Here is a 132,002-nt window from a genome sequence, read left to right on the forward strand (position 1 = left end):
CCACCAACCCTCAGGAGGAAGTTTGCTGAAAGTGAATGTTTTTAAAACATTGTCTGGAGCCTCTAACAAAAACAGCCCGGCAGGATGAGGGCGGTGAAAAGGGCTCCTCACTCCAGAGATAAAAATAGCCTTTTCCAAGCCTGCCTCTCACTCCCAGGGTGGGAAGGGAAGGTGACTCCAGAGCCAACACACCTTCACACCCCCCTCCAGGTGACAGGCTGAGATCTGCCAAGGTGAAATAGTGGAAAATAAACAGATTTATGCCATGGAATGACTCAACAGCATCACTCCCTGCAGCCGGTGATGTGCTGCAGCTGCTCCCATGGCACCAGGGGGTGCATCCCCCTACCCCTGTGGGGATGGGGACAGGGGCAGGGCTGTCCCCCCACAGGAGAGGTGGATCCAGGTTTGCAGGACACCACAGCAAAGCCTTGTGCACTGCGGTAATGACAGCAAATCTCCCTCTCCCCCCAGATTTTGCCCCCTCAGCAGCACCCACAAGTTGTTTGTCTTCCACAGGCTGCCTGGGCAGAGTTCAGAAAAACACAGACACAAAACTTGGCAGCCAAGGCTTGGAAGGGCTTTGCTTTGTTCCCCTGCGCTGGATTCCCTGGGTAATACCACTCAGCTCTCCGGGATTGGCACAGCTTTATTCGGCTGCCAAAAACGAAACTAATGCAAAGCACAAGGTCTCCAGGACACGACCCTGCTCAGCTCTGAGGGGGGAAGAGGCAACAGAAAACAAGGTCCCCCCTCTCCCCTCTGAGCACCCTCCACACCACAGCCAGGGTGCCCCAAACCTGGAAGAGTCAGCCCATAAAGAAAAGTTTAGAATCATGGAACAGAATAAAGTAAAGTGAGTTGGAAGGAACCCACAAGAATCAAAGTCCAGCTCCTAAATCCTAAGTTTAAGTCCTCCCCAGGCTGGACGTGGAGCCAGCTCAGGTCTCTCCTGCACAATACCTGAATGACTTTTACTAAAATTTAGGGGTTACACAGCTCTCCCAGGTCCATCCCTGCAGCCTCTCAGGCAGCTCCTAAAACCAAAGAGAAAAATGAAAAGCCAGAGCTGCTTGGCTCAGCCAGGGCAGGAGGGGGTCAGTGCAAAGGCACAGACCGGGATCAGGGTGAGGAGGCTCCTGGGCTGGACCAAGGGACAAGCATCACCCTGTGTGCCATGCCCTGCTCCCAGTCACCCTCCACAGGGACACAGGGCATGTCCCAACACCCCAGTGACCACAACAGATGGACTTTGAGCTAAAACCACCTTCACTGGTTTCCTAATGCCATTTTTGAGGCCCCTGCAGAGCAGGAGGGTGCAATGTTCTGAAAACATCCCTGGAAGGGCTCAAAAAACATGTGGATGTGGCACGTGGGGACATGGGTGAGTGGTGGAGGAATGGCTGGACCTGATGGTCTCCAAGGGATTTTCCAACCTTTTTAATGACTTTATGGCTCCTGTCAAGGCAGACACTGCACAGTGGCCCGAGCTCAGCCTGGCACCCAGGACTGTCCTGGGTGATTCATGGTGACAGCAGGACATTGGGTGAGCAGGTCAGAGGGGCAGTGCTGTGGGACTCTCTGCTACACCATAGTCACACTGCAGAAGCAGCTCAGCTCTAAGGAAGTTTCAACTTTAAATGGGTCAGCCCTGCTCCAGGAACACCATCATTTCAGTATCAATATTTAATGACCAGCAAAGCCCAGCGCTGCCTCCTCCATCACAGCTTGTCCTGCCTGGTGCCATCAGGAGCAGCCCCAGGGATTTTAGGAGCCAAGTCTCTGTCAAGAAGGAGCCCAGGTAGACAGGGAAAATCAGGGAAAAAAAACAGTGTTCCTCATCTGAAGGCATTTAGTTTCTCTCAGCTGTCATGTCAGAGGATGAGGGGACCCAAGTTCCAGGGCAAGAGCTCTGAATGTCTCTCTAATCAGGGTCTGGGCTTGAAGGGAACTCGGATGGGGATCTGCACAGTACTCAGAGCACCCTGTCAGTGCTCACCAGCAGTCACCCCTGCAAGGCAGAGCCATCCACAAGCCCTCAGGGTTGGGATCTCCGCTGCAGAGCCAGGAGGGTCCCACAGGCAGAGCTGGCACCAAGGGGCTCAGCTCGGCCCAAGGCTCCAGCCAGAGCCGCTCAGTGCAGGAGCTGTTTGTGCTGTGCCCTGCCCTGCAACACGAGCAGCACCACTGAAACCTTAGCCACGAGCAGACTCTGCACAACAAAGCACTGAGGGCAAAGCCAGGGGCTGCCTCCATCCCAGGGAGCAGCACTCATCTCCTGCAGGAGCTGCAGGCAGCACGGGAGGGTTTGGGGCACCTCCAGCAAGACAGGAGCTCCCTGCTTTATAATTCCTTGTAATCCATGAGCTTCCCAGTGTCCCATGTCAGCAGAGGTCAGGAATGCTCTCCCAGTCCGCAGGCAGAGGGGATGGAGCAGCATTCCCGCCTCGAGAGCCACATGGCAGCGCCGGAGCCGAGCCCCCCACGGCCCCTCGCTCCAAACAGGCCTGGCTGCAGAGCCAAGACCCCTGTGAAGGTCCAACTCTGGCAAAAAGGTTACCCTGTAAAAACACCCAGCCCCTGCTCACCACAGAGTGACAGCCCAGCCCTCACCTGCCACCCTCCAGCTCCTGCTGGGGAAGGAATTTCCCAGAGCTCGACCCACTCCCTGTGGCACCAGCACCCGGCACCCACTGCCCAGGGGGTGCCACTGCCCATCGCAGCGGTGACACCGACCACGGGACGCACCAGGCAGCTCAGAGCCCTGAGGTCCAGCCGACACATTTCCCACAACTGGGGTGTGGGAAGCCCCAAGGCAGGGAGCAGAGACAGCAGGGAGCACAGGGCATGGAATTCAGGGTGGCACAGGCTGGCTCCTTCCCCCTCTGCCACACCACATCATCCCTGCACTGCCAAACACACCAAACCACCCACAATTTCCCTCCTGAATCACTTGAGGAAGAATCGCTCCTGTCCCTCTGGGCCTGGAGATAAGGAGGCAGAGGCTGTGATACCACAGTAATATCAATTACAGCTGATGGGGAGCAATGGAGCATCAGGAATTCTGTCTGCGTCTGGGCAAGACAATCCAGCTTCGACTTTGGGGTGTTGTTAAGCAAACACCTCTTCAAACACAGAGCCACTCGTACACCACTGCAGAACGATCTTCCCCACGAAAAAATGGCTTTAAAATGAAATGGAGGTTGGGCTGTAAACGGCAATAATCTCATCTGGCAGGAGGAGACAGATCTGTCTTTGGGGGGGAAGGAAGAATTGCCAGTCCCTGCTTTCTGCAAACAGACAATCTGGAGCAAGGGACGAGCAGGGATGGGGAGCAGGGAACGGGGAGCTGCCCTTCCCCTCCACCCAAGCCTGCACCCCCAGCCCTGGGGTTCACCCCCCGGGGCTCACAGCAGAGCCCAGCCCGGCAGCTGTGCCGCTACGCCGGGGTCCTGGGAGTGAATCAGCGCCAGGGAAGGTGGGATTACGTTGGCGGAAGGTGCCAGCAGCCTCCGTCTCCCTCTGTAATTACTCCCCGTGTGTAGGCAGCTGCCTGTAGTGGCAGCATCGGCTCGGGGGCGGCTGACAGCTCCTCCACCATCTCATTAGCACAGTCACTCCGAGGGTGAGAGCTGGTTCTGGAGAACGATGACAATGGGCTCCCCGAGCAGAACGCCTCGGGAAAGCCTGCGCGGGAGAGGCTGCCTGGCATGGGGAGCGTGGCAGGGAGCTGCCTGCTCCTGCTCCAGACCTCGTGGGGAACATGCTCAACCCCTGGTCCTGCTGCTGCCAAAATCCCGGCGAGACGGCGGCTACAGATGGGGGGCCCCCACAGAGCCGGGTTTGGTGGCATCATCCCCCTTCTCAGGGTCCTCTCCGCCTGCCCACTGGGGGGTCCAGGCTACTGCACAGCCAGGAAAGCACAGGGCAAAGAAACCACGGGGGTAGGGGTGATGTGAAGCACCAGGGCTGGTTTTGGACTCAAAGACTCCAAAGCTTAGGGAGATACAGAGAGACCCACACAGTCCCTGAGCCACCAGCCCTCATGCTGGGCTCCAGGGTGGCCAAAGTCCTCAATCAAACAGGAAAACGCCAGGGTCCTGCATGCACCTCATGCCCCATGTCTCCAGATGCCAAGAAAATCATTGCTGGCTTCAGAGGTGACTCCTCATTCACTGCAGGGAACACAAATGGAGTCAGGACCACCCTCCTACAGCTGCCAGCACCGAGACATCGACATGGGGTAAACGCATGAGATCTCCACCAGCTCCATGTTCTCCTGCCCTACATCTCGCTGCTTCCAGTGAAATCCTGAGAAACTGTTCATGAACTGTTGGAGTCCTTTGGACTCCTCCTGAGTCCCTCAGGGCCAAGGCCCCCCGTGCACCCTCTGCCCTTGGCTCAGCCGGGTGTCGCTCGCTCTGGGCCGAGGGTTCCGCTCCGGCTCCGACCCGCAGCTCGCACAGCACAGGAGAGACGAGGCAAGACAAGAGCCCCAGCAGCACCTGCCCTTCACCCCTCATGGGGGGACAAGCTTCTCTCAAGCACAGCTGTTGGGATGGCACAAACAGCCCCCATGCTGTGCCCGGGGAAACGGTGACCTGCTCCCCAAACCTGCCATTAGCCCCGTTCTTCGAGGACAACACACCTCAAACAACAACTGAGTCACGCGCTGAAGCTGTTCCCGGCCACCGTCCCCAGCCTGAGCCCCAGCAGCTCTCGCCCTGTTTGCCCAGGCGGCCCTGGGGCCCAGAACAAACACCCAGGAGGGGACGGATCCTGCCAGCGCCTGACCCGGGAACACCCCGCAGTGCCAGCTCTGCCCAAAACCAAGGACAGCCTGCACGGGGGCAAACTGGACACCAGCTACAAACAGAGGGTGGCAGGGAGCCCCAGAGCATGTGAGATGAGGCACCGAGACTTGGAACAGCCAAGATTTTGGGTGCCACAGCCCTGTCTGAACAGCTGTTCCACACCAGGATCCCCAAAACCAAGACTTCAGAACTTCGCCGCCTCTCTGTTTTTTGTACTACATTCTTCTATCTTTTTTTCTTTTTTTTTTTTTTTTCCCTGCTTTGGGCTCCCAGGTAACTCAATCCAACCCCTTAAATCGCAGGAAGTCGTGCAAGCTTCCCAGTTTAACAAACGACATCCTGCGTTACACGTTAGGCTACAGCAGTTTTATTAGTCTCAGCCTCAAGACCCAGCGGAGCAGAAACCGCTTCCTTCGGGGGGAAATTAAACCACATAAATTATTGGATTTTTCTCAGAACACCGGGAGCGAAGCAAAATGGAAAAATAGAGATATTCCCAAACTCCAAGAGACGGGGAGAGCTCTTACGGCTCGTGGCTGTGGCAAAGCAGCGAGCGACGGGCCCTGCCCGGGGTGATGCGGGGACAGCGCTGCCCACCGTGGGATCGGACATTCCCACGCGGGCCCCGCGGATCCTCCCGGGGAAGGGTCGGCGGTGCCCGGGTGGGGTTCGGGGGGTGCCCCTCGCCCCCTGCCCCGGCCCGGCCCTGGCAGCCCCGCCCGCGCCCCGCGCCCGGAGAGGGAGCGATGGAGGAGGGAGATTAAACAATTAAAATAACTAAGATTACAGGAGAGCGCCGGGCAGGAGCTCCGGGCACCTGTTGCGGACTCACCTTGTAGACATTCTCGGTGAGGCGATGCACCTCCTCGGAGCGGGCCATGCCGGGCGGGCCGGGCAGCACCATGGGCGGCGGCGCGGGGTGCGGGGCGCTGCGGGACGGGCGGCGCTCGGAGCCGGCCACGGCCGAGAGAAGAGCGGGGAACGGCGGCCGCGGCGCTTTTTATGAGCTACCGGCGGCCGCGCCCTCCCCAGCCCGCCCTGCACCGCCCCGCACCGCCCCGCACCGCCCCGCACCGCCCCGCACCGCCCCGCAGGGAGGAGCCGCGCCGGGCCGGGCCGGCAGGGTTGGGGGACAGGAGGGGTGCATCGTGCTGTGCCATCGCCCCCTGTGTCCCCCGTGCCCCATCCCGTACTCCATTCTCCATCCCATTCCCCATCCCGTGCCCTCTCCCCTGCTCAGTTCCCCATTCCCTATGCCCTACCCCATTGCCCAGCCCAAACCCCCCAACAAACCCCACAACCTACCCTACACTCCTGCCATACCCCACCCCGTAGCCCTCGATACCCCACACTATCCCCCTAATTTTCCCTATCCCATAACTCTTGCTGTGCCCCCCATCCCTAAATTGTCCCACACTCCAGCCCCTGCTGTAATCCCCCCTCGCTGTACCCCACATGCCTGAGGCTGTACTCCACCCTGAACTGCTCAGTGGGGTGTGGATGGGTGAAGAGCAACTGGGAAGGGAAGAGGAGCTGGTGGTTTTTAGGGTGTTGGGAAGAGGGACCAGGCGGGCCAGGAGAGCAGAGATGGGACGAGCAATCACCACTGTGTGCCTCAGGATGCCCAAGGCTGACCAGCCCAGGCAGGAGAAGAGGCAGCCCCTGCCTGCCACCTTGCTGTCCCCAGGCTGTCCCACCACTCCTGGCCACCCAGGAGAACTGGGATTCCCTTGGGGGGCTCCTGCCAGCACTCCTGGCCCTCAGGTCCCTGTGGGACAGTGAAGCCATGCATCCTTGTCCTTCCCATCCCTCGGACCGGCAGCAGTGACTTTTGCCCAGATCCTGAGGGACACAAGGAGTTGGACCATGGTCTGGAGCCAGCACCCCAATCTCTGTTCCCCTGCCTGAGAGCCCTTCCCCCCGCTGTCCAGGGTGATCCATGGGGAAATGGAGCTCATGGTCGGGCTGTCCCCATGGGCCTGTGGCTGTTCAGAGGGGGCACATCTAGGGGCACTGGGCACAGACTGCCCCCGGCTGCCTTGCCCTGGCCCTTGGGCCAAGCCTCGTTCTCCCTCCTCCCCCTCCTGTCTGCCGTGAGCAGTGGTGAAACAGTTAAGCAGCTGAGCGTGTTCTTTTCCATCGTCTCCATCAATTCCGAGAACAAGGAGCCCAGGTCGATACCTTGGCCCCAAACCTCCCTCTGCAATTCCCCTTCCCACTCACCCTCCTGGCCCTGCTGAGGAGCAGGGGAGGCACCGACAGCGGCTGCTCACTCCAGTCACATTTGAGTCCCATTTTGGCTTCTTCCCTCTCAGAGGTTCCACACTCCAAAGCACAGAAAGGATTTACAATCCCTGAGAAGGGTTTTTCTTACGTTTCTGGAGTGCCTGATTAACCCTTTCCCACTGGGGCTGAGGAGTGGGAGCAGGCATGGGACTGGGGGAGTGGGAACAAGGCTGCCCAGGGACACATTCCCAGGGGAATGCCTGGCTGCCTACATCACTGCCAGGACCTCACAGTGCCCCTTTCCCTCTCCACCTGCTCCACCCCGAGCAGCTGGGCTGCGGTTGGCTCCGTTGGGATGCCACTGCCTCAGCTGGACACCAGCACCAAGCTGGATTTCCAGTGCTGGCGAAGGATTCCGGATCAAGAGTCCGGGAGGAGAGAGCCTCTCCCTGCTTCTCCATCACCTTATTTTTAGTTACGTTATGTAAGTCCTTCGCTACGTCATGGATGTGGGGGGTTCTTGCATCTAATTCCAGTGTGACAGCCCAGCAATTCAAACAAGCTGTTCCTCTGGTGAGGAAGATAAAAGGATTTGTAATTTCTGATAATAAAAGAGGCCTTTTGGGACGACCCTCAGAGAATCTCTCATATCTAGGCCTGCTCACAGACAGCCGCTCCACTTTCTTCCCATCCTCTGCTTCTTCTTGTGCCCAGGAAATCTGACTGCTGAAAACCTTTCTCCCTCGTACTCCTCGTGCTCCCAGAGTGGCTCCGCAGCTGGAAGCAGCCGGGCAGTTCGTATCCCCACGCTCGGAGCCACACTGAGCAAATGATCCTTGTCCCTGGCTTTCCCCATGGCACCAGCTCTTGACTGGCACTGTCCCCCCGGGGCTGCCGGTGCTGCCCGTGACCCGGGAGCTGTGCCGGGCTCCAAGGCAGCGCTGCCGCCCCGCAGCCGCCCGGAGCAGCCTGGGAATTCTCAGCAGGAAAAACCTGCCGTTGCCTCGTGCCGTAACATTTGCTTTGATTGCCTCTTTTTTTTTTTTTTTTTTTTTTTTTTTTTTTTTTTTTTTTTTTCCTGGTTGTTGCTCGCTGCCTTTTTGCCAGCGTGATTCACTCCCCGGGGCTCGGCGGCAGCTGGAGCGTGCCCAGGGTAACCATGGTGCCAGAGTCCCTAGCGGGTTACCTAAATCCCTGCTGCTCCTCCCGGCCTTCTCCACGTGCCCTTTCGGAAGGTGGGCCCGTCCACCACGGGGGCAAAACCCCGTGGGTGCAACGTGGGAAACCGCCACGCCAGACTGCGAACAGCAGTGGGACGAGCAGGCGGCAGCCCCGGGGCTGGCACCGTCCCCGTGCCGGGAGCAATCCCTCCCCGGGGTGACGACACATCGGCACACGCGGCACCGGCCACCTCCAGCCCCGGGTGGAGCGAAGTTGCTGTGGCAACAATAACTTATGTAATCCACCCCGCTCGGCTGCAGGTGTGGGGAGGAAATTGTGCTATTTTCGAAGTTTCATTAGGTTCCTTCTTAATTACCAGCGTGGCGTCACGCCAGCAATCCCGGCCGGGCCGCGCGCCCCAGAATGGGGACAGAGTGTGGGGATGGGGCAGCGACTGCGGGGCCGGGGAGGATTTGGGGTGGTGATGGCTGGGACAGTGGTGGCCAAGGGCGGTGATGGCCAAGGAGTGGTGATGGCCAAGACAATGATGGCCAAGGAGTGGTGGTCAGGGCAGTGATGGCCAGGGCAGCAGCTGCACCATGGAACAGTTGCAGTCACCAGCCCCTCTGTGTCCCCAGCACAGTGGACGCTCTCCCTGCTCCCCGAAATGCCTGTGCCATGGGTGTGGTGGCTGCGGGGAGGCACCAGGAGGGAGGTGCTGCAGGGCAGCATAGCTGCCCAGGGAGGGGAACACGGCACTGCACGGGGTCACCGGGAGCTGCCACATCCCCAGCACCTCAGAAAGCCTCCAGTGACATGGAGAGAGTCAAAATAAATGTGGGTTATAATCCCTTGTGCATTTGGGTGTGATGTGTCACCAGCTGGCGCAGAGAGGAGGAAGCAGAGACCATTGTGGTACCAGTGTTGGGTTTTTGCCACAGTCCCTGAGAACATGCTCGGAGTTTCTGAAGAAAGGCCCAACACCAGCTGCTCGGGGTGCTCGCTGTGTGCTCCTGGTGCTGCCAAAGAATATGGACTCTGTCGGAGCAGGAGAGACCGGGCAGGGAACCGGAACAGGCTGCAGAAGCCTCCTCCACCTTCATTTCACCTGTTTGTCCCACAGGGAGGGACAGGGGCTCCCTTCCACCCCCAGTGCCCTCCTCTCTCTTTTCCTCCTCTCTGGTACGTGCTGAAGGGGAAGGCTGAGCCCACCCTGCCGTTGGTGCCCGGCACAGCCTGGCACGGGGCAGGGGTGCACCTGAGAGTCACCGTGTTAATGAGATTCCCAGGAACTGTCTGTCCTGTGGGGCTGGGGCAGATGGCTTCTCCATCGGAGCCCTGACATCACTGTGAACCCTCCCCGTGCTGGCTCACGAGGTTTTTATTTCTAAAATAATCTAAACGTGATTTTCCTGAAATCTGGGGGTCACTGGGGAATCAGCCTGGTGGGTTTGAGCCAAACCATCCCACCTGGCTCAGCTTAGGGGGGCCTTGCCTGGCTCAGAGGGGCCCCTCCTCAATGCTGGGCTGTCCCTCCACATCTTTTTGAGCACCTCATTAAAGAGTTGGGGCAGCAAACCCCACACTAGCACCCAGGTCTTGGAGCACCCACCCCAGCTCAGCTCCAGTCTCCCCTTTGCAGTCGCTCACCAGGATTCCAGCAGGAGCGTCTGTGGTGCCTCGAGGGTCCCCTTCAATGGCTCCAAACTGATAGTGAGTAGGTTTAGACTGAATACTGGGAAGAAATTCCTCCCTGTGAGGGCAGGGAGGCCCTGGCACAGGTTGACCAGAGCAGCTGTGGCTGCCCCAGCCCTGGCAGTGTTCAAGGACACACACTGGACAAGGCTTGGTCTCTCCCTTCCAACCCAAACCATTCCCTGATTCTATCACTGTTGGTGCTGGTGGGAGCTGATCCCTCCATCACCATGGGCACCACATCCCTGAGTGTGACACCAAGCGTGCAGCATCGAGTGTGCTGCTCCCTGTGCTGCCTCAGGGCACAGCTGAGTTTACACCTTCACAGGATCAGGACAGAAGGTGTCTCCCTGTTGGAGAAGCCCCACATGTGCCAGCAGCTCTCAGGGGTTAAATCCCCCCCGAGCACCTCCAGCAAACGGAGCAAAGCCATTTATTGGGGATTAGCTGAGGATGAACAATTCAGGCCCTTATTCTGCAGGATGGGAGCTGCAGTGCTGGATCCAGGGACTCCCAGCTCCCACCTCGTGCTCGGTCACACAGGACTCAAGTGGGATGGGATGATTTCACCGAGGGGGAAACTGAGGCACGGCAGAGCTCCTGGCTCTCCATCTTCCCCAGCAGGGCTCTCAACAAGATTCCCACAGAGCAAGCTGCTGTTTCCAGGTATCTGTGGACTGGGAACTGTTCTGCTCCCCGAGGTGGCACCTGTGTCACGCTCTGCCTCGGAGCACGTGGCCCTGCCTGTAGTGAGGGACAATGCCAGGATGAGCCAAACTGGGCATTGGAATGTGGCTGTGCCAGCACCGACCCCCTGCCTGGTCCCTTCCTCTCTCCCTGGGATCACCAGTGGCAATCAAATAAGTCCTGACCCCAGGGAGGGACCCCAGGATCGCATCCACTCCAGCTCCCATTCCTATGGAATGGGGTACAGAAGGCAGAGGTTTGTTGGAAGGTGTTTGGGACACTCTTGCTGCCCGGGTGGGTCCAAGCAGTGTTCCTGGAGCTCCCACCTCCTGCTGGGGGGGGAACAGGGACCTTCCACGTGTCCCCTGCAGCCCCCCGTGCCCTGCCCAGCTCCACAGGCCGGGCTCCCCAAGCACATCTGCGGTGGCCTGGAGGAGCCCCAGCTCTCCTGGGAGCCTCCTGGGGAAAGCAGGCACAGGGAGGAGCCGGAATGACGGAGGAAACAGGGAGTGAGTGGGAGAACAAAGCGCTGCGGATGCGAGAGCTGTGGTGGGGACTGGGAAGATGGAGGCACCGAGGGGGATGGAGGGAGGCCACGGCAGCTGCAGGAGGGGAAGGGCAGCGGGGCTGGCACCGGCTGTGGGACAGCTCACACATCCATGCTGCCATCCTTGGGGACTGGGGAGGCTTGGAAGGGAGAAATCTCAGCTCCACAGCAAAGCCAGCCATGCCAGGCTGGGAGCTGGGGCAGCAGGGCTGTGTGTTCTGGGAGAGCCCCAAAATGCGCTGGGGTGGGCGATTCCCTCTCGCTCCCGGGCTGGGACAGAGCCTGGAGCCCCTCTCCCTCCTCACCTGCCCCAGCGCCTGTTTCACGAGTGAGTAACGCTGAATTACAGCGCTAAGGAGCTCTCTGGGGATCCTTCTGAACAACAGGAATAGTTTATGCGATTTGCATAATTGGCATGATGGGATTTTGCATCACGTTGCTGAGCTCAGGGAACCATCCCGGGCAGAGCTGCCGGGGTGCTGCCCAGGGGCTGTGGGCACCTTTGGGGGCTGCATCCCCCTGACCAGCTCCTGCCTGGGAAGGACCAGCTGGACTCACAGAGGGGGCAACAGGAGGGACAGGATCAGGTCCTGCTGCCACCACCTGCCCATGTCACCTCTCCCTGTCCCTCATGCTGACACTGGGCTGGTTGCAGCCCTGAAGCCCCCTCAGACACGTTTTCTTGCCCCGTGGTCACATCTGATGGCTATGGCAGCCCAGTCCACGTCCCAGGCTGGAGCAGAACAAGCTGGTCTTGGAGCTGAAAGGCATGTTGCTGAATTCCCACTGCTCCTCTTCCAGCCCCAAGGCCTCCCAGCTCCCTGCATGGCATCTGCAGCCTTTCTGCAGGGATGGGCTCACCAGGAGTGTGGCTCCTCCTGATTCAGGGGCACAGGCACAGCCCTGGGACTGGTCTCCACTTGTTTCCTCCTCTCACTAATTAATCACGGAGTGTTGGGCTGTAGCTCCTTCCAAGCCTGGAGCAGCCTGGCATCGCTGTGCCACACTGGTTGGGTGACAGCCACGGGCTGGGGACACCCGTCACGCCGCAGTGCTGGCCCTCAGGGACACCCCGCGTGGCCACGGCTTCACCCACGACTTGAGGAGCCACATTCCACTGCGGGGCAGGGCAGCCAGTGCCGGCTGGGACAGCAAAAGTGGGGGACACGGGGACGACTGCCATCTCCCAGTGCTCCTTCCACCCATCTGCCGTGGGTCTGGCTTCCCCCAGGAGGTGGAATTCTGGCTCCTACGTCAGAGCAGGCACTGCCGAGGCATTTCAGCCACTGCCAAGCACCACCGTACACCGACAGCTCCCGTCTGGCACCACGAGCCAGCAAAGGTCACATTCCCGGCCGCGGCCGCGCCGCGCTCCGACAAACCCGCTTTGTTCCCGTCGCTGCTCTAATTAGGAAATTGCACTGATTTTTTTCTTTCCCACAGTTGAACTATCAAAACTTGGGTTTGTTCCCTGCCAAAGCCTCTTCCATCGCTCTGCTGGTGACTCAGCGTGACACCAGGGCACTGAAACTATGGAAGGGGGAAAGGGAAGGAGCCAGAGGCTGGTTCCCCGTGGGGCTGAGGGGGCAGGCGGGGGGGATGGGTACTGGGAGGTTTGGGTGAAGAACAGGGTGAGCTTGGAGTGTGGATGATGAAGAGGAGAAGGAGGAGAATGAAAGATCCTCTCCAAACCGTGCCTGGTCCTGAGTCAGGGATTGCCACGGAGGGTGGGGACAAGGAACATGGCTGGGTGGGAGCTGAGGGCTGCTGGGAGGGGGCACTGACAGCCCCTGGGGGAGCGTGACCCCGTGTGTGGTGCCCAACCACGGCTCTGAGCCAAAAAAGCAATGGGACCCAGAGGAAAGGCCCACGATCTGTCACCTCCAGGGTTCTCAGTTTGTTACTTCATTTTTCCAGGCATGTTTCAGGAAATATCTGAGGCAGCAGGGAACCACACGGTGTCAGGGGGTGCAGCCTCGACAGGGTGTTCAGCTGGGTAAGAGTGTGCAGCGTTTTGGGGCTCTGCAGCCGGTTTGGGGCTGTGCTGGCAGCCCCCCCTCCCCGGGCAGCGCTGCCATCCAGCTGTGTTGGCATAGAAACTGCCAGGGCTCTGCCACCACCTCCCGTTACACAATTCCCTTAAACCCCAGGGAAGGAGCTGCTGAGGAGGGGGAGCAGCTCCCGGGACAGCCTTTGCCCCAAACCAACTTCCCGCCAGCTCCCGGCACTGGGAGGGGTCACAGAGCCCCAGGGAGTGGTGCTGGTGCCCAGTGGCTCCGCTGCCTCCTGACAACAGGGAATCAGAGTCTATTTAAAGGTGCTGCCGCTTGCATAACGCCGGCTGTAATTCCTTCAGCCTCTTCCCTCGCTCCAGGGGCACTGGACAGTGGATGAAGGGTCTGGGTGGGCAGCGGTCCCAGCCAGGCAGATCCCATGGGATGGGGCAGGCGCTGGCAACGTCCCCCTAGGACAGGGCCTGTCCCTGTGGAGGGGAGCAGGGAATGGGCAGCGACAATCCCAGCACAGCATCCCCCTTCCCCCGGCTCCTGCACGGGGCCGTGATCCCACATTGCCACACAAGTCACGTTAAAGGCCACGGAGCTGGATCCGGCACCGAGCGGCGCGTCGGGAATACCACAGAGATCCTGCATCTGCTCCGGCAGGGCTGACACATCACCCACTCCTGGGAACGCTATGGGACCCGAATTCCCTGTCACTGTCACAGGGGCTGTGCCTGCAGGGGCAGGTGGGCTGTGGGGTTTGTCCAGTGGGGCCTCTGGAGGAGGAGCAGGGCCGTGCCAGGGCTGGGGGCTCTGGGGAGGCTCCAGGCACTGCGGGGGATGGCTGAGGAAGCAGCCTGAGGTTTGTTCATATTCTCCAGGGTTTAATTAACAACGAGCAGTGCTGCCTCCACACTCCTCTAACTCAACATCTGGCCAACTCAAACACAGCTGGACGAGCTCCGTGCTCCCACCCCCTGCCAGAGCCGAGCGGGTACAGGGAGTGGTAATTAAAGCCGGCAGACACGGCCCAGCTGCTTTCCCAGGGACAGGGAACCCCCGGCAGCTCCCCCAGCAGGACAGGCCGGGGGGGCTGAGCTGCTGCCCAGGGTCCAGCTGGCGTGGGCAGGAGGGGGCCAGAGGCATCCTGGTGATCCCATCAGCAGGGGAGACGCAATTCCAGAGCAAGGAGGGACCAGCTGGTGTCCGAGCACCAGCTGGCAGCTCAGGCACAGCCTGGGTGGGGTCTCATCCTGCACCCCCAGGGCTGAGCGGTGCTGGCCCGTGGCCCTGCTCTGCCAGGTGTCCCCCACATCCCTGGAGGCTGCCCAGGGGACGGGCTGGTCATGGCTCAGTTTGTCACCAGTTCCAGAGTAATTCCTGCAAAAACCCCCAGCTTGGTCTCACCACAAACCTAAGGTGTGAGGACAGCCCTTCCAAACCTCCTCCCCATCCTGGGATCCAGCCCCTTGCTCCTGCCTCCCAGGAGAGCCCTCCTCCCCTGAAGCTGCTTCTCCAGAGATCCCTGAGGGGATCTGCTCAACCCCTGCCCACAGGTGATAAGGGACAGGCAGGCACAGTGCTGTGACACAGGCAGGGGCTGCCCCACCTTTGCAGCAACAACAGAATCATGGAATATTCACAATTGAAAGGGACCCACGAGGATCATGAAGTCTGACTCCTGGCTCTGCACAGGACAACCCCAAAATCACACCTAGATACAGCAGAGGCTCTCAAAAATCCCTCCAGCTCACCTGTACCTGGCTCGGGGCTGTGCCAGGACTGTCACAGTGCTGCCAGTGCCATCCGAGCCTCCCTGGGCCATCCAGGCAAACAGGATTGTTTCTGTTACACACGGAGCCTGCTCTGAAATTCCTGCCCACATCTCTCCCAGGAGCAGGGAGTGGAGAGGTGAGGGTGGAGGAAAGCAATTCCTGCTCGTCCAAAACATTCACTGCAAAAACACGAGGCTGGAACAAGAGCTGGGGAAACCATTGGAACCAGTTTATTGTCACAGCACAGCACAGAGGTCACAGCCCACTCCCAGCTCTTCCTCCCAAGGAGACCCAGCACAAGCTGTTTGGGGCAGGGATTAGCAGAGGAAGCTGCAGCCAATCTGCTCCAAACTTTCCTGTTAGACCACCCAATGGCAGGAGCTGCATTAACCCCTTCAGCACCAGCCCTCCCTCTCTGCAGCTGCCCTGGGGATGGTTGGCTCACGTCTCTCCTGCTGCCAGGGCGTTCATGAGAAAGCAAACTGGAGCAGAGGCTCTGCAGTTCTCCTCCCCCCTCGTCCCTCTCCCCCCTCACCTGGGGTGATGCCAATCCCAACGGAACAGGGTTCTCCCGGAGCGCCGGCAGCGAGAGCCGCGCTCCCAGGCCAGATCCCCTGGAGACCATCCTGGGAGAGCCCAGCTCTCATTCCCAGGAATCCAAATTCATTAGGGTCATGTTAAACAACTCCACATCAGGCTGGCAACGGGGCTGCAACAGCCCCGAAGGGAAAACGCTGCCCAGAAATGAATCCAAGGCTCTCTCTGGTGGGAACAGGCTGCGTTGCAGCACAGCCAGGACTGAGCAGAGAACACAAACCACCGGAGCAGAGCAGGACACAGCCTCTCCTCGGGAGGGCTGGGAGCAGGGTCTGGCTGTTCCAGCCCTGGCTGGGGTGACAGCACAGGCTCTGGGGTCCCCCAAACCCCCGCCCAGCCCCACAGACAGCAGGTGGTTTGCCAGCGCTGCACTGTTGGTAAGCACGAGGGCTCTGGGCCCGGGGTTATTGGGGAACATTAATCAGGAGAGAGGGATTGGAAACAGGGTGGCTCCAAGGTACTCACTGCCTTGAGGACACAAGGAGGACGAGGATGCCCCAGCCAGTCTTTGGAACATAATGGACAGGACACGGAGAACACAACTCAGCCCAGAGCTGCTGCTGGCCCAGCACCACAGGGGAGCAGCAGAGTCTCTGGGATCACTTGTTGTCTAGCACCAGATCCCACAACCCAACGACAGCCTCCAAAAGTCTCCAAGGACCCTCCGGTCCTTCTTCTGCTGTCACAAAAATGCAGATTAAGGGTCGTGGCTTCAAGAATGTAATAAAGATCTGCAGTGTCCTGAAGAGCATCTGCAAGCTGGCAGGTGAGTTTGCTTCCAAGAGCAGCTAAATCTGCCTGCCACCTGGCCAGGCAGTGTTCCAGACCCTTCATCATCCGTGTGACCTGGTGTCACACCCCTCCACACCAGGCTCTGACTGTCCTCCGCAGGGTGGGCCCCAGGGGATGGGGCTCCCTCGAGCTACGCCTGCAGCAGAGTCTTTGTTGTGCTGATCTGTGATCTGCTGATCTGTGAAGCTTCACCCCTCGTGTCTGGTACAGCACGAGCCTCACGTTCATCCCAGCCTGACCTTCCCGTCTCTGACCCGCGAGGAATCGTCGACAGCGGGAGCAGAGTCCATCTCAGTCCATCTGAATGTCACAGAGGTGAACTCCTGACGATGGAGCAGAGCCAACGAGGCAGGAATCCTGGCTCTCAACACTGGCAGAAGGCTCCTTGCTGGCATTTGAAGAGATTCCTGCCAGCCCAGGTCTCACTCAGCACCGCGGGGCTCCCAGAGCAGGATCTGAACCGTGACCAAGGCCAGCTCCTCACTCACACGAGATCAGGCTCTTCACCGACCAGAACCGCTGCCAGCAAGTGCAGAGCCAAGCAAACAGGCTGAACTTGGCCCAAATCAAACACCCTCAAGCTGGTTTTACACAAGACAGAACCGTTTCCAGCCCGTAGCACGACATGTCGCTGCTGCAGGAGCTCAGCCCAACCTACAGCAGGCCAAGGGACACAGCAGCCCATCCACAGACAGAATCAGGAGAGGAAAAGTGAAGGGACAGAGAGGGACAGAGACAACAGCGTGGTCTGGAGGGCTTGTGCTCGCCCAGCCCAAGCCCAGCACAAACACCATCACTCCGAGGGTGGGATTTCCTGGGATTTCTGTCAGAGCAAAGGCAGATTGGCCACCAAAATCAAACCTACAGATTAAAATTTGGCTTTGGAAGTTTTAGAGTTGCTGTTTAATCCCGAGACAGCGCAGCTGAGTGAGTTTAGAATTTAAGTTACAAAAAAAAGAAAGCACTAGAAAATAATCTTGATACAAGAGCGATAATCGGCCGGGGCTCCCCACCCTGAGCAGGGAATCCCGCTCCACAATCCACCCAGCACAGCTGGGATGCTGCCAAGGCATTGCCTGTTCCCAGCACACTCTGGGAGGGCAAACTGTCCTCGGTAAAGTTTCGTGGGGGAATCCCCAGCTCTGGGAGTTAAGATGCTGCCACCAGCTCTGGCTTTGGCCTGTTCTTGACGGGTGACGCTTCTGTGGAAGGAAAAGAAACTTGTTACAGAAACAGAGAATGTAAATACCCTGCAGCCATCTCCTGAGGAGGATCCAGGGCTCAGAGTCCATTCTGCAGAGCAGCAAACGCTTGCACAGCACCTGAACTAAGAGAAGTTGGTTATAAACAATCCCACATTCCCACTGTGGCCCTTTCCCACAGCACAGTTTCAGAGCACACCCAATCCAGGGAGCCACCAGCCCAATGACACAGATCCAGGGCAGGAGCCTTTTTTGGAGCGCAGGGCTACGTCCAGCTCTTCTCCTGACCCCCTGGATCTGGTACGACGAGACTCAGACAGCTGCAGCCACAGGGCCAGGCTGTGTTTTGCTTGGCTCCTGCCAGCACACAGCGATGACACCTGAGCCCTGTTTACGAGTAAACAAGCACCAAAGAAGCCAGCCCCATTCCCCACATCCCAGACTGCTCCTGGGCACATTTCACACGGAGGAAATGGCTTCTTCCAGCTCCTGTTTGCACAAGCAGAGAGGCCCAGCTTCTGCGAGTGATGGCTCGGGGTTCTGCTGCCCCAGGAGAAGAGTCATCAGTCTGAGTGTTCAGCATCTCAGCATGGACTGACACCTGTGTGAGCTCCTTCCTCGCCAGGCAGAGCCACCAGAGCCCGTCTGGTCACCTCCTTCGTGGGCTCTCTCCCACTTCCATCTGAATTCCCACAAAACTCATCCACTGAGGTTTTGCACCATTCAGGGGCAGACTCTCCTGTAGCATCAGGTGTGTGCAGCTCGTGCTCCAACAGTCCTGGAGCTGTGGGACCGCAGTGATCCTCACCCAGCTGCTTCCAAATCCCCGGGACACGAGCTGAGAAGAGCTATGAGTCCTCAGAAGCCTCAGTGAGATCCAGTGTCGTGCAGGGTGAATCCACCATCCACAAAACAACTGTCCCTGCCTTGCCATGACCTGCAGGGGACCAGTCTGAGTCCTGTGGGAGAGTCTTGCCTGGGACAAGCAGGGCAGGAATTCCTCATGGAGCTCCACAATGCAACAAGGTGTCTCGAGGCAGGTGGTGCCTCAGAGCAGGTACAGAGCGTGACAAGCACAGTAGATGTCACAGAGGGAAACTCCTGGAGGGAAGGACCCGATGCCAACGGAACAGGGACCGGAGCCTCGGGTCCTGTTGGGGTGAGGGCTCAGCTGGACCTGCCAGCACAACGAGGGGGCAGCTGGCCCAGCCACCTGAACAGGGCTCACACCAGGGAGCTGGGACTCCTTCCCCTTTCCTGGGACAACACTTACACTGGGAGAGGGTCCCAGACTACTGTGTGGAAGCCAAAGCTGCAGAGAGAGCATACCTGGGATCTTCTCTGGGAGCGGCTCCAAAGGAACTTCTGGAAGCTCCAACTGTTCCTGCAAGGATGTGAAAGACATGTGACACATCTGGCAGTGGTCACAGCACCTCCTTTACCCCACTTTATCTCCCATTACAACCAACTTCCTGAAAGTGTGGATTAGAATCACAAGAACACCAATCCTACCTGAGTAATAGTATTTAACTCTTCTAGAATGGCATCTTCATCCTCCTCAGTCAGGCTGCCAGCCAGGAGCTCGTCTATTTGCTGTGGGAGAGAAGGAAAGAGAGTTAATTCTCACTCTGATGGCCCTTAAATAATAGGGCTGGGAACACAGTGCACATCCAAGGAGCTCTGCAGAGCAGGCAGAGTCTGCTCCCAGCTCCTCACACAGCCATACATACCCTCTGGTACTCCACAGCATCCTGGGTTTCTCCTATTATTCTTTCTACTTCTTCTATGGACATCACCTGAAGGGAAGAGCCAAAGCCCAGGTGTGGGTGAGGCCTGCAGGGAGGCAGCTCCAGCCAGGCCCTGCTGGGCAAAGGTGCTGAGCTGCCCCAGCCCCACGTACCTGGTGCATCTTGTTCAGACACTCGTTGCCCACTTTCAGGCCCTCAATGACCTTCATTTCAATCTGGGTGAATTCAATGTCCTGGACCTGGAATGGAAAGCAGAAAGGGAAGACCCTGTCACACCTGGGCCAGGCACTGGCACAGGCTGCTCAGGGCAGGGGGCAGTTCCCACTCCTGGGGGAATTTAACAGCCCTGTGGATGTGGCACTTGGGGACACTGGTGGCCTTGGCAGTGCTGGGGAACAGTTGGGCTCGATGGTCTCAGGAGGCTTTTCCAGCCAAGGTCATTCCACGGTTCTGTGGTTCCCACCTGCTGGGACCCCAGAGAAGCCGCAAGGAGGAATCAGTTGAGCCCTTTCTGTACTGGACAGAGGATTAGCTACACCAGCAGTAAAAATTATCCACACAAAGAGCTCGGCACAGGCAGCTCCACGAGCACGTCCAGCAGCCCTTGAACTGATTTCACCTCATTTTCCAGCTGCCAGTCTCAGCTGAGGCCTCCCCAAACCCCAACACGTCCAGTTCTGAAATGACAGTTCCGAGACAAGCCCAAGGAAGTCTCCAGTGCAGCCACTCACACTGTGAGCAATGTTTCAGTAATTCACAAGACACGTGTTTAACGTGTACCCTGCCCTGCAGATTCCAAACACACACACAGCCCTCTGTCTCTGTGAGGAACAGTCACGCCACACGTACAGTTTAGGAGACATCTGCCCTTGGACAGAGGGCTAAACCCCTGCCAGGACTGGCAGCTGAGATGGAATTCCAGAGGATCCAGGGGAATGCCCACCCAGGAGCACAGACCAAGGCCCTGGCTCACCATCCGCTCCAGGTTGCTGATCTGGTTCTCTGTTTTATCCAGGAGTTGCTCCTGGTATCGTTTCTTCTTCAGCAGCAGCATGGCCTTTCTGAGGGACACAGAGGGAGGAAAACTCAGCACAGGGGAAACCAAATAAAGGCTGAAAGAACCCCAACAAAAAACCCACGCTTGTTCTGTGCAACTTAAGCCACGTGCAGTGTAACTGGGCTGCTCCTGGGAAGAGCAAGGATGAGCAAACTGGGTACTGGGGAGAAATTCCGGACTGGGAGGGTGGGCAAGCCCTGGCACAGGTTGCCCAGAGAAGCTGCCCCACCCCTGGGAGTGTCCAAGGCCAGGTTGGACGGGGCTTGGAGCAACCTGGGCTGGTGGAAGGTGTCCCTGCCCAGGGCAGGGGTGGAAATAGATGAGCTTTAAGGCCTCTCCCAACCCAACCCAACCCATTCCATGATTTTATGATAAAACATCACTCCAGGGAGGTTTCCTTCCCAGGGACACCCTGGACTCGGCACTGACGCTTCCTCGGCCCTCGCCCCCCCCCCCCCAGGTGACCCTTCCCCCCTCACTCTTTCTTGCCATCCTTGAGCAGCTGCCGGGCCAGCGCCCGCTCCCGCTCCAGGCCCAGGCTCAGCCTCTTCTGGTACTGCCGCAGCTTGTCCCGCTGCTGCTTCAGTTGCTGCAGAGGAGAGGGGCGGACAGAGGGACGGACACGGTCACAGCTCGAGCCCTGGCGCCTCCAGCTGCCCCCGAACCAGCGCCGGCCCCGCCGCCCTCACACCCGGGCTCTCCCCGGCGGCACCAGCACGGCCCGGTCCCGCCCGTCCCCGTCCCCCCTCACCAGCACGGCCCGGTCCCGCCCGTCCCCGTCCCCCCTCACCAGCACGGCCCGGTCCCGCCCGTCCCCGTCCCCCCTCACCAGCACGGCCCGGTCCTGCTCCGTGACGCGGCTCCGCCGTTTCCGCCCGAACAGGTTCCCCATGGCCGCTCCAGCCCCGGCCCGGCCCGGCCCGCCCCCGACGGCGGCCGCGCAGGGCCCGGCCCCGCACAACGCGCAGCGCCGGCGGAGCGGAGGCGCTGGGGGGCGCTGTGGGAACGGCGGGAATGGGGTACGGGGATATGGGATAGGGGGATATGGGATAGAGGGAACGGGGATATGGGATAGGGGGATATGGGATAGAGGGAACGGGGATATGGGATACGGGGATATGGGATAGAGGATACGGGGATATGGGAGACGGGGATATGGGAGACGGGGATATGGGATAGAGGGAACGGGGATACAGGGAATGGAGGGGATATAGGCGATAGAGGATCTATAGGAGATGTGGAACATACAGAATAGCAGGTATAGGGAATGGGGTGCTGGAGGGGCAACACTGAATCCTTTCATAGAATCATGGAATTGCTCAGGTTGGAAAAGCCCTCTGAGACCATCACGTCCAAATGATCCCCCAGCACAGGCAAGGCCACCACTGCCCCATGTCCCAAGTGCCACATCCACACTGCTGTTAAACCCCTCCAGGAACGGTCACTCCACCCCTGCCCTGGGCAGCTGTGCCAGGGCCTTCAGGGGAGGAATTTTTCCCTCATATCCAATCCAGCTCATTTCTGAGCTGCAGCCAGCACTCCAGAGCTGGATTTGGGCTCTGCAGAGCTGCACGGCAGGATCACCCTGTTCCTGCTGCTCCTGGGCTGGGACAAGTGTCTGTCTCCCAATCCCTCCCCCTGTAACCAGCCTCTTCCATGGGGAAAACACCTGGAGCCCAGCACCCCAAATCCAAGTCAGCTCCTTCCTGGGTCACAGCTGCCCTTGCCCCCCTCCTGCCCCAGGAAAGGCTCCTCACACCAGGAAGTATTTCTGCATTTATTTTTTATTAACCATTTATTTGTCTGTAATTGTTTTACTCTCACATTACAATCGTGTGGGGTTTTTTATATAATTTTTTTTTTTAAATTTTATTTTTGTAAAATAAATAGAGATAAGTGAACTTTTAAGGTAGGACACTCTCCAGATCCTTGGTTAAACTCCATGATTGAATCTCTGCATCAGACCTGTGGAAGCACAGCCCACACGCTCAGGAGAAAGCTCGAGTTCCTTAAAATCCCACATCCTGGATGTGGGGCTGCACCGGAGCCCAGCAGGAGCAGCGGCTCCCACCACGCACCTTCCCCTTTCGCCAGGTATTCCCTGTTCCTTTGACAAATACACTGATAGAAGTTAAAAATCTACTGTTTTTTAAGCTGTGAATGTTAATGGGTTACGTGTGATCCCAAACTCTGGCTCCCCCCTGGAGGGGACTCGTCCCGCCGGGGCCGCGCCGGAGCGGGGCGGGAAGAGACACAGCTCTGTTAGACCATAATTAACTTTGGGTAATTTAAAAGTGGATTTTTAGGTAGTTTTTAAGTTTAAAGCCTTTGATTCATCGTCCTGTGACGTGGCCTTTGGCCTCCCTGACACGGGGGACGGTGCTCGGTGAGGACCCGGCGCCCGGCCCTGGTTCGAGGAGCCTCTCCCGAGCCCGAGTCCTGCCGTGTGTGTGGCACCTCGGGATGGCCACCAGGCCACCTCCCTGTCCCTGGCCCAGGTGCCTCAGCACACACAGGAACACGAGACAGGCAGAAGCAGCAGTGACAGGTCAGACACACCACAAGGGGTGTGGCAGAGGTGAAGTCACCCTCAGCACAGGGACAAAAGGTTTCTCACCCCTTCCCTCACCAGTATTTCCTTCACCATGGCTGGCTGTTTGCTGGGAGCCTGCAGATCCCATGAGACTGGAAGAAAACCTTGGGAATTTCCGGACCTCACAGGTTGCCACAGTCAGTTTTGCACAGAGCAAGTTCTGCTCTCAGCCAGGGACATCCCACCTCTGGAAGCAATCCCGTCCTTTGGCTTTGCCTCCCCCTTCCCACACCCATTTCCAGACCCTGCACGGATCCCAAGGGACGAAAACATTCATTATTGAGACATGGAAGGTGTGGAAGACGGAGCAGGCTTTCCCTGGGGAGCTGGGGCAAAGGTGCTGTGCTCAAAGCAGGTGACCTGCTGTCTTCCCCTCCTCAGTGATTCTCTCGTGCTCAGCCCAGGTGGTTCCACGCCCAGCTCCACAGGGACAGAGGAGCCCCAGCCGTGGCCACACCGTGTGTGCAGCTGCAAGTGTCCAGACCCTCAGTCCCACCCAGTGACCATCAGCTCACAGACAGGCCCTGGAGCCTCCCTCGCTGCCTGGGCACAGCTCCCAGGGGACCAGGCGTGTCTGTGGAGCTCCCTGTGGGCAGAAGGACAGTGGCAGCAGGAGGGACAGTGCCAAGGTGTCCCAGACTCCCCACCATCAGCGTGGGCTTGGCGGAATGTGGTGACACGAGTGACTCGCTCCAGGCTTGGTGGGACGTTGGAGATCTTCGTTCTCTTCCTTCCCTCTTCTTCCTCATGTGCAGCCTTACGGTGTGGGGCATCCTGCCCTGCTCTTGTCATCTCCTTGAGCCTCTTCCCCCAGGATTCCAGCCTCCTCAGGCCAGCAGGTCACCTTCTGTCCTTGCTTCCAGTGGAGAGGACGCTGCAGGGAGGGAGGAGAAGGTTCATGCAGAGGAGACACTTCTCTGCCTCCCTTGCCCTGTTCAGCAGTGCAGGAGCAGGTACATCCCATGCAGGCAGACAGCTCGGGTCTCGCTGCCCTGTCCCAGGAATTCTGTTTGGCACAGGGTTGGCAGCAGTGGGAGGGTCCCGTGGAGCTGTAGGTAAGTCCTGACTTAGTCCTTGGAGCAACCTACGCTCCAGCAAAACAAGGAACAAAGACTAAAACAAGACCCTTCTCAAGGGTGTTGCCTCATCCAAGTCCTTCCAAGCTCAGGAGCCGTGTTTCTGACAGAGAAGCCAACCACTGGAAACAAAAATAAATGTTCCTTTTCTGTAGCTTTTAGAGGATATAGCTGGAAAACGAAACAAAACAAAAAACAAAAAAAGGAGATTGTCTCTTCCCCTTGTCAAACCCATCAGTAGCTAAGTCAGAAAAACAAATGTTCAAGTTATGGGGTGCAGCAGCAGCCAACACGAAACATTCAAGTCGATGATTTCACTATGTACAGGGAGGCCCCGCCCCGGACCCAGCTCCGCCGTTATCTGATCCGCTTCTCCACCGAGTACACCGAGATGTAGTAGTCATTGCTCCCGACGGCCAGGTGGGGCTGTGGGCAGAGCACGACACGGTCACCACATCAGCCAGGCTGGAAAAGCCCTCCCAGCCCATGGATCCCCTCTGTGCCCCATCCCCACCTTGTCCCCCAGCCCAGAGCACTGAGACCTTCCTGGGACACCTCCAGGGCTGGGCACTCCAACCCTCCCTGGGCAGCCCCTGCCAGGGCCTGACCACCCTTTCCAGGGAGAAATTCCTCCTGATGTCCAACCTGTGCTCCCCTGGCACAGCTGGAGGCTGTTCCCTCTCCTCCTGGCCCTGTTCCCTGGGAGCTCCCTCCTCCTGTCAGGGATTGCAGAGCCAGAAGGTCCCCCCTGAGCCTCCTTTCCTCCAGGCTGAGACCCCCCAGCTCCCTCAGCCCCCCCTCCTGTGAGTGCCTCTCCAAAGTCCCAGGTGTGGAGCAGTGACAGGCGCAGGTAAGGGTGACATTCCGGCTGCTCCAGCACTGAGTGCGTCTGCTCTGACGCATTCCTGCAGCACCCACACTCCCAGCTACTTATAGGCCCATTTCAGCCACAGGGAAAAATTATGGGGACTATTAGCTGCCAACTGCCACCATCATTTCTCTAAATGGCTGCAAATCTGCTCGTTAAGAGCCGATTCCTGGGCTGAAAGGAAGCATTTCCTGCAGTGAGGGGCGTGGGACAGGCCGGGCCAGGGAGCCCCGGGCTGGACAGGGCTTTGCTTTGCTTATTTTAAGAGCAAACCCATTTCAGGTGATTTCCCCCACTTCTTCCCCCATTCCCGAAATCGCTCTGGGCTTCCCGCAAAGAGGCTTTTCAGAACTGAGATGATCTTTCCTTCACCCCTCTACCTTCAGGATGTCAAACACACATCCCTCAGGCAGGAAAACCACCTTCCCCCTCCTTCTCACACCAAACCCTCACAGGGTCACACAGCTCCTCCCTCCCCTCCTCCAGGCCCTTGATCTTTCCCACTGCTCTTCTATTACATATTAAATATTTGTGTGCTGATCTGCAGGTTTCTAAAACAACTGTTTTAACTCCTTCCTGCTTTCCCATCCATTCATGTTGTTCTCTCGGGTTTTCCATCTCGTTCATTTCCTCTCATCCCTGGGGGAGCAAAGTCCACCACGCAGATGGGACCGCCCTCCTACTTGAGCAGCAACCAGATTCTCCCTCTAACTACTGTGACATATTCCTAATTTCCTTTTGTTCTGATTCATTCCAGGCTTTATCAGCTCGTGCCTCTAATTTTTGCAGCTCTCCCATTTTCCTGACGTGCAGTTTTTTTCCTGCACAGCATCAGCTTTATGTAAAACGGTGCGAGAGCAGCCCCAGAGACCCAGGGTGAGACTCGTCTGCAGAGCCCAGGCAGGGAGTAGAGAGGCACACAAAATTTGGGAGTGTGAGCCCTCCCCCAGGGACACTGAGAGGTGCCAACCCCCAAACCCGGGCAGAGGACACAGACCCAGTGAGGGTGGAACGCCAGGCAGCTGATGGCTCCCACCCTTTGTCCCATAAAACCATCGTAGTATTTGATGTTGTTGATCAGCTCCCCGTTCCCGTTGTAGATCGCAGTGAACTGATTCATGGAGCCACTGGAAGGGAATGGAGAGGAAACACAGAGTCACTGGGAATGCTGGGTAGGGACAATACTGCTGCCTGGCAGAGCTGTGTGTCACACCAGCGTGCAGAGAGTTCTGGAACACACAGGGCCCCAGGAATGATGTGTGTGGGGGCAGATCGTCCTCTCCAGGGTCCCAGGACTTACCAGGCGAAGAGGTTGGCCTGGGGGTGGATGTCGAGGGCCGTGAGCCCCTTGACGATCTGCAGGACCTTCATGGACTCGGACATGCGGGGGTCGAAGAACCGCACGTCCCCGTTGACACTGCCAACACAGGGGTTCCTCAGGGTCAGCCTGGGCCCAGGCAGACCCCACAGCCCAGGACACGGAGCTGCAGGGCTGTCTGTAAGCTGGTTGCCTCAGGGGGAGAGCAGGACAGAGCAGAACTGTGCCCTTGCCTTCCCCGTCAGCACGGCCGGGTTCCCACCGGTGTCACTCACATCTGGTCCCACGCACAGCACGTTCAGTGCTGAGCAAACAGCCCTGCTCTGCCCTCAGGAGGGATCCCTCACTGCCCCCACAGCTCATCACTGAGTGTGTCTGTCACACCCAATAGACCCAGCTCCACGTCAGCCCCGAATTCCCCCTGCTTTGCACAGCAGGGAATTGCATTAGAGAGCTCTGAGCAGACAATGTGCTGGTGCCATCCATTACTCCAAGTGCCTGGACCAGGGAAAAAGTTCTGCTGAGGCTCAGAGAACTGCTCCACCAGCAGTGACACCTTCGTGTTTCTCAGGGAGTAGTTGCACCAGGATCTCACTATGTCCTAACGTTTGTTTTTCTTGGATCTTGCTGTCAGCTGAAGCAGCGGGAACGGGGAGGAACTGGGAGTGGGGTGGCTCATGTCCACAACCTGAGCTCCTCTGGGAGGAGACCAGACCTGAGGTCTGCAGCACAACCTCTCTTCCCACCCCTGCAGCCCTGAGAGCAGCCCAGGCCCTGAGGAGAGGGGACACCCAGCCTTCAGCCCCCGAGGCACACGGACGTGACCCCCGGAGCCGCCGGAGGAGCTTACGGAAAGGAAGATTAAAAACTCTAATATGGGAGCTCGACAAATCTGGCAGCTGCATCACATAATCCCCTTTCTGAAAATCTTAATACATTTTTGCTGGCCCATCCCCCACCCCAGGAATGTTCTGAATCCCAGAAAACTATGTTTTGTTTCCATTTTGTAATCAAGAAAAAGAGGCTCTTTGTGTGCAAACGGTGGCTTTGTGACAATAAATTATATTCCGCTGTTCTTTAATGGCCAAATCAGTATATGCTGCTCTCGCTGCAGTATTTACCAGGCAGCAGAAATGGATTTATGTGTAGAAAATTGCCAGGCAGCACAGTAATCCTGCCCAGCAATATGCCTGACAGATGCAACATCAACCTTCCTCCTCGTGTTCTCTCCCAAATGACCCCAGTGAGACGTTGGCAATAAAGACCCACCACCACAACATATCCTGCATCCAGCCTCGGCTCCTGCCTCGCTCCCTTCCTCCCTCACACGCCTCGTGACGGCGATTCCAGCATCTTGTTTACTCCCAAGCCACACCAACAGCCTTCCAAGGAAAGCTCCACATCCCTTTCTGCCTCCTCTCCACCGAGTTTGGAGCAGGAGTTCATTATTGACGCAAATATGAAACCAAACAGCTTTGCCCTCTCAGCTCTTGGGATACCAGGGGCACAATTTAAAGGGAAAAACAAGCTGTGTGTAAGGGAAAACAGCCCAAAGAGTAAAATGTTGTGTACCTGACGCTCATGATGTTGCCCTCGGGGTGTTTCTGCAGGTAGGCCTTCACCACCCAGGCCGTGTGCTCCCGGTAGGTCATGACCCGGCTGGGGAACAAGGAGAGACACGTTTGGAGGGCAAAGAGGAGGAGGAAGCACGAGGATCCCAGGGGGCCTGGGCAGGAGAGGCAATTACCATTCACTGAGGGCCATCCTCCTGTCGAACACGCGGATGGAGCCGTCCCCCAGCCCCGCCACGATGAGGGAGCGATGGGAGTCGCAGGACAGGCTGGTGACACAGCTGTCAGCGCCAGTGGGGATGTCCTGGGGACAGAGCACACGACAGCCACGCTGAGACCACGGCCTGTCCTCCACTCACTGCACTCAAGGTCCTACACCAAGGTCCTGCCCCAGCCCTGGAAGTGTCCAAGGCCAGGTTGGACGGGGCTTGGAGCAACCTGGGCTGGTGGAAGGTGTCCCCTGCCCATGGCAGGGATGGGATGAGGTGACCTTTAAAAGTCCCTTCCAACCCAAACCATTCCATGATTCCATGATTGCCAGCCTGCTTTTGCAGTGCTGCTCAGCTGTTTTTTACTAGTTTGAACTGAAACTGTTTTTCCTCCCAACAGGGATTATTCTGAGCAATCCTTTTGCCTGTAGCAAGTAAAAGAGAGCAAGTGGGTGGAAGGTTGGAAGGGACCTTAAAGCTCATCCAGTCCCACCCCTGCCATGGGCAGGGACACCTTCCACCAGCCCAGGTTGCTTCAAGGCCCGTCCAACCTGGCCTTGGGCACTCCCAGGGATGGGGCAGCCACAGCTGCTCTGGTCAGCCTGTGCAGGACCCGCTGGAGCTGCAGGAGCTCAATTCACACTTCAATCCTATTTTTGCCTCGTGCAGATTCACCTTTGGAGCTGCTGTTCCAGCCTGGGCTGAGCTGGGAGAGGCACCAGCCCCGGGGCTGCTGCAGCCCCTGCCCACCCCCAGCTCCTCCTTTGAAGCAGCAACACTCAGCAGAAGTGCAAATGAAGCACTTGTTCCTGCAGCTCCAGCCCAAGCGCTTCCAGAGGTGTGGGGTTTTGTACTTCAAAGAGGGAAGGCACCTTTATCCGCCTGGATTATTCCTGCTCTTTGTGCTGATTCTCACTTTCCCAGCTACTGAGTCAGGAAGTTCCAATCACTTGAATTTCAACACACCCAATCTTTCCAATTAAAAAAAGAAACAACATGTTTTTAGACACTTTCGGTGCAATCATTAATCATCATAATTTAAAAGATTTTCGCCTCCTGAATTTTGCCGCTCCCTAATTTACATAGAAAAAAAATAATATGTGAAAGTAATTAAGATTAACAGAGGCTTAATTATCCTGCATGGTGGGGTCAAAGTGTCGCAATTAATGTTCATCCAAGGGTAATTAATTTCGAGAAGCTTTGAAAACTCGACTTCCTTTTTATTCCAGCATGGTGCCTCCGTTCTCACCGACCAGCTGCTTCTCCTTGGAATTTCTGAGAAACTCCCATGTGATTATGAATGACATGGACTCTTGCAGTGCCTTTTATCCGTTATATGGCACAGAAAGTTACGTGTGACTGAAACCGCCCTCCTGGTGCCTCTGAGGTGTGAACACTCCAGGTCCTGGCTCAGGTGTGGATGAGCAGGTAGGGAAGTGCTCTCCAGATGGACTCAGCTTTCCTGGACACATGGGAGGCACTGGAGCAGAGCTGCTCCATCACCAGCTCTGTGTGTGTGTCCCAGAGGAGCAGAGATGGCAGCAGAACGTCCAGATGCTCCACCACCAACCCAGCTCACCCCTGAATTTCCTCACAAATCATACAATTATGGAATGATTTGAGTTTAAAGGGACCTTAAACCTCATCCCATTCCACTGCCTAGCCCAGGTTGCTCCAAGCCCCGTCCAACCTGGCCTTGGACACCTCCAGGGCTGGGGCAGCCACAGCTGCTCTGGGCAACCTGTGCCAGGGCCTTTAAAGATTTACACTATTTCAATTACATGCCAATTAGGAAACCCAATCTGCATCCTGGTGCCTGCCTGTGGCTTCCAGAGCCTCAGCCTCCCCAAACCCTGCTGCCCATCCAGAATAACAGCAGCAACTTCCTAAAAGCCCTGACACGCTCCCTGAGGACGTGTGTGGTTTTACTGATCTTGGAACGTGACCCTGGGGCAGGGAAGCAGAGCAGCAGGAGCTGCAGGACCTGTCAGCTCCTCACAGGATAACTCACCCATGGGATGTGCTCCAGGAGGGAAAAGGGACAAACACACAGGTGTTACCTGTACTTTCATTTCCCGATCCGTGTCCCAGATCCGGATAATCCTCACGTCTCCCGAGGTCATCAGGAGCCCAGTTTCTTGTTCCCAGTCGACCACCATCCCTGCCCCTAAGGCAGAACACAGGCAGGGGTGCAAATCAGCATCAGCAGGGGCACAGCTGCACCCATTAGGAGCCCCAGCTCTCCTGATCCCGTGTTTCAGAAGCTGGCACTGCCAGAGGAAACGTGAAATTACACACACGCACATCCACACACCCTCCAAATGGGATGGAATCAGCTGGCCCTGGATTTGAGTCCAAAATGCCTTTGTCCCCTGGTCTAACTGAGTGCTCAGTGGGGAGCACAGCTTCCAGGACACTGCTGGGGACTCCCAGGGGGTCAATAAATTATCCAGCACTCCATGAGAACTCCGGATTAAACAAGGATTGAAGCAGACTCAACTGGTGACACCTCACAGAGCAAGACCTGAGAGCCCCTGGATCACCACGATTCCTCATTCCAGCACAAAGATGTGGGAAATGTTTCTCAACAAAGAACAGCTAAGTCAGTCAGCTGCAATATATTGAATTTAACAGCTGGTGGGAGCACAAACCAGTTTGCTGCACAGACTGGCAAGGGCGGGAACACCCTGCGATGACAACACCTAAAATCCTTCACAAAGGCTTTTGCTCCTCATCTCTGAGGGCACAGACCAATCTCCAGGTGAAGTTCAGAACAACATCCCATCCATTCTGTAAGAGCACGACAAGGGATTTTCTATCCTCAAAGCACCTGCTTACAGACAGACTGTGTGTGCTCATGAACCTTGCTGGGACAGGATTCCCAGAGCAGGGTGAGTGCAGGTCACCTCCTTCCTGGGAAATCCCTGGCAATGAACCCCCCGGTTCTGGAGGGGAGAAACCTCCAAGGAACAACTCTTGTGCGTTTTACTGGAAGGGACTTTGTGCCTGTGTGCTGCCCCCACAGCTCGGGAATGTCCTGCTCAAAGCACAGCCACACACCCGTTATGGTTTGCTTTTAATGCTGCAAAGGCTGAGCAACCCCAAATCTACGGCATTTCCAGGGACACTCCCACTCATCCATTAAAAACAGAAACAAAAAATCCTGGGAGCACCACAGGAGGGAAGCAGAGAAGAACTCCAGGTCTGGTGTCTGTTCTCAGCCCCTGGGGCAGGGCAGAGGCAGCAGCAGCCCTGGCTCCCACAGCAGCATCCCTGCCCTGCAGAGCAGCATTCCTGCCTCTCAGAGCAGTTGTCCACCCTCTCATCCGTGCCAAACCCAGCCTCTGGTGCCGAGCAGCGTTTCATAACCACACACAACCCAGAGTCAGAACCCTCTGCAATGCATCAGGACTGCAGCTCCTGCCCTGAGCCACTCGCCTTCAGCACCATTCCTGTGTCTCCACTCCACAGCTTGCTTGTCCAGAAGGTACAAATGTGAATCTTTCTGCATTTACTGCCAGGAATTAGCCCCAGCAGGAGATTTAAGCCTGCCCTAACATGCTCTTTGTCACCAAAGGACCACAAGTACCTTGTACCAGAACAACCACCTTTACAGGGCACAAAGGAAATGACAGAAACATCCTATAAATACTGAGTTTTCCTCAAAGATGACGGAATGACCTTGTTTTGCACAGATCCAGATAAAACATTTTCCCATCTCCCCTTCCTGAGCATCACAGCCGGCCGATTCCTGCTCTTGCTGCATCCGCGGAGGAGACTGCTGACACTTATTGACAGCCCGTCACCTCACCGCAGGAAATTCGGGACTCTGGGCTAAGATGGGAGCTTGGATCTTTATCTTTAGTCAAATGGGTTGTTCCTTCAGATTGCCTTGCAGCTGGGAGGGCTGGAGAGCTGAGGCAAACAAGCAGGCAGTGATTGAGATGATAAACATCACTGAAGTGTTTGCATTTGTCATCTCGTTTATGGCCCATGTGACAAGATAAACCTGGCAGCTGAGATGGATCTGGCCATTACCACCCCTGATGGAGTTCAGCAGGCAAAGTGCTCCGAGGCAGCTTTAAACTCCCAATTTCCCAGTCAGATTCCCGTTTGAAGCCAAGGTGGTTCTGTGTGATCAGCACCAGGTCCCTTCTGGCTGTGGCTCCGGGGGCTGTGCCGTGGAGGGGGACGCTCCCACTGCACCCCAGACATGGCCTGACCAAGAAGGGGAGCCCAGGGTGTGACTGGCAATGCTGAACCAGAATTCCAAGCTGTCTAAAGAGAAGAAAAGCCTTTGTACAGACATCTAAGTCACTTGGAAGTGTATAAGGGGGGAGGAAATGTTCCATCCAGAGCTCACACTCACAGTGTGGCACGAGACAGAAATAGCTGAACTATTTCTATGTACGAGCAAACGCTCTCCTGGTACAAGTGATACAGGATTGGCTCATGTTTCCATGCTAAATTCATAGTATTTTGGGACGAGAAGCAAACGTGGGACTTAATACTAACGATCATTTCCTTTTTAATTAACAGAGGCCCTTCTCCAGGATGTTACAACCGAGCCTGCAGCTCACCCGCTGCGTTCTGGCTCACGGGTTTGGCACCTGAGCTGCTCCTCAGCCTCCTCCTGGCAGGAAGGTGATGCTCTGTGCACCTGTGCGACCCCACAGCCGAGCTCTGCCTCACTCCCACCCTAATTCCACGCTCCCACCTCCTCCCAGAATCGGAGTAACAGGGACCAGGCTGTGCCACGGCCCGACACAGGCCAGGGTGGAACCCTGATGCTCCCAAAACCCAAAAACTGCACCAGGTGGTGTCCCAGCCCTGCACTGCTGCAATGAATCCAGAGTGAGGAGCGTGGTTTTCCCCCAGGGAATAGCATGTTCTTAGATAATGAGCAACAGATCTTCCACAGCTCACGAAAAGGAATTTTTAAAGGTCTGTGGTGAGTTGTTGTTGTTGTTTTTAGGTTTGCTTTTTTGTTCGTTTTGGAGTCTTTCAACACCAGCACTTGCAGCTCCGTATGACATGAGTTTATACACCCAACAGCCCCTCCTGAAAGTGAAACTTCCCATGGCTGTTCCCTCAGGATTCCCTCTGAGCAACTGGTCTGGATGGGACAGTTCCCTGCATAAATTTCCATAACTAACCCTGGTGAAAGCAGCTGCATTCCCAGTGTTTATTTGCAACGTCCCTGGCACGTGGCCAGCCTGTCCTTGGCATTTCAATGGGATTGGGAATATCTACATGGAACACAATATAAAAAATCTTGGATTCTGACTGATCATTTTTTAATCATGGGCCCTCCTGGTTGAGCAGTGAAGCACATCCCTGCTTTAATTTCCAGGAAGCAGTGGGAGGGTTGGATGACCTCACTCATCATTAATTTCTACAACATCCTCTCAAAAAGTGTCACTCTCCTCCTGCCAAGGACTGCACAGCGAGGGACAGCGGGAGCTGGGATGCTGGGAATCCAATTAAAAGAACACAAACCCCTGGAGCTGCAATTTCTCCAGTGATTTTACTGCCATAAAATAATCTGACCAGAAACACGGTGTTTTTCCCAAACTTCCTACTCCTGAAGGGTAAGACACGAGCACTCCCTGACTCCTGCCAGCTCAGCTGCCTTCCCAGCACTGCATGTCCTGGCTCAGACTTTGCTCCCTGCTCACACCAACTCCAGGGATTCCCTGCCCAGGGAATGACCTGCCCAGTGGCCTGACAGGACCTGGCCCAGTAAGCCACTGGGGTTTCTCCAATTTATCCCAGATCTGTTAGAAAACCCCCAGTGATGCCAGAATGAAGAGACTGTTCCTAATCTTCCTTTTGGTAAAAACTCCTCATGGAAGCCTCAGTGATGAGAACAGATTTTCTGTATTTTAGTGACACACCCAGGATATTTTATCCTAAAATCATGGAATGATTTAGGTTGGAAAGGACCTTAAAGCTCATCTTGTTCCACCCCCTGTCATGGGCAGGGACACCTTCCACTAGCCCGGGTTGCTCCAAGCCCCGTCCAACCTGGCCTGGGACACTCCCAGGGATGCAGGGGCAGTATCTAACCATTGCTGATGTATTTAGCTGTCAGGCAAAGAGCCAATTCCACACATATTTAAGAGTTCTTCAGTGGGATGGGAGGAATCCTCGTGCTGCATCTGTCCCCAGGAGAACTGAAGATGCTGGAGAAGGCCTGGATCGATCTGCTGTTCCCGGTGTGCTGTCAGTGCTATCGATCCAACCGGAGTGGCTGGAATCCCCCCTGACTGCTGCCCGCCCGGTTCACCGAGCGGGGAATTCCCTGCAGCCAAGTCCTGCTAATTTTAGCCTTTGCTGGTGGATTTGGGAGTGAAGTGCAGAGCAGGCACTCGCAGCACAGCAGCTCTGCTAACTCCTGCCCCAGCGCTCGCCTGAACCACCAGAGAGATGTGCTAAACTCGAGCTAACGAGCCCTGAATCACCCCCTGCCATCAGAGCCTCGGTGATTAATCAGTACAGACACAGCCAGCTCTTATCAGTCAGCAAATATTAATAATTGATGAACATCCTGAAGTGACGATGTCATGGTGAACAGTCACGGACACTCGGCCGTGCACACCCCCAGGATACTCTGACACATCACCATCTGTTCCACCAAGCCCTTGGCAGCTGTGGGAGAAGGGGGGGTCGGGATCCAGAGCCTCAGAGACCACGCACAGCCCTGGCCTCTATGGATGGAGGCTGGGAAGTTCCTTCAACTTCAGCTTCCTTCCATGTAAATGAGCAGAATTTGTGAAATTTATCAGAATCATCAAATCCCAGAATGGTTTGGGTTGGGAAGGACTTTAAACCCCATCCCATTACACCTCCTGCCATGGCCAGGGACACCTTCCACCAGCCCAGGTTGCTCCAAGCCCCGTCCAACCTGGCCTTGGACACTTCCAGGGATCCAGGGGCAGCCACAGCTTCTCTGGGCAACCTGTGCCAGGGCCTGCCCACCCTCACAGCCAGGAATTCCTTCCACAGATCTAACCTAAATTTCCCCTCTTTCCTTTTTGGCATATTCTTGCCAAAAGTTCCCTACTCTGAGGCTCCTGGGAAAGACTCATCAGCATCTCCTTTTCCCATGATCTTTACAGCTAAGGTGTGTTATAAATAAACCCCAGCAAAACCCACAGAAGCTTTATGGGGGTTCCCATTTGGAACCTGTCACTCAAACCCTTTTGTCCAGGGATGCTTTGAAACCTTCCTGGAAAAGAGAGACTTGAACATCCCACCCACACCTCCTCTGGCTGCAGAGAGCTCAGAGCATCTGACATGAACATTCCCTTCTCCCAGCAGTGGCTGTGCCTGCTCAGGGAGTTCCCTGCATTCCTCACGGCTGTCATGGACACAGACACAAGTCAAGGGAAGGCAGAGGTGGAAGCAAAGCTTTCCAGGAACCACAGGGACCCAGCAGTCATTCAAACCACACCAAAAACCCCACCAACCACCCCGAAGGTGGCCAAGGAGCTCCTGCCCACCCACCTGAGCACAGGAACAGGAAAGCAGCACTCACCTCCCTGCTTACTTCTGTCAAGATAGATTGAAACCCTTCGGGCCAGACCTGTGAGGAGACAGGGATGAGGGGTTGGTGCTCAGGGTGACTCAGTCAGCCAGAGCAAAAATAATCTTACAGAAGGATTAGAAAAAGCAACTCAAAGATCACAAAAGAAGCAGCAGCACCCAGAGCAGCACATGCCTCCATCCAAGTGCAGGCACTCGTTCCAGCACAGCATTCCTGAGAAGCCATCAGCCTGCCGTGTGGAGCGAGGGCTCTGGCTGCCTGACAGCAGCACAGAGCTGGCATTCCTGCTGGAACAGGGAGACCATCCCCTGCCTCAGCTGGGCCCTGTTCTCGAGCTCGTCAGGGAGTGACAGATGGATCCGTGCAGATCCATCGGAGCAGAGCACGTGGCTGCTGCTGGGGGAGGTCGGGGCTCCCGTGCCCCACACCTGGGTGGGCAGGTAACCAGCACCCCGAGAGAGCAGACAACCCATGGGTGCTCTGTTTGAAGAGCTCCTGAACGGGAAGTTACCCCAGACACAGACTGCTTTCAGCCATGAACCCCCAGGCAACGAGAGCAGAGCAGCAAGCAGGGGATGAGGCACTGTGGGGCCACCCTGGACAGTCACAGAATCATGAAATAGAATCCCAGAAGGCTTTGGGTTAGGACGCCTTAAAGGCCATCCAGTTCCACCCCTGCCATGGCCAGGGACACCTTCCACCAGCCCAGGTTGCTCCAAGCCCGATCCAACCTGGCCTTGGACACTTCCAGGGGTCCAGGGGCAGCCACAGCTTCTCTGGGCAACCTGTGCCAGGGCCTGCCCACCCTCTCCTCCAAGTGCTCAGGAAGGGATCAGGCCAAGGCCTTCAGAAGTAAAATCCTGGTTCCCTTTGCTGGCTGGAGAGGGAAAACACCACAGGGATCTGCAGGGAGCACATCAGGGGGGTTGATGACTGTGAACCAGCTGGTCCCACTTCGGCATTTTTGCAAATTCCAGAACTGTGCTGTTTTCAAGGACAAGGCCTTTCTGACTGTGGAGCTGTGGCTTGTTCCCTTTGTCACAGGGATGTGGCAGATCTGTTCAGGCTGCTGTATGACAACACCCTCACACCGGGCCACAGGTCCCTGTGCTGCTCCCCAGCCTGCACACACTGTTCTCTAGAGAAACTGCCAAAATTCCCAAAGCCTCCTGCTGAGAAAGCACAGCTTCAGAGCACATCTATATTCTTCCTATGATGCTCAACAAAGGCATGTTCCTCTTCCCTTCTGTACATGGGAAAATGGCCCAGGAAAGTCACGTTCTGTTGTTCTCAAGAGCAACTCAGAGATGAGTGTGGCATTATGACACAGGGGAAATGCTGGGAGAGGAGAAAAGGAAATCAGCAGTGGAAGCAAACAAACTCCTGTAAAACTCCTGAGCTCTGCAGCTTCAAAGATGCATCTTCAGTTTTATGAGCCTGTGCTGGACCACAGCTTGGTCTTGGCACCACATGACTGTGAAGAGTCTCATTTCCACTGGGACTTGCTCCACATAGTTCTTTTGAAGTGGTACATTTGTTTCTCTCTCCACAAAGAGATCTGTCCTTCTCTTCTGCCCAACCCGCTGCCAAGGTGAAAGGCAAAGAAAACAGGCCCCAGACTGCTTTAATCCACAGGGGAAAGAAACAGGCAAACCCCCTCCTGTTCTGGCAAATGCAACCCCCCAACTGCCCCAGCTCGCTCAGCTCTGAGCCTGCTCTGCAGCATCACACGCTGACAATCCCTTCTGGGGGGTAAACCCTGTGCAGGGCAAGGCACAGTCAGCACAAAGTGCATGTGGAAAAGCAGGCAGGAAAATGGGATGGGGCTGAGGGAGCTCAGTGGGCAGCTGCCAGCATCCTCCCTAAACACCAGGAGAGCTGACAGTCAGGGCAGCCCGGGGGAATTCCCAGCACCAAGACACAAGATCCTGAATCCAGGGATGGGAAACATTAACCAACGTCCAGGAAAACTGGTGTTGGCAAAGAAATACAGGATGGCACTACGAAGGGCATCTTGTGATGCCGACTGGACCCGTTCTGCCCCAGCAGAGCCAGGCCTTTCCCTCCCAGTGCAGCCCCACTGTGTCCCTCCTGCTCCTGCTGACACCTCTGAAAGGGCAGGTTCAGACCACGGCATTTGCACAGCGGGCTCTGAACTTCCAGCAGCTCATAATCAGTTCTGAGCACATCCCTCAGCGAGGCAGAGCCTGGAGTCACCTCAAACACAGCTCCTCTTCCCCGAGACAAACTGTGAGGTGTTAAGGGAAACATAACAGACAGGAGCTCACCGAGGCAGCACCAGGAAAATCCAATGAATAGCTAAAAGAGCTGTGTCAGGCTCCTGGGATGAACCACATCAGCTCAGAAATGAGAACTGTCAGCTTTTAAGGTCAGGATGAATGATGATGGTCATCTCATCTGACCTCCTGCATAGCACAGGCCAGGGAGCCTCATCCAGCAGTTCCTCCATCAATCCCACAAAGTGCTGATTGAACTACAGCACACACAGGAAAACCTGAAGCCTTGATTAAAAATATTCAAGTGACAGAGAATTGCCATTAGAGCATCAGTACAGGGCGAGGTCTCGGAAGGACGGGACGTCCACTTCCTGCAATGCCCTAAAACCTCCTGCAATCCCTAAAACAGACTTCAGGGTTACTCAAACTGATTTTCTGGCTTCATCCTACATGTGGCTGGATGCCAGTATTCATTTTTACACCCTTTTCTACCCAACTTTTCTACCATTCCAAGCAGGCCAATGTCTCACTGTGCTGCACTTCTGCATGTCCCAGATTTAGACCGCATGTTCCTTTGCCCCCTCCTGACCCACAATAAACAGCAAAGAACAAGTACCAAAGGTGGAGTTCAGGCTGAAGGAGATCACAGGTGCAGCATGCAAAGCTGTACAAAGGCTGGTTTTCACCTTCCCCCCCGAGAGAACTCCGTGGGGACCCACCTCGTGTGGTTGGCAGCATGTCCGACAGCCCCTGCCAGGCTGTCACCATCTCTGGGTTCTTCTCCAGGTCTGCAAAGTTCTTCCACACTCTGATGGCACCATCGTCTTGGGGAGCACAGGGGGAGAGAACACAAAGCAATGTCACTGCTGATGCAGCTCTCACAGTTCCTTGTGCATGAGGAAGAAGAGAAGCAAAACTGCGGTTGCACAGACTCCAAAACTCAAAAGTGTCACTTGAACTTAATTATTTTTGTTAGAGTTGTTTTTCCTCTCTAATAATACATCTGTGAAACCTAAAGCTTTGTTCTACTGGAACTGTTCTGGAAGAGCTTTTCTCCTTCCCCTGAATAACACCTGACATTACATTTCTCTCCATTTCCTTGACTCATTCATTTTCTCCAGGATTCATCTCTGTCCTCCTCACTATTGGTGCCGAGAGCTACATAAGTACCCACTCAACACAAAACAGCCCCACAGAAGCAGCTGAATCAAAGCCCAGCCCATCAGCAGCAAATCTTTCAAGAACATTGTGTATTTTTTCAATTTTCTCTCCATCTGTGAAACTTTTGTGCTAAGAATCAATAAATTGAAAGGAAAATGTCCTAAAGGCCCTCTCAGCTCCTCTTCCACCTCCCTTAATTACACCCAACCTGTACAGTTCAGTGGGAAGTTGGAGAAGCTGTTGAAAACACTCCTACTGACAGGTTTGGAATGGTTCCTTGGGAGAGGAGCTGATCTGACTCACAGCTTTACAGACCAAGGAATGGGGCAGAGCTCTTCAAGCAATCCCACGTGATGCAACAGGGTCTTCTGGAGAACTGCTGAGGTGAAAGATGGACTAGAGAGAAACTCAGAACTACCTGAACAGTTCAGTGCTTATGCTGAGCCTCCCCTGCTCTACGCTGAAAACAGCACAAGGAACAGAATTTGAGGTCTTAAATTTTGGTTGCTGCATGATTTCAGCTCAGGACAAGAGCTTTAATGAACTAAAATGCCCTTTCCCCAGGTGTTGTACATGGGGAGGTGACTGTGACCTTGCAATGACAGGTAAAGATTCAGAATGAGGTAACGAATAAAGCTGGCACTGGGAAAGGAACACTTCAAGTGTCTGACTTGTCAGTCCTTTGAAAATCTTTCCAGCACCTAGTTAAGAGATTTCAGGACTGCCAGAAACAGCTTTCAGGTTTGACCCTGGAAGTTTGACCCTCCTCAGCTGAGAGCAGGCAGGTGAGTGCAGGGGAGGGGAGGGTCAGGCTGGGACAAATCCATGAAGGGGAGACCACGGTGTCCAGAACGACTGGACTGGAATTCTGCAAAAGGCCCCCAGTCCTGCCCTGATCCATGGGATAACGTGCTGTTTACCTGTGGCAGTCAGCAGCAAGGAGCAGTCCTGTCCATTCAGGTACTCCATCGCCGTGATCCGGGTGTACCGAGGGTTCCCGTTGTGGAAATAGTCCAGCTTCTCCCCTTTCTCCCAGTCCCAAAAACTGTGGGAGGAAAAAATAGCAAGACAGCAAGTCAGTTCTCAGTTCTCTGTGCAAGCTATAAAGAGATGTACACATTATCCAATTATATCTCATGGATACCAGCTCAGTTTGGATTTCTCCCTGGAGTTTGCCATCATTTTACTAATAACATATCAGAGAACTATGAAAGGGTTTGGGTTGGAAGGGACCTTAAAGCTCATCCCTTCCACCCCCTGCCCTGGGCAGGGGCACCTTCCACCAGCCCAGGTTGCTCCAAGCCCCGTCCAACCCAGCCTTGGACACTTCCAGGGATCCAGGGGCAGCCACAGCTTCTCTGGGCAACCTGTGCCAGGGCCTGCCCACCCTCCCAGGGAGAATTTTGAATACCTCAACCCTCCGTGAAGGGCACAGGGCAGAAGCCCAGCTGTAAGTGCTGTCACCCTGCCGGGATCCCCCTCAGCACCTCGGGGTCAGAAGGACCTGGGGCTGCGCTCACAGCTGTGCCTGAACCCCGGCAGGTTCTGCCCCACATCCCTGCCCTGAGGGGAGGGACGGCCATGGGGGAAAGGGGCAGGGAAAAGAAGGAATGCTTGAGGCACCTGTGATGGTCCCACGTGCCCCGCGCCGCTCTGACCCCCCAGAGCCCCCTCACCCCCTCACCAGATGCTGTCCTTGTCGGCCACGGCGATGCAGGGCGTGAAGGGGTGGAACTTCACCACCGAGGGCACGCCCGGGTTCCTGTTGAGGAAGATCTGATCGTCCAGCCGGGAGATCCCTGCGGGGCACAGGAGGCAGCACAGCTCAGCCCCTGGCAATGTCCCACCCCCAGAGCCACGTGCCCCACTGCCCCCTGTTCTCACCAACAGACCCCCAGCACTTCCCTCCTTCCAGGAGCTTCTCAGACCCCCAGCACCGACAGCCCCGACTGCCCCACACCGACTGCCCCACGACTCAGGGCACAAACTAAAACCTGTGGTGATGAATCAGGGGGTCCTTTATGTTGGCAACCAAAGAGAACAAGCGCAACCAAACACCAGTTTATACTGAGAGAAAAACCAACACTATTTCTTCAAAATATAAAACAGGAAAACGCTTTTTTGTCAACTTGAAGTGCAGCATTTCACTGTAGCTTGTGGATTATTTATTTAAGCTTCCACTTAATTTCTTTTAAAATTTAGGTTAATTTGCAAATGAAAAATGCATTTTCCACGGAGACCTTAAAACGGTGGGTAAAGACTTTTCCCATCTTGTCTTCAGAGCAGTTTCCTATTCACAAGCAGTGTTGGGACCCCTGACACTGCTATTTTTTGGCACACTACGAATTCATCACACATACCCCTAAGCCCAGGAGACATCTATTCAGCTCGAGTTTGTTTTAGAATGCATCCATTTAATCTAATTTTCATTAAAAGCTTGTAAGTCTATTTTAATTCTTTTTAATATTTCACATTTTCATTATTTTTTTAATGAATAGTGGCGTTTTAGTCACTCAGGTCAAGCAACCGAATATGAACACTGTCTAGAAAGAGATTTAATTTCTCCAGGCAAGCATGAAAAATCCCCTTCTTTGTATTCAAACAGATCTCCCAGGCCATCTCCTGGGCTCCAGGTTCATTCCTGTTTCTCTGGTTGATGATATTCCGCAGTTTCCCGACAGGAAGCTCCACATTGGGAGCGCGGGAACCTCCCGAGGACGAGGTTGAGCCCCGGGCGCTTTTCCCTTCGGCACATTCGGATTTCCAGCTCCGTGTGCCTCCACGAGCATCCCCAGGGAGCAGCAGCCTCCACCGCACGGTCCTGCCCCGGGAACGCCACGGGAAAGGTGCCAGGAGCTCCTGTAAATGCAGCTCCCCAGCCTCTGCTGCTCAGGGCACACAAGAAGCAGGGATAATTTAGGGATGCAAATTCCTCAGAAAGCTTCATTAGGTTCCACCTTATTCACATAAATCCCTGTGCTGAGAGATTCCCAGCCCAGAAGCTGCCTCAGAGAGTCCTAGACAAACACAGGTTTCTGGAGAGCTCACACGAACCTGAGGCACACTGGAAGCAGCACACACAAAGCCACGCACACAACTATTCAAAATATAATGGGATACGAGGAGTAAATGATCATTTACAGAGCTCAGCAGAGCAGAGAATGTGAGAGACATCACTGAAGTCTTTCCTGGGCATGGTGGGACGTGTCCAGCAGCTCCAGGGCTGCCCTGCCAAGACCATGCCTGTCCCACATCAATCACTGAGCTCTGCAGCTCTAAAGGTTATCCTCCAGGACTCCACCTTCTCCCTGGGGGAATCCCTGCTCTGGGCTCCCACACTGGTCAGCCAGCCCGGAGCTGCTCCAGCTGAGATGGAGTCATGTGTTCAACAGGGAAGGCACACCATGGGCACTTTAGGTGGACACCTCACTGGTGTGGTGAACAAACCCAGCAGCTGAGAACAGAAAGGTGGGAGACCATCAGTGAAACACCTGCAGCAGCACCACCTCACCTGCCCCAGGAGGAACAGGTGCCTGTCCAGGGTCACAGGACATCGCTTATTGGGGGCATCACTAATTGGGGGCATCACTAATCGGGGTTTTACAGTTCAGTGTCCTGAACAAGGGAAACCACTCACCCTTCTGGATGATCTTCTGGGCCTGCTTCCTGACCCGGGCATTGCGCAGGAACCGCCACTCCCTCTCCTTGCGGATCTGGCTCTCCAGGTCATGCTCTTCGGGGATCTTTTGGGAGAGGAACATACACACAAACCAAACCAGCAGTGACCACCACAGCTCCAGGAATTAGCTGACTGATCCCACAATCCCTGTGACCCCCTCCAAACACGGCAGGTCTGACCTCAGTACAATACAGAGCTCTCTGTTAACGCTCCTCACCTGAAAAGCATCACGAAGCACCCCTGAGATCAAGGGGGGAACACAGCTCTGCTACAGCCAGCTCAGAACCCACTGAAATCCTTCTTTCCCTGCTAAGCAAGGTCTGCAGGCATACAAGGTCACAGCTCATTCCCACATCCCCAGGATGTTCAGGTTCCCACCATTTACCAGTAACGGCCTGTTTTGGATCCTCATACTGGAACGTGATCCCCCCGTGTCACCTGGGCTTGACTACACACAAAACTCCCCCAGAAACTGGAGAGCAGCTCTGGAGCAGCCATAGCCACTCTGAGCTACTTGGTGATATTTATTCACAGCCCACAGCTCCAGGCTTTGGCACTCCATGGCTTCCCTGAAAACCTGTGCTCCAGGAAGAAGGCCAGGTCGGGATTCGGCAGCTCCTGCCCGGGACGGGAGAGGCCACAGTGCTGCTCCCACCACGGGTATTCCCACCCTTAGTCAGAGCACAGGAGCAAAAGGAGCAAAGCCATGGCAGGAGCTACAGCAGAGGTGCAGCATTTTTAATGCTTAAAATGTTGTCCAAGACCAGTAACCCCACTGCTCTGGAGCCATCCCTGGATCAGTTAAAGGCCTGAGCTACAGGACTCTGATCCAGCTTCTTTTGATGCTGGCAGTTCCAAAGGAGTAACTCTTGGAGAAGGGAGACAAAGTCCTTCCACTCCTTCCCTGTGCCCACAAACACACACTTCTTCCCTGGATAAGAAAGTACTTAAATCATCTGTCACTATTATTTACACTGCCTTCAAAACACACTATACTTTGGAAAACACTATTACTGAGCTGAATTTCTGCTTCTTTAAAACAAATAAAAAGTAAGAAGCTCACTCTCCACCTTTCCTCCTGGCAAAAAAAAAGAAAAAAGCACTTTATTTCAGTAAAACGCCTGTTAGAAAGGCAATGACAAACGACCCATAATGTAAAGCAATAAACAAACCTGAGCTAAAATACATCAAAGGAACTTGAGAGTGGAGAGATGACACCTACACCTTAATGAAAATCCAGCTTCTCTGGGAATAAATTAAAGTAAGGCCTAAAAGTCTGAGGAAGAGCCCTTGGACCACCACTGCAGTGAGTCAGAGCATGAAGGAAAACAGCATCCTGCCCCCCTGTGCCCACCCACCTGCAGGGCTGGGCTGAGGGATCACCCTGCCAGCTTCCCCCAGACAGAAACCAGTGACCACCTGAACCCTCCCACCTGGCACTGGCATTTGAAAGTCAGCCAAGCTTTCCTTCTCCAACACTGTGTCTCTCCCTCGTGCCACGGCAGTGGGTGCCAGGAGGGCAGCAGGGGAGGCTTTGGGAGGATTTGGCACCCGGTGGCACATCCAGTTTTCCCTGGTTAACATTCCTGCAGCAGTTGCAGGGAGCTCGCTTCTTTCCCAGGACTTTGAACAGCGGCCAAGGCACAGCGCTGCAGCTCAGGCAGGGATTTATCAGGAAGGATTTCTTATGTAATTCTCACCTTCCAGGATCCTTCCCAGCTCCTGCCTGCATGTTCTGCCAGCCCTGGAAACAACAGATGCCGTCTCCCGCGCTCCTTGACTCAGGACTTCCTGACAGCTGGCACCGAGGCTTTCCTGCGCGCTCGGGCCAAGCCCGCCCGTGGTTCCCAGAACAGCCCTGTGCCACGGGGGATTTCAGCAAGAGGAAAGGCTTTTGCAGAGACCAGAGCTGGGGCAGGGATCTGCTTTTCCTGGCACACGGAGAGTTTACAACGCGGTGTTTTCTTTCTCCGTTTATTTGATTAGGTAATCAATAAATCAAAACTGGGATGATGGTTTGAAACGGAGCCCGTGATTTACACTGGAAATTAATCCCTCAATCTTTCCAGTGAAAGCATTCTCAGGGCAAGGTCTATGAAGCAAAACTAAATTCATAAATTAAATATGACTAAGATGCACTCACAGTCATTTTATGTTTATTCATTACAGGAACAGTTGTCTTGTCTTTCCCTGCTTAAGAAGGCAGGCAGCAGCTCCAAATGAACGGTTGGAATTAAGCATCAGTGTCATCTTTTTCCATCAGTACTTGGTAGACTTTACTCTTTGCCTTTTTCATGAGGCTGAAGCTCCCCAAAGGCAGCACCGGGGCTGTTCCTGTCGCTGCAGGAACGGGGACTGAAGGAACAGAGACTCCATGGAAACTCAGGCAGCACCTGAGCTGTCAGTCCTGCTTGACTTCCAACCAAGAAACCTCAAAGTTCTCCTAAAGGGATCTCTTCCTGTCCCTTGCACATGCACCAGCCACTCTGAACTCCAAAGTTCCTAAAATTCCCTGTTAGGATGGGATAACACTCCAGTTTTTCTGCAGAAATCATCTCCTTGGCCTTTTAAAGATGCTTTGCAAAAGTAACGGGGAAATAATTCTCCTCCTTGTTTTATCAGAAAATACAGATTTGGTTTTGCTCAGTGGCACTTGTGGGATGCTCAGGGTGCAGCTGCAGCACCTCCCATCCCCTGGGAGACACGGAGCACTCCGGGATTCCAGGAAACCCTCGATTTCCATGCCTCCCCCGCCTTGGCTCCTATGAAACAGGAATGCTTCCTGCCTTTTACTGCTTCCCCTATTTTATGGACATGAAGCAGCAGTAAACCCACCCCCCACACAGAGCTCCCCATGTACCCACTGCCCCTGCCCGTGCCTGGCTGCCTACCGTGATTTATTTTATTAATAAAGACCCTTCTTCTCTGGGAAGAGCTTTCCTTAAAGAGCAGACAAATGTTTTCAATAAGAACTAAGAGCTCAAACATCATCTCCCTCCTCCTGTGCTCTTGTCTGGACTCAAATCAAGACATGGAAACTTATCTCGATGAGAGGAACCCCTGGCTAAAGCCTGACCAGGCAGCCCAGCCCCACAGCCAGATGTGTCCTAATGAATTATTCTGCTCATGAGATCAGGGGAAAGTGAATTTCACAGCAGCTGAGGAAGTGTCAGGCAATCACTTCACCAGTTACTGCTTCCTCCTGGTGATTCCCTATGGAAATCAACAACCTGCCATGCAACTACTGTTCTGATATCCTAAACTTGGGCAATTACCTCACCCCAAACACTTCAGTATGCCTGAAGAGTGGGAATGGGTGGCTCAGTGGCAACTCCTGAATGAGACAGTACTTAAAATGTACCATTTCCTCATTATTAAGATTTAAATATCAGTGGTTGGATGCAAACATCCGTTGTGGAAGTGGCATTAATGCAGGCTGGGCATTATCCTTCCCAGACACAGCAACTCCTCCAAGAAATGCAGCTGAAAGTCCTGACACAGTTTGGGCTCCCTGACAACTCCCAGAGCACCTGGAGGTTTGCTTTAATGAGGGAGATTTGCTGCTTGTTTTATTTCATACTTCAGCCTGAAACCTGAGCTTTGGCTAAAACATTCTGGGAATTTAGCAGCTAAAAAATTCTGGGAATTTAACAGCTTCTCTTTCCAGTCACTGATGATCTTTGCCCATCTCTCAAGAGCTCTGGTTTGGGTTTTTCCCAGAACAAGGCTTCAGTTTATCGTTCACCTCCTGCAAAGCCAACTTGGGTACACAGAGAGCTCATTCCCAAAAAGTTCTGGTGCAGATTTGTCATTACCATCCTTATTGTTTGCCATAATACAACTTCTTTTATTTTTTTAAACTTTAAAACCCAACAGTGAGGCTCCCCAGCTTTCCCCCAGAAATTCATGTGGATGTCCAGCCACGCTCACTTTCTGCTCTTTAAGTTAAAGGTGTCTGTACTGGGTGCCTGGGATCAGAGCACAGCTCTGAAACCCCTCTTGAGGACAGAGTGAAGCCACGGGTTCCTGCTGTCACTGGGATGCTGTGACCTCCCCCCAGGGCAGCAGCCTCCCTCCACTGTTTCTCTGCCTCTTTTAGCATCCCCACAGCCAGGAAATTCAGCTGGAATGTCAGAAAGAAAACAGCATCTCTCCTTCTCCAGCCTCTCACAGGCCTTTCAGGAAAAAAGGACTTTCCTTACTCCATTTATTTATAATAAAAAAAAATCTATTAATTTTCACTATAATGCAATTTTAGTATATAGACAAGCACAACATTTCAAATGAAACAACTCTGCAATGCAACCAGGCAAAACTGGTGGATCTGGACTACAGAACCCGTCCTCACTGTTACATCCTTTGTGGATTGTGCTCCATGGGGTGCAGGGCTTCTCCTCTGGGCTCTGTCCCTGCTCGTACCCCACTGTCCCAAGCTCACTCTTCTGCTCCCTCTTATTCACAAGCACAGTGGTCCCACAGCTCCTAGAGCAGCACGATGAAGGTAAATCCATCCCTTTCCCTCCCCAGACTGGAGGCAGAACAGGAAGGCAGGAGCCCAGCACTGCTGGGGGGCTGGGAAAGCCCACCCAGGAGATCAGCGTTACCTTCATCACGGGCTGAGCGAAATACTTGGCGCTCCAGTCACAGAACCCCGTCTGCACCGTGGCCGAGATGAAGCTCTTGTGTCCCACGGCGTCATCGGCGTCATCAGCCGTCTGCGGGGAGAGAACAGGGTGTCAGCACCCCAGGGCCTGCTGCAGGCACAGTGACACCCACACTGCCCTCAGCCAGGCGGCAAAAGCTCACACACATTGGGGCTCGGGGCTGCAGCGCCCGTGCCACCACAGCCAGGGCCCAGCAGGAGGCTCCTCTCAGTGGGGATGGCTCGGGATCAAGCCCAGCAGACACAGCTGGATGTCAGTGTCTGTCACACAGCACGGGACACCCAAAGAGAACGGGGAAAAGCTGCTCCCTGCACTCAGGTTTCAGCCATTTTTTCATAAATATGATCCAGGCTGGTGCTGCCAAACCCCTGAGAAGGGAAGGGTTCCTGCTGAGGCTGCAGCACTTCCTTCCTGGGATCACACAGGACAATTTCCCCCATCTCTGCTCTGCTGAGGCGAGAGCAGCCTCTGAGGGTCGTGGATCTGACTCTGGGTTATCGCTCAGACAGACAAATGTTCATGCAAGAATAAGCAATCGACTCTGATTAAACACATTTCTTAGTGGCAGAAGTGAATAATGCCCTATCAAAAGCTATAAAGCACAATTTATCCTGAAAAAAAAAAATTAATCAATTTTTATTTGGCTGGTTAGAGGAAGCCAATCTGGATTAGCAGCAGCTGGAAGCAAACAAGGGATACAGAAATAAACCCCGATGAACAGAATGTGTGACAAACCCCAGCAGGGGGAAGCAGTCAGACCTGACAGGGAAAGTCTCCTTACCTGTTCTGGCCCTTTGTCAAACATCTTCCTCGTCCTGGGGAACTGGTGGGAGTGGGGGGTGTACTGCACCCCCACGCTGCCCACGTTGGCAGGACGCACGGACGCCATGTCCCGGCTCACGGGCTGCTTGCTCACATCGTTGGTCAGGCTGGAGCTGCTCGTGCTCGTGGTTGGGGGGGACCCTCTAAAGGTCACAAAAAGAGGGAAAGGATTTAGGCTTCGCCGGACACCCAGTGGAGTTCCGTGGGATGCGCTGACCCCCTGGTAGAGGGTGCTGGACTTACCCCACTTGGTGGATGTGCATGCCCTTGTTGGTGGGGCTGGCGGGGGCAGACTGGGTGAGCGAGGAGGTGTCCAGGATGCGCTGGGGCCGAGCGTTCACCGTGGCCTGGAGAGAACACACGGAGCCCTGAACGGCCGGAGCGTGGCCCCAGCCACACCCACACCACTGGGGCTGCAGGGACCGAGCTCTGCAGTGGGGGGGTTAAAACGGACATGGAAAAGCCCCTGTGCTGCTCCCAACACGTGAGATGATTCCACTGCTTGTGTAGTCACAAAACACTTACCAGGAAGTGCCCTCGTGCTGCCTGCAGGGAAATGGCTCTGAGCAACACATCAGCCTTTCCCTGAGCCAGCTGCAGCCCAGGACCTGCACCAGCACCCCAAAAACGTGGCCAAGGGGACAGCCCAGGGTCTCCTCATGTGCCATGGGACAAGGGGACAGCCTGGGGTCCCCTCAGCAGCCCAGGGCTCCCTGCAGCCCTCAGCCTTTCCCTCCCACCATGACCTCAAGTCACACACGTGTTCTGAGCAAGGAGAAAAGGAGCCTCACTCCCTACAACTCCCTGGAAAGAGGCTGGAGCCAGGTGGGGGTCGGGCTCTGCTCCCAGGGAACGAGGGACAGGATGAGGGGAAATGGCCTCAGGCTGTGCCAGGGGAAGTTTAGGCTGTATATTGGGAAAATTCCCTCCCTGAAAGGGCCGTCTGGCCCTGGCACAGCTGCCCAGGGCAGCGGTGGAGTCCTAGTCCCTGGAGGGATTTCAGAGCCATGTGGATGTGGCACTTGGGGACACGGGTGAGTGGTGGCCTTGGCACTGCTGGGGGACGGTTGGACTCGATCTCAGAGGGCTTTTCCAACCTCAGTGATTCAGTAATTCAGCCTCAAGCCTTTCATTAAAAGCACCCTGATGAAGCAACCTGGGGGTAAGCAAACTTTCCTTTTTAGGACTTTTAGATTTCAGAAAGTCTTCAGAGGTCACCACTGAATCCTGGGTCCTTTTTGTTTGTTTTGGTGCTCCAAAGAGTCTGTTTGGGCATTTTCCAAAGCTCAGGCCAGGAAGGAGAGCTGCACCATTCCCATCTGCATCATAAACATAAATCCCAGCCCAGCCGCAGGCTGGGTGAGAAGCAGCAGTGTCTGATCAGCCCGGGGAATAAAGCAGCAGATTTCCTGCAGGAAGGCTGCACGCCTGGGCAGCCCACTCACCGTCTGCTCACACACACAGCACCATCCCCACAGCCCTGAGCCAGCCTGGAGACACAGCCACGCTCAGGGCTCCGTCAAAAACCTCAACAGGACAGTCTGGGCTCGTTTGGAAAGAAAAATCCCTGAATCCCAGAATAGCTGGGGTTGGAAGGGACCTCTGGAGATCACCCACTCCAACCCCCCTGCCGAGGCAGGGTCACCTCAGGCAGGTGACACAGGAACCCATCCAGGTGGGTTTGAAATGTCTCTGGAGAGGAAGGGTTAGATGGGATAGTGGAAATAAATCCTTCCCTGGGAGGGTGGGCAGGCCCTGGCACAGGTTACCCAGAGCAGATGTGGCTGCCCCAGCCCTGGGAGTGTCCCAGGCCAGGCTGGACAGGGCTTGGAGTAACCTGGGCTGGTGGAAGGTGACCCTGCCCATGGCAGGGGGTGGAAGGGATGAGCTTTAAGGTCCCTTCCAACCCAGACTATTCCATGGTTCTGTGATAAACATTTAATTCCCCACTACCATCCAGAGGAAGAAGCCCCTGGCTTGTTTGTCCAGGTGCTTCCCCTGAAGCCCCCCAGTTCCCAGCCAGGTCTCCCAGATCACAGAGTTCTGCTCAGCTGTGTCAATTAAGAAAACCCCAGCTGCCCCAGTTCTAAAATGAAACCTCTTCTTTTCCAAATTTTTAACTAATTAGACCAAAATATTAAACCCCTAGAACACTCAAGTGCTTTACTTCACCTGAAGCAGTATTCTTGATTAAGCAGGAAAACCAGTTTTTGTTTGTATTCCCTGACAAAATTCAACCCCCAAACTGGGAAGTGTTTGCACCGACTGGGGAGGATGGACATGCCTGGCAGCGCCCAGGTGCTCCCTCCTCCATCCAACAAAGCTCCATTAGCACCAAGGAATGATCTCAGGATACAGTCAGCAAGATTTAATTGTCACTAATTTGCATTAGAAAGCCGAGGGCTCCTGCCTGAGCTCCCAGCACAGAGCCTGGAGCGCTGGCTGTGGGTCCTGCAGCTCCACTCATGGCAGGGCTGTGGCCAGAATGGAACCAGTAAAGGCCAGACCACGACCTGGGATCCGAGCCTTAAATCCCGTTTTGGTGGGCAGTTCCCAGGTTGGTTGGGTTTTGTTCGAATAAGAAAGCCTTGTTAGAAGGCAGCCAGGCCAGGTGGCCCTGGCCAGAGCCAAGCCCACGAGGCGCTGCAGCTGCCTCGAACCACGTGCAGGTTCTGCGGTTAAACACCCTCCTTACGGATCTCACGGCTAAGGCACAGCAGAACAAATCAGTTTTGTTCATTGAAGCATCCCCAGATAAAAACCCCTGTCAACAGGAATGCTTCTTGTTTTCCAAAGCCTTTGGAAGAGCTGTTGCCTTAGGAAAAGCAGAGACGGACCATCTGAGGAGGCACAGTGTGAGATGCATGGACCCATCACTTGAGCTTTGGGACTCTGGTCAGAACCAACACAGTCTGGTCCAAACTTGTCAGAATCAACACAGAATTTACCCCATCAGTCACAACATTCCCTAGGGATATCACAACACAATGATCACAGTACTGGTATCAATCCACCTCTCCACTGCCCAGGGAGCAAGTCCTGAAAAAATATTTAGGTGAGGAAAAGCAGATCTGGTTCCTCTTTATATCCCTTTTAAAAGCAGGAGTAATATTTCATTTTGCAAAGAGCCTTCCAAAATACAGAACTGAAACTGCTTCATGCATCTAGAGCAGAGAGTGCGAAATCTTCCACCTTTTCCCTCCTTTCTTCCCCTCAGTTTGGCATCTCCAGCCTGGCAGTCATTTGTTCTACCCCCATATCACCAGGGGAGGGCTCAGCTCGCTGCCCCCACTGCCAAAATAATTCTCTCTCCCAAACCCAGCCTTGACTGCTCACTGACACGTGCACTTCAAACAAATAAAAGAGTTCAAATCAGTAACTATCGTCCCAAGAGAAAATACGATTCAAAAGCAAGAGATCTCTGGGGCATTAGGATGGCAGTGCACAATGCTGGCATCTCTTACTGCAGCTTCAGCTCAGCAGCCCAAGGCTGAAGATCTGGGATTATTCTCTGGGAATGACCAGTAAGAGAGGTCACCTGGCATTGCAATGGCTCATGGTCTCGATGCTTCAGCAACCAGAAAGCAGGTTCAGACAGAGCTTTCTGTCCCCAGCCCGGGCTGGGGGAGGCAGGAGGTGAGAAGATGTTCTGGGGTGGCCTGGTTTGGGTGGGGGTGGAGGTGCTGCCCCCTCCCCAGTGACGGCAGCCTCCAGGGACATCTTGTCACCCTGGGAGGATGAGATGGGATGAGGATGGAGGTTTAGGCGCCCAGCCTGGGCTGGAGGTGAGGAGTGGCAGGGTGTCTGCATGCTGACTCACATGTACTAGTTCACCTGGGTTGGAGAGCCGTTGTGGCTTCAGTCTGCAGGCCAGTCCCACTTGCATTATCTAAATCAGTTTGCAAACGGATAATTTAATGAAGAATATTTAAAGGTTTATCCCAGGGACTGATCTAGACAAGTAGACTTCTAAACCAGACCTACTGTCAGAGGTCTGCATCTAATTTATACCCTGAAACAACCCCAGGCCCTCCCCCATTTATTCATTTTACCTGATCAAGCGTTCATAGGAGAGTTTATCATCTTGAAGCATTAAAAGCTCCTTCTGCAATAGGCAGAGCCCTCCAACAGACCCATCCAGGTCAGCCTGCCCAAGCCTTGCCTAAGCATGAACAATCCACACACAAACACCTGGCAGGCACAGGTGAGCAGGGACAGGCACATACCTTGTAGGCAATGCTGTTGAGAACCTTCATGGCCAGGTCGGAGACGTCGGGGTAGGGGTCGGCAGCCAAGTGAAGGAGCACTCTCCAAATCTGGGTATAAACACTGTTGAAGCTCACACCTAAAACAGTAAAAAAACACAACAAACCCAAAGCCCCGTGCTGCAGCACATGACAATCCATCAACTCCAACTCTTTGATCTGATGTGAGAAAATTCATTAGAACTCCAAACATCCCCAGTGACATCTCAGCAAACATCAAGAGAGGAGCTCAAAAACACCCCACGTGGGAATTTTGTCTCCCTTTTGCCCGTCTGTGAACTCTGCAAGGGCTTGTGAAATCAAAGTGGGAGAAAGGAAAATAAATTAAAGACTCCCTAAATCAGCTCCAGTCAAGCTGCTGCTTTTCCAGGCTCCTGAAGCAAATCACCTGGAAAGGCCAAATGGATAATGTCCAGGTCTCCTGAGCTAAAATACTAAATGCTATAAACCCACAGTTACTGCCTTGTATTTTTGTGGTTATTTTTATCAAATTGTTCAGGGCTCTGTGCACTCTACAAGTTTACTAAATGTTTAAACCAAGGCTTTGGGATCTGGGCCTTCGGGAAGCAGCGAGTCCAGCTCAGTCTTTCCTACCGACATTTGTATCAATTCCTCCAATTTGTTATTTAATGAGCATATCTGCCATTTGGTATGACAGCAGAAGGGACTGACAGATTCAAAGTACAAATCACATTAATAAGCATTTGCAACAACTGACAAAATTCTGTGAACATTTTATTTTGCTGCTTTTAGGCGAGTGATTTGTTCTCCTGTCCCTGAACCCTCCCGATGCCTGATCGTGCAACGCCCCGGCTGGGAGTTGAGCCATTTGGACAATACTGAAGTGGTTGCACTAACAAAAAAAAAAAAAAAAAAAAAAAAAAAAAAAAAAAAAAAAAAAAAAAAAAAAAAAAAAAAAAAAAAAAAAAAAATAAGGAGCTAAAATAGAGATTTCAGATGAGTCACAATCAATGGTAAATGACAGATCAAGCTGTTACTGCTTTTCCTCTCGTGTTTCTGGAGGCATCTAAATATAAAGTTGGGAGGAAAGGGCTCCTTGGTCACCAAGCAGCTTCTGACCTGGCAGAGCTGCTAAGCCCGATACTCAAAGCAGCAGAACAGACTGGGACAGACCAATTCTGAGCTCTGGCTGAAGGCAGCAACAAGCTCCAGGAGCCCACAGGAGGCTGCCCCTCGGATGCTGCTCTGCCTGACCAGGGGAAGCTTTCTCTGTCAGAAAGTCCCCAGATTGTGACAAATCACTCTGCAAAGGATGAAGGCAGTACCCCAAAAACCCAACTCCTCCCTCTCATTCCACCTGCAAAGGGTCTCTCTCTCAGCTGGAAACCAAAGGATGTTCCAAGTGATCTCTGCTTAAATTTTCACCTTTGAATCTCACAAGTGTTTCTGATGGGACCACTTGGACTGTGCTGCTCGTGTGCTGGGGGTGACCCAGGTTGCTCCAAGCCCCGTCCAACCTGGCCTTGGACACTTCCAGGGATCCAGGGGCAGCCACAGCTTCTCTGGGCAACCTGTGCCAGGGCCTGCCCACCCTCACAGGGGAGAACTTATTCCCAATATTCCATCCAACCCTGCCCTGTGTCAGTGGGAAGCCATTCCCCCTTGTCCTGTCCCTCCAGACCCTTGTGCAAAACCTCTTGGAGCCCCTTTAGGCACTGGCAAGGCTGTAAAACACAGAACAATGTAAATTGTTATAAGGCTGTAAATTGAAAAGGCTATAAATATATATTTATATAATGCTGTAGAATATTTATATAATAGTGTAAAATTGTAAAGGCTGTAAATATATTACAATGTTAAATCCTGGAAGCTTCTATTACCAGGGAAAGAAAAACTGGAGGGGGAAGGATAAAGAACAAGAGAGGGAGAGAGGCGAAGTGCTACAAGCTGTGGGAGGAAAAAAGCCTGAGCCTCTGAAGCAGCAAGGCAGGTAAGGTCTGAGGTGTGCCCAGAGCTCTGCCTCCTACACTGGGGCCTGTGCAGGAGTTACATAAGGACCAGAGGGAAAACTGGCTGCCTTGAATTCTTTAAAGCCCTTGAAAGAGAGTAAAAGGAAAGGGAGACCAAGGGGGCACATGGCAGAATTTCCAGGTCTCTGATAACCACCTCGTTCAGGAAGAAAGAAACCCAGTGACATTTTTTATACATCTAAGCACCATGAAAAAAACCACAAATTTAAAGCAGAAACTGTGCTGGTGCAACTCCTCCTTCACCTGGCAGCCTTTGAGGAGAACACAGGGAATTTCTACAAAGGCATCTGGGGCTCAGGGCTGGTGCTCCAGGGGCTGGTTCTCCCTGATGCCACCTCCCCATGTCAGTGCTGCTCAGTGCATGGAGTGACACATCTGAAACAGCTCCGTGTAAAACCCTGAGCTCTGAGTCCCTGGGATAATGGGAACAGCAGAGGTGGCAGGAGGAACAGCAGCTTCATTCCACATAATGGACTCTAGTGCAAAAGCTATCCACGAGATGCAAACAAAGAGCCGAGCAGGAGATGGGTGTTAATCTAAGCAGACAGCTCTGTAATTAGTCACGCTGACTGAAAGCCAGTTCAATGGACCTTGCAGTATGGATTTATGTTTACAAAATGATTCCTCTATGCCAAGAATGTAAAAAATAAGTGGTCTGCCTTTCCCTTGACTTTGATTTTCCTTGCACACACACACAGGTTGGCTGGATTCACCTCAGCCCCACGCAGCCACCCCGGGGCTGGGCCGGGGTCCTGCAGCTCCAAGGGGGCCACACCGGATGCAAACCCGACTCCTAATGGCTTTAGTTATTCTCCCTGATCTGCCAGCCTGGGACAGGGTTTCTTTCCAAGCTCCTGTAAAAATCCCTGCAGTGATTTCAAGCCCTGACCTCCACACAAGGGGCAGTTCCACTCTCCCCCACTGGCACCGCAGCAAAACCAGACCAATGGCAGCACCAGGGTGTTCCCTCAGTTCAGGTACCCCTGACCGGGGCTGATGTCACCGACATGAAAGCAGCCCACCATGACCAGCCTCCACAGCAAGTTTGCATTTCCAAAACCTGCCCCAAATCCCTGTGTTTGGCTCCTTATTACTTCTCATTATCTCTGTGCATTAAACATGTTGCCTGGTGAGAGAGCAGGAGGCTCTACCTGTCCTAACACTCACTCCTATTTCCTGCACCTCCCTGTCCACCTCCACCTCTCTCTCCTCATCCTCACTGCAGCAGTCTCCCCCTGTCACTGTTCCTTTGAGGCAGATCCTGTGACATGGCAAACAGTTCTCCACCCCCAGCCTCTCCCTCTGGAAAAGACAACTATTCCCCAGCATTTCATTGCTCCAAGATTTATTTTCCTCCTTCTTTGATCACTCCTTAAGATCATCTTTCCAGCAATGCTCTCTGTAGGACAAAGACTTTCATCATGCAGTTTGGATATGAATAATCAGCCTCAAGGTATGCAACCCCCCCAATCTTAATTCCTTCCCTTTTCCTATCTTAAAACTAAACATTTCCAGGACACCAAGATTAATGAGTGGCTGTATGGAAAAGCAGCAAGGCTCAGCTTCCCTTCCAAACTGATGTCTTTGTTGACTAACCACAAACTGCCTCTTGCCAGCTTGAAAATTGGGCCAGAAATAAATGTTTCTCCTGGTACAGCCCTGTCTGGCCAAGGAGCAGCTGCCAGAGAACAAACACCTCGGCTGAGAGCACGAATTGCATTTGGGGGGGCAATAAATGGGAACATTTGGTGTACAGTTAGCTCAGGAACTGCTTGTAAAATGGAACAAGGAGGAATGGAGAGCTTTTCCTGCAGTTTAGAGGAAGAAGTGCGTGGTGTGATGCCTCCTTGTCAGGGAAGAGGCTGATCCAGAACAACCCCTCTGGCACCGTGTTTCTCCAACTGCAAGAGAGGAAGAGAGCCCTGAGCATCAGGAGGTTTGGCTGCCCCACCCCTGGGAGTGTCCAAGGCCAGCTTGGATGGGGCTTGGAGCAACCTGGGCCAGTGGAAGGTGAGCAAAGCACTTCTTCAGTCGTGCCAAGTCTCTCCCCCAGGGGGGCTCCCAGAGTTGCCCCTCGCTGGCTGTACAGCAGCAGTTTGGTGCCCGTTAGGACACTACACGTGGGGTTAACTTGGGCCAGGCACAACAGCCACAGAGCTGTGAGGGTGGCTGGGGCTGATGGCAGCTCTCCCTGGGGAGCAGGAGGGGGATGGAGGATGGTGATTCTTCAGCAGGAATGAGAAAAGCCTGGCTTGCAGCAGGCAAATGGGAAGGTAATGGCATTCTGTGCGAGTCATGAATTTTAAACACTTCTCTAAGCTCTGCCATTTCCAGCTGGGTCTGAGCTCTCTGATGGAATTGGAATGAGGGAGGCCTTGGAGAGCTGCTCTCTTTGCTTTCCCGGGTCTCCTTCACCTCCTCCAGCTCCTCTCCAGACTCTTTTCCAGCTGTGCTGTACAGCCCTTGTGAGACAAGCACAAGCCATCAAGCAGACACAGGAGGCACCAGTGGGAATGGGAAAACTTGAGTCCTAGCTCAAGATGGAGAGAAATCTCCCAACATCCCTGTCATGCTTTACAAGATCCAATTTCATTACTGACAATCAAAAGCAAATTAACTGATCAAGTTCCTAATGAACACATGATTTTAAACTGCCACAGGGGCTCAGGAAATACAATCCCAGAATCTTTCAACTCAGAAGAGCCAAATCACCATTAATTCTCCCAGAAAACACAGGTTATCACCCAAGTGATTCCTCTCTTGAGTTGCACCCCTCTCTTTTCACTGATTTGTGAAAATATGGGCCCATTTACTGATTACAAAGGAAATACAGAGACTTCCCCCAGCGTTTCCCTGTGCATGCTGCTTTCCCTGGAAAGAGGCTGTTCCAAAAGCCAGGTCCTTCTGCATGGTGCCTGTGTTGTCGTGCCAAAATGGCTTAGGTTGTTTGAAAAGCTACAGGTGGCGTAAAGCAAAACTGTTGTGGCAGTCAGACACCACTGGGAAAGTTACCTGAAAAACAACTGGGTTGGAAGAGCTTCATGCAAACATTCCAGTTTGTTCCATAAAAGAAATGCAAATAATCCATTACCCCAGATCAGCCAGGCACAAACACAGGGGCAATTTCCCTTTCTCCTGGGCTCTGCAGAGTTCTGCACATCACCCAGAGAGGGAAATGGGAGAGACAGGGGCTGCTGAGTGGTGGTTGTGATGCCAGAGCTGCTTATCCAGGAGAAATGACGGAGAGGGGATGGGAGGCAGCAGGATCAGCCATGGGACCTTCAGAGTTCTATGGAACACTCAGTCTTTTTGCTTTTAAGACACAACCTGGGATTCTTTAAGTCCTGTTTTAACTATATACACATAAACCTGCAGAGGAAATAAGCTGGGTCAGGTTTCCCTGGAGGAGTAACACAGCACAGGGGCTGAACAGAAACACAACCCACATGAAAGATCCCCAGGGAAGCAGTCAGTGCTGAGGCTCAGCTGCTGCATCCACAGGATGGGGAATCCTTGCTTCATTGTCCAGCCAGTGAAACTGCAGTGGGTGTGGAATTCCTGTATACCCCACATTTTTGTGCTTAAATTCCTAATAGGACCATTGTCCCTTGTAAGGGAGCTCAGAGCTGGAGCCAACAGCTCCCATTCCCAGTCCTCCTACCAGAGCAGGAGCGACCCAACCAAACACAGAAATAGCACTTCTAGTGTTATGAGAAGTTTTCCTGGAGTAAGATCAAGCAGGAGCCAAGATCCCAGCCTTCCACACAGCCAAGAGGTGACCCCAAGGGAAGGGCAGGAGAGGCTCTGCTCACCTATGAGGGAGTTCAGAGAGGAGTAGGAGCTGACTCGTCTCATCTTGTCGATGGTCTCAAAGGACAGGATGTATTCCTCGTTCTCCGGGCTGCCCAAGGTGCTGCTGGCACTGCTGCTCGTGCTCAGATTCCCAGGGGAAAATGCAACAGAGCTCCCAGCTGCCAACAGAAAAGAGTTGATGCTGGAACAAGGACTGGTGAGAGAACAATTTTTACCCAGACATTACAGCTCTTTTCTAAATCCTGCCACACTCAAGGAAGGTGTGGGCAAACCCACAACTCCCCTTTTTAATGCTGAATGATTAAACACAGCATAAGCAAAAGACTGAGTTAAAAATCCACTTATGCTTGGAAGCTGGAAGACACCTTTTTGGTCCCCAAACACTCAGGAAAATCAATTCTGATGACCAGCAAATTGAAACTAATTATGAAGGAGGTTCTCATCCTTGCAGCTGGGTAACTCGGGCTGAAGTGCCGGTTCCAGCCCTTGTCCTGCACGTGGTATCTCCCGGCTTGCACAACGGGGACAGAGGGAAGAAAAGGCAAAGGAAAACGAAAGCATTCTGACATCTCTTACACTCTTCATTCAGGCTGAGGTTCTGCAAGGACTTGTTGAGGTTCCTGGCTGTGGTCACGGCTCGGATGTTCCCGTAGGAGCTGACGGAGCGCAGCCGCGGCGTGCACGGCCCGTCCCGCACCGGCGTCAGGCTCCCGCCCTCTGTGGAGGCAAAATGCAGCAGCTACAGGTGTCATCAAAAACAATCTCGGTGTTTTGGTTACTTCCTAGCAAATATGTAACTAAAATACCACTAAAGCAAACAAAATTCAGCCATCTTCTGTCAGGCTAAAAGGGGAGGAGGTATGACAGAGGGTCCTGCGAGCACATAACCAGTGAGGACGGGTATCTGCTGTCCAGCCTGAGATGGTGTTACATCCAACAAAGCCAGGCGAGTCCAGCCTTGCCTGTGGACTGCCCAGGGGACACAGTGGCTCTTCTCTGCAGGTGGGTGCTGGGCCACTGCCTGGCCCCTGTGCCAGGACAGCCACAGGAGCGTTGGCCAGCTCCTCTCTGCTGCTGCTCATTAAACACCCCTCGGATTGTCTCATTGTAAAGAATTATGAAAATTCTGGTTTACTGACCAAATTCCAAGCCTGGTTTCTATTCCTACTTCTCCCATGACCTGGATGGATTTCTCACAGGGCTGAACAGACACCAGAGCTGCCACCTCATCGCTCACCATGTCACAACAGTGCTGTTCAATAAATCCCCACCAGAAAGGATTTCAGGGTGTTGGGAGAACTCCTTAAATCAGTTTCCCAAGTGCCTTCAGGCCCTGCATCTCCTGCCTACCCCAAACCCCCACCTGTGGCAGCTGGAGAAGGGAGAGGGTAGTTCTTCTCCTCTTCTATGAACTGCAAAGCCACGGTGCAGAAATTGCTCTCGTACTGAACCACCAGGTGACTCAGGGCCACCACCAGCTCCTGGGGAAAGAGCACAAGAAACACCTCATGGTTACACAGGCCAGAAACAAGGGACCTTATTATTAGGTGGCCATCCAGGCTAATAATCCCCCTCAACTCACAGAGACGAGCTGCAGAGTTCAGACCTAATTCTTCACAAGCATTTTCTACTTCAACCAGCTCTCACTACTCCACCACTCCTACCCAGTACTACTACTTCTGAGTAACCTGCTCTCGTGGAAGGTGTCCCTGCCCATGGCAGGGCTTGGAACAAGATGAGCTTTAAGATCCCTTCCCACCCAAACCATTCCATGATTCTGTCACTGATTCTGCCCAGCGTTGTCAGACTGAAGCAGTGTCACAGACAGCACTGAACAGCAAACAGGAGCCAGAGCTGGCTTTGGCTGCTGTCTCTGTTCAGGGACAGATCTCCCAAGGAGAGATTTATGAATCTCACAGAGCATTCAGTGTGACACGCAGCTCTCTCTTGAATTAAACTGATTAAATGCTGGAACAAGACAACAGAAATGAATCCTTGCAATGCTGGTGACAAGTGCCAGGGTGTTGATGTTCCAGTTAAGTAAACACAAGCATTAGGACACCTCAGAACAGCCCTCAAGAACAATCCAGAATGTCAAAAACTATTTAATGTACTACTGATGTACGACGGTGTATCAGAAACTGTAATTCTCCCAAATCTGAAGAACTATTCTGAAGCTGTCTGTGATCCATCCTTGAGGTTCTAAAGGCAGGAAGATCTCACTGAACTGAGTTCTCATTCTCTCCACAGCATTCTGACTCCCCCTCCTCTTCCTTCCCTAGGACTGCCACCACTCCATGTTTTTAGCAACACAAAACTATTTAATTTAAAACCTGAGATCCTGTAACTTAAAATATTGCAATCAGACCGGTGATCAGCAGAAAAGCACCCCAGCAAGCATTCTCAGTGTTTTGTGCACCTGAGAAGACTCTAGCGTAATTGCTCTCCTTCCTTATCCCTGTCTCCACACTCTCTTTAAATTAAAAAAACCCCAGGATACAAACATTCCCACAACCTCCTGAGATGATCCCTCCTCTTCCAGACATTTAGTGGAATAGCTGATACTGTTAACCCACAGAAACAGTTAGATCTGAACAGCCTTGTCCCCACGTGGACACTGACACACTGCACCTGCATCACTCCTGTCAGGGGCTCCTGGGAGTGCAGGGAAAAGGAAACGTTGCAATATTTGTGCTGACAAAGGGTATGTGGATACAGCAGCACCCCTGGACACTGCTGGATAGAGCCCTGAGCGTGCAGCCTTCGGCCTCAGCACTGGGCTGATGCTGCTCATCACTTGTGCTGACACCTCTCTGCAGAAGCTGAAGGTGAAGACTCCATGGCTGTTCCATCCCTGGAAGTGTCCAAGGCCAGGTTGGACGGGGCTTGGAGCAACCTGGGCTGGTGGAAGGTGTCCCTGCCAGGGCAGGGGGTGGCACTGGCTGAGCTTTACAGTCCCTCCCAACCCAAAGCACTCTGGGATTCGATGATGATTCTGTGATGTACCAGACCCTTCCAAGGGGGAGAAATTCCCTGGAAAGCCTCTGAAAGGCAGCCTGCACTGGCAGGCCCAGGGCAGGGAGGGCTCCAGGCCCAGGGCAGGGCTCCAGCCAGGCCGTACCTTGCGGACCATGGGGCTGCCGTCATTGATGAGCTGGGCCAGCATCATGGCCACGTTGTGGTCGATGGTGGTGGAGTGATCCGTGCGCTCCGCAGAGTTCCCCACAAACGTCCCCAGGGCAAAGACTGCGGCACAGCGGACCTGGACATACAAACAGCCGTTACCCACTTCCTCACCTGCCGGTGGGATTTACTGTGTCCCCACAAAGGGCGTCTCTGGGAACCTGAACCACGGTGCCAGGTGAACAGGGAGGGTCACAGGGAGGCCCACGGAGAGCCACAGCCCAGGCAGCCTCAGCAAAGCGCTGAGTTTTAGGTATTCACAGACACGGGATATATTTAATTTCCCAGGACACTTGGTGACCTTCCCATGGGTGATTCTTCCAGTTGCATTGCCTTGAATATTAATTAGTGGGAATAAGGTAAACACAGAGTTCCTGCTGGGACGTGAATCTTTAATGGGAGCGCCGACTACAGTCTTCAAATATGGGCTCATAGGAATGCAGAAGATGAAGGGAAAAGAGGAGGAAAATCAGGGAAAACTTTGGACAAGCCCACCCCACCTCTGCAGAAACACTGCTCACAATGTGGGGAGAATGGAGCCAGAGACAGGAGGTGGAGGATGAAGGACAGGCTGAATGGGGAGGGGCATCTCATCTTTAATCTCTGCACATTATCAGAGGTGTTTAGCTCAGCTCCCTTCTCCCATGTGTGCTGTCACCTCCCTGGGCTCTGAGGGGCTCAGCACAGTCCCTTCTCTTGGGGACAGTGTCACAAAGGTAAAACACGTCCAACTAAAGGTGGATTTTCACACATGGCAGTGGGAGAACAGTTTTCACATTTGGGCAAAAAGACTAAAGGGTTTTCTGCAACACGCAGTGAGTTTTGGGATCACAATCTGATTTTAATAGTGTGATATGCGAGGAAGCAAAAAATGTGGCTTTTCCCAACTCCAGTGCCCAGATCTCAGGATGCTGGGGCTGTAGGAACTTCCCCTGCGTTTCTTTGGATGCTCCTCTTGCAGGGCTTATTCCATTTGCACTGCCTTGAAGAAACAGCAACAAGATCTTTCTCTGAACCAGACACAAACATAAAGCTCTCAAAGGCCCTGGTTCACAGGAATTTCTGTCCTCTGCCAGAATTTGCCAATTCAGATGGTGTTTACTGTAAAAGCTGGATTTTTACCTCTGGGATTGGGTCGGAGAGGAGGCTGTAGAGCTTCTCATGAGCGCTGTCTCTCACCCCACACCACCTGGCTGAGTCAAAGTTCTGCCAAATCCGTCCCAGACAAATGGCCACCCAGTGCCTGAGGAGCGGGTGGGGGTCGTTCAGCTGCTCCAGGCAGATCGCAATCAGGTTTCCCTGGAGGCAAGCTTCCTACAAAACAAACCAAGCCAGTTACTTGGGCTGACAGCTCCCCACCTCATCCCCACAAAACAAGACTATTTCTGAAAGACACAGAAAATCACAGGAAAATAATCATTCACTGGTCCCATTTGGCAGCAGGGTGAAGGGAAGGGCAGATACATGCTACTAGAGCTGGTTAAATAGCTGAGCATTTGAAATGTTTCCTGTAAGGCATAAAGCCTGTTTTTCCCTCATTGGAAGTGTTCCTAGCACCTGTGAGAGCCCCAGGGTTTATGGCTGATTCCATAGACCATTCCCAGCCAGCACATTCCCACCTGACAGGACCAGGCACTGTTTCCTTCCCAACCTGCCAGGGGCTGCCCGGAGGGGTGGCTGTGGAGTGACTCGTGCCCTTACCCTCCACTGCCAGGTGCTTTGTCACACCTCCAGGCCAATTTTTCTTTTAATCCATGCAGAAATAACATAAAACAACCTCCTAGTTCAGTTTCCCAGTTCAGGGTTGGGCTGTAATGCAAGCCAAGACACTTTTATGGAGGTAAAGGCACAAGGCAGAGAGAGGCAGGAGAGACTGAAGGGAAAAGGCTGTTGGAACTCACCTGCCCAGTGTTGTAGTTGTTCACAATCACAGCCAGGATAAACGCTGTCATTGTCCTGTGTTCAGCCTGAAAACAACCCACAACTGAGGGTTACCTGGAGAACAGGGCAGGGAACAGCTACACCCCCTCCTGAAACGTGGCATTATTCCAAGTGCAGTTTGTGTCCCATTCAAAGAATGAGAGAGGAGAAAGAAAGCTGGAATTTTCTTGGCATCAGCCTGACACACCTGAGATGCTTCCCCAGCCTGGCCACACGATCCTCCCAGCCAGCCTGGCCCCTGCTCTGGGCAGGGCTCCCCACCACCCACTGCAGGAACCCAAACAACTGCTGCTGAGGGAACTGCCAAAGCTACAGGGCAATTCCCTGTCTCTGCAGCCTCCTGGAGCCCCCAGCTCCCACAGTTATCTGCTTAGAGAACTTTGTCTGTAAATCCTTGTTTGGTTTGGCTGCCTCTGTCACACTGGTGGGAGCACTGCTGACTCCCCAGTACAGCCCTGGCGTGGGGGGCAGCCCCACATCAGCACCAGAACAGAAGCTAAACAGAACAGATCAGCTAAAACAAGGTAAGAAATGCTACAGGAGTCTGAATAAATGTGACTTGTCCTTACTGGCATATAAGGATCTGCCAGAACCGAAAGGAAATACTTGTGTCCATTGTCCTTCACCAGGTCAGCCTGGCACGACTGAAAAAGAGACCAAGAAAACCACAATGAGAACTGCAACAAGCACGAATCTGCTCTTCCAGTGATGTACAAACGTTTCATGTCTCAAACGCTTTCTCAAATCTTGTTTTCGTCTGAGAAGCAAAATAAAGCTCAAACGCTTCCTGGGGGCTGCAACCAAACACCCCTGTGGGAATGGGCCGACAGGGAGGAGCAGGGAACCCTCTGCTACCCCCAAAGGGACACAAACAGCAGCTGGAAACGTGACCTCCTGCTCTGGGGAAGAGTTAAACAGGACATCTCTGTCCCACATTAAACCTCCACACAACCCAAACTGCAGAGCAGCTCCAGTGCCTTTCCAAGCCCCCCAGGAGCACAGGGCAGGTTTCCTGGCTGGGGTCAGCACATGGGTTTGCTGACACACCACTTCAGGCTTCAGGCTGACATACTGGGGTCACAGCAAAAGGATGGGCACCACCCAAGTGGAAATGCAAGGGAGAAGCAGTGACTTGGCAATGAGATCCCCTGTGAGTCGGCTCTGCCGTGTGCTCCCTGCCAGAGACACCACCATGCATCTTTTATCAGATGAGAAGGTGAAGGAGGGAACTAGCTGCTGAAAGGGGAGGGGTTGGCAAGGCAGAGATGCAAGAGAATAGTTTATTACTGAGGGGAGTGAGGCTGGTTTTGGCAGAGCAAAGAGCAGAGGGCCTGGATTGCTGCCAGGCTGCGACTACAAGAGGATTTCCTGCCTCCTGGGTCACTCTGCACACACCAGGCTTCCTCTTCCCCCTTTTTCTTCCTCAGTGTCATTGCTTTCTGTTTCTTCCACAAAACAATCCCTTGGCTTTAATGTAGGCACACAGACACCAGCAGAGGGGAGGCTGCCCAGCTTCACACTCGTTGACTGTGCTGCCTCTCCAGCCCAAATTCCTGAGGCTCAGGGGAGGGAAATGATGGCTCTAAAACCAGAACACTCACTCGACCCCTCCCTGCTCAGATCCTGTGAACAATATGGAATCCAGCACCACTGACACCTCCTCCTCCTCATAGAGTGAGCAGCTCCACTGTGAATAATAATACAACGTGACCAAAACAGGCTGCAGGCTTGGTGTGGAAGTTCAGAACGTACAGAAAATACTCTATTTGCAAGAAACAGGAGCTGCTGCCTCTCCCCTCCTTGGCAGTGCCCATGGCCCTTCCCTGGGGAAGCTGCCCCCTCCTCCCTTCCCACTCCCACCGTGTGTTGGTGGAGTCAGTGAGTGAAACAGCAGAAAAAAACCCCAAACACACCATTTAAGAGTATTTTTTCTGTTTTGCTGTAAAGCAAAGCCTGCAAATGAGCAAGGCAACAACAGAGCATGGGAGGCAGTGTGTGAGGGGGCAGGAGGGATGAGAGCCCTCTTGGAGGGGAGGACAATAGGACACCAGGGGGGAATCACACCTGAGCCTCCTGCCATGAACCTGGGGCTGAGGCACCAGCCTCGGGTGCATCAGAAATGAGCTTTTCAAGAATAGCTCTAAGATGAATAGTTTTCATTTTCCTTGCTTTCCAAAATCCTCTTAGGATGTTAATGAAAATATAGTTATAAAACTAAACCTGACAATGCTGGATCAACAGAGGGGAAAACTTCAACAAATTCAGTGCTATTCTCTACACTGAAATGGAGGAGATATGCAAAAACAACCCCCCAAATAGGAAAGATCCAACATTCACAAGCAGTTCAGACATTCTATATGGGCTTATAATTGTGCCTGAATTAATGTGTGCGCCTCTCCTAATATTTTTATTGTGCTCAACTAATTGCACCCACAAACCATAGAGCCGTATATACAATTATATAAATTTATCTGCAGTTACTTACCTGCTTAATTATTTATTTTAAACCCCACCAACTACAGCTCTGGCTGAGGCCATTCTTAAAAAAAAAGGCACATTGCCGAAACCCCAAAGAACCAGGAGCGCTTACACTGTCCACTGCCAGGATTTTGGCCCAGATGAAGACAAGGAGCGGTCGCAGCTCACGGGCTGAACTCTGAAGCAGCTTCAGCACATACGGGAAAATGCCAACAGAGAGGGCCTGGGAGGCAGAGAGAAGAGCAAACCCTCATGAGCAACACCCCTGTGAACAAACCCCATGAACAGACCCCCATGAGCAACACCCCTGTGAACAAACCCCCATGAACAGACCCCCATGAGCAACACCCCTGTGAACAAACCCCATGAACAGACCCCCGTAGGCAGCTCAGCCCTGAGGGCCGAACACAACGCGCTGCCAGGACGCAGCATCTCTACTGACACAGCTGAGAAATCCGGTAGAAAAAAATTTCCCACATTTCTAGTAAAGAGGGGATCCCTGTGTGTTTGTTGCTCATTTTAATCTTGAATGTCACCAGATATTTCCAGACTCATCTGGTCCATGGAGACTCCGAGCTAATCCAGCACCAGCTTTCACTCCTTCCAGCCTGGGCTATTTTGTGCTTCCCAATCTGCTCACTCCCCTCAGCTGGGGCCGTTTGCTCTCTCCAAACACGCTGCAAAAGCTCCACAATTCCAGCCTCCCCACTGGAAATGAACAGGTGTCTCCTCACACAGACTTATAGCAAGCCTTTTCCATGGGATCAGAGACCACTGCCAGGAGAGCAGGGAACACAGGAAAGCCCTGAGGATCCCTGTGAGTGCTGACAGCCTTCCCAAAGCTCAGTGTAGAGGGAATGTGTGGTGGGGGTTCAGGGTGAGCAGCCCCCCAGCCTGGGGGCAGCTGGGCATGGCCCTGACATGGCCAGTGAGGGCATAACACACATCCCAGCCAGAGCAAAGGCCCCTGTGCTGACCTCAGCTACGTCCTGATCCTCACAGAATCTGACAGTCCAGAGGTTTCAACATCCCTTAACACACACTGTCCTCCCAAGCTGCCTGTGCCTCCAGCCTCCCTCTGTAGAAGGGACTCTTGGCTGAGACGAAGGAGGGAGATAAAGAAAGCCACTAAAAAGTCCCATCATTGAGCTGCTCCACGACCAGCTGGTGCTTCATCTTCACTTTTATCAACCAACAGCTCCATTTACAGGAGTGTTTTAAACTGTGCCTCTGTTAAATTCTTATTTATGTTCCACACTGTGCTGCCACTTCCCAAACTGCAGAATGCAGCCGCTGCCTGCTCAGAAGAGCTTGTAAAATCCAGAGACCAAATAGATAAAGAAAGAGAAGAAAGTGATGCAGACAGTAAGCTGAGAAAACAGAAAAAAAAAGTGTATGCCTTTTTGGGCTATTCATTTTACATGACAAACCTTACTCGTCCTGGTTATTTCCTCCTGGTTTGCCCCTTACACTATTTTACACTAAACTATTCCCAAGGAACTCCTCTTCACTGTAATGGAAATGAACATGGAAATGAATTTGATTAATAAAACCATTGTTCTTGTTGGGATACTTGCTGCATTTCCCACACATGAACACACAAAACTGCTCATTTGTCAAATCTGTGGATTATCCTCCACATATTCCTTCCCTAAATCACCATCTGTATTTATCACCCCTGCTGAGACAAACCAGAATTTACAAGCCCACGTGCAGCACCCACGCACCAAACTGACAGCCCAGGGACCCAGGTCCAGGAACCTTCCCAGCAGATCCAGAGCTCGCAGCCGATGTACCTGGCTCAGCAGCACCTGCAGAGGAGAGGGAGAAGGGATATTGGACTGAGAGCAAATCCCTGTGCCTGCAGAGCACACGGGAGGGACCTTGGGATGGTTACAGCGCTTGGAACAGCACGGTCTGAATGAAAAGCTGAAGGACAAAGCCTGGCTGTGAGAGCCTGGCCAGCCAGGGGTTACAGTTCCCTCCTGGAGCTGCTCCTGGCACAGAGGGGAGCAATCCCTCTGGATTCCAGCCTGCCTTTCCCAGCAGAGCAGGAACGGGATGGCACCTGCAGCAGGATCCAAAGGGGAGCGACAGCCCAGCCTCCCACTCTCCAAACAGCTCAGGAGCACAAGAAGAGGCTTTGCTTTCCTTGGCAAATCAATATTGGAGACTTAAGAGGGAGCAAAAGGTCACATTAGTCGTTAATAAAAATCTCATTAAAACAGAGTCTGACAACGCTAATGAGGTGGTGGTTTACTGGCTTATACCTACCCTGGTGTGAAATATTAACAGATAGACTTGCAGTTCTTAATCTCCTTAACAGATGTAAGATATTGGAATGCAACATTTAATCCTTGGTTTAAATTGAGGAGCATCTCTCAGATGGATCTCGGGGAAAGAAGCTCCTTGATTTACCTCCCCAATTCCATCCCCTTCTCAGTGTTTTTCCACGTTGCATATTGAAATTAAATTATTTTTCATGTGTAACATTGAAGAATAACTAAATTACTTGGCTCATGTCTCACACTGTGGGTGACTGCTACTGGATACTGAAGTAGTGCAGGAAAAGTCCAGAAAAAACAGGAGGATGTGATAACTACTCCAACATTTCACTCTGAGTGTCTGAGCTCGGATGTCAGGACAGGTCATAAGAGAAAGGATTTTGGTCATCCTGCCCTAGTTGGCACCAGCCTATCCCATAAACCAGCCCAGGAACAACAGGAGCAGCTGTTTGTGATTAAAGCAGTAAGAGAAACCAGGGCAGGTGGAGGCTGGGGCAGGGCTGGGACAGCAGCAGGACCTGGCAGGGACAGGGTGCTCAGATCCACACGGCTGCTATCCTGACCCGCAGAAAAGCCAAGGAAATCCACGAATTCTGTCATAGCTGGGCAAAGAAATTCATCTAATTGAAAAGGTTTTCCAGGTGAGGATACAAATCCCAGCTCCACACTGCTGGCATCCCACAAGAACATTCCACCAAAGCAAACCGTGTCTGCTTTGAAAAGCTCAGTTTCCTCATTGTCCAACCCAAACAAAGGCCTCCCTCTCGCAGGACTCCCCATTCCCACTTCCCCAGCTGATCCGCACAATAACCTGCAGCCTGAACTGACGGCAGTCCCAGAGCCCTGGGTGAGGATGTGGGGATGACACAGCTCCTGACCTTTGAGTGAATAACAGCAGTGCCTGGCTGAGCCCCCAGCACACACAGCCCTGCGTCACAGCTGCCCTGACATCCCTCCAGCGTCACTCCCAAACACAAATGGGCAAACCAACTGCAGCCACCCGTGAGCCAGAGATCAACCAGGGCACAGCGGGGTAACTCAGAACTAACAGTCCATATTCCAGCAGGAACCTCCCAACAAAGGCAGGATGGGAGAAGGGACCTGCAGAGTGATCTCCACAGGCCCTCTGTGGGGGACAAGCTCTTGTCCACGAGCACGGGAGATCACGTGGAGCAGGAATCTCCACAGGGATCGAGCACCTGGGACTCAGGCCTGGCCAGGCTGTGTGTGCTGACTGCTCTCTGAGGGCTTCTCTCCTCTCTGCACCAGGAAACCTCCCGTGCCCAACCTGCCCCATGCACAGCAAGAATTCCAAGTGGAAAGCAGCTTCTTGAAGTCTATTAATTGAAAGGCCATTAACAAAGGGCCATTTCCCTGTCCTTGGTAAACCCAGGCTCTGCGTGGCTGGTACCATGGCTTGGGCACTCAACACCTCCTCCTCTTGGGGCACACAGAATCACAGAATGGTTTGGTGGGAAGGGACCTTAATGCCCATCCCATCCCACCCCCTGCCATGGGCAGGGACACCTTCCACCAGCCCAGGTTGCTCCAAGCCCCGTCCAACCTGGCCTTGGGCACTTCCAGGGATGGGGCAGCCACAGCTTCTCTGGGCAACCTGTGCCAGGGCCTCACCAGCCTCAGTCTAAAATGGGAACACAGAATCAGCCTTTGTCAGGTGACAGCAGCGGGGTCTGAGCATTCCCACGGGGTCAAAGCCAAGAGACACCAAGAAGGGTCTGTAACTCACTCCCCTCCCTCTCTGCCTCAGCTGGTCCCTAAGTATCTCAGACCTGTTAACAACCAATCTGATTCCACTGTACAATTAATATTCTATAATTGTAACAATAATTACGCTGTCCCAGCTTGTTTTTGCTCCAGGCAGGAAAGCAGGTTCCTTTGCCAAGTGACCTCCCAATTTCACTGCAGAGTTTTGCTGCCTGCAGAGCCCGCTGGTGCCAAACAATCCATTGGAAAGCAGCAAAGTTGGAGCTGGAGCAGAAGCCTGCCTGCTCCCATCACAGTGACAGAGACAAACCACACTTCTCCACATCTACATCATCTCTCAAGGCTTGGGAGGCTCAGGAAATTAAAGTTTGGTCTTGCAGAGATGGATGGTGCTGTCAGTGACAGATCCAGCTGGCAGCTGACAGGGAAGGAGAGTCTCCCCACAGACCCTTTCAGAAGGGACCGGGACCACAGTCCTTTCATCAGAAAGATTTTGAATTCTGCTGTTGGTAGAGCAGAGCCCACAGGCACCTGGGCCAGGGTTTGTATTTCTGTCAGTGCGAACTGCAGGGGAGGAGAGGCCAGAGCAGGTGACAGATAACAACTGCAATGTGGGCCTTGCCACAAAGCATCGGCTGAAACACCACGTTCTGCTTCTCCTGGATTTACTTCTCCTTTAAACATGTGAACTTTGTTTTGTCTGAGCAAAGCCTACCAGGACTCTACATTCCTCCAGGCACAGTCTTCAGAGACTTGTTTCTATGTCCTTGCAGCAAAATTTCAGCCCCACATTAAAGGGAACACTTCCCAGGCTGTACCAGATGGATAAAGGAGCCATTTCCACACTATTTACGCTGCAGTAACTTCCGCTCTCTGAAAACAGGGAGAAGATTAAAAGTCTCTGCCTGACAGAGCTGGGATACAGAGGAGATGCCATAGGAGAGACCACAAAGACGTGCTGCTCTGAGAGAGTCAGTGTCTCCAGAGCAACGGGGAGGCAGCAGAGCCAACACTGCTGCACGTGGGCTGGAGTGGGAGCTTGGCCCAGCAGGAGCCAAGGGAGGGGGCTGCACAGGTCTAATGGACGTGCAACCAGCTCTAACTCATCCTGGAGAAGCCCATGGAATTTATGTTCCCAAAGGCCATCGTGCTGGCTGCCCAGCGCTGAGCGGGCAGGGGAGGCACAGACAGGGAGAGGCAGGGACCTGGTGCTCACCTGCAGCACGATGGGCAGCTGCTCCGGGGGGTTGCGGTTCTCCACACCCATGGTCAGCCACACCTGGAACGCCGTGAGCTGCTCCGCGAAGAAGGGGCTGTGCTGCGGAGCAAGAACAGCAACGCGGGTTCAGGTGAAAATCCAGCAGGGAAGCAAAGAGTTTTGGACTTCACTGACCTCCAAAAACCACTCCTTGGAACTGACGTGTTTGTTTGGCAGCTTTTAAATGTACGTGAGCTTCCCAATATAATTCCCTTCAAATATCCCTTTATGTAAGTGTTTGGAAGAAAGGAGGAGGAAAGAGCAGAGAAAACAGGAAAAGTTATCACAAGAGGTCTTAGGAAAAGGGGGCTGATGTCTCCTCAGGAGGAGCAGACAGAACAGTGGTGGATTTCTCTGCTCTGCAGAGGCAGTTTCACTCCTGCAGCAGCACTCGGAGCTGCCTCTGCCCAGGCCGGAGACACCATCCAAGAGCAATGAAAATAAACTCCTTGTGCCATCCATCTCCCTGAGCACGTGGTACGAGCTCTGGGTGAGAACGGACTGACCACAGCACACAGCGGCTTCCAGGCAGGAATGCACAAGGAAACAGAAATCAATGGGGAAGAAAGGAGTGAAGAGGTGAAGGAGAGGGAGCAAACCAATTCAAACACACCCCTTGCAGGAGCACCATGACCCCCTAGGCCCCTCTCCATCAGGTTATTGTATTTTCCAGGTCTGACCAGGCAAGAACACCTCGGGAACAGGCAGGAGTCAGACACGTGTGGTGTGTGATGTGCTGCTGAGACAGAACAGCCTGGAGAGGCTGTCAATGGATTTATCCAGGTCAGGCTGGACTCTCAGCCCCCAGAAGGGAGGGAATGGAGGGGCAGCAGCAACCCTGTGCCTCACCTGGCCCAGACATCCATCCCAGCTCTGCCACGGGGTTGTGAACGGGCTGGCACTGCCCTCAGTGCCTCCAGCCCTTTCCTCCTGCCTGGCCAGTGCCAGCCAACCTCTGCTGAGCCACTACACTTTGCACCAGGCAGAAATCCAGGGGGTTGAGGACAAAGCGTTGGTTAGAACACAGGGAACAGATCAGAGGTGTGCGTTTGTCTGTCTGCTCCAGCCCCTGTCACAGGGGTGAGCCCTCCACTCCCTCCCAAACAACAGCCAGGATTCCCACGGCTGTGAGTGTCTCACAGGGAGTTCCCAGGGGAATGTCTGTCCCTCTGTGCAGAGCAGGCACAAACCCCCCAGTGTTTCTGACACTGGCTGTGAAGTGGAAGCAGAAGGAATGGCTCAGAAGAGCCCTGAGCCTGCCTTTGTCCAGTGCCCGGCCTGGCTTGAAATCCGGCCCCGTTCCGGCTGCCGGCCCTGGGAGCACACTGATGGCTCAGCCCACCTCAATTCCAGCCAGAACACACAACAAACTGCATTTGTCAGGCTTCAGAACCTGCCTGCAAATTGTTCCCATCCTGCCCTGAATCGATCTCCAGCTGAGAACAACTGTGTCTTGTGTCTGATCTTGTGTCTGATCCCCAGCAAGTCTGTGCTTCCTCTCACCCCAAAATACTCAGAAATCTGCTGAATTTCAGCTCATTTGACAGAGAATGTCCAGGTGAGGGTTAGCACTAATATAAAAGCCCCCACTGACACTGTTAGAGGCCTGAAATAAAAACGAACATAAGCCAGGGGAAGAAAAATCATATTTTTTGCATTTTAAAACACAGCACATACAGTGAGGAAAGCAAGGGGTGGGAGGATAAAGGCCTCAGGGCATCCTGATCAACCCCCAGCCTGGCAGGAGCCCACAGTTCTCCTCCTGCACTCGAGGCTTTGGAGACAACCTGCAATTACAGCCAGAAAAGCTTTGGAAGTTTGGTAACCCAAACGAAATGCAAGAATGTTACTGAGAATTAGAAAGGCAACAGGGTGGAACAGCTACCTGAGATTGTACAATCACTATTTGAAGGTTTCAGCTCATGAAACGTCAAAGGAATATCAAGAAAACCCATTCTGAATAGAGGAATTTAAGCCAAATATAACACTAAAAATTTTACTTTTCTGCTCTCCCAGTTAAATAAAGCAAAAAACCCCCAGTGACTCCTCTCAGTGACATTGTGCTTAGGAGAACTCTCTGAACACACCCTCAACCTCTATTTCATGCTTATTTGAAAGGAACTCTACTAAGAGATAATTTTCACATTTAAGCCTTTCGTACAAAAAATTGTGCTGCATGTTCTTTCTAAAAGTGTAAACCCTGAAACTGCAACAATTCAAGGCCCAGCAGGCAGAAGTGACGCGCTGGACCCAGATGTTGGACAGGGGGCTGAACTGGGCCCAGGACACCCCCCAACTTACCCTGAAGGCAGTTCCTTCCTCGATAATTGTAGGTAACTGGGAAAGGCAAATGTCAACAGCCAGGTCCCAGGCTTGCCTGGAGGACAGGGTGAGAGAGGGAAGAGAAGGAATTACAAGTTATCCACAAGGAATAGCAAGGGAAATTTAAATTCTGATCATATAGGGATGTGGACAAAGCAGTGTTGTCTGACTGGCTTAGATGTGCTTGGTATTTCTCAAAAAGCAGCAATAACATGGGCACAATTCAGAAAAGCAGGGAGAAGCTCTAGTCCAGCACTGGATGAGTTCACAGAGGTTCCCAGGAATCGATGCTCTCTGCGCTGGAGAAAGGAGCCTGAGTGAGCTGAAGCCTTATTACACACCTGTCCTCATCCCAAACCGGATGGCACTTCCTTCCTAAACTGAAAAATGAACTTAATCCTGGATTAGCTCCAAGCCAGGATTAAGTTCTCACCTCCACGTGCACCCAGCCCTCGCCTGCCCTGCATTCCAGCCACATGCAGCAGCTCAGGAAGCTCCATCCCTGCTGAGCAGCCCCTCAGCTCATGGATACACCCCCACACTCGTGCTCCTTCCCCTCCTGGGCACAGACACTGTCCCTGTGTGTCCCTGCACTGCTGGGAAGGGAACTGAGCTCTGCATGACTCACCCCAAGCATGGAGGGATGGACAGCACACCAGAAAAAGAGAAAAGACCTAAATAGTTCCATTTTTACACTTATCTACTGCACCACTGGGGGCTGAAGTATGGAATCACCGACTCATGGAACTGTTTGGGTTGCAAGGGACCTTCCAGCCCATCCCATTCCACCCCCTGCCATGGACAGGGACACCTTCCACAAGGCCAGGGTGCCTCAAGCCCCGTCCAACCTGGCCTTGGACACTTGCAGGGCTGGGGCAGCCACAGCTCTGAGCAGTTGTGACTTAGGACATTCCAGTGTTTCAGCTCCAGCAGTGTGTCAGTCACGTGTGGTCACCAAAAGAACCTTTTGTGGCTGATTCAGTGCAAAGCAAAGGTGCCAACAGGCTGCTTCCCCGTGCTCACAGAGCGAAATAAATGCCTTTGGTCTCCAAAGTTCCTCAGACACCTCTGAAATAGTGAAACAGCTACTTTTCACCCCAGAAACGATTTCCCCTACTCTGCCCATAGATGTTCCATGCACTTTTCATTCAGCACATGAATTTATGCACTCTGAAGGGCTAAGTTAAACCCCCCACCCACGGGGTTTCTTCCAGAAAAGAAAGATTTCCTCTCCAGACACATTTGCTCTTCCATGGCTTGTGGCATCCTGTGTTAACATCAATAGCCAAAGCCATTTTTCTTCTCCTCGCAACGTCTGCAGACACGAGGCCGTGGGTGATAATCAATACTCTGCATTTTAGTCACCAGCTCTAATAACTCCTTAAATCACCCTGTTTTGAGTCAAACAAACCTTCCATCAGACCCACTGCCGAGCGGATCTATCCCATCAGCACAACTGGGAGCTGTTCTCAACCAAAACCAATCTCTCCAATTAACGGAAAAATAAATTCTAAGGCTCTTGCATTTTTTTTTTCCACGGACTCAGGAGCTGCAGCTTGGTTTGGCTGCCCCAGGCCTTGTCCCTCAGCCTCCCACTCTCACCTTCCGCTTGAACACGTGCTGCCAATATAATTAAGAGCTAATCAAAGCACGGGCAGAAAATGCTTCCCACGAGCTCCATACAGACCCAGGCTGGAGACAAAATGTTTACACAGAGCTCAGGAGAGGTGTTTCTCCTGCTTGAGGCAAAGGCAATTAGTGCAAATAGAAAGACAATTTTACGTCAAGCGAAGGCGTATTTCCCGAGTTTCAGGATTCTTGGAGGAATGGGCAAAACACCTAAAGAAATTCTCTGCAGCACTACAAAAATGTCAATCCTCAGGGCCTTTGAGAGAGGTTTTACTACGCAGGAAGAAAATGGTTTAGAGATCAGAGACAACTGGTCTGGTTTTGGCTGCCTGTAAAAGGATTCTTTGCAGGTCATCACACTGCAGACGCACAGCACTAAGATGCTGAGCTCCTCACAGTAATTTTAGGTAATCAGCACTAATGCTGCTACAAAAATGTCCAAAGCAACCCCCTGAGAGCTAATCTCAAGGGTTTTAAGTGTTATCAGAAAGAACAAACAAAAAAATTCAAACAGAGATTTTGGTAGATTAAAACAAAATCTCTTTTTTACCCTTCTGAAAGCAGGCTGTGAAAAGCCAGGGGAGACACACGGCCAAGGCCACTCAGAGTCCTCAAACCCTCACCAGTGCTGGCCAACGTCACCCAAACCTCCTCAGCCTTCAAAAGAGAAACCTTCAACATGAAATCATAACGCTCCTGCTCCCCACAGCTGAGAGCTGCTGATCAGCATCCACTGTGGAAGAGGCTCCACTCCAATCAAACACTTCAGATGATTCTCCAGCCCTTTCAGATTTCCTTAACACATCATTTCTGTTCTCTCTGTGGGAAACACAAACCCTCCCACCCAACAAGACACCAGAAAACAGGTTTGCCTGAGGTAAAGCTCCTCCATTCCCAGCCACTGGAACAGCTACTCCTCTCTTCAGGTTGCACACAGGTAACTCACTGCGCTGGCATTAAACAGGGGTTACAATAATTAAGATTCAAAGCAAGCCCTCAGTCAATGGGAAGGGACTAAACCACAGAGGTGGGGAGAGAAAGGGAAGGGAAAACAGTCATTACAGTCCCGGTGACAGTCAGGGCTGTGGTGGGGAGGAGGAGCAGTGACTGACAGCTGCAATATCCCAGAGGGAATGGAAAGGTGGGCACACGGTAGATGTGCTGCCTGAACTCCTGTCACAGCTTAGCACACAAACAGGAGGTAAATTAGGGAGCGGCAGGGAACCAGGATGGGGGTGTTGCATCCCACAGGTGATTTATGGAAGCCAACCCAGAGATCTCTGCATCCCCCTTTGCACAGATTGCTGTCTGGAAACGGCTCTGGATGATTTGTTTACACTACACTGGGTACAAAAAGGGCTCAGTGATCCCTCAGCATCATTCTTTCCTCCCTCCTCACTGTGCTCTTCCAGTACCCCAGACCCTCCATAGGGATAAGGCAACACTTAGTTTCCTGGAAGAGCTGCAAAGTTTGGGCTTCGAGCAGAGAACAGAAGGCAGAGAGTCCCAGCTCTGCTCAGGGACTGGTTTATTGCCCAAACCCACGACTTGCCAGGCGATGGAAACCCCCAGAAACACTCGAACAGCAGAAATTCAGCCCCATTAGAGCTGTGTGTGTCTGTCTGCACCCACGGGTACCTTGAGCTGGCAGCTCGTGGAGGCACATTTTCTTACACACATTTTCTGAGCTGAGTCAATGTCTAATGCTTTTAACTCTCATGTCCCTTTTTTTTTATAATGTATTCTTGACATCTTTTAACACTCTCCTTTCCTCTGGGAATCGTGTGTGCTGCACTGCACACAGTACCAGGGAAAAGGAGTGTTTCTGACTGGGACAGCCACGCTGAGGAGCAGCTGAAGGGAAGCTGAGGAGGCCACGTGCAGTCCTGGGGGTCAGGCCCAGGGCATCTCCTTGTTCTGAACTGTATTTCTGGAACCCTTACGTATCGCAAACTTTAGCAGGATGGTTGGACAAGACTTTTCATATTTGTTCTGCCTGTCAGTACAACTCCAGGACACGTCTGAGTGGATGTCCAGATCCCAGCCCGAGCTCACCTGCACTGCAGTGACCCTGTGACCTTCCTAAGCTGCTTTAGGACACAGCTGGGAAGCTGCTCAGACACAGCTATTTTTAAAAAACAGTTATTGCTATGAATATTTGGCACAACTCCGAAATCCTTGCCCTCTCCCAGCACATTCCCCTGCTCCAGGCACAACTTAGAGCTCAGGCTTTGCTATTTTTGTGCCACATTTCTCTCCATCGAACTCCCCATAGTCTGATAATGGGACTCACAGATGTTAAAACTAACACAAAGACACAAAAAAATCTGGTTACAAAGTAATCTGAGTTAATCTAATCCTTCAAACATCAAACAGTTCCAAATACCTCTTCAAACAGCCATTCGGGGGTAAATTGATGCTCAAGTGTAAGGAATTTTTTGCAGCATTGCTCCCACCACTTGCAGATCTTGATGTGGTAGCCAGGATTCGCTCCCCAAAACACTGCCTGACACGCTGGGGGTCAAAAATCCAGGAAAAGTCTCTATAAAGCAGCAGCCAGAAGCCCTTGCTGTATCATGCACCACACAATGATATGGACATCGGTTCACCATGATCATCACATCACTCTGTTGGAAGTTTCCATCCTTTCCAGCACCCCTGTGCCCAACCCTCCTGCCCTCATCACATCACCCAGTTCATCCAAACAGCAAAATGGGTTTGGAGGTTTCAGACTGGTGATCCATTAGGAAATTCCTGAATGGAAGGTGACTATTATTAGAAAACATTTAAGCGAGCCCTAAATTAGTTTCTAAATCTGTCCTTTCTGAAAGTTCCTAAGAACGCCCTGAGCCACCTCTGACGAACGTGGAATTGCCCCCTTTGCTGGATCTGCTTCCAACTGCACGTTTTTTTAGAGGACACTGAATAAAGTGTGTCAATTCTCTGCTCTGCTCCCTTGTTGTCTGCTTCACCAGTGCTTGGGATTCACAACAAAGAGAGCCCTGTGTGTGACTGTTCTTAAGGAATTTCTTCTGGTGAATCCTAAGAACCAGCACCAATGCCATTATCCTGTGGTGTGGCCTGAGGGGCTTCACAAAGGTGCTTCCAGCATCATCCTGCACCTTCTCAAAGGAACTCACAGCACCACTCTATGACTACAATATGAACAAGGCAGATGTGTTTCTGGACTCCAGGGTGCTGCCATGCAGCTCTGGGAGAGACACAGAACAGGATCCAGGTGTTCCCAGTTTCCTGCCTGTGGTTCAGCCCGTGGATGGCAACACCAACTCCAGGTCGTGTTCCCACAGGAAGCCAGAAATACAGGCCTTTAATAGGCTGGCAGTAAGAATGAATTATATTCCTGTAAGGGACAGAAAATACAGGGGTTTAATATGTTGGCAACAAGCAAGATATAAATAACTCCAGAAATTTACTGTCTTAATTTGAACATTCCTGCAACACCGTGTTCTGCCCTCCTGCAACTGGGAACTGCAGCTGATGGCTCGGGCTCTGCCTCATCCAGCAGCACCAGCAGCTCAAAGACACCACAGGAACTTGAGAGGCTTTTCCTGCTCTTCAGTTTTAAGTGTCCCAGTCCCTCATGTGACGCTGATAGAACAACTCACCCCACTTACAAATGACAAAAGCCATTTTCCTCGGAAGCTCCTGATCCAAAGCATCCAGGAACATCATTTGCCATGTTCAGCTGCCCAACTGCTGACAACTCCAGCCAAAGGCTCCCTGACTGCCTCCAGGATTTTCAATAATTAAAGCAGCTTTGTGGTCCCAGCAAATGCCTCCTCAGTGGCTGCCTGCACCTGCAAAGGCTCCTGGGGCTCCCTGCTGCCAGCCTGCCTCCATTCCCTACGGAAACCATGGAATCATGGAATGGGTTAACTTGGAAGGGGCCTTAAAACTCATCTTGTTCCACCCCCTGCCATGGGCAGGGACACCTTCCACTAGAACCAGGCTGCTCAGAGAGTTTGAACTCCGTGTTACACTCATCATTATCCCTTCATCCCTCCTCTACATTCATTTTCCTCCACATTTTTATGAAGGAAACATGAAAAGCATTCTGGAAAATGCAGGCAGGTTAAACCCCCTCAGCTACCTTTACCTGTCACTCTATCAGCCTTTAGCAAGGCTCTGTTCGCTCCCCCAGGGACCCCATCAGCCTCTCTGCACCAGTTCGTGCTTTGCCCAGTTTGGTGCTGCTCTATTAATCACACTGAGTAAGAAAATAAAAGTGAGCATTTTTGTTATTACTGTTATTATTATTATTTTTATTATGATTGTTCATGGGACATTTGTTTGATCGTCTGAACTACATTTAAGAGCATTTTGATAACTGTACCACCTCCATTTCCATTAATCATCTTAAAAGCAACAGTAAAAGTAGATGAACTCTGCAGCAAAAATTTCTTCTACTTCAGCAATGCAAGTTAAGGATCCTCCCCCAGGCCCTGGGCTCTTCCCACCCTGCACAATCCCAGGGGACCAGCTTTACTCTGGGAAAATAAAGGCAGCAGATGACCCATTTCTTTGGTATTCGGAGTGAAAGATGACATGGCTGGACTGAAGGTTCTGCACCACAGAATTACAGGATAATTAGGAATGCACAGAGCAGAAGCAGCTTTGGAGATGAGCATTAGGCTGCCACAAGCTGTTCCATTCCTGATCCACTGACCGAATCAGGGAAGCACTGCACAGATTTCAGCAGAATCATGGAAGGGTTTGGCTTGGAAGGGACCTTAAAGATCATCCCCTTCCACCCCCTGCCATGGGCAGGGACACCTTCCACCAGCCCAGGTTGCTCCAACCTGGCCTTGGATGCTTCCAGGGCTGGGGCAGCCACAGCTTCTCTGGGCAACCTGTGCCAGAGCCTGCCCACCCTCCCAGGCAGGAATTCCTTCCCAGGATCCCACATAACCCCGAGCAGTGACAGCCCTTGTGGCACAGCCCCCCAGTCCCTGCTGGCACTCACCACATGGCGTGCATGTAGGTGGGGGGGAGCCGGGGGCTGCTCACGGGGGTGCAGTTGTACGACCTCATGATCCTCTCAGCCAGGAGGAAGTTACGGAACAAACTGGCCACGAGCAGGTCCTGCCGGAAGAGCTTCTGGAAAAGATCTGCCGAGAGAGCGCAGGCATTACTGGCTACACGTCTGCAGCCCCCCGGGGAACATGCAAAAACGGTTTAAAACACACAGCCATGGCAACATTTTATTGCAGTAACAAGGAACCTTCATCAGTTTTGCAGTGAAGGATACACCAACTGTTCAATTCTGCCTTCGGAGCTCCCTCAGAGCATTGCAGCTCCTCTCCATTTCACATCAACACAATTAAACGCTTTCTACCTCAGGTTCTTTTTTGCCTTTTCTGGATAAAATCCCCCTTTTTGCTGTTTCACTTCAGCTCAGCCTGACTAAGTTTTTGGAAAATTACTGAGGGAGAACAGGACCTCTGTGTACTGTTTAATCAAGAACTATCCATCTGTTAACTGGCAGTTTGATGCGCTTATGAGAAGCCAAAATGAATCCTAGAAGATAGCAAATGTGCTCTCTTCTACAGGACAGAGAAGAATTGATGCTGTGTGAGCATTAGGAAGAGCAGAGTTGGAGAACTGTTTACAAATTTGGCTGCCTGTGCTCCAGAAGCACCAATTCAGAACAGGGGTAGAGAATGGGATGAAGTTACTCATGGGAAACACAACTGCCTTACCAAAAAAAGAGGAAAAAAACCCTTTATTTATGATAAGCCTGGAAGAAAACAGATTGCTCTTTGCAAATACAGTAAGAAAGAGAATTATTCAAGCTAAAACAATTGTGTTGGCACAGAGAAACCCCTTCTGGGCTCCAGCGATCAGGTTGCTGCAATGCTCTGGTAAAAGAAAAAATTAACCAGCTTTAAGATCAGGCCTGCTCTGTTCTCCCAATACGAGGGTTTCATTTTCCCCTTATTTCAGAGTCTCCTGTTTCTCAGGCTCTTCACCCCTCTGCTCTGCCTGAGCCTCTCCTGCTGTGCCCCCCTGCTTTCCCAGCCGTACCCCTGGGCAGGACGTTCCAGGCGATGGTGTCTGTGATCGCCGTGAAGATCCAGTTCAGCTCTCCCAGGGGGGTCCTCCTGTCGTTCAGCCTTCCAGGAATCCTACAGGGGCAGGGAAAACACCCAAATCAGCCTCCTAGGAAAAGCCACGTTTCTGAGATAGGCACATGCACACCCCTAAATCCTTCCAAGTGGGACCCAGAGATAAAGGGACTCTTTGCTGTAACATTTTCCTGCTACAGGAAGACTCCTCGAGGGGTAAATACAGACACAAAAGCCAAGCACTGTTAACAGACAGGGATCTGGGCACGGATCCGTGTCACAAGGCAGGGAGCAGTGGGCAGAGGAGATCCAGCCTCGCCTTGCGGAGACTGAAATGGGAATGTTTTGCCAAGTATTCCCATTCTGGCACTCATTTAGAAAGCGTCAAAACAGGACATACAGAATACAGAGGATGCAGAAACAGCTTTAAAAACTGAATGGGTGGCACAGAGTGAGAAATGTGAGGTCACCCTATGCACCCTACTGAGGAACAACGTGAACACTGGGGATAAGCACCTACAAGAGAAAGATCCTGGTGCCAACAAACACCTTATGCAAGCAGAGGAAGAAAGAAAGAAAGAGAGCACTTCCCATGAAAGGGAGGTGATTCAACCCTCATCTCTCAAAGGGTTGAGACACAGACACCTCAGGGGAGCACAAGCTGTGTGACCCAGTGACACTGTGCATGCAGCCTGAGACACACAGAAGGTCACAGAGGATGAACAAACGGTCTCCTCTAGGCTTCACATTTATTCTCCTCAGCATCAGCACCAGAGATATCAGAGACAACAGCCAGGCCAAAGCACAGTCAGTGAAGAACAGCAATGTTCCACCAGCAAACTTGTTCTTCCAGAGCCCAGGACTTTTTCTTTTGCATGCTGAAAAAAGCAATTAGAGTTTTTTTTGTCCCAGAGCTGAACAAACTTCTCATATGAGAAAAACCAGAGGACCTGATTTCTGTGATGGAAGAGCCCAAGCGACAGCCTGCTGTGACTGAGGATCAACACACACACCTAATGGAACACGTGTGTTCCTGTCCTGAGTTTCTGCCTTCATCCTGATCAGCTTTCCTAAATAAGCTTTTGAATGTTTATTTGTTCCTCATAAAAACAAAGACGTGAAAAAATGAAGAGAAAACCTCAACAAACTGAGACCAGCAGACTCAGTCCTGGGCTGCCTTATCAATAATCAGACATACAGTATAAAATACACAGCCTGGCACTCCCAACCACAGCTTTTCTCCTTGTGAGAAAGTTACAGGAACAGGATGAGAAAGTTTCCCAAACATGCACGAACACAGTAAGACATTTTATGGATTTAATCCTAATTTAACTAAACTTCCCTTCTGTAACAGATTATCAAATATTTAAAGTATCAACACAAACAGAGGAAGTTTCTCTGTGGCCACTCACTGCTGACATGCAGCAGCACCATTCCTGTGCAGGGTCAGATGCAGCACATTCCCTTGCATAAATACAGTTCTAAACCAGCTGGAAATTAACATCTTATAAAAAATTCCTGTCTGTCTCAGTATCAGAGGAAAAATATACATCTCTGTAGCAGTGTTTGCTAATGGATCCCCCGGAGCGAGCGCAGGGAACGCGAGGCCACACAGTGCTCTGGTGAGGATTCCCCGTCAATATTTGCATTGCAGAACACCCTCTGCAGCACAGCACAGCTCCCCAAGCCACGGGGTGGTGGTTGGAAACCAAAGGGATCCGGGCTGAGCCTCCCTGGGAAGACAAACACTTGGCTCACACCACGTGGTGCCAACTTCCAAGGCAGCTTTCAGACATCAGGAGGAATTTCTTCACTGAAAGGGTGGTGAGGTACTGGAAGGGGCTGCCCAGGGAGTCCCCACCCCTGGAGGTGTCCAAGCAACGCCTGGCCATGGCACTCAGTGCTCTGGGCTGGGGGACAAGGTGGGGACTCCATGGGTTGGGAGGTCCTTTCCGACCTCAGTGATTCTGTGTGAAAGCTCCTGGACTGGCAAGAGCTGCTTAGCCAGGATCACCACAGTTCCTGCGCTCAAAGACAACCCCTTCCCACCACAAGATCCCAGGGATGATCCAGGTGTGCTGTGCCTGGGCTGCTGAAACCTTGGCAAGCTGCTGGGGAAAGACAAAGCGTTGGAGGTTCTCCCCTGACCTGCAGGAGAGCAGCAAAGCCTCGTGTGCCGGTGTGCAACCCTGGCAGCTCCTGAGCGGGGATATGAAAGGAGTGTTGCCATGAAAACCGAGCCTTTGAGCAGGATCTTCACTCTGCATTCACAACAGGCTCTGCCTGCACTAGGCAGACCCCGAAACAACGGTGATGAAACGACACACTCCACTGCAATCAAACCTGACTGACTGCAGGAGAGAAACTTTTTAGAATAACATCTTCAAAAGCCAAGTTCTTCCTCTGCTCAGGCACCACGGAGGGATGTTCCCCATGGGCAGGGTGGCACAGCAGCCCTGCTATACCAGGGCCAAGAGCACTTACTGACACATGCTGAAATAAGCTCTGACATCTTGCACTGAATTTTCTAGAAGAAAATCAAGGGGCAGAACCTAACCTAGGTCTGAAGACAACCTATATTATCATCTTCCCACTGTAAATATAATAATGAATATTAAAAAAAAAGGCTACAGTATTTCAGAGTTTGGACCAGCACATGGTTGATTAAATATCTGCAAAGACACCTCCACAACGTGTCTGTGGTGCCCCAGCCCAGCCACGGTCCTGTCACAGCCCAGCTGTCACTCTGCCTTCCACCACCAGCAGTCACTTGCCCAAGAGGCAACAAGAGGTCCCTGTCTAGTCCTGCTGAAAATAACATCTCTGTTCTTTTCATCGAATGCCTTTCCCATCTGGTTGTGAGTCCTGGTGGGTTCTGCCAAGCCACAGACAATCTGCTAAGTAGCCCCACCAGAAGAAGGATCAGCTCTCAGCACCTTTTTTTTTTCTTTTTTCCCCTTCTCAGGGGATTTTTGTTTAGAGAATTCCCTCTGCACAATGGACCCCAGCTAAAAAATCCCAGGAAAGCAATATACCATTCCTGAGCCCCTGAGAACAGGATCTCAGGAGAGGGAGGCCAATGCAGCAACAGGGATTAAAGCATCCTTGTACATATCCCTGATTCCTGGCACCCTGCTTCGTATTTCAATTACCAATGGATTCATAAACCATTCCTCAGGGTTTTTTCCAACATTTTTAAAGAGTAGAACAAAGCCCAGTCCATGTCATTCAGCAGCCAAACCCCCAGCACAGATGATTTGAAGTCTTGGGATCAAACAGAAAAGTCCACCCAAGGCAGCAGGAACAGCAACACTGCCAACCAAGAGTCTCACAAAGCAGCAGCCAGAGGGTCCCAAATTCCCAGTCCTCCACCAACATAATTTTCCTTCTTTTTTCTGTTACATTTTGCTGCCTGGCTCCAGAGAAGATCTTTATTTCTAAGTAGGGATTATTTTGGCTCCATCTCAGAAGATCAGTGATATCAGTACACATCAGGATCCACCACACGTTCCTTCAACAGGACGTGGGCTGAGCCTGGATAATTGGAAATTGGAGCCCCTCAGAGAAGGTGCAGCTCAATTTAGCCTCAAAGTCTGCAGCTTAATTGCAATATAAACCCTTTCCCCAGTTCTAAAGACAACTAAATTATAAATTACAATATACACACAGGCAATCCAGGAATTATCCCAGGTCTGTCTCGAGATGCAATAAAAAATCTGTGTTTTCTGTAATTGATATATGGAGAAGATTAAGATGATGATGAGGTTTAAATATTTGATATCCACAGGAACCCACTCCTGGCATGCTTTCCCTGAAGACAGCCTGGAACACACACACGTGTGCTGTGGCACCAACCAACACAGACCAAGAGTACTGGAGAGAAGTCTATTTGTGCCAGAAAACCTTTATTTAAAGATTACTTAATTTTCAGCAGCACATCTGAGTGCTCTGTGAGGATGACTGAGCTGCCTGGCTCAGACCCTCACTGACCTCACCACATGTCCTTTGATGAGAGGCACTCTTGTAGCAATATGTTAATTGCAATTAACACAACACAGTCCTTGTTCTGACCTCAGTTCATGCTGGTGCTGAGCCCTCCTGGCATCACCAAACCCTCAGCACACCTCTGGCACACAGGCATAGCAGGGTTAGCCCCAGGAGGATTCCCTCCCTGCTCCCCATCTCCTCACAACCAGAGACCCAAAGCCCAGCACGTTTTCACCACAGCTTCCAAAGAGAACGACACCCAGTGCTGGAGCTTCTGCTCAGCTGATGTATCTGACACTTCCTCTGAGAGACAGGGTCTGCCTCTGCTCTTCTACCTGTAAACTGAATTTTTTTATGTTTTGGTCCAATGAGGGTCTCAGAAATGCAGCTTTACAGGAGTCATCCCTTATCCTCCCCAGCTGAGAGCAGAAAATCAAATTTTCTCCTATAAAATGAGTGTGACTGAACACCTCAGCTGTACTGATGAGCCTGGCTGGTCCAACACTCCTGTGTGGAAGGGCTGGCAGCACTGACAGGCTCTTGTTATCCAGGTTGATGTTCTCCCAACCCGTCAGGACACCCTTTAGTGCTACAGTCTGACCTTGGCCAAACATACAACTGTGCTCTGGACATCCACGTGTCACAGGAGTTCTAATTAACCTCAACAACAGCATTTCTACAGTCAGGATTTCTCAGAATTGAATAATGATCTGTAATTAATCGCTCCCAGTTTGTGTGTGTATCCATCTTCCAAGACCAGGGCATTCAAAACAATCCTCAGGGAGCACAGGACTCCTGCATCCATTGGCTGCACATTCCTGCTGCCCTGTCTTTAAAAAAACCAAAAAAAATCTTCAAAGCCAGCAAAGACTACAGAGAACAATTATTATTAATATCTCAAAATCTGCCTTGCTTGTATAAACTGAAGCAGAGTCTGAAGAGCAGTTGTCCTGGATAATCACTTTGACTCAGCTGCCTGACAACGAGGAATTATGCTCCAATATCGCTTGGAAAAAAGGATTATAACGTGTTCCAGTGGTGCTAAATCTGAAACACAGCATCCCTGTCAGACAGAGAACAGGGGGACAGCACAGTGACAAGTGACAAATGATTTCTGGTTGTTTTGCTGTCCCTCTGTTGGGTTTAGGGACGTGGGAGCAGAGCTTAACCCTCCCATGGGCAACCCCTCCCCTACACCAGCCACACACTGGGCTCTCCAGGAACAATCCCAACCTGTGCCTGCAGGGGCCTTTTCCTGCCTGGTCCAGGCTGGCAGCACATGCCAGGGCATGGAATGTGCCGAGCTGAGCCCGGAACAGCCGGATCTCCCCCAGCAGCTCCTCCCTTCCATGGCCACTGCTTGTTTCAGCACCACAATTACTGCAGGTGCAGTCTCTGAACAGCTTCCCAAAGAAATTTCCTCACAGATAAACAAGAGAAATGCAAGAAATAATGAGGAAATTATGAGCAACAGTGAAAAAAAAAAATACATATATATATAAAATTTGGCTTACTTCTCTATTAAATCCAGCGTGACTCCTGGCACCAGCCTGACACTCTTCTGCATGCAGAACCTGGGGAGAGAATAAAATAAAACACCCTAATTGACTGTTTAATGACAAGGCTCTGTGGAGAGAATGGGGAAGAAGGTTTCTTTATTGTGCTGTTTCTGCTTTTAAAATGGTGTTTGGGTAGGCAACTCTGGCACGGCATAATCAGACCCAAACAAGGCCCTCAGTGTTTGTCACACTCGTGATTATGCGGCGGTTTCCATCGTCAGGTGTCAAAACCGGGGTATTGTAACTGTCACGGTGACAAGTTTCCCGACACAGCGCGGGGGAAAAGGGCTCCCAGGCATCCAGCACGGTCTCCCGGGAGCAGCACGACGCCACGAGAGCCGGGGAGGATTATGCTGCTGGAATAATGAGCAGCGTTGGCTGGGTTTCCCTGAAGAGATGCGGCGCTGCAGGCAGGGAAGGCAGAAAGGCAGGGAACGGGAGGGATGTGTCAGGTTCAGACACCTCCGTCATTTAATTAAAAAAACTGCTGACTCCATTTCCTCAGCTTTACAAATCCCACTACTCCAGGAACACCAGTCCCTGTCAGTACCACTTGCTGTGCCTGGAAAATCCCAAAAGCTGCCGGACCCCGCGTGTGTGGGAAGGGGAGATGCTGCCGGCCCAGATTCCGAGCACTGTCCCCCTCCTGCAGCCCTCCCGGGAACACACTCTGTGCTGCAGAGGGCACAGCGGGAACAGCAGCTCTGGGACAGAAACCCAGCAACTTCAGCTCCAGAAACAGCTTCCTCAGTGACAGCCCCACATTCCCAGCCCACTGTCCCACCCTTTCAGAAATCCACTCTCTGTTGTCCAAGGAAGAATGTTCCCCTCAGTGTAATCTCAGCTGACATGTACCCCAACACTGCACTCCTCACAGTTCTGTGGGCAGCGAGGGACCACGAGGGCTCTGTGGGACCACGAGGGCTCTCCAGCCCAGCAATCCCACCTCCTGCATCCAGCTGCTGCAGCAGGAGCCTCACCTCACCTCACCAGAGCCACATCACCCACCTCCCAAAGGCTCTTCCAGCCAAAGGACAGAACAATTACTTATTAAAGACAAGATGTGCAGAGCCCACTTCTGGAACCTTGAGGCCCCTCTGGTTTTCCTGTGGCATCCCCTTCCAGCAGGGCATCCCTTGCTGCCAAGGCAAGGATGGGGATAGGCTCTGGAAAGCTCAGTGGTCCCCAGGCTGCTTTCCTGATGTGTGCGTCATCCAGCACAGAAAGAAGCCATAAAGAACCCGGGAACCTGCAGTGGGATCCCTCTGCAATCTGCTGAAATATAAAATTCTTACGACAGTGCATTACAGAACCAGGCGGGGAAATTCCCTCCCAAACACAGCCACAGGCAGAACTGGGTCACTGGGATCAGCCTGGAGCCTCCCTGCACACTGGGGATGCTGGAACACTTGAACTCCTCTGCTTGGTGCCTCCACATCATGACGTGTCTGGAAGGACCGTAAGAGCAGCACAACTCTGCCCTGTCACACAACTCTGCCCTGTCACACACTTGCTGTCTCTAAAGAAGTGTGGTGTCCCTGCAAGTGTCTGGGGACAGGCTGGACAAGGCTTGGAGCAACCTGATGTAGTGGAAGGTGTCCCCAACCATGGCAGGGAGCTGGAATGAGATGGGCTTTAAAGGTCCTTTCCAACCCAAACCATTCCAAGGTTCTCTCTCCCTATTGCAGCCAAAGCTCTCCCCACTGCCCTGGATATTTGGAAACAGCTCAGTCCATGAAACTCCCACTGAAGCAGGAGCAGCCTCTGCGCCGCCTCTCCAGCAGCCACTGACTGCCAAGAAAACGTCCTCGTAAACAAAATGTTCCTCCGCCTGTGTCTGCACCCCCTTTGTCGCTGCAAGGCTCAAACGAGGAGTCTCGACTGGGGGCTGGTGCTGCTGACACAGACAGCAGGTAACACACGCTGGGCTGCACAGAAACAGGTCAGGGAATGGCAGCACTGAAGGAAACCCAGAAACGAAGGTGCAGCAGGTCCTCCTACGAGGGGAACACTTGGAAACTCAGCGGAGTTTGTCGCAATCAGTGTGGGACAGAGGATTGGTTGAGTCAACCCCCAAAATCTCAAACTGAAATGCAAAATAAATATGTTGGAAAAAACAACCAAAACACTTCACACATTTGTTGGAACTGACCCAATCGAACACCAGCTGCCACAGCTCCCTCCTCTCCCGTGCCCTTCCAGGTTGCTGTTACAGGTGTTCTGGAGTACAAACTGCACATCTCAAATTCCCCAGGCTGAGCAGCTCCCAAACTTTTTGTTTCTTGTTGTTTGGGGGCTTTCCAGCACTTTTCAGGAGCCCTGTCACTGTTTACGAGCAGGATTTCACACTTCAAAGCCACAAGGCCCTGAAGCCAATCCAGACCAGCGCAGCCTGCGCCCCAACACGTGGAATTCCAGATCTGTAACTGCAGCTTATTTACACCTTCCAGGACTGATGGAAACACAAGCACATGACTCACCACTGAGCACGACTTCCAGTGGAGCTGCTTTTGCTTTAGACAACGTGAAACACTCAGATGTGCGTAAAACAGGGCACCAAACACACTGATTCCTGCCTGTTTCCTCAATATCCGCGTTTGCCTCCCGACAGTGCCATCCGTCAGGATTAACAATCCATGCAGCTTAGCTCCAGGCTCGCCTCACACAGAGCTTTATATAGTTACAAGATATATTTGGAATACGTCAGCTCACAGCAGTCACTACACACGAGGACAAGCAGCATCCAGGTAGCCAAGACTCACACTCCAGGTTCCTGGAATTGCAGGCTGGCATTAGGAGTTTCACACACCACATCCAGAAGGGCCCAGCTGACCTGGGTTTCTCTCCCCAGCATCAATTTTCCTTCCTCTGAAATGAGACTGAAGTGGCTGCAGCTGCAACTCCAATTGATGAGGGATTTTGTACATCAGTTACCAGAGAGCACAAAATGGGACGGATAAACATTTATTCACCAAACTTTCATTTGCCCATAAATTCCATGTATGAAACATCATTAGAATATCAGTCCACAATTGCAAAAAAGTTGTATTTCGAAAGCAATTCCTTTCAGGAGAAGGGCTGGACTGAAGGAAAAGGGAAGTTTTAATGGCAAAGGTTTCTGTGTTTATTTTTGGTTAACTGATTTAGGGCACCAACGTACAGTTTGGATCAAACTCTTGGAATGCAGCAGAGGATTTGGCTTTGCATATACTGTGTTTAACACTGGTGAAAAACAATGGTCCACAAGCAGCATTTATTATTTACAGGGTTGCATGGATAAACCCACACCTGCAATAATGACAATTAACTGGGAACATAAAGGAGCACAACCTTCACTGGGGAATAGAGGAGGAATTTCTGAACATGCAGTGAGTGACACACAGTCACTGGATTAGGTGCTGGGAAATGCTTCCCTATCCGGGAGTTAACGTGGCACCCTCCAGCACCAGCCCCTGACCAGCTGAGGGTGATGGTTCTGCATCCTCCCCCTGAGCCTCAGCTCTACAAACATGTTCCCTGTCAAACACCAACCAGATGCAGCTCAGAGAACGTCGAGCTCACCCCAGGTGTAGCTGCGCTCAGAACCTGCCCTGCTCACCCCCTCAGCCACGTTCCCATGGAGATGAAGGAACAGAAAATTCCTGAACAGATCATAATACCCGAAAAAAACCTGTCTTAGTACATTTAACAAACAAAACCCACCGAGAAAACCTGCCTTGGAGAGCCTCAGCATTTTCACTTCAAATCTGGCAGAAACTGTCAAGTCTGGTGACTGAAGGGAAGGAGAACCCTGAAACCAAACCCTTCCACTTCACTCCTAAAGCTCCAGTTTGCCTTGAACTAGTTCATCTCTAACAGGCACCAAAGCCCACGTGAGGGATCCTCACAAAATTCATGGAATAAAAGTAGTTCCCTGAAGCCATATTTTCCTACTTACAAAACAGTATTTCCCAAAGTCCCCCTAGAGAATTTTGCCAGTGTTTAAAAGCTTCCATGAGAAAACCCCTGGGGAGCTCATGACATCAAAAGCAGGACAAAAAACTCGACAGGTTTTGTGCTGCCCCTCACAGCAGCAAAGAGAGTCACAGGTACCACGTATCCAAAGCAGAACCTGGCCAAGGGAACTCATTCAGTTTGCTAATATGAAACAGGAAGAGTACAGAGAATTGTAATTTACTGTAAATACCTCCAAAAGGCAGCAAATAACTCTGGGAGCTGTGGTGACAATTCCTCCCCATCACGTGCAGTGTCCAAAGGCCTCTCTCTGCCTGTTTAACCCTGCCCAGCAAAGGCCCTGAAGTGTTTCCATTCTGGACCAGACACAGCCCTGAGGATCAGGTGAACTGTGCCCAAGGGAACAGACCATCAGAGCTCTGCACAGGCCCTTGTGGCCCCTGTTGTTGGGTAAAACACTGCTCTTGGAAAGCTGCTGCTCCCTGTTGCAGCCTTTTCTAACTTTCTGCCTAATTAACTTGGATTGTCATTCCAGAACGCCTTTCCTCGGTTTATGGTTCCCTTCCTTCCACTCCAGCACTGTTTAATGCTGCTGCATTATTTACAGCAACTGCAATATCTGGAATATGATTTGTGCAAAGGACAGTTTACAACAAGTTGTACTGCACTATGTACTGTTCCTGCTCTCTGAGGAAGCAGATATTTAATTCCCAGAACAGTAAATCCCTTAATCTGAGCAAACCCAGATATTGAGCTGAAAACTAAAACATAGTTAAGTAGCAGATAACAATATTTTCACCTTTCTAGTTCTGATTAATAAGCTGCTGTCCCAAATGCATAGCTCAAACCCCACAGTTCAGCACCGCAGGGAAACCTCAGGTCAGATGGAGCACCTGGATTTACAGATCCCCCCTTCCCACGGAGCAGCCACCCAGGCTGTGCAGAGCCTGCCACTCACCATCTCAGGGCGATCTTGATGGGGGTGGTGAGGCAGGAGGTGAACAGGTCGGCGGGCAGGTCGGGGATCATGGGCAGCAGCTCGTTGGCCTCGCAGGCTGCCAGCTGGATGCAGTTCTTCATGGAGGGAGGCAGTGGCATCTGCGCCAGGGGGTGGTTGGGGTTGATGGCAGCCACCTGCAGGGGCCAAGGGAATTCCCCGGGGGGGGGAGTCAGGGAAGGGCATTTCCACATCAACAAAATAACCTGTGATGAGCTGCCAGTGTTCCATGGAGCTCTGGGTTCAGAGAAGTTAAGGAATAACGTGGCACCAGCCACAGCTTTCACTCATAGAATTAACAAAATTCAACTGGTAAGTATTTAATCTGTCCAAACATCAGCCTATAAAGTAGAAATACTTTATATAATATATACCAATATTCTCCTTTTCCAAAACCACAGTGATGCTCCTATATACAATTTTGACTAAGAATATGATTTTTGAGGCTAATAATTCACAGAATGAAAACATAAATAATCTTTCCAGTGCCTTTCTGAACAAGGTAAACAAAGTAAACACTTCAGCCACCCCAAATTTTTCTCTCTGGCACTCAAAAGTTCCTGAAGGAAGAGGGGAAGCAGTGTAACACCTCACTGCCCGTTGCTGTAGGAGTCAGAAAGCAAAGCACCACCACAGTGACCCACGTGCTGTGTTAGCCAAGCTGACAGAAGCCCATTTTTCCAAAGACCAGCCCTTCAGCCAGCTCAGTGCGGGGACACAGTGGACCATCAGCTCATCCTCTGCCATCCTTCCACACGAAACATTCTGTCTGTGTGAAGAGGGAATCCATTTGGTGCCTCAGAGGGTCAAAAGGGAACAGAACATTTTGTGACAGGCACAGGCACACACCTCCCACCTGGCAAAGCAACCTGACAAGCCAGGGAGAAGTTTCTGCAACCTTTAAGTTTTTCGATTCTTCAAACATAATTTTTTCCACTCTAATCCCAGGGGCAGCACTGACACACTTTGGCTTTTTCCAGTTGTCTAAATTAGCTGGGACCTGTCTGTGCTCCCAGCTGAGCTGAGCTGCTTCCAGCAAAGATCCACACGTACCTGGGGGGAATGAAGGCCCCCTCGAGCCACCCCCTGTCCTCTGGTGATATTTACTCTCAACGAAACTTAAGCTCTATTATCGAATCATGGAATGGCTCGGGTTGGAAGGGACCTTAGAGATCATCTTGTCCCAACCCCCTGTATGCCAACAACTAAATAAAAGGTGATTAAAATACCGCAAAGCTCTTTTATTTGAGGAGAAAGGCATGAGAGACAGCGTGGGAAAGCATTAGCTCTTCACAGATGTATAAATACAAAGCAGCCAAACTGCTTAGCTGTGGCTGTTCCCTCCCTAAAGAAAGCCCTGCCCTCGGGTCATCCCTAGGAAGGGCTCTGCAAGGGGAAGCACATTGGGAGGGATTTCCAGCTCTCTGAGCACTCTGAAACACTCAGGGCTTGACGTTTGTCAGGGTCTGCTGATGCCCCTCAGGTCTGAAGGGGAGCAGCTCAGACTCCAGGACCTGCTCCAGTCCAGCCTCTCTCCAGTACAATGAGCCACAGAAACTGGACCCACACACTGGAGATTACCTGCCAACCTATTAACAGCCATAAATGAACACGCAGGAGCAGCCAGCAATTACAGACTTGTCAGGCTGCTCAGGACAGTGATGGGACACAGCCTCCTTGTACAGGTCAGAAAAAAGGAGAGGAAGAAACAAAGGTTGAGTAAAGCCCACGATGAACAGTTATTTTTGCATCCTTGGAGCATCCACTGGAGTCAGACTTTCTACACTGCTTGGCTCTCCCATAAACACAACTTTTTATTAGGGCAAGATATGGAATCAAAAGATCAGAATCCCTCTGTCAGATTAAGAGAACAGCCAACTGCTTTGATCTCCTTGCAGGAAGATGAGGAACAATTATCCTGATCACTCTGGCAGCCCCTCTGGAGCGCCAGTTCCAGCTTCACTTCACTTTTCATGAATTTGAACAATTTGATAATTTATAATTTTCCAAATGAATTCCCATCCACACTCTGCAGGATGCCCTGAGCACTCTGCTCTCTCTGGTGCCATGTCTCTGCTTTCTATTAATCACGAGCAGGTACCTCAGTCAGCCATCACAGTTAATGAAAGCTAAAGACAGAATGAAAAGCTGCCACACAAGCCTGAAAGTATTTTCATAATCAAATTAATTGGCAGTTTTAACCTGTGCTGCAAGAGGAGAAATACTAAAGTGCCAAAAATAGTCACCACAAAGGCACCTCCAAAAACTGGAATTCAGAAGGAAAGGAGTTATAGCCAGGGATACTCTTATCATCTGCTTGGAGGCTGTATTTGTGACAGGCAGTTGCTTGATTAATTAACATTCCTTCCTTGAAGTTTTGGGGGGTTTTTAATATAGTACCTCAGAGCTGTGGGAGTGTAAGAAGTCAACTTTTACAAATGTCCTTTCCCAGGAAGCTGAAAGCAGCAGAGGGGTCTGGCAGGTGGGATTCTGCACAAAAAAATCCAACTTCTTCCATTTAACTTTGCATTTCCGATTTACTTCAATGAATTCATTGCTAATTTCATTTGTAACCAAAGACAGCTTTTCAGTGGGAACACGTTCAGCTTCAGCACTCTGTGGAACTGGAACCACCACAGGACAATCCCTCTGGATGAGGCTTTTGTTGTTTCACATCTTCTCATTCACTTTAGCAGTGCAAAACCACAACTGCACCCAAATACAGCCCCAGAAACCAGACTTTTGTAACCAAAATAAATGTCTCGCTCACCTCAGCATTCATTGCAGCAGAGAAGACCATTAGGGCCCAGATTGATTCTATTAACATTAACATTTAATTAGTGCTTGTATTAGAAATCATTCCAAGTTTAATGGGATGGCAAACTGAACCAGAAAGATTGGAGCAGCAAAGTTATTTGCAAATTAATTTGCCTTTCAACATGGTTTTAAACACATTTTTCAGTGTATATAGCAAAGCAAGCTTAAAGTTCCTTTGTGTTCACTGAACACCAGCAAAGCTTTGCAGTCTGAGCTCTCACCTCCAGCTCCTGCTCTCTCTGTAGTGCAAATTGCTTGAAGGACTTGACAATAAGGCCGGCGTTGGAGCAGTCATAGACGAAAATGGAAGGACTCCCCATCCAGGTCTGCAGGTCGTATATGGAGAGTGGGATGTACTGAGTGTAGTTCTGCAGGAGAAAAACACCCACTGCACTTACCACGAGGCACAGAAACTACAGAGCTTGAACTGGTGAGGTAGCAAAAATTACACCCACAAAATTCCAATTCTGAAATCCTAAAATAAAACCTACATTGACCAGATTAATCAATACAAGTATCAGTCAATATCTACCAAAAACTTTAGGACCGGGAACCCAAGTCAACACAAACAATGAGCAGATTTCATTGTGGCATTGTTTGAAACATTCAGCTCCAGACTGCAAGCCCAGAACTCCACCAGGCATTTTCAACATTAGATATTTAGAGCTCTGATTTGTGCTAACAACTCCAAACAGCATTTAATAGTCCAATTTTATCCCAAATTTCTGCAACACTGATAAAGGATGCAAACCAGCTGTCTTTAATTTAACATCAAACATCCTAAACTGAAAAGCCCATCAATAAATCAAGAAGGATAATTAAGCCCCTGCAGCCCATCAGTGCTACCCTGCCTGAGCTTAACGAGATGCTTCATAATTTTATTACAGCTTTAACTTCTGTGCAACTTTCTGAATTGTCCAATAAAATTAAAACCAACAAAGCTGCCTTCAACAGAGCGAAGTGCCCACAGTTCCCTTTCTGTAAATAGGAAGGATTTTGTGTCTTCCATCTTAACACCCCCAAATAACTGGAGGCAAGAGCGTAAAAATCAGACATTTAAAACCAGCTATGAGGGGCCAAGCCTGAACTAATTGAGCTGAAAATATAAACCAAAGCAGATTTCTGCCTGCAAAGAGTCACCACCAAACACTCAGTGGCTGCCAGCAAGATCCTGCCCAGCTGCAGGGACAGGACAACCTGGCGTTCCTACAGCCCTGAGCTTGGCCCAAAATCCTCAGGAAAAGCTCTGATGTTCCTATTAACATCAGCAGAATGATGGATGGGATCATAACTCCCATTTAAATTCAAAAGACTTAAAATAGCTGTAATAAAACCAGTAAACTTTTACAAAAATCAAATTTTCAAGGACACGTATCAGTGTCGATAAAGACAGAAGGGATCATAAACCAGATGTTACGTAAGGTAGGGAAGGGTAAGGCATTTCCAAATCCAGTTTTGCCCATATATAACAGTTTTGGTTGTTTCATTAAAATTAATAGGAGAAATTGTTTATAAAAGCCAAAGTTTTGGGGAGTTGGGAGCTCTGCAGATCACTGCAGGATGGAAATGATGCATGAACAGCTCCTCTTCAGCACAGACCTTTCTTAAGGTCATCCCTCCCGCGAAGCACATTCCAATCACAGGAAGTTACACATAAAAAACCTGCTCTGACACATCCAATCGACGACATTTTATGGGCATGAATTGTTTTAAATTTGTATTTCTAATGCACCTTGCTCCAGCCAAGATTGGATTATAGCTCTGATTAATATTGTGGTATTTCCAACCAGAAGAATTTTATATTCCAGCTCTACTGTGGGGGTCACATAAAACATCAACATTTGCTAATGATATGTAAATGAGCTGATTTGAAGAAAAAAGGAGTGTGAGCCGAGAGTTCTGCAGGGTGGTTGCTCAGGGTGACACTCTGATGCTGCCTCGTCGCGCCGCTGCCACGCTGGGCTGGGCAGGACTCGGCCGGGCGGTTTGTTCCCTGACTTTGGCTTGTGGGAAGAAGTCCCTGCTCCGCTCACACTGCTCCCACCACCCCTCTGTGCCTCTGCAAGGGAACGGCACAGCAAACAGCTCAGCTGGAAATGGACTGTGAACACACTTCAGCACCGCCCGGCCCCAGCTGGTGAGCCCAGAACGGGAACACCTGGGCAGGTGGGAGCGGGGAGGAGGGAGCAGCAGGAGGGCCCCACCTTGTTGAAGACCCAGATCTCCCCGTTGACGGTGGGCCGGGGCACGCCGTGGCCATTGTAGTGGAACAGCACCCGCTCCTCCTTGGCGTTGCGCCGCAGCGACGTGCACAGCTTCTTCACCTCGTCCACCGTCGGGTCCAGGCTCTGCTTGTACCTGGCCTGGGGCACAAACGGGACAGAACCGCCTCAGCGGGGGGAAACAACCTCCCTCACACACAGGCACCTGGTGGCCACAGAACTGTGCACAGAAACTGTTTACTCTGGGAGAAGAAAACACACAGCATTTACAGCAGAGCTGAATAAACAGAGAATGTCTGCGACGGCGTGTGGGCCTGTGCACACACATACACCAACAGCACGGGTCTGAGGGAGTTTACCACAGCTCCCAACTCTGACCCATTTCACTCAGCAATTATCGTTATTCAGAAAGCCTTGGGGAGGAGAAATCTGTTGCAGCATCAGCCAGACTCAAAATTAACCCCTCATGATGACTGGCAACCAGTGACAGGACCCGAGTCCTGTACAAAACCTGCTATTGGGAGCCTGTTTATAAACCAATCTAAGGCCTCAGAAGTTTGGGCTTTTTAGGTTTTCCTCTATGACAGGTGAAGATAAGAAAGTCTTAAAATATCATGGTAAAAGAGGGTCAAGCACTTTAATGTAGAAATGATTTGTTTACGTATGAAGCCTGAAAAGCAGATACGGTGCTGCTCAATTAACAGTCAGCATCCCCGGCCAACAGGGAAGAGGGACACCAGGAATGGCAGCACTTAATGATGGCAACAATGGGGAACAGCAAGCAAAAGGAGGAAAAATATAAAGCAAGAAGCAGTGATGTGACACTCTCATCCTTTTCAGGAACCTCGGCACTCAGGAGAGAGAAGAGGCCACATTAATCTTCCCACGGATCCTCCACCTCCTCCTCTCTCCGCTCGGTGTTGTGATGAAGACGCTGATTTGCAAAAATGTGCCCCTTAAATCCTAGCCTGCCTCTTGGCAGCTTTACCAGCCACCAGAACCAGAATGCTGGGGGGTGTTTCAGCTTCTTTTCCACAGGAGAACTCACTCATTCGAGCCCTCCTCATGTCCCTTGAGCATCAGTATTAAACACAGCTCACAGTTAATGCAGGTGGATTCATACTCTGAAACTAAACTCTGTAGGTTTGGCTGTTTTCACTGAATGTTTAGGACGAATTTAAATTCCTAATTCTCAACCCCTTTAAAAATAGCACGTCCCAGGTTGCTGGGATGAACTGTGGGTGCACGATGCAGTCCCACACTGCAGGTTTAACAGCCTGGCTTCCTCAGGAAACCAGTCAAAAACATGCTCCGCCTTTGGAATTCATGTAGGAACATGTTCTGCTCTACCCCACTACAAGCCTTGGTTTAAAATAACCCTTCACTGCATCCCAGAGACACACACAGCAGCAGGAGACTGTTGTGTGGTAACTTCAGATAACTCAGCACCGTAAGAAGTGACTGTCATTTATCCCTACTTTCCATCAGTCATAAACCCAACTACCTTAAGCCCAAGCTGATATGGCCACAATAACTCTTGGGTTAGACACATCATGCAAATACAAATTATTCTGGACCATATCCACAGGCTCCAGGGTTTTTAATTTCTTATTTTTTAAAAAAACCCCCACCTTTTAGGTGTTTTAATTTTGGTTGTGGGCACATGAAATTACCCTGATGTAAATTCATGAGGATTAGTCCAAGATAATAAAAACTGCATATTTAAGTACAAGGGAGTGTGCTGGAAATCCCAAATTGACGTTACAAGCTGCAGCTTAACCTGGTTAACACAGGCCATGAGAAAACATTACTGATAAAATTATTAGTCACTGCTAACTTAAAAGTATTAATTACAGTGAAGACACACTATAACTTAGAGCTGCTTAAGTGCAAGTGCCAAACTAAGCTGAGGAAGACTCTTGCCAGTCTCAGGCCAGTCCTCTGCAGGTATCTGGTTGCATTTCAAACCCATCTCCGTCTCCGCTGTGCTGATTCCCTGCGGAGCAGCCCGGGGCTCCCAGGGGTGAATGTGCTGATGCCCAGGATGGGATGCACTGCTGGAGCTGAGCTCTGAGCGTGGCACATTTCCTCTCCTGCCTGGAGTCAGCACTCTGGTGACTCTACCTTCCCTCTGCAGAGGCTCTGACCTTGCTTTTAAGTCCAATGTGAAATGAATTCCAAAGCACCTAATCCTCATTGTGCAGACTCGGGATCCAGTAACACTTCCAAAAAAAATACCTTGGAGCAGTTTGTTCATGAGAACTGATGTTGACAGGGAAGACAAAAATCAGGACTACTAACCTTGAGTGTCTGCTACAACACATCCAGGAGACAGGTGTGTTTCTCAGCAGTTACAAGCTGCTTCGCTCTGCAGGTCTGAGCCAAGATTTACAGAAATTGCACCCACCAGCCTGACCTGCTTGGTACAAATCCCTCCCTCTCCGCTCAAATAAATGTTCTGAGAGGGCTGTGTAAATACTAGTCCATTTTTTAACAATGGGAATTGTAAAGGAACTCAAATCTGCTTCTCATATGCCAGCTCTGCATCCTCAGCCTGCAGACACTTGATGGGTCACTTCACAAAATGCCCTAACGGGATTTCAAGTACACCCCAGGACACATCTTTAAAACCTGCTTAGTCAAACAACCCAGCTCCCAAACATCAGTGTCATTTTAGTCCCATTCCTTCTCCAGAACCTCAGTTTTAAGACCTCTGCAGTTTCAGGCTCTGCATCTTCTTGTTTCTTAAATATAAACTTAAAAGTTACTGGGACCCCAGGTCAGGCTGCAGGACCACAGACTGGTGCATCCTCAAACTGGGTGTCTGTATTCTGGCCCAAGTGCATCCTGCTCCCGGGAAGGAGCTGCAAGGTTGGATTCATGCAGGGCAAGAAGTTCATCTTCTCAACACTAAATAATTATTCAGTAATTTCAAGTTTTCCTCTGATTGCAAAGTAATTGTTTAATGGAGCAATATTCTGATTAAAAACAACTTAATGAGTCAGCAGAAGGAAAACCAATTGTTCTGAGGTTTATGCCTTATTAAGCTCTATAGGAAAGGGGTTAGACCAAAGCATTTCACACTTTCCTCATTCTGCCTTAGAGATAAGCAGGAATATAAATAAAAACGTCAGTAGTTTTCTCTGTTGATGCTGTTTTGCACAAAACTGGTGTCTGTCAGAAAGAAGCTCCAGCTGTCTAATACAGCAACCTTCGCATGTCCAAGTGAGCAGGCACTGAATCCCTTGTCCAGTGGCATTTAGCAGATGAGGAGCACCAAGGATGCTGCCAGGGGATCTGCAGGAGGCTCCTCCCTGTCTCCCACCGCCAGGGACTCGCCACTCCCCACAGAACACAAAGACAAGGTGTTTCTAAATAGGTCACCCAGAGCTGGGTGGTAATTACAGAAACAAATTAATCAGCTTTGTGAGGCAGAGCTGCTTTTCTCTTCGAGAAGCCTTTTAACATCAGCTCTGTCTTCCCATCTCAGGACAAACTGACATCAATGGTCAGAGGAAAATACCCTCAAATACACAAATCCTGCTCGTCTGCCAATTCTGGCCCCGTTTGGATGACAAAGCACAAACCAAAACCCAGGTGAAGTATAAAATATGTGAATGGATGTTACTGTCAGGAGAATGTGGAAAGCAAGGCAAGAGTAAGCAGGGTCACTAAAGGGCTGCCTTCAACACAGGATCTCAAAATGAACAGGAATTCAGATGCTGGGTGATAAATCAAAGGAAAAGCAGTTCCGAGGCAGCCTCAGGCAGCTCCACCTTGGCCGGGGGGACCTTTTGCTTCTGCAAATGCCAAGGTGTGTAAGGGTGGAGGAGGCAGCAGGTGACAGGACCTGGTTCCTGGCAGCTCCTCACCCCACAGCAGGGGCAGCTCAGTGACCCTGAGCCTGGCACTGCTCAGAGCTGCCCCACAGCCCCACTGCTGGGTCACTCTGCTTGTGAAATGGGAAGAAATCATCTTTTCTTACAAGAGAAACGTCCTTTCCACTGTGATTCAGACTTACTGGTCTGGACAGGCTCTGGACCCTGGTCTCGTGCTCTCCCCAGCCAGGCCAGGCCATGGATGAGGGAGGGCTGGGATGCAGCTCACTCAGAGACCACCACAAGGAAATCTGCAACCACTGCCTCATTTGTTCTCATTTTCTCCATATTCACAAGACAAAAAAAAAAAAAAAAAAAAAGCAGGTTTAATCCTACCCCATCGTTAAAATCTGTGCTTCCAGAGGGGTGTTTTGTGACACAGCCCCTGGCTGACAGCGACACTCTGAACAGAACCATGACAGGTTTCCAGACAGAAGGAGAATGGGAGTAACTGGGCCTGGCAATTAGACTTGTTGACTCCTCTCCTTCGAGAGACTTTTTTTTTTTTGTTCTGAAAAAATAAAAGTGCTGGTTTATGCTGAAGACAGTTGATCTTTAACAAGACAGCAAAGGATTGATACAGCAGAATTTTGCAGAGCCTGAAATAGCTGCCAAATTCAAGAGGCTGTTGGGAAATAAAAACCAACAAACATAGTCCTCTAAGGAAAACCTGGTTTTGTTAAACAAGGTCACACTGTCTTTTTGTTGTTTCTTTCCCTCTTATTCTTTTTTCCTTACATGTTCCTACATCTTCAGAGTAGGGAGACCAAGTACCAGTTTTTTCCATGTTCCCCTTTGGAATTCTACGGTATTTCTTCTGCAGGAGCAATTAGTATTTGCTGTTGTTTTAAAAGAAAAACCCTACAGAAATAAAGGAAAAGTATGACTCACTGAGAGACCAATAATTAGGTCATGTGTTCAATTAGTTTTCATGCTTAAGTAGTTACTCTTCAGGAAACGCTCCCCCTTTGATGTGCAGCAGCAACTTCCCAATTAATTAGGCAGAAAGAAGCAATGAAGGAATGAAACCTCAGAAACCTTATCAAAGCCCAGAGATCTCTAATGAGGGGAACAACAGCATCAACAACAGACAACTCGCACTAAAAGGTAGAGGCTTTCAGTGATCCATCTCAAGGATCTTGGCTGTGCTTCCTTTGAAATGAAGAGAAAACTGTTGGGAAGCAGACTGGAGGAGAGGGAGACGCAGCCTGTTTGATCAGAAAATCACTGTTTCCTTGAAGGTTTGCCACAAAAGAGATAATCTGCCCATGCTGTAGGAGGTGTGTCCTCAGAGAGCATCACTCACTGGTGGAAGCAAGAGGCATCACACACCGGGTGAGATGGGATCAAAGAAAACTAGGAAAAACCTTCATTTAAAATCTGCATAAAACCCTGTGCATAGTTAAGCACAAGGGGACACACAGTGCTGGGAGTCCCAAGCTGGCACCAAGCACTGGGGGGAAAGGATCATATACAGCCATAGCCCAACTAACCAACCAACCAACTAACTAACTAACCAACTAACTACCTAACATTCTGTCCATGCCCACAGAGGAGCAGCAGCCAAGCCTGTCTGGGATCAGGAGCCAGTTTCTCAGTTCTCTCAGGCCCTGCTGCAGTCCTGCTCCTTGATGATGTCACCTCTCCAAGCTGAGGGGAAAATGGGCACAACCACGTCCACTAAACGGGCTGGAAAGACCTAAAACCTGCCCAGATCTGCCAGATCAGTGAGTGCAGACATGTTACTGCCTGTCTGTTAACAGCTGACATGGATGTGAGTAATGCAGCATCACAAAGAGAACTGCACAAGGAACAGAAGCCAAATTGCTGTGTGTGTGTCCCCCTCCAGTGACCAGGGATGCTCCAGGGGCAGGCATTCCCAAACACCAACACTTGCTTTCAATCCACCCTTCCCAAAGGCTTTCTAAAAGTTTATTTAATCTTGTCTTCTAGATTTCCCCAGTCCTTCCCCCATCCTGGATTTTCGTCCCCCTTCACAGCTCACAGTTCCTCACCCCAGGGATGCCCTTCAGGTGGAGCTGTAATGAAATCAGCTAATTCCATTAGAGAATTAAAACAGCCAAAAGGACTCTCTCAGTGGAAAAGGAGGAAACTGAGAGAGGGAAAAGGGAGACAACAATGCAGCACCTGGATTAAAAGATCAATACTGTAACTGCCTTTGTTTTATTTAGGCAAGTGGGTGTAAGGGGGGAAATTCTTTGGGATGTGACGTTTGGAGCTCTTTGGCCTTGCTGGTGGTGGTTGTTGCACAGGGTGTGCAGGAGCCCTGGAGCTCCTGACCTGGAAGGGCAGGAGGGGAGTGGTGATGCCAAATCTCAGACTTGCTCTGGGTAAATCTTACAGAGGCACAAACCTCTCACACTCCACTAAGCTACTTATCAGAGGATGTAAAAAGTCCCCAGTTCCATAGAAGAACTGACCTTGAACCTCAAATAAATAAATAAACCTCTATACAACTGCAAGATCCCACTACAACAGTTCTGTAGGATCTCAGAACAGCTTGGAGCAATGGAGCAGAGTGGGTCTGACATCCTCCTTCCCTCACCTCTGCTCTGGAAGGGTTATGAACTGCAGGTATCGGCCTTCCTGCAGCGCTGGGAAAGTTCATCAGAGAAGAAGGAACAGGGCTGCAAAAAGCCCCTGGTGCAGGAGTGACACTGGGATTCATGGGGACCAGGAAAATCACAACAGAGGTATTAAAGTGATTGAGCAAAAGGAAGAAAAAATCCTGTGAACATTCTGGTCAGTTTAGAGTTAAAGAGAGAAACTGGTCAAAAGCCACTGCCAACAAAGAGAAAACAAATCTATAATTTCATGCAAATTTAATAAGCATATGCTCCAGACTACTTCATACCAGGTCCTGAATTATGTAAACTTGCATCATCCAACCCACGGCCGTGCCTTGGGCTGCGCAGCCCCTTCTCAGCAGCTCAGACACAGGGATGGAAACCCAGGGAACTTCACTGTCTGGGCAAGGCTGGGAGCCAAGGAAGGAGACAGAGGGGAGACAAAGCCTGGCACCCTTCTAAAAGACAGCCCATCCCGCAGGTTCTGTGCAAGCATCAGTGCTCACAGGGTAGCTGATGCTTTTATACAAAGTGCTGGGGTTCAGCTCCGAGAATTCCAGGCAGGAGGATGCAGAAAACAGTCCCTCAATCCAGTCCCCGAGCACAGAGGACGCTGCAGAACACCTTCATCCTTCCCACCAGCCCCTCTGCTCAGCTCTGCAGTGCCACGGCAAGAGCCAGGTCCCAGGTTCCACTGATAAATGGAGGTAAACTGGGACTTACAGAGCAGTAACTCCTGCTCATAAAAATCCCCACGAGCTCCTGCATCTCCATAAACCATCTCTCTGCAGCAGCACCCGGAATTCGCAGTCCATTAGTCCTATTTTCAAAGTCTGTTGACTCTTAAACTAAGGCAGGTTCCTGCCTTTGGAATGGCACAACATGCAGTGCTGCCAAGAAAACTGAATTTACACCTCAACAGCAGGGAAATTATTTGCTCCTTACTGCCAGCCCAAGCCAAGCTGTGCTCTGGCTGGTCACTCACTACGGGGCTGCACCTAATGCAGGCAGGTTCTGCAGGGGGGATACACGAAGGTCAGGAGCAGAGAAATCCCATTTCAACATGATCAATTCCCTACCTAAATATTTTAAATGCAGAGCACGTGAGGAATCTCCAAAAGAAATTCCAAATATTTTATTCTGGGCAGCTGAAGTGGTACAAAGTGCTGCCTCAGCCGAAGGCTCCCCTTTCCCACGTGTTCCCTGGATGCTCCCTGCCAAACCCTCTGCTCCAGGCCTGTCACCACCAACCCCAGTTCCACTGGGCTGCTCCAGCCATTCTCCAACCCCCCAGGCTGCAAATTCCCAAAGCAGGGCAGCAGTCCCAGGAAAGGTTGCCCCTCCAGTCAGGCACTACAGGGTCCTGTGCCCTTCACTCCCTTTTCTCCTTTCACTGCAGCTGCTTAAGCAGCCCCCTTGATCCCTGTAACTGAGCCTCTTTCTAGATAACCCTCAGGTTTAACCTCTTCCCTGCCCATGAAACTCAAACCCCATGACCCAAGGGAGGGTTAGTGAAGAGCTGTCTTGGTTTCTTTTCACTTTTTCACCAGCACCTCAATTATCACTGCACTGGCTTGTTCAGAGAATTCTTTATCAAGACAGATCGAGCCCCAGCTCTGTCATCTCCTGCTCTCTCCCCGGCACAATCTTTATTTGAGAATTGCATGAAATGTCTGAATATTGCTTAACTGCAGGATTTTGCAGATGAAACAACAGCTGAAGTGGTTTTTACTCCCACAGCACAAAAATTTATTTAGCTACACAACAATAAAGCAAAGTCTTAAATTTAATCAGAACACATACTTCAAGCAACAGCAAGCTGATAAATTATTTAGAAAGGGGCTCAGTAAGACCTGGAAGGAAATATCCATCAGCTGTGCAGCCTGGGAACTTCCAGAAACAAGGAATTTTCATGCTTTTACCCATTTTACAGCTTTTTCCAGCTAAGCTGCTTGTATTTAACACAAAGGGGATGTTTGAACAACACCCTGCAAACAGAAGCAGCCAAGGACCCCAGGACTGGTCACAGTGTCCACCACTGCCACCACCCATCACCAGGAATGAGCACCGTTTGTGCTCTCCCAACAAGGTGCTCCTGACAGGCAGCTGGTGCTGTAAGGAACTGACAGCCTGGGAATATTGGCTCTTTCACAAGGTTTTAATCATTTGGCCTTTTTTTTATCAAGTGCCCCATTTTCCACAAATTGTCTTCCTTCCCTCCGTTCCAAACCACTCCAAGCCAGTGAGAAAGAGACAAAACTAGATGTATTAGTATTTATATGAAAGCTCTAGTAAATTCAATAATGTTCTTATTGTTTTATTGCACATGGCACATCAACCTCTCTTTATTACTGCAGAAAACTCAAGAGCCCTGTGGAGTGCAATAAAGCAGGACGTGTTTGGCTTTGCAATGGTTCAGGGGCTGTGATTTCCCGCAGGAACCAGGAATTCACAGCCATCCCAGCTCTGGGATTGCCTCCACCAGGCCCACGCAGGGAACCTGCTCCTTCTGCCCCGTCCCTCATGCCTCGGTACCAGGGACTCCCCTAGAGAGCACAGAAAAGGGACTGTTTTCACCTTTGCATCAAGAGGTTTTACTCTCCTTTTTGCTTTCGGGCGCTATTTGAATTTTCTGCCAACTTCTTGGACTGGTAGATTGAGAGTTAAAAGCTGCCAATGTACCACAAGGAAAAACGCCAAAGTAAATTCTCTTGTCTTAAATATAATATCTACCATAAACGCTTCAAGACAGGTCCTTCTGATATAAATACACCTAAAAACACTTCAGAAAAAGGCAACAGCCCAGGAATACTCACCCTTGGCTGCCAGTTCTCGTACTGCTTCTGCAGGTTTGCCCCAATGGTTTCCAGAGCCTTCTGAGGCCCCATGGACAGAGGATCTGGGAACAGAACACAAAGGAGCATTTCTGACCCCAGCTGCACCCCTCAGGTCATTGATATTTTCACACAGGTTCCTTTCATGGCCCATTTCAAACTCACAAAACTTGTCATTCCTCATGGAATTTACCTGGGGGCAACACCCAACTTCAGTACAAATCCAGTTCATTACAGACTGTCAAAGCTGGAAGATTTCTCTCACTAAGGTACTACACAAAATTTTGTTTTGAAGGACAGGAGAGGCAGTACATCTGTTTCCTTTAATACTAAAAAAGTTTCTATTGTAAACAGTGACAAAAATTCAAATTGGTTAAATATTTGATGATAAACATTTTCTCTTGATGGATGAAAATCCTGCTTCATTTACTTCCTTTGCCTCTTGCTTCTCAGATTATGTGCCATTTGTAATATTTAAGAAGTTAATTTTGTCACTAGATAATTACAACCATCCATACATAGCAATACAATTCCAGCCTATGTGCTTCATTCAAACACCATGAACATATAATTACACTATTAACAAGCTTAAAAAAACCCAACAACCTAGAAGCTAATATTTCACTATTTAATATAAATTATTTTAAAAGCATTTAACCAAATCAGTGAAGGTTTTTTTTTTTTTTAACTTTTACAAATATCCTACTTTTGTTGGAAACATAATAAAGTAGAATGAAAGCAGGATTGTATGAGCTATTTTTCTTTAATTAATAAAAGCTGGGATCTTATTTAAATTCTAGCAGTAAACTGCATGCTCAGACTGTCTCCAGGAACACCCACTCCCCTCAGGGACCCTGCAGGGGCAGCACCCACTGAAACACTCTGTACATTGCAGAGGTCTTTACTGTGCTGTGTAAGGTGAGTTTGGGCTGATCCCCACGAGCTGCTGAGCACTAATCCCAACAACACACCCACACTGCCTCACATCTTCCGGCAGCCATCAGCTACTGCTCAAATTTTATTAAAAAGGAAACAAAAAAATAGCATAAACACATCAGTTGTGTTTTTTTGAGTCCTTCAGAAGGCCCAAACTGAAGTTGGAAAAAGACATCAGGACTGATTCCCATGCTGGGCCGGCAGAGGAGTCTGTGCAGGCTCAGCACCCCTGGCAGTGCCCTGCACACAAACCCAGCTGCACTGGGGCCACCCCAGAGCCAAACAAGGGCAAATCCCTGCTTTCCTACCCCCAGCTGGTGGCACACAGTCCTCACAGAGCCCCAGCCCCTCGGGCAGAGCGTGCACAGGGACAGCTGGCACTGCAGCACCGGCACACACCCCCTGGAAGGCACCTGGGACCTCCTTTGCTCTGAGGCTGAGATGGCCTTTGGTCACCAGGGACCAAGGGCAGTGATCCCAGCTCAGCTGAGAACAGCAGCAGCTGGAGCAAAAGCAGTTCCACAGCCTGCTCACACACCCCACTCGCTTCTCCTGAGACTGGCACAAGGAAAAACAGCCCCTGTTTCTGCAATTACCTTTTTCAGAAGTTTCAAGCTGGCTGGAAGTGGAAGGAGCACTTGTGTACATACACACACTGAAAATTTAATTACAAAACTGCATTCAAAATTCTCTTTGCTAATGATAGGCACTAATGACTTTATTTAAATGGCTTTGCAATGCTTTTCATTCTCGTTGCTCTCTGCTGGTGTATCAATGAGACATCAGAGCTGTTCTTTCCCCTGCACTGGTGTATCTGTTTGTGGCTGCTCAGGGCTTTTCAACTGCTTTAAAGTCATCACCGTTTTTAGGTTAAAAACCTGAGATGCTATGATTCATAAAAGCAGGTAAAGCAAGGTTAGAAACAAGATCTTCTGCAAGTTTTTTACTAAGATTCAGTTTGTGCAGTGATTAATTTGCTCCTGAGGCCTGTGTAAGCCCCAGAGTTGAGGATTACAGTGCCCGGTGCGCTGTGTGCTGGAGGCTGAACGTTCCTAGATAAAAAACAAATCTCTCTGAGAAAGCTTTTGTACACAAGCAAGATATTTCCTTCTAATATTACATCAGATTTGCCTCATCTTGATAATCAGAGTTTTTTCTCCAAAACCAAGGGAACTTTTCATCGCTTCACAAGAAAGACCAGGAATTTAATCCAACGCTGCATCAAACTAGCAAGCCCAGGTGTTGGAACTGCTGGCAAGACAACCTTGGGAATAATTCCAGGTCTTCTGAATTCATGTTTCCAATTAGAACAGCCCCAGAGCAGCCACCTCGACACACAGCAGAGCCCCTGCATTTCGCAAACCTCCCTGCTCTGCTGTGTGAGGCAGCAAAGGGGGGTTTAAAGCTTTGCAGACCCCAGCACTCTGAACATGGAACTGCTCAGAGATTTCCTCAGATATTTATAAACCTACAACAATTACAAGGAAGCAAAGCAGCTCATTAACAGCTGGTTTTCTCCATGGTATCCCATTTCAGAACAAAGCAGGACATGGCCTACGGCAGCAGTTGGGGCTGGACTCTTGAGTAACCCAGAGAGAGAGAGAAACCAGATCCCAGATTTCCTTCTGTTCACCCCAGTGTTAACTTCAGGAGATTCACAACTTTAGGATGACCTTCTGACTCAGTATTTGTAAGGCTCAGTCAGCTGGAGCCTGGCAGCCCTGGGCACTCACCGATCCAGCACTCCAGGCGGGCACAGGGAGTTGTTTTCACCACGTCAGGAGGGTCCACGCCGACATTTAGGCACAAAACTAAGGCAACACTTACAGTCTTCATCTGCAAAGACAGGCAATAACACACCTACTTAGTGCAGGAACAACAGCAATTTTCACTTGGGCTCAAATTTTAGCACTCTGAGAACTTCTGAAGGGTTTCAACCAACCTCTCTTACCTGCTCTTTCACATGGACTATTTTAAGCAAGGCCTGACTGATTACATTTTTCATATTTTTTATTAGAACAGTACTTAGACCCTATGTTCCTATTTTTATTATTATTTCCAGAGCCCATTCTTCTCTTTCTGAGCATGGAAATAGATATCAGTGAACTTCTGCTACTCATCTTAAATTAGCCATTGTCCAGCTGAAACATATTATTAAAACATGAGGAAATGCTATTCACGGTCCCTGATCAATATTATAACGTAGTGCATGATCTCTAATATTAAAACTAAGCATATTACAATGGAAAAACCCCCGAGTGACAAACTAAACCTTAAAATCCTCAAACAAACAAACACACATCAAAACAAACACACTAAGTCCATTTTTTTCTTTGTTTTCTGCACACATTATTTATCCTGGAGGGCCTTCTTAGGAGAAATCCTGTCTTGGCTCCCTCCCTGGGCCTGCTCCAGCTGCTCCAGCATCACCCTGGCACTGCCCAGGCAGCACATGGGGTTGTGCCACGCGGGCACCGTGAACGTACCAAACCCGACCCCATCAAAGCCCACCTGGGACTGAAACCCTGCGTTAAACCAACGCCTGAGCACTTCAGCCAGCTAAAAATACTGCTTGAAAGTCATTGCTGCACGTCTGCATGGTCTCTTCTGCACTCCCTCGGCCCAACACCTAAAGCAGAGAAGCAAAACAAAGGGGTGACGTGGCTCCCACTGATTCCATCAGGGCCTGTCTGCAGCAAGGCTGCCCACACCCCCCTTCCCAGGGGTACTCACTGCAGTTCACAGCAGGAGGGGGGAAAATCCAAAATTTCACACTTAAGAGAAACCCTAGAGCCACACAAATGTATAATTTATAAGGAAACTGGAGCAGCCAGACACTGCTCACGCCACGGAGGGGGAACAGGCTCTTCACCAGGACAGACATCCTGCGGCTTTCCCTCGCTCCCGTGGCCATGACGGGGAACATGGAGTAAAAATCTAGCAAGAAATGTGGTCAATGGCTTCATCCCAAACTATGTGCTTGCCAACAAGCCCTGCTATCATGTAGGAGTTCCTCGTGGCCAGGAGGTAGCGAGGAGGGAACACAGAGATGAAACCAAGCGGCTGAACAGGGCTCCCCATGCCAGGATGTCCCGAGGGTTCCCAAGGAGCCACATGTGGATGGGATGGCTCCTCATCAGATGGAGTTTAGCACTAAGGACAGGTGCACCCAGGGTATTTCCTCAAAATTTACAAGAGTCCATAGCACAAGCAGAGTTCCTTGCCACATGAGGGTCAGCTGCAAGATACAGCTCAGTCCTCCAGACCCTTCATTCCCACGGAGTGCCATGGACCACCTAAAAACACCACCCAAACTCTTCCCTCCCCAAAACACCTGACCATTACACAACTCCTGGCACTGCCCTGCCCACAGGGACACCTTTCCAGCACACTCCATCATCTGCCAGCTCACAGGGCCTCGGAAAACCCACAGTGCTGCAGGGTGTGGAAGGGCACAAACACTGCCAGGAGTCACCGCGCGCTGGCAAACACACTGAAAACCCCGAGGGAAACACAGGAAACTACAGACAAAATAACTTACGAGGCATGGAAACATATAAATCATTCTTCCAAGAGAAAGTATCCTGCCAACCAATCTTCTCCATCTCATGTATTTATTGTTTCCCATTTGCAGTCTAATACTGACTTATTTTTCAATATTTTGCTGGTAATGTCTGATCGGTGACTTACACTGAACAGGCTGATATTTATCTTCCATTCCCAAGTTCGGGGTTTTAAATAAGCACCTCTCCAGGAAAACTGACAGCAAACCCCTAATGAAAGGAACAGGAACTGATCCCAGAGACAAATGGGGTGATTTCCCCTCTGCCACCCCTCTCAAAGGACATAAAGTCTCTCACTCCACCAGGACTCATCCTGCAAACAACAAGCACACCCTCGGGGAGAATTACAGCTCACTCCTCTCCCCTGCGACCTGCTCCTCCACATCCACCCCCGAGGGTGAATCACAGAATGGCCTGGGTTGGGAGGGACCTTAAAGCTCATCCAGTGCCACCCCCTGCCCTGGGCAGGGACACCTTCCACCAGCCCAGGTTGCTCCAAGCCCCGTCCAACCTGGCCTTGGACACTTCCAGGGATCCAGGGGCAGCCACAGCTTCTCTGGGGAACCTGTGCCAGGGCCTGCCCACCCTCAGTATCCCATCTAACCCTTCCTTCTGCCGGTTTGAAGCCATTCCCCCTTGTCCTGGCACTCCAGGCCCTTGTAAATAGTCTCTCCATCTTTTCTTGTAGTCTCCCTTTGGGTCCTGGAAGGCCACAATCAGGTCACCCCAAAGCTTCTCTTCTCCAGGCTGCACAATCCCAACTCTCTCCCCTTTCCTCCCAGCAGAGCTGCTCCATCCTCTGATCCTCTTGGTGCCTCCTCTGGACTCTCCAGCAGCTCCACGACCCTCCTGTGCTGTTCCCAGGGCTGGGGCAGCTCTGCTGGGGGGTCTCAGCTGAGGGGGCAGAGGGGCAGAACCCCCCTGCCCTCTGCCCACGCTGGGGATCAGCCCAGGACAGGGGGTGGCAGCACACACAGCAGACAAAAACAGCCCCAAGCCCAAAAAAACCAATAATGCTTTTGACATTACTAAACTTATGAAACACATCAGAAACTTCACTGCATATTTAAATCTTTTTAAAACAAGAAGTATTAGGACCTTCTCATCTGTCATTAAGACAGTGGAAATTTTCTTTTTCCCATTTCAAGAGTGTGTCTCCCAGAATATATTTCAATGGATTTTTGTTAGAATTTAAAAAAAATGAAGCAGAAGAATGTTTGGCAAGCTGGTAAGAAAACCAATATCCAAAATGCTTTCTCAGCAAAGGCTCAAGATCAGACCACAGCAGATCTTACTGCAGGCTCTGGGCTGGGGAGTGTTGTTTGCATGCTAAAAAAAAAGGAATACAATTCCCAAGCTTGTATTGCATCCAATTTAAAATGGGTTAATAACTCTGGGTCAGAACCTGCAATAGCTAAATTGCAAAATCCACTCAGTCAAAATGCTCTTCCTGAGAAGCCATGGTATTGAATTCCTCCCCAAACCCATCAGAAATGGGAGTCAGGGAGCACAGGGAGTTCTGCATCTGCTCGGAAAAGAAGATGCTTTTTAAAGCATCTGACATTAACATTTACATCTTATAGTAAAGATCAGAGAACTTGTAAAATATTTCTGATTCACCTCTTATTTCATTCAGAGACCAAACAGGTCTGCAGGTGAGTACAGAGCACTTTCTGCAGCTATTTTCAGCATTATCTTCCTATGAATGGGTGTGACTGAAAAATGTGAACTTTTATCATCACAAGGAGCCCACCTGATCCTATTGGAGCATCCCTGAAAGTGATTCCAGTCCAGGCTGAAACCAAAGCACCCAATTTCAGCAGTGCTGGATTGGTTACAGCCTGAGTAAGAACAGTTTAGTAACTTCTAGTTCAAGTAATACCAAGAACAAGCCAATGCATTTATAAGAGATTTTGCATTTTGTGGCACATTTCAGACTGGACATTTTAAGACCTATAAATATTTGATTTCTTCACTGCAATTTGCAAGCTGAAAACTTTCTCTTAAACATTACCCAGAAGAACACTCAACTGCTAGAAACCTGCCTGGCTTTATGCCAGTAAGTTCAAATTGCTTCTGTGAGTTAATATAAACACAAGATTAAGTCAGCATTAAACATGAAATATACGCTGCTCTGTTGTTTTACAGAGTGGAGGGTGAAGTTATCAACACCAAATACAAACACTGGGACAGATTTCCAGATTCCAAATCTTCCTACCGGTCTCATCTGGACCCCTCATGGCCAGGAGGCTCAATGCCCTGCTTGTGCAGGAAATTCATTCTCTTCCTAAAGACTTGTTTGGGACATTTTTACACAGATTTAATACAAGCCTCTCGACCAACAGGCGAACCCAGTGAGCTGTTCCACAGGTAACTCCAGCATGTTGGCTCCTTTGGAGATGTGCCATTAAACTCTCCAACACCAAGCAGCAGCAGCAGCAGCATTTAACAACACCAAACACTGTTCTCCCCTTGGAGTTCCAGTTCCAGCTCACTCTGCAGCACCAGGAAATTGTGTTTTCTCTTCCCCAGTCCTTCCCATTTTGGGCTCCCAGCCGAGAGGTGACAAGTGAGGACAATGTGCCCAGGCATCGTTCCCAGGGCTCTGGCACCACACACCGCTGAGGAATGCAGGGCTGCAAATCAGCCAGGGAAAAGGCTGAAAGTATTGAACAGGCACACAAAACCCTGACCTTCCTGGTGCACTCCATCACAGAACTGCACACAAACCCAGTGAAAGGGTGCTGAAGGACACATCCCACATGGACACAACTTATCCCAACCCAGGAACACAGACCCCTGCTGCCTCTCCATTTGCAAGGTAAAAACACCTAAAAAGGAAGAGCTTTCAAGTTCAAGGAAGTTTTTTTAATGCAAAGTTTGGGATAAATAAATTGGGGGGGGGGGAAATCTCTGTGTGCTTTTCCACAGCGATAAAAATAGTAGAATGCAAAGAAATCCTTCAAGCTAACACTAACAATTAAACAGCTCTGCAGGTTGTCTTCAGCCATCTGCAGCCCAAACAGAGGGTTCCTGGTGTGCCAGCCTGCTCTAGATTCCTAGATCAACTCCTCCCCAGGGTTTGTTTTCCTTCTCTAACCTCTGTGTTCAGCACTAACACCCTGATTCTCGTCAGAGGTTTATTATGTCCAACATGTTGGTTTGCCTGGTGAACGCAGCTCCTGCCCCCAGTTCACGTGCCGGCAGTGCCACAGCTCCTCACAAAGCACCCCTCAACTGCTGCCTGCACTGTGTACTCTATAAGCACTTCTCAAGCTCGTGGCTGAATTATCACTGTCACTCACTACCCCAGATATCCCCAGACACTGCCCATTTACTTGCTCTGGGAACATCATACATCTCCATGGTCTGACAGGGAGTGACAGCCAGGGACACGCTGTGGCCCGGCGACCTCAGCTCCAAAGGCACCCTCAGAGATGAAAGGGGATCGTGTGTGACCCCCTGCCCTTAAGATTTAAAACTACAGACTCCAGCAGGTTGAGCCACTGTCACAGCAAAGCAGCCACTGCCTTCAAACCACCCTCAGATGCTGAGAACCAAATTGGTGTTTCCTTGTCCCTGCCAATCATTTCCTAAAAATAATGAAAAATAATAGAAAGCAAATCTTTTACTTCTGTGATCTTTCTTTATACAACATGCAAAAGAATCAGTAGGCATATTCCAGACGTTATTCTCCATTTGATCTGTGACAACAGGTTTCCTCCTCACCTCAGCCCAGCTCTGCTTTGCATTCGTACTGGCTTCTCCCCATCGCTCCACCGCATTCCCACTCCTGTCTAGCACTGCCTTGAAAAGGTGTCGGTCTTCCCAGGCACTGACTGCCTTCAGCTTCAGATCTTCCTTGCGAGCTATTCTTTCAAATCGTTCCTAGACGGCACTGTCAGATCTTTAGGGAGTCAATAACACCGGATACACACGCTGCGTTTGATCAGGAGCCGCTGCCTCGCTCCAGCGCAATCCCTGAGCCACAGCCAGCTACTTCACAGTCAGAGAACTGCTGAAAAGAGGAATTTTCCTAAGATTACAGGAGTGAGGAGGAGAAAATGATCAAGTCCATGAATCCAAGTGAAGTGTCAGGAACATAAAGGAGATGTTGGTTGTGTTTGAGAGGCACAGGGTACAGCACGCTGGCCCCCTGCTCCCCAAGGCTCAGCCACACCACCCCTCCAGGAGCTTTAAACTCCGTCCTGCTGCTGTGCCACAGGGAAAAGGGACAGGTCCCTGAGGGAACAAACCATGCTGCAGCCTGAGCTACTGCTGGAGGCTTCCTCAGCCTACAGGGAGGTCAAGCAGAGGGACAGCCAGGAACACATCCAGACATGCAGAGGGGTGGCCTGACCCAACCCATGGCTGTTCCCACAGAAATTACACTGATTACACCTCCACTCCCATCCCCTACCCAACAAGAGCTGCTCTGGCTGTAGGTCACCCTGCCACACCACAGCAAGGATAAATCAATAAACACCAATCCAGAAATAAAAATACTAGTGAGGGTGTCACTGGCAGAACCAGTGGGACAGTAAGATAAAAAGGAATTCTGCAGACCCTGGGCCCATCTGTCACCTATTGCACCCATCCCACATCATGGCTTTGCATTAAAGAACGTCATTAACACAAACCTGGGTTTAAGTAGTGAATTAGACAGTTCATTGAAAGAGGCATCTCCAGTACATCCTTTAGAGAACAGAGGAACAAGACACACGTCACGGGTTTATCAAATTTACTGGCAATGCCAGTTAAAGCTACGAGTCACAGAAGGATCAATAACCCCCCTCAGCTGCCCATGGCCTCGCTATGCCAACAGTCACCTCTGGAAGCAGCCCAGGGTGAAGATCAGCACAGCAGAGAGCCAATTAAAACAACACCTCGGAGAGGTAAACACAGCCAAAGCCCCCAAACTTCCCAGAAAGCCAACACAACCCACAGAGCCAGAACTGGAACTCCGAGGAAGCTGCTGCCCTCAGACTTGTCTGTCTGCACACAGGCAGAGAGGAGAGACAGCAGAACCAGAGAAGCACTAACAAAGCATTTCTGAAACATCCCCACGACCTCCAGCTACTGAAGCACACCCAGTGCCAGGCCAAGCAGGGGTGGTTGGCAGCAGAAATGTTTCCCAGTTGTTACCATCACCGAATTTCAGTGACTCCTCATGGAGTGACACATTTTTAACTAAAGTATGCAATCTGCAACATATCTGTCTATATCTTTCAAGGTTTGGGTTTTTTTTCTCTGTCTGTTATTCATAGACCTTTCAAATTTCCCCACACATGCTGGAGGGCAGGGGGTAGCTACCCACCACAAGATAGATGCTGATTTTCAGTAGCAATAATTGCCTGACTCCTCTGCAAATCCCAACTGCTCAGCAGCACCAGCCCCCAAGACTGCCCCAGCCTGCGAGACAAAAAAAGCAGCAGGTTATATATAGGTAAATTCCTCTCACTGCATTTTCAAATGGAGACACACAGATACAGCTATTTTCTGACATTCCATTTGCTAATGGTGCTCATTTTACAGATCTCAGCTGAAGGGAGAATATTCACAGGATGAGAAAGAGAATGGCCGAGTGGAAGATTTCAGTGTTTCCAGCTAAATAAGGTAAATAAAGGTCAGACCTTTCTCTTTCAAAGTCTGTGCCCAGTTGTGCTCTCAGAGCTGTTAATCAGAGTCCCCTCTGCTCAGACATAAAACATTTGTGGACACAGCACAGCCTCCCCTCCCATCCAGTCAACCCAACACCTCAGTTCAAAGTGTTCCAGGGGAGGGAAGGCACAGATCCAGGAGTGAGCTGACCCTTCGAGGAGAGGCTGGGGTTTGGTTTGGTTTGGTTTGGTTTGGTTTGGTTTGGTTTGGTTTGGTTTGGTTTGGTTTGGTTTGGTTTGACAGTCATTTGTAAGGCAGCAGGGGCCACTGCTCCCACACAATTCCCACACCTCACCCACAGGGCTGCAATCACCACTGGCAGGAACTACTGAACCAGGATGGGCTTCAGCCACTGACCCAGGAGAGAGACACACCCCCCCAATCCCTGGAAGTGTTCAAAAAACATGTGGATGTGGCACTTGAAGACGTGGTTTAGTGGTGAACATGGTGGTGGTGCTGACTGATGGTTGGACTTGATGAGCTTTAAGGTCTTTTCCAGCCTTAATGATTCCATGATTCTGTGATTTCAGCTCCCAAGAAAGACTAAACCAGCCTTACAGGAGAGGGGGAAATGAGCCTCCAGGATCAACCAGCAGCCCAGACATGTCTGTTCGGTGGCTGAGAAGCTTCTGTACGTTGAAACAACAACCTCAGGCTGAAATGATGTCCACAAACCTACACCACGGCCATCCTCCAGTAATTCCCTTCAACACGTGGAACATCAGAACCACAGAATCCCAGACTGGGTTGGCTTGGAAGGGATCTTAAAGCCCATCCCATTTCACCCTCTGCCATGGGCAGGGACACCTCCCACTAGCCCAGGTTGCTCCAAGCCCCGTCCAACCTGGCCTTGGATGCTCCCATGGATCTACTGTGCAGGCAGGTAAACTCTGCTTGTCTGAATTAAGCACATTTGTATGCAGTCCTGCTTTAATCTGCATGTCCAGAGAAACCTAATTGTGTATTCCTCTCCTCATAAAAACAGGATTTAATTCTCACTCAGCAAGTTATGAGGCAGCAGGAAAAAAAATGTTGAAGTAAAACTATTACAATCAGCTTTGTTGCTCTCTGCTTATCTTAGAAATCAATATAAATACAGTAATTCCTAATTTAAATATTCAGAATTTAATAGCAACTTGTCAGTAAAACCTGGTGTACTTGGGAGTCTTTTCATTTAAATCAAGTTACATGCTTTGGTTGCTACAGAGGCTGAGATTTAATTCAATACACAAAGCATAACTCCAACCCTCTTGTGTTAAAAATATTCTTTAAATAAATAATAGATCAAAGCAGTGTCACTTTGATGGCATACGCAGTCCACGGAAGGGGGAGAGCAAGGATTAAATGTTTCCAGAGCAGCCCTCGTGGAGAAGGGGCGGGGGACACCAGTGAATGCTCACTTATTTTCTCCAGATTTACCGCTCGTTACTCTGCTGATTCGATTCTCCCACTTATCAGAGTTCTGCCTTCTAAAGAACCTTCAACTTCACAAAAACTCTGGGGTTTTTAGAGTAACAAAGCAGGATGAAAAGAAGATTCATTCCATTCCCAAATCTTAGTGAATCATCTCCTGTAACTAGAGCGGAGCTCGGATCACTCCCCAGGACTCCTCGATGAATAAGGCAGAAATCTGCCACTGCTCGTGGATTTCATGATTCACGGGGGAAATGACAGATTCACCTGCAACTTGGGCAAGCAGAGGCTTGGTCTGGGTGACCTTCGAGAATGTCTTCATTTAGAGACAGTTGGTGTGTTTAATGACAGGTGATGGTTCCCAGCCTAAGCTGTGACAGGTTCATTTATCAAATTCCAAACAACGGAACGTTCTCCACTCTCAGCTCACAGCCAGAGGTGCATCCTCCTTCAACAGCATCCCGCAGACAGGAGCACACCTCAGGTTCATCAGCCCTGGCTTGTGGAAAAGGGGGCCAGGAGACAAAGGAGCAGGGCAATGGGACGGACCCTCAGCCACACTGGGACTGGAGGGAAGGGGCTCCACGTTGGATGAGCAGCTGCAGACAAACAGCAGGGGCCCTGGACACCGACGTGGCAGCACAGCCTTCCCATCACCGGGGAGCAGTGCCCAGAAGCGAGAAAAGAGCAAGAGAGGGAACTCTGTGAGGACAGCCAGAACAAGGACTCATTAATTTAGGATGCCAGGGAGTGTAACAAAGCAGCTCGGTGAGAGGGAGAAGCGGAAGGGGAGATGAACAGCAGGGCAGTTCCCACACTGACAGCACAGGCTGCCACGTTACTTTGTGTCTGCCTTCACACATCCTTCCCAACTGCTTCCCAGAAAACTGCCACCAACCACAGGTCCTGGGGTTTCATCCAGGTGCCCCGTTCCCTGGACAAACCTGTCACGCTCCCACTGCCATTTCCAGCTGGGCTGTGGGAAAGCAGCAGCATGAGCTGCCTTCCACCTCCTGCTCATGGACCACAAGATTATATTTTATGAGCTATTTTGGAGGATTAACCAAACTCGAATTGGCTGGGGGGAAATATTTAACAAACATCCCCGTGCTGCACTCCAAACCCTCATCCTCAGAGCCCTTCCTTCCCCAGAGGAGGCTCTGTCTTTGTTATCTCATGTCAAATGCTCAGCAGACAGCCAATGACAGCTAAGGAGGGGAATAAATGACATGAAAAATAACTCCTAAGATTTAAAAGTAATGAGGTAGAGCATTCTCAAATCAGTTGTTTCTCCTCTCTCGTGTCTTTATGTGCTTTCTCAATCTTCCTATGCACCTCTTCTTAAACAAAAAGTAAAGATACACAATGGCAAGTTTGTCCAAAGGATCCCTGATCCAGCTGCCCAGACACAAATGACACCTGAGCAGCACCACCGACCCCAGGGTAAAGTTATTTGGCTCAAGCTGACAGTGAAAACACAAGGACTAAAGTGAAAGTTCCGGATTTGCTTTTATTTTTTTTCTTTTACAGGAATCAGACTCAGCATCTGGAGCGATCCAGGGCCTGACCTCTCCGAGTCGTTCCCTGCAGCAGCGATGTCGTGACAAGGACAACGTTCACAGCACAGGAGAGTCTGGGAGGAGGAAAACTGCAGCTCCACGGGAGTCAGGAAGCCGGAGCTGCGCTGTGGTGATCACTAACCACTGCTCCCTTCATCAAAACCACTCCCTCTGGCCATAACAAGCACATGAAACGTTTAACACCAACCACGGGGAAGCTGCTCCTCACCCCCTGCACTTGTGCTGCTGCTGCTGCACAACCTACTGATCACCCTGACCCAGTCAAAGTCAGTCCCAAATTAGAAAGAGACAACTTTGCAGATCAGGAAAGAAGTGAACAGGAAGCTTCCCAGGAAGGCAGAGGGATCACTAAAATAGACAAGCAAGCTCATCACACCTCCACAGTCTACTAGAGAAAGTCTCTTCATTGCCAAAACCCTCTAGAGCAGAAAGAGCACAAACGTGGTGTCTGTGCCTCCCTTAAATCACACCCAAAACGCTCAGCTCAACCCGGAAATGATCTGCCAAGTCACATTTTCAGTACATGACTCTCCTCAGGGAAATGACACTGGTTCAGCCAGAGCCCTCCCAGAACTTCTGAGAACTATAACCACCCCTCTGGGAACTGAGACAGGGACAGCATCCCTGAGCCTCATCATAACGCCTCTGGAAAGAAATTACAGCATGGAATTTCAACAAGTTACTCCACAGCACTACGACAGGAGTCATAAACATAACGGAAACTTGGTCACCACAAAAATTCACAAATATCTGTAAACACAAAACAACTTTGGGATCCAGGGAATCCTGCAACCCCAAGCGGATTCCAAGAACTGAATGACTGGAGATGATTATCCGAGACATTTCTTACGTGTTTTGTTTGGTTTTTACCTAAATACTGAAGTTGGGACAGACACAACAGAGCATTCCAGACCCGGTTGGGATCTCTCTTTGCCTCTCTTGGCTTTGCCAGTTTAACACACAGCATGTTTCCAAACACAGGGAAGCTCCTCATGTAATACATCAAGAGCTTCATCTCATAACGATTTCCTGCCTCCAAATTCCCACAATCTCAGTTTCCATACACACAAACACACCTTCCTTTTATACTCCACACACCATGCTGGTGGCAAGCTCCAAACCCACAAAGCTCCCATGCAACTTCACCTCCAAAGAGCTGTAACTCCTCAACCTCCTGCACCTGGACCCTCCCCGTGCACCTGCAGAGCTCCTGCACACCTCGTGAATTTTACTGACTTTCCCAAGAAGCACCAAGTGCCCACATTTCCTTGAAAGAGCTTAAGTGATGGAGCTGCTCTAAGAGGGCAAATACCACGAGCATCAATACAGTACTTCCGACTCTTCTGCATATTTGCTTCCCCTAATTCCACACGGCTGGGACACAAACTATCGCATCAACACCCAGTGCTACATCTGACAACGAACCCCTGCTGCAGCCCAGCGGCCCTCTAAGCTCTTACCGCTCCCTTTCCACCCCTCTCCCCATGCCTCCACCTCCAAACCCCACCGTGCCCGGGAGCATTACCCGGTCCTTCATCCTCCAGCTCTGGGCCAAAGACTTGGAACCTTCGATCTTCTCGCAGTGCCTCTTCTTCATGAAGGCCAGGGGCAGGTTCCAGTCCGTCAGGTCGGACTCATCCTCCTCGCCGAGCCCCAGCAGAGGCGACTGCAGCATCTCGGACTCCATCGTGGGGGCGGCTGCGGGCGGCCCGTGCGCGGCGATGTCCAGCCCGGCACCCAGCGGGGCCGGGGGTCCCTCCGCCGGGAGGGGGGCGACAGGCCGAGGGCGGCGGAAGGCGGCGTTCCGCAGGCAAGGGCGGGCCCAGGGGTCGCAGCGCCGTCACCCGGCGCGGGCGGCGGCCCCGGGCGGGCTCGGCGGCGGCGCGGCCCGGGCAGCACCGAGGGGCCGGCACCGGGCCCGGGGCCTCCCTCGCGCCTCTACCCCCGCGGGCCCCGCGCTCCCTGCGGCGGGCGACGCGGCCGGCCCATGGCGGCCCCTGGCAGTGCGGCGGGCCGAGAGCGGCTCGGTGACAGCGGCGGCGTTGGCGGCGTTGGCGGGACCCGCGCCCCGGGCCCGGCGAGCGCGGCTCGGCTCAGCACCGCGCCACGGGGGCGGCCATCTTGCCCGGCCCACAATGCCCCGCGCTACGGGCCGCCGCGAGGGACACGCCGGGCCGCGGGGCCGCCGCGTTGCCATGGGGACCGCGCGTTGCCATGGGGACCGCGCGGGATCGCAGAATCCCGGAATCGCCGAGGATGGAAAAGACCTCGGGATCATGGAGTCCGACCTACGCTCCGGTTCCCACGTTGCCAGCAAGCCCAGGGCACTGAGTGCGCCCCTCCAGGGCTGGGGACTCCACCACCTCCCTGGGCAGCCCCTTCCAATTCCCGATAACCATTTCCATGAAGAAATTCCACCTGATGTCCAACCTGACCTCCCCTGGCACAGCTGGAGGCCGTTCCCTCTCCTCCTGTCCCTGTTCCCTGGGAGCAGAGCCCAACATCCCCCCCCGGCTCCCCCCTCCTGTCAGGGATTGCAGAGCCAGAAGGTCCCCCCTGAGCCTCCTTTTCTCCAGGCTGAGCCCCCCCAGCTCCCTCAGCTGCTCCTGCTGCTCCAGACTCTTCCCCAGCTCCGTCCCCTTCCCTGCACACGCTCCAACCCCTTAATGTCCTTCTTGTCAGGAGGGGCCCAACATTGGACACAGCATTGGAGGGGCCACAGCAGTGCCAGCACAGGGGGACAGGCCCTGCCCTGGGCCTGTGGCCACACCATGGCTGGGACAGCCCAGGTGCCTTCTTGCCCACCTGGGCTCAAAACTGACCCCTGGGGTCAAGTTCCTTGATACCTTCAGGTTGTCAAAAAATGAATACACAAAAAAAATCAACACAGCTTGGGTTTCCATCCCTCGGGGCAGCACAGGACTGACAGCACCTCACACTGATCCACCCGGAACAACTGCCCTAAGGGCCTATTTTTGGACCTCACTTCACTTTGGGCTGTGTGGTCATTTATACTGGGACAAAAGAGCAGGACGGTGGTGAAACTGGGCAGCAGCCCCCAGCAGAGCTCTGTCTGATTCACATGCACTCCGGAGAGGAGCAAAGACAGGTGCAGTATCCCAGGGATAGATCCTCCTTGCTATCAGAATGAAGGTTAATGAATATCAAATATTGCTGCTAATGAAGTTCCTCAGTGTTTGCTCCTGGCAGTAATCGAGCCCCACCACACTCACACCTGTAATATTTGAACGTGTAAAAATTATTTCAATGTAGAAATCAAAGAATAAATGTGTAATTTGATTTACAGAACCATTAATTTTCATTAATGCTTTCTGTGTGTTTACACTCATGGAATATTTTAAATGCAAAGACCTTTCTTTGCAGTATATTGGAATGTGATGTTTCTTGGGGAGGCCAACGTTTGCTCTTGCTCCTTCCGTGTCCTGACGGTGCTCTGTGCTGATGGCTGATCATAACTGCGTGATTGTTACTGGGATGAATTGCCAGGGTGTGGAAAATGCTTATGGTTGTGTTCCTGCTAACCTTTAATGAATTCCTCAATGGCAGCTACACAAAAATCCTGGAATCCTGGAATGCTTTGGGTGGGGAGGACCTTAAAGATCACCCAGCTCCAGCACTCTGCCGTGGAAGGGCTGGGAGCAACAAGGCCAACATGCCACCTGAAAAAATCCCAGGCTCTGGAGCGCCTGGGGCAGCTCCTCCAGTGCCACGGGGCTGCACAGATGGACCCTAATCCCGGCTCCCGACAGCTTTAGGGAGCGTGTGCCAGCCCGGCGCCTGCCCTGCCGGAACGTGCTGCTGGGCAGCACCCGGAGCTGCCGCCAGAAATCCCTGTGAAGGGCACAGCTGGCAGCGGGCACAGCTCACATCTGCCCCGCTCCCGCACGGCTGGAGGTGATCAGTTCACAGAAGGACTGTTCTCAGTCATCCAGGCAAACCACAGCCTGTGCAGGGAGAGCCCTGTGTCCCTCAGCCCTGTGCACCCTCGTCCTTCCCCATCACTGCAGGGACTTCTCTGAACGGCCACCCTGCTCCCCTGAGGCTCCTGACCTTCATCCATCCACACCAGCATCACTGCCGGGTCCCACCCCAGCAGGGCTCTGGGGGGAATGGGCGGGGGAGGTGGATATGGAAGACTTGGCCGAGCAGAGCCAAAGCGACTCCTTTCCTGTGGGGATGGGAGCCACAAGCAGACCTCCCCCTCAGCTGTGAGTGCCTCAGCCATGCCCTGCCCTGCTCCTGTGAGCTCAGACGTGCTTCCCAGGAGGATCTCAGTCCAGACCTGCAGCTCTCCTCTGTTCCTGCTGTGATCCACCCTCTCTCTCCTGTTTAATTGCATCCTTTTCTGGCACCGCTGGCCAGGATTCCCTGCTGCCAGCTGCTCTATACCAAAGGCAGCATGTGGTCCCTGCTGCTGACATCAGCACCCCAATTTCCATGCAAAGTCAACCCTCTGGCCCCAGGTTCTGGGCAGAACAACAGATTGAGCTGACCCCTGGTTCCCAAGGAATCCAGGGAGTGGAAACACCGTGTCGGGTAAGGCACAGTGAGTGATGCCCTAAACCCCAAATGCAGATGGATTATCTTCCAGAAACACACTTGGACACATTCTCCCACCTGTCACTCTTTTTAATGAAAAATCCTCCTATCTCAGGCTCTGCCAGTGTCCTTTGTCTTGCCTTATTCAGCCACCTAATTCTAATTCCACTTTTGGGCAGGAAGAAATAAAGATAGGAGAAGGAGAATGTTACTCATAAATATCAAGAGAGATCTTATCTTTCAGTTTCATTAGTCAAATTCACGGTCACCAAATGAATCAAAGTCAGATGCAAAGGGCTGTGCCTGGAGCCAAAGGAACCACCTTTGCCCAGGCTTTAGGGGCAGGTCTTTGTCTCCCTGCGTGTGCAGGTGACCACATTTCCTCCCCACGTGCAGCCTGTCAGCCCAACACTGTTTGTGCAGCCATCCTGCAGTTGTTTTAGGCATTTAGGGGTCCCAACAACAAGGTTTGTTTTAACGCTTCGGTCAGGGGAGCTTTACAGCCTAAAGACAGTAGGTAAAATATTTATTAGGAAGAATATCTATTTTTAAGCAAGTCTGATTTCAGTTCTATTATTTATGCATGTGCAGCACACAGACTTCCTTCCCCACAGCAAATGTGAACCGCAGACTCGGGGCTGGGAGCTGGAGCCTGGGGAGGGCGGGATCGGGAGGCAGGTGAGAAGGGGGCGGGTGGTGTTATGTGCCAAATCCAATACAAATCAAAACATGATTCATAAAATTGACTCTTCATCTCCTAAAAGAATCCCAGTGACCTCCTCTGCGAGACGGAACAGACGTGTCTATTCCTGGCACTGCCGCGCTCTTCCCGACTCGCTTCCCTTAAAGCCGGGTGGGTGGGGAAGCGAGTGCTCCCACGGGCACCGCCCCGGAGCCGGGAGAGGCAGCACCTGGAGCCTTAAACCTGTGTGATGGTTTTCCAAAAATTATCCCCAGTTTCCAACCTAAACCTCTCCTGGCACACCCTCTTAGTGCAAGAAATACTTTGTCAGGAGGGGAAATTCTTCACCGAGTAAGATGGTAGAGGGAGCGAGGAGAGGTGATACAGCCGTTGGAAGCAGAAAATTTGGGAGTTCTCTTTTCTCTTTGCCTCCACTGAACTAAAAAAGGGCAAGTTTCTTGATGAATCAGTAGCTGTAGAGTTTAGTTAATGAGTGTATTTGACATCCTTGGACACCAGGCAGTGCACAAGTTAGGAGTCATTTGGACCGTGAAGCAACTGCCACGTTCCACTCCAAAGGCGACCTCAGTTCACCACAAACGTAAAGATTTCTGTGTTCCTGCTGGCACAGGGGAGACTTAAATGACCCCTCTGATGACTGACAAAAATTGGCTGCTTAATGGAGCTGTTTTTCTCATAAAGCCTGAGTGAGGCTGCGCTCAATACGCCGGGGATGCGATAGATTGGATAGTTTGTAGGAGCCGTTAATAGAGTTCTCAAACTCCCGGCCATCCATCTCCATGAACGGCGTTCCCCACCCGCCAGCTCATTTGTTATCATTATCTCCCTTTGTCTCCGAGCAGTCCGGGTAATTTGCGAGGTTATCGGGCTATGTGTGTTTAAAAACACGTGATAGATGTCACCTCTGCAGATATTCTCTGCTTTTCTCGTTACTGAGCACACAAGTATTTCCTTAAACACCGTGTGGCTATTACAGATCAGCATCAGCTCTGACTCAGCCACCAAACCGCCCCAGCGCACTGGAAACAGGAGCCAGGGGACTCTGCTGGCTCCTCCCGAGCCCGGCAAAAGCATCCAGCCCGCTAGTCCTGGTTGCTGGTGCATCCTTGTGCAGGCCCCTTGCCAAGCACACCCTCCTGCAGGTAGGACCTGACACTGTTCAGCCAGAGCAGAACTGGCTGGGAAGAAATAACTCAGCATGTTACAGGAACTTCTCCTGCTGCCTCCACTTGGGCCTTGGGGATGTGAAAGTTTCACGGAGCTGCCTTTGGAATCGTCAGTGCAACGATGCAGAGATGGCTTTGGAATCAGAACCAGAATCAGAATCTGTTTGGTTTGATGAGGTGCTATAAGAGAGAGAACAACCAAGAGACTTGGATCCCACCAAAAGAATTCCAGAATGGAGACATTCAGCCCAGTCTGGCCCATGGAGTGTTAACCAAAAACATTTCAGATGGAGAAACCCAAAAATCTCTTCCTACACCTGGGAAATGCAATTACCCACGAAATCAAGGGTGCTTTTCTAGTTCTCTTTTTACCATTCCCAGGAAATACATCAGTAGAAACCTTTTCCCCATGCCTAGGGTATTTCAAACCCAGATTCCTGATGCAGAGTGACACAGTGATCAACATCTATTTCCTAAGTCTTGGTGGGTTTCATGGCTCATGTGTTTGCTGCTGAAATTCAAAGGTTTTCTAAGAAATGGTGTGACCAGTCTGATTATAGTTAATGGCAGTGGGATGAACATATCCACCAGGGAGTCACACCAGGGAGTACCCACCCAGCTGGGAAGTAAGGGCTTTCCTACATGGCAAAATGTGCATTGTATAATCTAAAGTGTGAATTTACATCAGACTAATGACTTCCCATTAACCTGCTGACTGAACAGCAAGGCCGTGGCAAGAACAAGAGGAGGCTTACTCCATTTCCAAAGCACATGCCAAGAGTGTCCATCCCTGGAAGCACTGCAGCAGAGCCAGCATATTCTGGATTCACAGCTAAATTTGTTTTGCATTTCCCATGCAGAAACAAAACCCTAAGAAGACACAGCACAAGGCAAACCCCCCAGACCACACACTGACAACGTGCAGTGACCCCGGGCAGTGCCAGCCTTCGGGAGCTGGGATGGCACTGCAGTTCCAGTGTGGGAAACAAGAAACCACCTGTGCTCTGTTCCACGTGTGCAGGAGCCCAGAGTTTTGCCAGCTCATCTTTCACCCCTAAAAGAGCTGGTGTTCAGGCTCCCACTGCCATCCCAGTGGGGTTCAGAGCCGGTTGGGTGCCTGCCATCTCTGCATCTTCAGCTCAAGAAGTGCCAGCTGCACACAGCAGCCAAAGCGTCTCCAGCTTCACTTACTGCCTGGAAGCAGCTTCTGTGCCATTCCAGTTACACTCACTCTCTCTGCAGCTTCCTGAGCCTCTGACCCTGTACAGGAATCAGTGCCATCCCCAGCCCTGCTGCAGCCTTGCCAGTGGAGAATCTCAGTGTCTTGACAGCCCCTTTTCCCACTAAAACCTTCCCTTGAGCTCAGGGTCAGCCCTGAAAGCACCAAACACAAGGGACTCCTGATGCCTGGCAGCATTTTTATCTCTCCTGGTTTTCAAACCTTCTATTTTAACTCGGAACCATGGCGAGCACAAACACAAATTGACACTGGCACAGATGATCAGCCCCCTGCCCCAGCACCAGGCACCAGAGTGTTCCTCACTCTGGGAAGTGCTGCCTCTCTCTCCATACCTCCCATCTCTGCTCCAGCTTCTCCCTGGTGGGAGCAGGTGCCAGCACAGAACTCCCTGATCCTGGGCTCACCCTGCACCTGCTCCTGCACACAGCCCTGCCCAGCCCAGCTGCCCAGCCCTGTGCTTTGGTGCTGCTGGGGGGGAGGAGGGAGAGAATTCAGGAGTGAAGATGAGCCCAGGAAGAAGGGAGGGGAAGGTGTTTTAAGATTTCGTTTTTATTTCTCATTATCCCACTCTGATTTGACTGGTAATAAACTCATTTCCCCAGGTCCAGTCTGTTTGCCCGGGACGGTAATTGCTGAGTGATCTCTCCCTGCCCTTATCTCGCCCCACGAGCCTTTGGCTCTATTTTCTCTGCCCCTCAGCTGAGGAAGGGAGCGATGGAGCAGCTTTGGGGTCACCTGGTGTCCAGCATGGGTCAACCCACCACAGTACATTAACAGATCAGAGGAGAGAGCGTGGGAGAAAGGGAGCAGGAGACTGCAAAATAATAAATAATCATGAAAAAAACTAGGGCACAGCAGTGTCACTGCTTTTGATGTTTCCTTCTCATCCTGCCCTGCCTCTTCTCCCACGGAGAGGGAACACTGCAAGGTGGGAAGAAGCCCCAGAGCAATAGGGACACAGAGCTGTGTCTGTTCAGAAGCACCAGTAGGATTACAGATAAATATTGAAGCTATCAAAGAAGCTTAAGGGATTTAGGAACCCACTCCCCATTATTATCCTCGCCGGGGGGAGGGGAAGCGATCTCTGCAGAGACCACAGTCACCACCAGCACGGTGCTGACTCCTCAAACCCCCCACCCCGGCTGCGAATTTCACCTTAAAATGAAAAAAATGACAAACGTGTTTTTTATAACGCACAGTCACCGTTTGTCACCTGCGGGTGTGGCACAGAGGCCAGCCCTGTGAGACCCCCCGGGTAGGGCTGGGGGCCCAGAGGGACTGTCCCTGTGTCACAGCCGGGCCATGGGTGGGCAGGAGCAGCAGGTCCAGTCCCAGCAGCTGGGCAGGACTGGGAGGTGTGTGCGTCCTGCCCAGGAGCTGGGATCCATCCCCCAGCCAGCATCCTGCTTTCTCTTACTGCAGGAAAATCCTGAGAGAGCTGGAAAACGACTTGAGGGATGGTCTGGAACGAAACGCTGCCGCTGCTTCTGACGTGTGTGAGCGCAGACAGGGGGGAATTCCTGCACAAATCAATTCTGAGGCAGCGGGGCGGGTGTGGGATGTTGGAACCTGCCTCCATTCAGCTCCGCTGCTGAGGCGTCACAGCAAACCCTCATTAACAAAACATGACACGGGCCCTGCTCCCGCTCCCGCCTCCCCGCTCCGGCTGCCGGCGAGGAGGTCCTTAATTCACACCAGCGCAGGAGGATGGCTGTGATCTACAAAGGCAGCAGCAGCATCGGACACTGCCGGGCTCACAGCTCCGGGGCTCCAGCCCAGCTCCCACCCCACAGCCCCAGGCAGGGCACACACCCCTCTCATTCCATGATCCCATGGCACACATCCCTGATTCCATGATCCCATGGCACACACCCCTCTCATTCCATGATCCCATGGCACACACCCCTCTCATTCCATGATCCCATGGCACACATCCCTGATTCCATGATCCCATGGCACACATCCCTGATTCCATGATCTCATGGCACACACCCCTCTCATTCCATGATCCCATGGCACACACCCCTCTCATTCCATGATCCCATGGCACACACCCCTCTCATTCCATGCTCCCATGGCACACATTCCTCATTCTGCACTCCTCAGGTCTCACCACCTTCTTCATCCAAAAACTCCCCCCAGATGGGCCCATGTGGGGATGGGCTGAGCCTTTTCTGGGCTGACCAGACACAGGTTTAATTCTGTACCCAGATAAAACCCCCTCATCTGGCAGGAGCCCAGCAGGGCCCAGCACAGCCTGATGCCAAACCCGAGCTCCCTCCTGCTCCAGTCCAGCCCCGGATTCCTGTGCAGGGATTATCACCACCATCCCAAACCCCTTCTGCAGCTCTCACTGCAATTTTGGCTAATGCAAGCTCGGTCCTCCAGCAGCCACAATTGTTTCTCTGCTACACTTTTAAGGGAATGCTGCAGTTTTAAACCACAAATTAAATTTTTAATGAAACTTCATAACTGTTGTACCCAAATGTAATGTAATATTGATAGGATCTGTGCATCCAGCTAGCATGAGACTGCCCTAGAAAGCTTTTTAGGATGTTATGCAATATAGAGCTAAATTAATTATTTGTAATGAAAGGAGCTGTGTCCCTATAGCATCACAGAAACCTACTAGTACAGAGACCACACTCCTCATTCTCCCTGGGTGTAAATGTCAGGCAGTTCAGGAGGAAACCGACTTTTGAGATGGGAACAGGAAAGAAAGGGAAGGGGAAAAGGGGAGAGAGTGAATGTGTGAGAGAGGGAGAGAGAGAGAGAGACAGAGAGAGAGAGAGGGAGAGATCTGCAAAGGAAGACTGCAGCAAAATGCAGCAAAATTCCCAACTCCAGTCCAAAGTGTGGCTGTCACAGACGGGAATACTCCACCTCACATGCGGTATCTGCACTGGCTGTACCTGTGCACGAGCTGCTCCAGCGACAGCTGCACAGTTTAGAAGGCACAGTGAAAAATATTCTGCATGGGCACTATTCTCAAACAGAACCAGGAGCAGCTCGGAGCTGTGGGCTGGTTCCCTGCACCTGATCCAGCTGCAGAAGGAAAAGGGCTTTGGAGAGGATCCTGCTCCTCCACTCACACCTGGGCTCTGCACAGCCAGCGGTTCTGTGACCACAGACATTGCTGCAGTTTTCCTGAGAACAAGCCTTTATATTAAAAACACCCCAAAACCCCCAACAAAACAGCCTCATAGCCACGGCCAAGGCCTGCTTGGAGCCCACTGGGGACAGGGGTGCATGGCCAGGGGCTGGAGTGGGTGATCCTTCCAGAAAGCTCAGTGACAACAGGGGCACAACCAGCACAATCAGCAGCTCCATGCACGAACAAAAGGACCTGGGCTTCTCATTCAGTGAAATGTTCCCGTTGCTATTTCCCATCACAAAACTGCCTCCATCCCATAATGGATCAGATTGCTCCCACTCCGCAGAGGAGACTTACATGCGGAATCAGCATCACCCCACAGGAGATGGTTTATGTGCAGCAGGCTGCACAAGCAGGAGAGAAAGCTTCCACTGCCTGCTCCCTGGGGCTCCAGCTCCTGGGATTAAAGAGATTTGTCCACTTTAAAAACTGTCCTTTCTGCATTTGTAATTCTGCTGTTCCCACACAAAGGTTAGTGTCGACCAGATGGAATATTTACACCCCTCACCTCTGAGCTGGCAGAGGGCACAGGCAGCCAGGGCACCGGGCCCTGGAGGGAGCACCCCGGGCTGTCCACAATGGTCCTCGTCCATCACAAGCACAAATGTGCCTGCTGGCTCCCGTTCAGAGCTAAATCATCTCCGAGGGTCCTTGAGAGCTGTGCTCAGCTCTTTTCATCTACAGAGCCATCAATCAGCTGCTCCCGAGCGCTTGGGAAGAGGCAAGAGAAGAGTTAAAAATAATAGGGGCTCCATTATTCCATTACAGCCACACAGCTCCTAAATCTACAGGAGCAATAACGGATCCTACTGCATGATTCAGTGATTCTGGGAAAGCTGAAATCTTGATCATATTTTCTAGTTCTTTCTTTGCATTAAGAGCCACGGGGGTTATTTTGCTTATCTCTTGTAGCGCAGCTTTGTTGTTTTTTCCTATCCAGGCATTTCCGTGGTCTCCATCACCATAGTATCCAAGTGTTTATCTTATTGCATTTGTCACCTTGGTCTCATCTCCGCATAATGTGCAGTGGATGACAAAAGATTCCGAGGTAAATTGGTTCAGTGACACGCACAGCTCTGTCAATACCGTGCAGATGTTAACAGAAGTGGGACCCGACTCTGCTGCCTCTCAGACCAGTTTACACTGGTGTAATTCTATTGCCTGCAGTAACATCATTTTTGGGTTGTGTTCCTGCCTGTGGCAGAAGGATTAGACCTGCAGTCTTTTCAGCCTCTTCCATAGCATCCCTTTGCTGAAAAAAACAAACCAAAACCAACCCCAAACCAAACCAGCACAGAAGGGAGACTGGTCTGCCCAGTAAACCCCATCCTGCCTGTCCCCTCCTTATCTCCCCTCTGCCCCATTCCTGTTGCACCAAAATGCTGCACAGCACAGAGAGCCAACAGCAGGGACAGTAACCAGGGCAATAAAGCCAGAAGGGAACAACCAAGTGGAAATGGAGATTTTCCACCAGAATTTCATGCAGCAAAGCAGGTGAGCAGCCCCTCAGGTAAGCAGCACCTCAGGTAAGCAGCATCACGGGTGAGCTCATGGCTTTCAGAGGCTCTGAACTGCATGGGGCAGGAGCAGCAGTGAGACCCAGGAGCCTCAGGAAATAACTCTCTGCAGTCCCCAGGAGTGCTGGGGCGGGTTGGACGGTGACAAAAGCACTGCAGGATGCCCATGAAGGTGCCCAGAGGTGCTGAGCCATAAAATGCTGCTTTAACCATAACCCACAGGGCATGGCTGGATGGGGAAAGAGCCTCCCGAGGGCAGCTGAGGTGCCTTTGAGGAGGAAACACTCCATGCTAAGGCAGCGTGTCACAAACCTCTAGGGGCTGGATAAAGACCTGCTAAAGAAAAGGCACCAAACCCAGTCACAGGTATCACCAGGAGCCACTTGGGGAGCTCCAGCCCTGGCGAGGGCTCCTCAGGCCCTCTCCAGAGAGGAGATCAAAGGGTAAAGGGTCATGGAGTGGTTGTGTTTTATCTTTTGCAGATCCATGGACTGAACGCCTTTGTATTTTACTGACCCACTTCACTAATCAAAATTAATTGCTTCATATTTCACAGGATAACTTGGCATTATGTAAATACCCCAGCCATATGTGCTGCTGCAGCGCTGGGTGAGCCAAGCTGTGAGCTGAGCAGAGGGGACCACGCTCC

The 132,002-nt window shown here is 51.5% G+C and overlaps 3 protein-coding genes across 15 annotated transcripts in view; all 3 read right to left on the reverse strand.

Moving 5' to 3' along the window:
- Positions 1-5,756, reverse strand: part of BAIAP2 (BAI1 associated protein 2) — a 39,570-nt gene extending 33,814 nt beyond the window's left edge. For all 8 annotated transcript variants that reach the window (XM_027904146.1, XM_027904144.1, XM_027904148.1 and 5 more), the window contains exon 1: positions 5,647-5,756. In XM_027904146.1, the coding sequence (XP_027759947.1) occupies positions 5,647-5,718 (72 nt within the window). In that variant the 5' untranslated portion in view covers positions 5,719-5,756. The remainder of the gene's footprint in view (positions 1-5,646) is intronic.
- An 11,412-nt stretch (positions 5,757-17,168) lies between these two features.
- On the reverse strand, positions 17,169-21,223 carry CHMP6 (charged multivesicular body protein 6). Of its 3 annotated transcripts, none has more exons than XM_027904151.1 (8): positions 21,131-21,223; positions 20,781-20,890; positions 20,218-20,305; positions 19,397-19,483; positions 19,227-19,292; positions 19,009-19,089; positions 18,826-18,880; positions 17,169-17,496 (listed from the first exon to the last, which is right to left on the reverse strand). In XM_027904151.1, the coding sequence occupies exons 1-8, from the start codon at positions 21,191-21,193 to the stop codon at positions 17,444-17,446; spliced, it is 603 nt and encodes a 200-aa protein (XP_027759952.1). In that variant the 5' UTR covers positions 21,194-21,223; the 3' UTR covers positions 17,169-17,443. The 3 variants fall into 3 exon arrangements, with proteins under 3 accessions (XP_027759952.1, XP_027759951.1, XP_027759953.1); XM_027904150.1 differs by lacking the exon at positions 17,169-17,496 and adding an exon at positions 18,217-18,673 and having other exon boundaries at positions 18,770-18,880; XM_027904152.1 differs by lacking the exons at positions 17,169-17,496; positions 21,131-21,223 and adding an exon at positions 18,217-18,673 and having other exon boundaries at positions 18,770-18,880; positions 20,791-20,891.
- A 956-nt stretch (positions 21,224-22,179) lies between these two features.
- RPTOR (regulatory associated protein of MTOR complex 1) lies at positions 22,180-120,808 on the reverse strand. Of its 4 annotated transcripts, XM_027904137.1 has the most exons (36): positions 120,539-120,808; positions 108,530-108,632; positions 105,843-105,925; positions 96,543-96,701; positions 94,560-94,706; positions 91,483-91,658; positions 86,526-86,585; positions 80,984-81,084; positions 79,923-80,067; positions 73,289-73,364; positions 70,946-71,047; positions 67,447-67,530; positions 65,832-65,942; positions 63,811-63,885; positions 63,202-63,267; positions 62,423-62,614; positions 61,239-61,379; positions 59,481-59,598; positions 58,694-58,834; positions 58,117-58,275; positions 52,275-52,393; positions 51,869-51,937; positions 48,292-48,395; positions 48,008-48,191; positions 47,167-47,277; positions 42,521-42,626; positions 40,568-40,682; positions 39,804-39,928; positions 38,442-38,546; positions 35,477-35,524; positions 29,997-30,103; positions 27,904-28,031; positions 27,729-27,815; positions 26,139-26,255; positions 25,836-25,965; positions 22,180-24,396 (listed from the first exon to the last, which is right to left on the reverse strand). In XM_027904137.1, the coding sequence occupies exons 1-36, from the start codon at positions 120,698-120,700 to the stop codon at positions 24,328-24,330; spliced, it is 4,125 nt and encodes a 1,374-aa protein (XP_027759938.1). In that variant the 5' UTR covers positions 120,701-120,808; the 3' UTR covers positions 22,180-24,327. The 4 variants fall into 4 exon arrangements, with proteins under 4 accessions (XP_027759938.1, XP_027759940.1, XP_027759939.1 ...); XM_027904139.1 differs by lacking the exon at positions 51,869-51,937 and having other exon boundaries at positions 120,539-120,700; XM_027904138.1 differs by lacking the exon at positions 35,477-35,524 and having other exon boundaries at positions 120,539-120,700.
- Positions 120,809-132,002: the final 11,194 nt, after the last annotated feature.

This window comes from Empidonax traillii, unplaced genomic scaffold, assembly GCF_003031625.1.
Source record: "Empidonax traillii isolate 1590-97213 ecotype Southwest subspecies unplaced genomic scaffold, ASM303162v1 scaffold1015:size517714, whole genome shotgun sequence".
Classification (NCBI taxonomy): Eukaryota; Metazoa; Chordata; class Aves; order Passeriformes; family Tyrannidae; genus Empidonax; species Empidonax traillii.

Bases quoted from the DNA above. Each gene is read 5' to 3' on its own strand.
- CHMP6 (XM_027904150.1), bottom strand. From the start codon at position 21,193: ATGGGGAACCTGTTCGGGCGGAAACGGCGGAGCCGCGTCACGGAGCAG. The intron at 18,881-19,008 runs GTAGGATTGGTG...ACATCCTTGCAG, and splicing joins AGTTAAATACTATTACTCAG to GAACAGTTGGAGCTTCCAGA. The intron at 18,674-18,769 runs GTAAGTGTTGTC...TTGTGCTGGCAG, and splicing joins GTCTGGGACCCTCTCCCAGT to GTCCAGCTGAGCCCTCACCC.
- RPTOR (XM_027904137.1), bottom strand. From the start codon at position 120,700: ATGGAGTCCGAGATGCTGCAGTCGCCTCTGCTGGGGCTCGGCGAGGAG. The intron at 86,586-91,482 runs GTGAGTGGCAGG...TTCTCTCCCCAG, and splicing joins ATCAAGATCGCCCTGAGATG to GTTCTGCATGCAGAAGAGTG. The intron at 26,256-27,728 runs GTACACAACATT...CTGTGTTGGCAG, and splicing joins GGCAACATCATGAGCGTCAG to TGTCAACGGGGACGTGCGGT.